This window comes from Kogia breviceps, chromosome 19 (genome assembly GCF_026419965.1).
Source record: "Kogia breviceps isolate mKogBre1 chromosome 19, mKogBre1 haplotype 1, whole genome shotgun sequence".
NCBI classification, from domain to species: Eukaryota; Metazoa; Chordata; class Mammalia; order Artiodactyla; family Physeteridae; genus Kogia; species Kogia breviceps.
The window spans coordinates 22898209-23021180 of record NC_081328.1 but is presented as its reverse complement, the minus strand read 5'-3'; the positions used below and the strand labels follow the sequence as shown (position 1 = coordinate 23021180).

Sequence of the window (122972 nt, the reverse complement as noted above, 5' to 3'; positions counted from 1 at the left end):
GCGGGCGAGTTACTCAGAGCTAGAAGCAAGAGGGAATGAATGGGAAGAAACAGGTTCTACCGCTTAAAGAGCTCCTAAGAAAAGCACAAATGGGGGAGAGCGAAAAGGTTTGAAAATAAGAAACAGTTTGAATTTATACTGTACTCACTGCCTATAGGGGTGCATCTTGGCTGTGTGGGATAATGTCTGAGTGACACATAGTATGCCAGTTACCCAGTAATCTAAGAAATTACATGTTCAAAGCTTTTGGCTCTCTATGCCTGGGAAGTTATGATTCTAATGTTGTCCTGGCTGATTGGCCACTATCTCCACACAAATCAAAAGTACATTTCCAATGCCACCCCTTATTTTGAAGCTTTGGCATCAACTTCTTTGTGTTAATTTTTAAGTTATCACAACTCTAATAGCAAAAATTTTTATATTATTCCAAATAGACAAGAAAAAAATTTTAATGTAAACATTTAAAACAATTTTGCAAATACTTAGGTATCCACACATACCAAATAATGCAGTTGTGCATTAAACAATAATGTGCATAAGAAAGGGTCAACTCACATAAGTGAATGGCTCTGTCTAATTGGAGTTTACTTCCAACAGTCACCTGCCATTGATTCCATGAGTTCCCAAATTAGAAATATATTTGTCCCATTTGGTACCTCATGCATGGTTTTCTCAAATATAAAATGATTTCAACTTACGACTTTCTTTAAGCTTAACTTGTAGCAGAGTTCCTCAGAATCAGCCTACCCCCTAGTGAGGTAATTTGGTTACAGATCTTCATTAATGCTGGTTTAGTTCGGGGAAATTGTTTCAGTCTTTGGATCTCCGCAATGCTAAACTATTACTTTTTACTTTATTTTGTAAAAATTACGATCTCATTATTTTCTAGTATCCTTGGCTTAACAAAATACAGCAGTGGGTGTGCCTTTTAGCAGTTGAACAGACCACTTTTTACATTCCTTAGAAATAAGATATGGTTCAGTATTTTAAATCATAGCAACAGTTGATAAGAAAAACAGCAAAAAGGTAATCATTTCCATATGGAAAGAAAAGGAAGAAACCACGGGTAGATTTGGCAGAAAGGGCAAAATGTTCCTATTTGTTTGCCATTTTACATTTGTTAATACATTGCATGTGATGTGTTTCATTGAACTACACCATTCCCCTCAAACGCAGTTGCAAATTTCCAAATGTGTTCTGCCCTTCTGAATGAAACCAACATCTGTATGTGTCATTTTCATCTAGGACAATATTTCCTTGGTGATAATTTTCTCAACTTAGTGAAATTTTGGTGAAAGCTCTTACCCCTTTTACTGAAAAGAATATAACCATCTTCCACACCAGCTAAATACCTGTAAGTAATTTTAAAGCACTGGTTGAATAAAATCAGTTTCTGCTCTGGCATTCTAACATCTAAAAGAAAAACCCAATTTTCTGATGCCCAGAAAATTTAAGAAACAGCAAACAAAGTAAACACTTGCTTATTTACTTTTGTATTTAAGCATGATATACGTTTATTAACAAAGTCCTGACATTTATTTTTAAATAGCTCCTTAAAGTGGAAAATCTTACCGTTTTAGAATAAAATATTCAAAAACAGATGTTCACCCTGTAGCTTTTGACAACAGCTCCCTCTTATGGTTCAAAACATTCACTTCAAAGATGAATATATTTAAATACGGAATTGCAATTTCTTAGCTTAAAATTGTGCTATGAAAGTTTAGCTCATATTTAGTGAATGCTTTTTGGAATAAAGAGGGAAGTTTCCTTTTCTGATAACTCTAGAGTTCTAACGTCTCAGCAAAGTATTCCCAAAGTTCTTTAAAGAAGTACCAATATTTTTTCTTACAAAGGAAAATTTCAAGTAGATGTTTTCATTGAAAACATGAAAGGTTTTTCTCCTTTTCTGTGGCTATAGTATGCAGAAGGAATCAGCGTTCAACCTTGTTACATTAGCAGATAGGAATTTGAAAAACCTTACCGAGAAAGTAGTACTGCAAGTATTTTAGTCCAAAGATGACTTAAGGTAATTTTTCCCCTTTGTTCAAAATCCGAGGTTGCAGTAACTAGCAATAACCTGTTCTAACAATGTGAAACTGTCCAAAAAATCCTCTTCTTCAATTCCAAATTTTGTGTACTGATGAATGTAGGCTCTGGTGAAAGAAACAAAAAATACGAAATAAAAATCTCAGGCAAACGAATAACTCAAAATCAAATAATAAATAGACCTTTCCTAGCTCATGAACATTTGAAGATGGCACTCTCTTAAAAGTCTTACCTTTGCTTCAATGTTTACTCCAAAGGTTAGCAAACTCTCAAAGTCTGTGTCAAGCTCCCTGTCTATTTAGTGTCCAAGACAGTGACAATAAGAAGCACATAGGAGGGGAATTCCCTGGCAGTCCTGTGGTTAGGACTTGGTGCTTTCACAGCCAGGGCCCGGGTTCAATCCCTGGTCGGGGAACTAAGATCCTTCAAGCTGCACGGCATGGCCAAAAAAAAAAGCAAGCAGCACATAGGAAAAAGAAGCATGTTCAGATTTGGCTGTCTACCCAGCACAAATTCAACACCCTACAGGAGATGACTGTGTTCAATATAAACTCTTAAGAAGTGCCTGAGAAGTTTTATCTAAGGCGTGAAACTGTAGAAACACATTGATCCAGTTCTAGAAATGAAGTGAAGCCTCCCAAGTGTTTTTCAGACAACGCTTAATTTTCACTAATGCCAGGTGATCCTCTTAATACCTCCAGTCCCCCAAAATGTTCTGAGGCAGGAGAAATCATGTTAAAAAGAATATCAAGGGCAGACATGAACTAAATTGATGAAATAATAGCTGCTACCGTTTAATGAATGTGGGATGAGAACTATACCAAAAAAGGACACAGAGTTCACAGTCCTGAGGAGTAGGGGTTTATGGAATGGCCATGTGCAGGATGGGGAGCCCTTGGGAATCCTAGCTAATCAAAGTACAGGCTTACCCAATCATTTGAGAAATTCTGCTTTAACATTAAGTAATTGTGGCAGAGGTCAGGGAACCGGATAACACATTTCTTAGTAATCAAGTAGACATTTCTTAGTACCAAGTGGAGTTGCACTTGCAATATTTCTTACTGAGCAAGATCAGGATCTCTTCCATTCTCAAGGATCTTATTTTGGAAAAATATCTTACTGTCCTTGCCTTATAGTGAAATTTCTACTTTACTTTCACTTCATTTAGAAACTACTCATTTAGGGACTTCCCTGGTGGTGCAGTGGATGAGACTCCATGCTCTCAAAGCAGGGGGCTGGGGTTTGACCCCTGGTCAGGGAACTAGATCCCACATGCATGCTGCAACTAAGAGTTCCCATGCCATAATTAAGGAGCCTGTGTGCCACAACTAAGGAGCCGGTGAGCCACAACTAAGGAGCCCACCTGCTGCAACTAAGGATCCCACATGCTGCAACTAAGAAGCCAGCAAGCTGCAACTAAAGGAGCCCTGGAGTCACAACTAAGACCTGGTGCAACCAAATAAATATTTTTTAAAAAGAAACTACTCATTTAGTCAACAACAACAATAATACTATGGAACAATTATTGAGCATTTACTAGTCACGCACTGTACTAGGTGTTTTTTACATTATCATCTCATTTAATCCTCACCACATATATCCTCTCTTTTGGATCCATTGTACAGAAAAGGAAATGAAACCTGAAGTAATGTGCCCAAAGTTTCATACCTAACGAAGTCCTTACTCCATGCTATAGACTGAATGTTTGTGTTCCCCCAAAATTCATATGTTGAAATCCTAACTCCCAAGGTGATGATATTAGGAGGTAAGGCCTTTGGGATGTGATTAGGTCATGACAGTGGAGCCCTCATGAATGGGATTAGAGGCCCATGAAAGCTCCTTTGCCCCTCTGCTATTTGAGGACACAGCAAAAAGACACCACCTAAGAACCAGGAAGTTGGTCTTCACTGGACATCGAATCTGCCAGTACCTTGATCTTGGACATGCTAGCCTCCAGAAATGCGAGAAACTTCTGTTGTTTATAAGCTACCCAGTCTATGCTATATTTGTTATAGCAGCCCAAACAGACTAAGACACTCCAGATCCTGCCGATTGTTTTTTGTTTGTTTGGTTTTTTGTTTTGTTTTTTTGTGTGTTACAAGGGCCTCTCACTGTTGTGGCCTCTCCCATTGCAAAGCACAGGCTCCGGACGCACAGGCTCAGCAGCCGTGGCTCACGGGCCTAGCCGCTCCGCGGCATGTGGGATCTTCCCAGACTGGGGCCTGCCTATTGTTTTAACATTATATTATCTGCTTAAGGTTAGGAAAGGTTTGTAGATTTATTTTTTACTTACTTTGAAGCAAACATATTCCATGCTTTGCCCACAATCATATCAAGTGGTTTTACTAAGAACTGGCTATTGCTGACCAACGCTGCAGACTTCTCATATTTGCTAAAGGCTCGCTGGGTTTTCCACACACTGAAAGCATGAACAGGCTCTAACCAAGAAGTATAGAGAGCTGGATCTTTAAATGCTCCTAGGGTAAAATAACAAGGCACTGTTTACATCACAAATCATCAGTTTTTGAAACAAATTAATAAACAGATATTTTGTATCCATTTCACCAGAAATCTTTTGTTTTGCTCTTTGAAACTAGCTTTATATTGCTTTTGGATAAAAGATCCATATTCATCATAAAAAAAAAATTCACACCGTTCAGAAAAGTATTAAGAAGAAAATTTAAAAGTCAACTCAACAGCTGAAATGCTACCACCCAGAGACAGACTATGAACAGTCCGCTGACCCTCTTTTGTACTATAATTTTACATACATGCCCCTATGTAATATGCATTTTTCATTCACCAATATGTTGTAAACCTCTTTTCTGTGTCAGTAAATATCACTCATATTTTAAAAAGCTTCTATGAATATAGCATAATTTCTTTAACACATTTCCTACTGTTGGGCATTTAGGTGGTTCCCACATTTCTGTTAGTGTGAAAGATGTTGCAATGAATATCTTTGCAAGAACACCTCTGTGTACCTGCATCATTTGCTGTGGGTAAATTTTTGGAGGTTAGATTACTTTATATATCCTTTTATTAATTTTCTCATTTTAAAATCTAAAATGAAGAATATGAAGAAAGTACACCATCTGATTGACTTGATCTCTTTTTAATTATTACTAGTTTTTTATTTAAGAGGTATTACAGGGATGAGATTGATTTTCTTTGTATCACAGCTAGAAGCAGCCAATTGGATGCTGCTGGAATCATCAGACAAGGATAATACAATCCCAGAGACTTGCCATAGAAACACAAAGAAAGCTAAGAAGAGTACTGCTCTTTCAACCTCCTGAAAATGTTGTACCAATGCTGGTCACAGAGACCATTAGTTGTCCTGCAATACCTGTTCTCCACTTCTTCTTTAGTAACAGAACCACCAAATTTTAACTGTGCTCATAGCCACCCCTGCAGCCAGATGTGGCACATGATTCAGTCCCAGTCGAAGGGATGTAAACACAAGTGTGGTGTGTGACCCTAGAGGACCAGTCCTGACCTTCTCTTTGCTTATTCCTATGTGATTTGATGGCTGAAGTTCAAATAGATGTCTTGCACTAAGGACAAAGCCACAAGGTGAGGATGACAGATCAACCAGATTCAGGAAGAAAGAATTAAACTTGTCCTATTGTTTACACCACATCTATTTTGGTATCCAGTCACACACTTACTGATACAATGGTTATATTTTGTTACTAAAATATGGAGTTATTATTTTCCTTTCTTTAAGAATAAATTCAGGGACTTTTTTTTTCCTTTCTCTCTCTTTTTTTTTTTTACCATGCGCACCATGTACATGTGCAAAATGTACATCTTAATTTTCACCTTAACTTTGCTTACCCAGCTCCGCACTATGTACTTCTTTCCCACGAAGGATGACCAAGTTAGCAATGGAAGTGTTAAAATGAAACTCCTTGTTGAGAGGCATTTTACCAAGCGTAGGAAGTCCTGATAAAGGAGGCCGTACCTGCCAATCAATACCTACCAAAAGAAAAAAGAGAGCAAGAGATTTTACAAATCTCCTTGAACAAGAAAAGAAAGATGTATTATAGTATGTGTATTTTATATAAATTTCCATTTGATAAGTAAAAGTTGTGGCAGGGTGGGGTTCCTCTAAAAATTTAAACATTCTTATCTGGTTGACCTAAAGTGATTCAAACTATTCAGTCCTGAGAAAGGCATGAAATATTCTTCATCGAATATTAAAGGACGGTAGTAGGTGCAAAGGATGCAATTCTACAACGCAGTAAAAAGAAAGTAACTTCTGACACACGTAACAATGTGGATCAATATCAGAAGCCTGATGCTAAGTGAAGCAAGCCTGACTCAAAAGATTACATCCTGTTTGATTCCATTTACAGTACGTTCTGGAAAAGGCAAAACCATAGGAATAAAATTCAGATCAATAGTTGCTAGGGGCTTGGAGTGGAGGAAAGAGACTGTCTACAAAGGGGTATGAGGGAACTTTTTGGAACATGGAAATACCCTGTCTCAATTGTGGTGGTGGTTACACCATTTAAGGGTGTCAAAATTCATAGAACTATCCACCTATAAACACAACATTCTGTATGTCTCTATGAAAAAATAAAATACATACAAAAATGTTAAGGGATGTAGAAACACAAAGCAAAAATAGGATTGAAAATTGAGGGCTTCCCTGGTGGTGCAGTGGTTGAGAATCCGCCTGCCAATGCAGGGGAAACAGGTTTGATCCCTGGTCCGGGAAGATCCCACATGCCGTGGAGCAACTAAGCCCGTGCACCACAACTACTGAGCCTGTGCTCTAGAGCCCGTGAGCCACAACCACTGAGACCGTGTGCCACAACTACTGAAGCCCGCTTGCCTAGTGCCCATGCTCCACAACAAGAGAAGCCACCCAGTGAGAAGCCTGCGCACCGCAACAAAGAGTAGCCCTTGCTCGCCGCAACTAGAGAAAAGCCCGCGCACAGCAACAAAGACCCAACGCAGCCAAAAATAAAAATAAATAAAATAAATTTTTGTTGTTGTTGTTGTTGTTGCAGTACACGGGCCTCTCACTGTTGTGGCCGCTCCCGTTACGGAGCACAGGCTCCGGACGCGCAGGCTCAGCGGCCATGGCTCACGGGCCCAGCCGTGAATAATAAAATAATAAAAATAATAAAAAAATAATAAAATAAATTTATTAAAACAAAAATACGGACGGACTTCCCTGACGGTCCAGCGGTTAATACTCCACATTTCCACTGCAAGGGGCACGTTTGCTCCCTGATCGGGGAACTAAGATCCCACATGCTGCGCAGCACAGCCAATAAACAAACAAACAAACAAATAAATAAATAAATAAAAATAAATCCCAGATTGGTTAAAATTTAAATACTAAATATAAAACTATGAAAATACTAGGAAATAATAGCGAATATTTTTATATCTTTGGGGTAGGCAAGGCTCAGAATCTATAAAGGAAGATTTACAGGTTTGCTCACATAAAAATGTAAAATTTCCATACAGTGAAAAATACCATACAAAAGACAAAAGTGATGGACAAAAATATTTACAATCCATGTAACAAAAAAGGGGTATGTGGGCTTCCCTGGTGGCGCAGTGGTTGAGAGTCTACCTGCCGATGCAGGGGACATGGGTTTGTGCCCCGGTCCGGGAAGATCCCACATGCCGCGGAGCGGCTGGGCCCGTGAGCCATGGCCGCTGAGCCTGCGCGTCCGGAGCCTGTGCTCCGCAACGGGAGAGGCCACAGCAGTGAGAGGCCCGCGTACCACTTAAAAAAAAAAAAAAAAAAAAGGGGGTATAAATCCACAATATTATATTTCCTTCCATCCAAGTCACCACTGATTAGAAAAAAAAACTTAAATTATTCACTTAGGGCTTCTCTGGTGGCGCAGTGGTTGAGAATCCGCCTGCCGATGCAGGAGACACGGGTTCGTGCCCCGATCCGGGAAGATCCCACATGCCGCGGAGCGGCTGGGCCCGTGAGCCATGGCCGCTGCGCCTGCGCGTCCGGAGCCTGTGCTCCGCACGGGAGAGGCCACAACAGTGAGAGGCCAGCGTACCAAAAAAAAAAAAATTATTCACTTAGATTATTAAATTTTACACTTATTGAAGAGTTCTTTTAGAGTAAATTAGGTATATATTTTTAAAAATCATATATAAAAATATATGTAACAAAATAACTTGGTTAAGGTTTTCCTAAAACTTTTTCACATTCAGTGACTTTATCACTCTTTGATTCAGCATTGATGATGCCTATGTGTTTTCACATTATTGTGCTCCGTGCCTCCAGAAAGTAGGTGGTGCGGCATTCCTTAAGGGAATCCATGAAAACACTAAGTCATTGGCTCTTAAACTGGCTTTGCAACCATGTAAAGCACATCTACCTTTGACTCCTGCGTAAGGAATGTTGCTAAACTTGTCTGTTTATCATGACGACTGCCTCTTCCCCACCCTAGCAGAAAACGGAAGGTCTACTTTCTGGAGAGGATGTGACCGAGAGACTCTAGTCTGGAGAACGCCAGGCAGAGGTAAGGGCAGGAAACATACCAAACCAGGAAAATCATGGCCCCTCCCTCCTCTTCTCCCAGATCACTGGGGCTTTGTGTAAACCCTCTGAGCAGAATATCCAACACAACAGACAGGCAAATAGAATATCCAGAAGGACAAATGTACACTGGCTCGAGAGGGCAAAAAAAACTAGATTGAAGCAGGTCAGAAGGCTCTAGGGGAGACAGGTTTCTTAAAGAAGATGAAACTGATAGAATACTTGAATACAGGCAGACCTTGGGCATTTTGGGTGCTTGGTTCCAACCACTGCAATAAAGTAAATTATCACAATAAAGTGAGTCACACAAATATTTTTGGCTTCCCAGTGCATATAAAAGTTATGTTTACACTATTCTGTAATCTATTAATTGTGCAATAGCATTATGTCTAAAAAGAAAGGTACATACCTTAATTAAAAAATACTTTATGGCTAAAAAATGCTAACCATCATCTGAACTTTCAGCGATAGCAACTTTTTGCAATAGTAACATCAAAGATCACTGATCACAGATCACCATAACAAATATAATAATAAGGAAAAAGTTTGAAATATTGCGAGATTACCAAAATGTGACACAGATACGTGAAGTGAGCAAATGTTGCTGGAAAAATGGTGCCAATAGATTTGCTCAATGCAGGGTTGCCACAGACCTTCAATTTGTTAAAGAACACAATATCTGCAAAGTGCAATAAAACAAGGTATGCCTGTATATCAAGAAAAAATTTACATAAGTAGAAAAACAGGGTTGAACAATTGACAAGTACATAGAAAAACTAAGCAAACAAGAAAACAAGGTAATTATTAACTCCAAAGAAAACAAAAAAAGTTATACAGGAAGGGAAAAAAATCACAGGATATTTTGTTGCTCAGCTGTGAATAGCATTTACTGGGTCAGGATAATGTAAAGCTGAGTATCGATTTAATCCAATGATGACACTTACTACCATATCAGAAGGATGAGCCTGTCTAGAGGGTGTTTTAGAGCTTAGGGGCCAGTGTTGGAAAAAAGCTAAATCCTAACCCTCCATGGTGGGAAGTAAATAGGTGATACCTAAATCATTGAAAAATCTGTAAATGGCAATAGATAAAAACAGTAAAAGAAACAGCAAAAGAGTTTTGAAAAATGGTTACCTCTGGGAAGGAGACAATAGAAGAAGGTTATGGACTGAAAGTTTTAACAACCAGCTTCATAGAATTACCTGACTCTTTAATCTATGTGCATATAATAAGTTAGGGCTCCTATATGGTAGAAAACTATGTAGCTACTAAAAAGAATAAGGCATGTCTAAATGAATGAATTGGAATGAAGGCTACAAAATACTATGTCGAAAGACAGTTGCAGAACAAAAAATACATATAAATGTGATGCTAGTTTTACTTTTTAAAGTCTGTTTATATACACCCTTAGAACTTTGAATCTCTAGTCCTCACATGAATAAATCGATCCAAACTAGAAAAAAATAAATCAACTAATAAATTTTAAAAATACGGTGTTGTAAATAAAACTTAAAAATAAATAAGTAAAATCCTACACCTGTTCCACCATGGTCTGTTGGGGGTGGGGTGTACTTAAAGAGCTATACCCAGGAGATCTCACCTGAGGAATGTAAATCCACACCTGCACCTGCTTTTAGATGACAAGATTCTGGACTTTAGGCTGATGTGCTAATGGAATGTGCTAACAGGCTGATGTGCTAACTCTGGGGGGGCTTGGGAAGGGTTAAGTACGTTCTGCAAATGCGAGGACATGATTCATTAGGGGACAGAGGGCAGAGGATGGTAGCCAGCCTCCAAGATGAACTTCAATGATCCTTGCCACCCAGTATTCAGGCCCTTGTGTGGTCCCCTCCCCATGGGATAGGGCTGACCTTAATAACCAAAAGGATGGTGCAAAATGATGGTATGTGACTTCCAAAGCTAGGTCATAAGAGACATTGTAACTTCTGCCTTGCTGCCCTTGGGCCACTCATTCCTCCTGTTGCTAGGACATGTAGAAACAGATACACTGCTGATGGTGATCTTAATGGGGTCCATCTTCATACAGAGCATTCTGATAACATATGAAGAGTTTTCAAACTATATCCTTCAACCTGGTTAGTGACATAAATATATTTATTCATATGTTCATTCATTCATATTTATATGAAAACATTTAAATGTTCAAAACTCTATCTATAACTGTGAAAAAATGGTGACACTCTAAATTCCTACATGGGAAAATGACTCAACAAACTGTGGTTTATTGACCTAAGAAGGCTCAGAGCACCACATCTTACAGTACCCTGAGGAACACTGTGTTCCTTCATAATAGGTATTGCCAGAAAAACAGGTCCTGTGGCCAAAAAGTTCAGGAAGCATTACTTAAGATGTGAACTTTCTACTTATCTCCAAACCTCAGGCACTACTATCTAAAATCTGTAAGGTACTACAAGTAAATGTAGAGGAAATCCACTTTCATAGTATTGAAACCTAACTTACTGTAATTTGTGGTAAAATATATGCTCCCAAAATAGTACATAGTAGTGACTTCCAGTTAAATGAGACAGACTGAACATACCAGTTTACTCCCCAAATCTCACTAACAACACAGGGAGTTTTTAAAAAGGCATAACCAAGAAAAAATGGAAAGAAAATAATGGCAAGAAAAAATGGAAAGAAAATAATGGCAACAAAAATTTGGAAGGTGGACAGCAAATGAACCAATGGTTACTGACTTAGCAACCACGGAAAACTGAAATTTCTGCCCACAGTGGAGGTCCTGGAAGCAGGCCAGTTGCTTCTAAAGGAGGATTAGTTAAAAATCTGTATGAGAAGCAGTGAGAGCCCCAGACCCTTCCCCACTCCTGCACTAAAGGGAGTGCCCCCACTTCCATCCTAGAAGAAGGTTTCTGCTCAGGAAAGGCTAAACTGGTGAGGCTCTGAAAATACAGCAGTAAACAAAACAAAAATCTCTGCACTCATAAAGTTTACATTGTACTGAGATAAATGAAAGATCCACACTAAGGAATTCCAGAATGCTAGAGACAAAGAAAAAATCCTAAAAGATACAAGAGAGAATAAAACAGGATTAGGAATCAGATTGAAGTGGGACTTCTCAGCAGTAACACTGGAAGCTGGAAGATCTCGAGCAGTGCTTTCAAGACACTGAGTAAAAATGATTCCCAGCCTCGAATCCTATACCTGGCCAAACAATGAAATATAAAAGTAGGATAATGACATTTGCAGCCTTAAAATTTCTACCTTCCCTGTACTCTTTCTTAGGAAGCTCCTGGAGGGTACTATCCATATGAGGGAATTAACCCAGAAAGAGGAAGATTTGAAATCTAGGAAATGGGCTAGAATAAAGGAGGAGGCAGAGATGCCAGTGCTGGCTGCTTGTCAAGGCTGGAGAGTAACTAGTGCAGACTGGAACAGGAGGGTGAAGTCCTCCAGAAGGGATATCTCTAAGCAGATAATGGAAGTAATAAGATTACCTGATAGGTCTGAACATGCTGAGAAGGCTTTCGTATTTATGGAAAAGTTTAGGGGTAGATTTGTAATAGGTAAAAAGGATATCGACCAAATAAATTTAACTATTAACTCTAGGAGGAAAAAATAAACTGTACATGAAATAAAATGTAATCTGTGTATACAGTACATGGCTCAACTGTGAATAATATTTACATAGCAAAAATAACACAAACAATGAAAACTGATCTAACCCAAAAGTATGTTTTAACTAGATTGGGAGGAGGGAGGGAAAGGTGTGTGGGTGTGTATATAGGGGGTGTAAGAAGACTCAGTTCTCAACTTCATGCTAGGAAGGCAACTGATAATATCTAAACCTGGAAAATAAAACAAATAACGGAATATGCAAGATATTTAGAAATAAGGGAGCAAATTCCAGAAGAAACATCTCAAAACACTGAAAGCGGGCTTCCCTGGTGGCGCAGTGGTTGAGAGTCCGCCTGCCGATGCAGGGGACACGGGTTCGTGCCCCGGTCCGGGAGGATCCCACGTGCCGCGGAGCGGCTGGGCCCGTGAGCCATGGCCGCTGAGCCTGCGCGTCCGGAGCCTGTGCTCCGCAAGGGGAGAGGCCGCAACTGTGAGAGGCCCGCGTACCGCAAACAAACAAAACACTGAAAGCAGCTGGAAGTGTGGAATAGGCAGTTCTCTTCCTCCTTATAAACTCATACTGGACAATTACTCGACTATTTTAAAAAATTGAGATGTAATTTACATACAACGCAATGGACAGATTTAAATAGACACAAGTGAGTTTTGACTACTTGTTTTTTTTTAAAAAAACTATGTGCATATATTACTTTGATAAAAATAAAATAAAATAAAATAAATGTCACACTCATCTGAAATTTTTTTGAGAAATGAAACTGTGAAGTGATTAAGAAATCCTCCCAGGATGTTCTGGTGAGTTTTTTGCAGGAGCCTCCCTGGTCAGAAGAAGGCTCCATTATTTCAACTGGATCAAGCCAGTTTATATTGAGAACTCCAGTACAGGCATTTTTCCCAGCTTGTGGGCTGCATATTTTTAAAATACCCTTTACCTTCTTCCATTTTCGCATTAGAAATGAGCATCTGTCTCAAATGCTTGAGGAGGCCAGCCCAAGTAAATGTGCTGTATGCCAGTGAATTCTCAGACATTTGAGGAATGTTACGAACACCCAGCATCTTGAATTCTGGATGGGGAACTAAATTCTCCATTAAGTCTCCTGCAAAGAAAAAAAATCTGAACTAAATTTTAAAATTCCACGTTGTTTCCACTGACTCATACACAATCATGATTTGATGGCTTGGGGGAACCAAATGTGTTTTCTCCTCCAAGGCCAAAATTGCTTAAATTTTAAAATGTAAATACAATTTCAGAGATGATTAAAGACCACATATTTGCTTGATTTTGGCACCTATTTTAGCATGAGTGAAAAAAAACACACTTTGCCAAAAGGAAATGAGAATTTCTTTTTAGCTAAGAAACTGGAAATGTGAATGACATATTTAGCTAAACCCCAGGAAAACAAAATAAGCATGAGAGCTAATATGCTTTTATTGTCATTCAGTGTTCACTAAATAGTCCCTTAGAAATTTTCCTAGATCTCTTATCTATTTTATCTGGTTAAACAATAATCAGAACCTCTTAACATCAAACTTTACTGGGAAAGAAGACAGGATTAGTAACTCCTGAACACAGGAATACACCTATTTTTAAAAACTTGTATTTGTAATGAAACAGAATTAAGGAGAAAGGCTAATTTGTTTTTCATTCAGAGCTTATTTTATATGTTTTAAAAATATTTTTATCTTTTTAATATGTCATATATTTTGTTTTATATATATTTTATATATTTATAGAAAATACCTAGAGGAGAAAGAAAAATCTTCTACCATAACATGAAATTTAAATTTTATGATAACATTGAGTGCAAACACATATCCTAAGTTCTAATGTTAAGAACAAATTTTGACACAAACATCTACAAAATGTTGCACAAATTGATCCTATGGCTAATGGAGTTTCCTCTAAACATAAGAATTCTTTTCTGTAAAATACCTAGAGCTGAATTGTATTGCATAGCATGCATAAACAAACAGCAGTCAGCAAATAATTCCTGAGGACTAACGCACAAATTAATTTTTAAAATCTGCTTTCCCCCCCAGCTTTCTTGTTTACCTACTCTCATCTTAACCATTCTTGACTTTGTCAAACCCTGTTATGGACTGACAGTCTGTGTCCCCCAAAATTCATATATTGAAATCCTTACCACCAAGGTGATGGCATCAGGAGGACGTGGAGCCTTTGAGAGATGAGGTCTCTATAAAAGAGACCCCAGAGAGGTCTCTCGTGCCTTGTGCCAGGTGAGAACACAGTGAGAAGATGGCTATATGTGAACCCGGAAGTGGGCCCTCACCAGGCACTGAATCTACTAGTGCCTTGATCTTGAACTTTCCAGCCTCCAGAACTGTGAGAAGTAAACTTGTGTTGTTTCTAAGCCGGTCAGTCTATGGAATTCTTGTTATAGCATATTCCTACACAGCTTCCGGGATCTTACTTCCCCAACCAGGGATTGAACCCGGGCCATGGCAGTGAAAGTGCCGAGTCCTAACCACTGGACCACCAGGCAATTCCCTGGACCTAAGTTTTTAAAACTGAGCAATTGAAGGATCGAGGAGGAAACAGGCTTCTGGGGGAAAGCTAAGAGACGTGTTTTAGACACATTATGTTTGGGATGACCATGAAATGTGTACACATAGATGTTGGGCAGGCTGCTGGATATAGAAATCTAGAACTTAGGGAATTGGTCAGAGTTGGAGAGAAACTGGCCAGCTGGAGAATACAAATGGTGTTGAAAGCCATGGGACTGGGTCAGTCACCCCTGCGGAGAGGGTTCAAGACCAGCATTTAGAGGTTAGGAAAAGGAGGAGCCAAAGAAGGAGGAAAAAAAACGGGAGTAAAAGAAGTAGTCATTGAGATAAGGAGGGAAATCAGGAGAGGGACTGTCACAAAAGACAAAGAGGAGACTTGGAAGACAAGGCATCGGCCATTCCAAATTCTACTGAGATAAAATAAGGACAGTGAACGGTCCAGTGAATTTGACAATGTAAACATGCTTGCGACCTATTAAGAAAAGCAGTTTTAGAAAAGTGATGGAAGAGAAACTAGATCAGAGTGGGTTGAAGAGTAAATAGATGGTGAAGAAATGAGGACAGGGAGAATGGAGGCCCCTTTGAGGACAGTTGTTCTAAAGAATGACAGGTAAGTGGGGAGATCATGAGAGGTGATGTCAAGGGAGGGCTTCTTCGGTGTGAAAGATGCCAGAGAGCCGCTGTAATGGGAGTGACCCAGGAAAGAGGGTTAATGACATGTGAGGATGAGAGATGAGTGAGGAATTAAATCCCTGAGAAGAGAGAGGGAATGGGACCCAGAACCCAAGCGAGAGGCTGGCCTTTGATAGAAGCAGGATACTTCTCCCACTGTGACACAAGGTGAAGGGCAAATGTGGACCCAGTGCCCTATAGTTTGTACATGGTAGTGGGAGTCAAGAGAGCTCCCATGGAACTGACGGCTTGGATTTTCTGAGGGCAGTTCACCGAGTTCATCACAATCTCCCCAAGGAACAACTGGACCAGTCTGCAGACTCAACCTCCAATCAGCTCTCCACAGGCAATGGATTTTTCAAAAATAAAGGTGATTATGCCAATGACCTCCTTAAAATCCTTCAGTGGCTTTCCCCTGCTCTGAGATTAATGAGGAGGCCTTTAAATGGCTTACAAGGACCTGCAAGGCAGGCCCCTGCTCACTGCTCTAGCCTCAGGTTTCAATCATCCCCCACACCATTCTCTGTGCTCCAGTGACACTGGATTTCTCTCTTCCTAAATGGCCATGCTTCCTTCTGCCATAGGGTCTTTGCACATGCTATTCCCCCAACATGCTACTCCCTTCTCCCTCCCTTTGGTTAGTCAACTCCAAGTCTTCATCCGGCTTTTTGCTCAAGTGTTACTTCCTCAGGGCAGCCTTCTTTTGCCTAGTCAGCCTAAGTCTGGTTCCTTCGTGATCCATTCTCTTGGATCTGTACTCCTCTCCTTCAGAGCATTTAACTCAGTTTTTAATTATATGTTCTTAGTGTAATTATTTGTTTAATGTGAACACAATGTCTGCATTGGTTCCCCACTGGATCCCCAACATGTAGCATAGTGCCTGGCACTTAGCAGGAAGCCAATAAATACTGGTTGAATGAACAGATGTGCAATATGGTAAGTACTGTGGAATGCAGAGAAATTCACAAGACACATGTCCCCAAGGAAGCTGCAAATTAGTAGGGACTATAAAACATGCATATGACAGATCCTCTAAGGAAACACATGGTGCAGCATCTGGGAAGGGGCCAGAGGGAGACTTACTTTTGATTGCATATTCTTTTGTACTCCTTGAATAAATGTGTGTGTTACTTTTAAAGATAAGCAAACACACTTAAAGAAATAATAAAGGCAAAAAACATTAAGTGACATAAAAGAGATACAGAATCCACAGGAGTTCAGAGAAAAAGGGTTACTTTAGGTAAAGGTCTCAGTAGGAAAGCTTTATGGAAAAATTATCACTTGAATTGGACCCTACAGGAAGAGTAAGGTTTCAGTAGAGGTGAAGAAGGGAAGGAGGAAGTGATTTCTAAGAAGAAGGAACACTGAGCAAAGGGACCGAAGCAGGGAAGTACCAGATTGAAGGGAAAAAAGTGGAGACAGGATGAAAAGTAGGTGGGGAATCTATACAGAGGCGGCAGAAGGTGATGAAAACGGAAAGTTAGGATTCAGGGCGTAAGGACTTATGACACATCTGGCAGGTAATGCATGAGCCATAGAATGAGGGTTCAGTAAAGTACAGGATTAGATCCTTGCACTGGGGAGGCTCATTTGGGACCAGTGGGCAAGAAGGACTGACTGCAGGGGGAAGAAGCAGGCAACAGGAAGGAAAGCAGGAATGGGACCACCTTAAGCCAGGAATGTCCACGTAGATGTGAGCTTTGGTTTTCATGAAAAAAAAAGAGAGAGAGGGAGGGAGAGGGAGAGGAGAATAAAGAGAACTTTGTCTTCAGGGGGAGTATGCAATATTAGTTGAGAGATACTGACCAAGTGGACCAATATCAGAGAGATAGGGAAGTAGGGAAGAATGCAGACGGCTGGCAGAGATGGCACCAACGGGTCTGAGCATACTGATGAGATACGAGGACAGCGGGAGGTGACAGGTGACAGGAATTGAGGAAGAGGGGGCTGGGGAGTGAAGACACGGAAAAGTATGATGAATCCATTCAGAACATGCTAAATCTGAAGAAGCAGACGGCAACTAAGAAAACTGGGATAGGGCTTCCCTGGTGGCGCAGTGGTTGAGAGTCTGCCTGCCGATGCAGGGGACACAGGTTCGTGCCCCGGTGCGGGAAGATCCCACGTGCCATGGAGTGGCTGGGCCCGTGAGCCGCGGCTGCTGAGCCTGCGCGTCCGGAGCCTGTGCTCCGCAAATGGGAGAGGCCACAGCAGTGAGAGGCCCACGTACCGCAAAAAAAAAAAAAAAAAAAAAAAAAAAAGAAAACTGGGATAGGCAACGATTTGGGAAAGAGAGTAGGACTGGGGGTATAGATTACGGAGTCCTTTGCATCTAGATGATTTGAATTGATAAAGCACCACTTGACAAATAACCTGAAAAAAGAATCACTTCTTTATGAAGTGATGAAAATGATGGTTGTGCAACTTTGTGAATATGCTAGAAAACACTGAATTGTACACTTTAGATTGGTGAGTTGTATGGTATGTGAATTATATCTCAAAGTTATTTTTAAAGAACCAAAAAAGGGGATTTCCCTGGAAGTCCAGTGGTTACGACTTTGCCCTCCAATGTAGGGGGTGTGGGTTTGATTCCCGGTTGAGGAGCTAAGATCCCAAATGCCTCGCAGCCAAAAAACCGAAACATAAAACCGAAGCAATATTCAAACAAATTCAATAAAGCTAAGTTGCTCTTTGGGAAGGTTTTCGAAATGAGGGAGACCTGAGTATATCTTTAGGCGGAGGGGAAGAGCCATAGAAGAACAACTTTCAGGCTTTCAGAACATCAGACTTCTCTACAAATAATACACAGGAGGACAAATACCTAGTGGGTTTCTTCTGTAGTGAAATGAGCCTTCCCCAGAGTAAGTAGGCTGGAACACACTTCCCAGCTGATGTGCGAGGACTTGATTTATATCACGGAAGGAGATCTGCTTGATATTCATCAGTTTCGCACAGATCTTATGAACAGCATCATTCTCATGAACAAGGAGGGCATCTGAAGATCGATACAAGTGAGAAAGTGTCAAAATGGAGTTGTAGTTCTGAACAATAACCTGGAGGAAAAAAAGGTCAAAGATAAGAAAGGCAGGAGAGAACAGTGGTTAAGAGGGTAGACTCTACCGGCATCCTGCCTAGGTTCAAATCCTGGCTCTTTCACTTTCTAGCTATAAGATCTTTGACAAGTTATTTAATCTCTCTATGCCTCAGTTTCCTCGTTTGTAAAATGGGGATAATAATTATACCAGCCTCCTAGAGTTGTAAGGATTAATGACAGAATGCAAGTAAAGCACTTAAGAACAGTGCCCTGTGTATAGTAATGGCTCAATAAATGATGACTATTACTATCACACTTTCTTCCTACATCATTTCCTATACTGACTTATTTCACTTCTGTTTTATTATGTCTCCTACTAGGGCAATCAATAGGAAATTGGCCTATACAGAAATTTCCTTTCAATGGAAAGAAATGAAAATTCTTTGAAGGTTGGCAATGGCAAAATGAGGCCAAGGTCCCTGCTTTACATGCTGTAGCCAGAGGGACTGAACCAGGAACGGGTTCCTGAGAGAAGATGCACAATTGTCTTCTTCGGCATTTTTATGAATAAGGACACCTCATTTGTTTGGCAAAGTTAAATGAATTGTACATGAAAGTACCATATTGTATAATCATTCCTTACACAGTAACTTAACATTTCCAAAGAAAGGGTGAGATCAATCTTTTACCTACATTTAACTGCAAAGAATACAAAGTATAAATTTTTCAATTGACATGTTCATACCTCACCAGTTCCATAAGGCCATATAATCTGATTCATTTTCAAAGAGTTTGAGTACTGATCTTGTAAGTTCTGTGTAACGAAGGCTCCGAGCCCTGATCCTGTGCCACCAGCCATACTCATTATGATTAAAAAACCATTCAAAGAATCACATTTCTCCACTTCCTTCTGGATTAGGTTCGTTATAGATTCTTCATGCCTGGGTCCATGAACAGAGTATCTATGCAATGCAAAAGAAACAAACACCTTTCAATTTAACCAGAGATAAAATGCAGAGAAAGATATAGGATAGCGAAGGCTTTTTAAACCTATGGAAGTGAACTAACTCTTAAAAAAAGGTACAGGTACCCTGATTGATGAAATTTAAGATACACAAGTTAAATATTTTTAACAGGTGAATAGGACTGCTAGGAGAGTAAATTTACTGAGCGTAGAAAATTCTCTTTTATAGTCCATTCCTTTGGCTGGAGACTTCAATTACCAGGTAGTTCTGCAAATTTACAGTACAACATAATATTCAGTATTCATAACAATACTCCTAAAGCAGTGGTTCTAACTTTGCTGCACATTAGAATCACCTAGGGAAGCTGTGAAAAATTCCAACATTCAGACTTCATCCCAAACCATTTTTTTTTTTTTTTTTTTGCGGTACGCAGGCCTCTCACTGTTGTGGCCTCTCGTGTTGCGGAGCACAGGCTCCGGACGCGCAGGCTCAGCGGCCATGGCTCACGGGCCCAGCCGCTCCGCAGCATGTGGGATCTTCCCAGACCGGGGCACGAACCTGTGTCTCCTGCATCGGCAGGCAGATTCTCAACCACTGCGCCACCAGGGAAGCCCCATCCCAAACCATTTAAACCAGAATTTCTGGAAGTGAGCCCTAGGCATTGGAATTTTCCAAAGAACCCTAGGCAATACTACTGCCTTGGCATATTTCCTATTAACTGGAATACCTGCCAGACAAAGATATTGTATTGACAATAAGTTAGCTGGCCGAACAACAGTGAAGAAGTGGAAAACGCTGCTGCAAGAGATCCTCGGTTTCATCATTACCTGAACCTAGAGCACAGACATACACGAGACAGAATGAGCGTCTCTGGGTGAAGTCACACTCTACATTTTAAAACAGCAATTTCAAGATTATGTGTTTGGTATATCAACTGTGCAGTTATAACTATACTGTCTATTAATCAACTATGCAGCTGTATCTAAACTGAAAATCATGAGGAATTATTCTTACCCATATGACCAGTTGTTTCCAGAACCTTGTTTTTGACAGAAGCATGAATGCTGGCCATATTTCCATCGGCCAGAATGGGCGGCCTTTGACAGTGTTTGATTGATAACTTTAGGTTCCATGTCAACAAGTACAGCACGAGCAATTGGAACTAGAGAGGGAAAAAAAAGAAAAATATTGCACATAGCTTATTTGGGTTGACTCAGAGCATAAACTCCTAGGTCCAAAAAAAAAAAAAAAAATCAAAGATTGAGGATAGGAAGGACTTTCCTTCTGCTTAGAAATTCAGGTGGGCAGCAGCAGGTATATGCAGATGTGTCATAATGCCTAGCATTGTGCTAGGCAGGTTGAATAAACGTGGGCTAAAATGATGACTGGGTCAAGTCTACAAACATCTGTTGAGTGCTTACAATGTGCTATGTTCTGTGCTGGGAACACAGAGATAAAGACAACATCAATCCAGCCCTAGGAGGACCAGTGGGAGACAAAAAACACATCAACACTTAATCACAGTATGATGTGATATGACCCACAGCAAATCCACACTAACAGAGTAGTATTTTTATTCAGAGGTATAAAAATACCAAGGGCACAAAAAGCACCTCAGGATTATTGAAGCAGAAGATGGAGAAAGAGGGGGTGTAAGAAGTGATGGATGGGGAGAGAAAGCAGGCAGGGCTCAGATCTTGGAAGTCCTTGTATGCAATGCTAAAAACCTTGAAATTTACTTTTTTAGGCAATGAGAAACCACTGCAAATGTTCAAGCAGGGGAGGAATAGTCAGATGTCTTTTTTAATAACAGTAGTGTGGAGGATAGATGTGATAAACACAAGAGACCAGGCAGGGAAACTCAGGAGGATTGTCTTGAAACAGTCCAGGTGAGAAAGGACAAGCGCCAGAGCTAAGGCAATGACAGTGAAGATGGAAAAGGGAGAAGAGTTTCAAGAGATGTGTAGGAGGTAAACTAAGCAGATCTTGATGTTTGGTGGTATGTGGGCAGTCAGAGCAAAGTTTTAAAGGAAAAATAATGAATGCCCTTGGGTATGGAGATGTTGAGTCTGAGGGACACATGAGAGATGCAGGTGATGTTCACTAATCAGTCTGCAGCTTGGAAGAGATGCTAGGCTGGAGATTTTGAGAGTCACTAGTATAAAAGATGTAGCAAAATTTGAAAGTCACTGAAATTGCCCAGAGAGAACTATACAAGTGAGAACAGAAGAGAGGCTGAGATGCAACCACTGGAGAAGTAAAGTTCAGAGACTAAGCAGAAGGCATTTCAAGGAGGGAGTTTTATAGTTAATGTTATCAAATCCGGTAGAGAAGTTAAGTGAATTAAGAAAAGAAAAACAGTTACTGGCTCTAGGAATTAGGAGATCATTGGGAATTTTTCATAGAACAGCTGCAGTAGTATTGTAGAGCAGAAGTAGAATTACAGGGCTTCCCTGGTGGCGCAGTGGTTGAGAGCCCGCCTGCTGGTGCAGGGGATGCGGGTTCGTGCCCTGGTCCGGGAGGATCCCACGTGCTGCAGAGCGGCTGGGCCCGTGAGCCATGGCCACTGAGCCTGCTCGTCCGGAGCCTGTGCTCCTCAACGAGAGAGGCCACAACAGTGAGAGGCCTGCGTACCGCAAAAAAAACCCCCAAAAAACCAAGGAGGATTACAGTTGGTTAAAGAGGGTTCTCCTCTGACAATCTTAGATGAGAAGGCAAAGAGATGAAGAAGGAAAAAAGCTATAGTCAAGAGCTCAGTTTTGTTTGTTTGTTTGGTTTTAGATTGGCATGATCTGAGCATGCTCACGTGCTGAGGGGAAGATGTCACTGGAGAGGCAACCGTTAACATAGAAACAAAGGGCTGAGAGCAAAATCATTCCGTAGTAAGATGGAAGGGAATGGGGTTCAGACACCATGTGGAGGGCCTGGCCTTGAAGAGGCTGGTTAAGTCAGAGTAAAGGAGAGGTCTGTGGACCACACATACCTCCATTTTCCTCCTCACTGAAGAATCTTTCTTTGCAAGATGCTTGATATGCCTCATTGTCCCTTTTAGAGCAGAGTCCCTGGGGACAGTGTGAGTCACTAAATAAAGCATCAAACACTTCAAAACCAATCTGATTGCCACATTGACCAAGCTGCACTGTTACTATTGACATGCTGAGACACAAACCAGGCTTACTCCCTCAAAACAGTGAGCAACCTGTAATAGAAAAAAAAGAGTCTTTGAGAGCCACTATGTTACCAATAAAGAACAAATAAAATGCCATATATGTGAATATACATCACTAAAAATATAATTTGTAAGTACTATATATGTCTACGGTGTTATAGACACAATAGCTATGTTGTCTAAGGAGCCAATCATTCAAGGAAGTTGGTTTCGGGATTCAGGATTACTGTACCCAAAACCATTCATACACAGCTCAATAGTTTCCAAAATCTCATTTGTAATCGCTATTTTCCTAAGCATGCATTTAAAACAAACAAAACGGGGCTTCCCTAGTGGCGCAGTGGTTGGGAGTCCGCCTGCCGATGCAGGGGACACGGGTTCGTGCCCTGGTCCGGGAGGATCCCGCGTGCCGCGGAGCGGCTGGGCCCGTGAGCCGTGGCCGCTGGGCCTGTGCGTCCGGAGCCTGTGCTCCGCAGCGGGAGAGGCCGCGGCGGTGAGAGGCCCGCATACCGCAAAAAAACAAAACAAAACAAAACAAACAAAACAAAACAAATTCTGGTTAAAGGAATTCGTAGTGTACACTTCACACCACAGGAACAGAGCGAATGCAGAAGTGAGCTCAACAGTAGCACATTTAATTAACGTTAATTTTCTCTCTTCAAAATAATGACTTTCTCCACCAATCGCCTTTCTGTTCTAGTAGCTACAGTAACACAAGAAAGTCTCTGTATTTAGCTCAGGACAGCAAGGAAGACGAAGCTTGGGGGGAAAATGACCAGATGAAATATATTAGAGGAAGTATCCACTACTTTTAACACTGAAAAGAGACAGTTTTTGGTAAAGACCTCACACCGGGTCTATGCAGCACTGGAAAGAGCTGTGGCTTGTAAGCCAGACTCTGTACTTAACAATTATCAAACAACCTTGGAAAAACAGGTATCGTTATTTTCATTTTACAGAGAAGGAAACTGAGGCTCCGACAGGTTATGCGACTTTCGCAGGACCACTGCACTAGTAAATAGCAAAGCCAAGTTCTCCCTTTCTACACCGCCCCAGGAGTTCCCCATTAACCCCACTCACTGACAGCCCCAGGATCAGCCGTTTCCGCCCGGTTCAAACTTCAGAGTGGCAACCTTCTCATTATGCGCATGCTCACTTTCAATACCAAAAAAATTACAGAGAACGAACGCGCATGTTCCACAGACGACGAGATCTGTTGTGGCTTGGTTTTTTTTTTTTTTTTTTCCTATTCCGAAAGGTTAATTACGCATGTTCAATTTCAATTTATCCACTTCAGATATGGTACGCATGCTCACCGTCCATCAGAAGCTTTAGCTGACAATGCGCATGATCTGGCTTCCGAGCGAGGCTTCGGCTGGGCTTCTGCGCATGTTTCTGCCAGTAGCTGGCTTCCCAGCGATAGTTCTACGCATGTTCATTGCCCACGGTTCGGCTTCAAAGAGTCCTGTACGCATGCTCCAGAGCTGAACTTGAGGAGCCAGTCTAGGGCCTAGGCGCAGACGCACTGAGCCCAAGCAGCCGGTGATGGCGGCAGCTGCGGTGGTGGCTGCGGCGGGTCCGGGCCCATGAGGCGACGACGGAGGCGGGACGGCTTTTACCCAGCGCCGGACTTCCGAGACAGGGAAGCTGAGGACATGGCAGGAGTGTTTGACATAGACCTGGACCAGCCAGAGGACGCGGGCTCTGAGGATGAGCTGGAGGAGGGGGTGAGGCCCGGGGTCCCGGGGGGCCCGAGGTGACAGTGCCGGGGCGGCGGCCCGCGCCCTGGAAGCGCGGCGCGTCCGAGAGCGCGGAGACCCAGGGGGGCGCGAGCAGTCTACAGGAGGAGCCGAGGCGCTGCACGGCCAGAAGCGAGGGGGCGGGTGGTGCGGACCTGGCCGTAGGTGCGAGGCTGCTGCGGCGCTTGCAGGTGCGGCTTGTGCCCTTATAGCCCCAGACCGGCGCAGCTGGGAGCAGTCTGTTTGTGGAGGGAACGAGGAAGGGCGCGTGGTCGATTCCTGGAGCTACTGGACTTGAGTGTGCGGGGCGCGAGTGTTGGGGAGGGGGGACTGCGCTTGCTGGGTGGCCCATAAGTGCAGGTGAAATGTGGAAGGGGTTTCCCTAAGTATTCCATCTTCAGACCTACCACAACCACTTCTCTCGGCCTGTCGCTTCTCTCCTAGGAAGCGCTCAGCTGTTAGAAGTGACAGCTGAAAACTTCTGTCGGGAGTAGCGCTGCCGCTGCTGTTACAGCCACCAGGAGTTTTATTTCGGGAGCAAGGGGGCTCTGCTGCATCTTCCAGGGTTTGTCTGTTTGCTTTTTTTTAAAAAAAACCCCTTCCGTGTGACCTTTTTTTTTTAAAGCATTTATAACGACACACGGCATTTGTAACTTACTTTTACCCCAGTTCACAATGTCTACATTTTTTCAAAATACTTGATGTAATTTTGGGGTGGAAAAAAACCAGCGTTGACAGCTGTGATTTGGCTTGCCAAAAATAAATTGGTTGCACTGAGACTTGTGAATGGTGGTGTGAAGGCCTTTCTTGCTGTAATTTAGGGTGTTAAATTTAGAATTGTTTTTCTTAATGCATAGCTTGGTTTTACCTTTGCTGCCTTAGTAGTTTGTTATTCTTTATTCAAGATTCTTTTCTCAAGATAAATTTATTGAAAAATCACAGGTTGTACCTGACGTTCAGAAATGGTGTTGTCATGCTAAATCACTGATTCTGGGTAAATGAGCATCAATGATAACCTCACGGTGATTTAGTTTCTAAATTCCATTGCCTAGATGAGTACGTGGGTTAATGACTGATGTCAGATGTTTGTTCTAACTACAGAAGGAGCTTCCCTTTCATTTCCTCAGCCTGTTTTCCTCCTTTGGCAAGTAAGTTGTTGCCTGCTTGTTGACCAAAGATTGAGATGCTACATATAAAGAATTTTGAACACTTTAAGAAACTAAGTGAGCTAAAGTAATACTGCCCTTTTCATAATCAAAGGAGTCTAAATCAAAATCAGACAGTTTGGAAGGTGGGTGTTGAGATGTGTACTTTTTGATTGCATATGGAATTCCAGTTAGCCTCTTAATGGAACATGTGATAACACTGAATACAATTTGAAGCAAACATAAGATTACTTTCATTACAAATAACATACTCATCGATTATATTGGCCCCATATGGCAGTGGCTTTGGAGCAGAGCAGGGGAGAAAATGATAGGAAGGGTATTTTATAAAATCTTCATCAGTTGAACTTACAGAATTTCCAGACCATGGTTTTATTAGGAGTTGGAAGTAAAATATTATATTAAGATTCCTGTTATGAACTGGGACCTCTCCTGGACATTTGTTTTGCTGGGTACAAGCAAATAGGATTTTGAAAATTTTGAACGGGTGTGGAAGAGGCCAGAGAAGTTGTTGGGAATAAGAAAGAGAAAGAAATGTGGCCACCACCCTGGGGGAGACGAGCTTTGGGGAAAGAGCAAAGGTAATTAAAGAGGATTTTGAGGAAGAGCCTTCAGCAAAATGTATCTTACTTAGCAGTGCTTTTGGAGTTGAAAATGTTTCTTTTGAGTGTGTTATTCTAAGAGGTGCAAGCTGGACAAGCAAAAAGAATTGGGGTGGGATTGGGTTGGCCACCCAAGGAGATTCAGTGACATCCAGGTTTCTCTAAAGTAAGATTTAAAATTCTGAAAAATGAGAGAAATTTAGATTCTTGGAAAGTCTAACCACTGTGAATTTATAATTATATAATTAATATTCTGGCTATATGTGAATTTATATCCAAGCTTTTTAAACATTAGTGCATATCGGAGTAGCCTCACTTCTTCATTTTATAGTAAGGAAACTGAGGCATTGGCCAGAGAGATGATTGCCCAAGACCACAGAGATAACAGGTGGTAGTATTTTCTTGACTCAATTCAGCAAGCTTCATTGCATAGCTTCTTCATTGCATTTACTAGTTTTGTTTGTAATGTACCTGTTTGTGGTTTGTCAAAGTGAGTTCTGATCCCTCCAGCCATGCTCACTGACTGTGTGATCTAGAATAAATTGCTTAATCTCCCTGACACTTTTTTCTTCTCTGTTAAATGAAGCTTACACACGATAAAGTATATAAAGTACTCTCAAAATATCCTGGCACATTATGTAGTTAGCTAGTTTATGGAAATATAGCTTGTCAGTGTTAACTTATTGCCAAGGAACCAATCATTCAAATTTACCCTCATCTATGCCTAGAGACTTAATAATAAATACAGTTATACTAGAGGTGCTGCATTTTGAGAACTGTAGTTTGTTTGTTTGTTTCCTTTTTGTCATTGGTCCTATTTAGAGATATATACCTTTTTAGGTATGTTACACTGAGTGAATCTGTATTAGTAAATATATGTTTTTACATAGCATAGTTAATTCTTCAGTGAGTAAAAGATGAGGAGATTTAATACATTTTAAATACTGTAATAAAACCAGTGGGTGAAAGGGTTTTTTTGTTTGTTTTTCTGTTTCATTGGTGATAATATAATTTGGGAACAGAGTTGAAACTAAGGGAAAGTTTTCCTCTAGAGATTTTCATTAGATTATGAAAATGTTGGAAATGTCTGTTTTCTGTGGAGACACAGGTTAAAAGAGTAGTAGATAATTGTGAATGCAACTTTAAAAAATCCTTAATTTTTTTAAAAATAAATTTTATTTATTTATTTATTTTTGGCTCTGTTGGGTCTTCCTTGCTGGGCGCGGGCTTTCTGTAGTTGTGGCGAGCAGGGGCTACTCTCCATTGCGGTGCACAGGCTTCTCATTGTTGTGGCTTCTCTTGTTGCGGAGCACAGGCTCTAGGCATGCGGGCTTCAGTAGTTGTGGCACGTGGGCTCAGTAGTTGTGGCGCATGGGCTTAGTTGCTCCACGGCATGTGGGATCTTCCCGGACCAGGGCTCAAACCTGTGTTCCCTGCACTGGCAGGCAGATTCTTAACCACTGTGCCACCAAGGGAGCCCCCCAAATCCTTAATTTTTACTCTACTAATTCAAAATTTAAAATAGTCACAGCAGCTTAGTAGTACCACGAATTTCAGATTGTGATATTAAAGTTTTATAGAGCAAAAAGTTTTAAAAATTTTAGTGTTTTGAAAAACAGTGCTATATATTCAATAGATAATATGTATTCACATATTCACGATTGTAAATATCTCATTATCAATGTTTATCTTGCATTTTAATAGATACCTACCTTTAAGTATTTTTAAATAGCCCAAGATTTGGGGCCAGGTTTACTCCTTTTTCCCAATGTATCTGAATTACTGAATCTTATTTTATAAGGAAATATCTGTGAACAGCCAGGAAAGTAGATAAATGATTTAATGAATGTTTAGATTAAGGATATTTTTCACCCATTCTGTAACAATTTATTTAAGTTTTTATGAAATGTGCTCTCTTTAATTGGGACTTAAGGCATATTAACTTGAATTTATATACAATTTTAATTTAAAACTTTGTGAATAGTCTTTCTGATGCGCTAGTTTGAAACAGTGTATCTTGTATAGTACCTTAGATGAGGAGGATTCTACTTTGTCAATCATAGTGGCACACACAAAAAAACATTGGATGGGTCATAAAGCTTAAGGCAGAAAAAAAAATCTGAATAAAGTTTCCTGCGAAGGAAAATTGTCAGTATGCCCTATATGGTAGCTTGATGTTTCTGGTGTAAGACTTCTAAAGATAACATTGAGTAGTAGAAAAGAATTGTGCCTCAAAATGCTTCTGCTCCAGAAGGTAACGGTAGGTAGTTACAAGCGCAGATGCAGGTGGTAAGACAGGCCTGGCTGCCTCCGGAAATGAAACATAGCCACAGGGCATATCTTTCTAGGTGGCTTCAAAGTCATATTTCAGTGTTAACTACTCTGTGGTCTTTAATTTACAATTAAGTAAAGCGAATATTTTTTTAAAAAACCCACAATTACATATTATCAGTTTTATAGAAGTTAGCCTTTTGTCTTTAAAGTGAAGTCATCATAGGTGATTGTATGAAGCACCAAGAACCAAAAAAAAAAACCCCTTTAACCATAACCACCGCTATCTGCCCCTCCCCACACACAGAAGAAACTGTATCAAGTTGAAACTGCAAGAAATTTTTCCCCTTGATACTGCCCCCTCCATTTGCCTAGGTCTAATCATGAAACATACATCCTTGGTGTTAGACTTCATCCTGACTTGTTTACACTGTGAGCAAGTTCTGACTAAAAGACTTGTATTTTGAGGGGTCATTTGAACATCCATTGTGTAAGAATACTGTCAGTTTTCTTTGTGTGTCTTGACTGTGTGCTGGTATCTTTGAAGAAAAATGAGTTCACTTAAATATTTTTTGAATTCTAAAATTTTTAATAAAAACTTCTAATTTTTTAGAGCCTACTTTGTTAGGATTAACCACATTTATCATTTCACCAGTTGATGTTCATTTGAGTTGTTTCAATTTTTTGGCTATTGTGAATAACGCTTCTATGAACCTTTGTGCCTAAGTCTTTGTGGAACATGTATTTTCATTTCTCTTGGGTAGATACCAAGGAGTAGATTTGCTGGATCATGTGGTAAGTCCATGTTTAATTTTTGAAGAAACTGCCAAACTGTTTTCCAAAGTGGTTATACCATTTTACATTGCTGCCAGCAGTGTATGAGGGTTCCAGTTTCTCTACATCGTTGCCAAACTTGTTATTTTTTGTCTTTTTAATTATAGCTATCCTAGTTGATATGAAGTGGTATCTCAGTATAGTTTTGGCTTGCCCTTCCCTAATGGCTAATGATGTTGAACATACTTTCATGTGACTATTGGCCATTTATATGTTATCTTTGCAGAAATGCCTATTCAGATCCTAACCTATTTTTTAAAAATTTGGTTATTTATTTTTTTATTATTGAGTTGTAGAAGTTCTTTGTATGTTCTTATTCTGTGGACTTTCTTTTCACTTCATAATATCTTTTGAAGTGCAGAAGTTTTAAATTTTGAGTAAATTCACTTTATTGACTTTTTTCATTACTCTTTTGTGCCCTTTGTGTTCTGTCTTAAGTCATTGCCTACCCCAAGATTGTGAGGATTTACTCCCTCCTAGATTTCTTCTAAGAATTCTATAGTTTTAGTTCTTACATTCAGGTCTGTGATCCATTTTGATGTATGGTGTGAAGATAGGGGTCCAAAGTAAATCTTTGCATGTGGATATCTGATTGTGCCAACACCATTTATTGAAAGACTGTCTCCCATTGAATTTTCTTGGCATCTTTGTAAAAAATCAGTTGACCATAAATGGAAGGGTTTATTTCTGGGCTCTCAATTCTATTTCATTGATCTATATTTCTTTCCTCATGCGGGTACCACACTGTGTTAATTGCTGTTGCTTTGTAGTACATTTTGAAATCAGGATGTGTCAGTCCCCCAACTTTGTTTTCCTTTTTCAAGACTATTTTGGGCCCCTTGTGTTTCTGAGTGAATTTTAGGATTAGCTTGTCAATTTCTGCAAGAAAGGAACCTGGGATTTTTATAGGATTGAGTTGACTCAGTAGACCAATTTATTTAGTATTGCCATCTTAACAATGTTAAGTCATCTGATCCATGAACATGGAATGTCTTCTGACTTATGTAGGTCTTTTAAAATTTCTTTCAGTAATGTTTTGGAGTTATCAAATATACAAGGCTTGCACTTCTTTTGTTAATTTTTTTTCTAAGTATTTTATTCTTATTGATGCAACTGTGAATGGAGTTATCTTAATTTCATTTTTGAATTGTTCATTGCTAGTGTACAGAAGGTTAATTAAGTTTTGCACTTATTTATACTATGGTCAGAATAAATGTTTGGCCAGCCTGACTCCTCACAATTTGAGAGTGTTGCTTAATTGTTTTGCTTTGATCAGCCATATCATACACTACAATATCTTGGACTGGTTGTGGTTACTTTAGGCTTAGGCTGTAGTTACATAAGGTTTATAGCATTATGTTAGTCTTATTATCTTTTTTTTTTTTTTGGTGGTACGCGGGCCTCTCACTGTTGTGGCCTCTCCCGTTGTGGAGCACAGGCTCCAGACGCACAGGCCCAGTGGCCATGGCTCACGGGCCCAGCCGCTCCGTGGCACGTGGGATCCTCCCGGACCGGGGCACGAACCCGTATCCCCTGCATCGGCAGACGGATTCTCAACCACTGTGCCACCAGGGAAACCCCCTAGTCTTATTATCAAAAGCATATCAGAATAGCACTTTTTGTAAATCATTTGATTAACTCATACTTAGAATGTAGTACCTTTAGTTTCATAATATACAAAATACATATTTTGAATAAATGTAATTTTTGAAGGAAAAAAGCACCTTTTTTAAAAAAAAATAAATTTATTTATTTTGTCTTTGGCTGTGTTGGGTCTTCGTTGCTGCCACACGGGCTTTCTCTAGTTGTGACGAGCAGGGGCTACTCTACGTTGCGGCGCACAGGCTTCTCATTGTGGTGGCTTCTCTTGTTGCGGAGCACAGGCTCTAGGTGCCCAGGCTTCAGTAGTTGTGGCACACAGGCTCAGTAGTTGTGGCTCTCGGGTTCTAGAGTGCAGGCTCAGTCGTTGTGGCTCACGGCTTTAGTTGCTCCATGGCATGTGGGATCTTCCTGGACCACGGATTGAACCCGTGTCCCCTGTACTGGCAGGCAAATTCTTAACCACTGAGCCACCAGGGAAGCCCAATCTCCTGGTTTTGTTTGTAGATCTTTGATGCGTAGCATCTGTAGCTTAGTTGTCACATAAAAGTGAAGTCCCATAGTATTGTTTGTGTACCTTATTTTGTTCATCACCACACTTACCTGTTATTAAAGTATACAGAATTTGTAAGCTGGTTTATTTCGTTCATTGTCCTTCAGTAATGGGGTGAAGCAGTAAATTCTCTAATTCCTTGTTTATGAGGTTATTTACTTTTAAAACTTTAACATATTTTTCAGGGTCAGTTAAATGAAAGCATGGACCATGGGGGAGTTGGACCATATGAACTGTAAGTTTATATGAAAAGGTTTCACTGTGCTGTCTTTCTTTTATGTAGTTTATAGCCATCATGTGATTTCAATAACCTGTTTTAAAATATTTAGTCATATATACAGACTTGGTTTATTGAGTTTGGCACCAATATAATAACATATCTGGGGTTTTGAGATCATGTATGCATTTTGAGAAAAAGATTATTCAAATTTAGAGTATACTGAATATGAGTCTGCATGTGTTAGGAACTTTTATTAGTTTAATATAGAGAACCACCTTTTCCTACTGAAAAAATAAAAATTTTAGAAATGCTCCCCAAATCAAATGCTTTTTTAAAAAAAATACTTATTTATATATTTACTTGGCTGTGTCGGGTCTTAGTTGAGGCACGCGGGATCTTCATTTCGGCACGTGGGATCTTTAGGTGCGGCATGCGAACTCTTAGTTGTGGCATGTTCCCTGACCAGGGATCAAACCCGGGCCCCCTGCAATGGGAGTGCAGAGTCTTAGCCACTGGACCACCAGGGAAGTCCTTCAAATGCTTCTTATTTTGCTTGTAATACATCATCCAAACAGAGATCTGTTCAATCTTATGTCATTTTAGGCAAGCTTCATTAGGTGAGTATGGTGTTTAGTCTGCTTTGTACCCCATCTTCAAGTAAAAAGCCTTGGATTGTGGGGAGACTGAGAAGATCACTCATATAGAAAGCATTTAAGTGACAGATAAATTGCCTCCCTTTTTGGAGTCTTTAAATTAAGCAGATGTGGAAAGATGCATGGATATAATTTATTAGCAAGAATTTTTAGCTAAAGACTTGAACTAATTGGGTACCTTTAGAAAGCTCTCATTTTCTGCTGAAGTTGCCAAATGAAGTTGGATAATAGCTGATCTCATAGACATTTTGAATGAACTAAATTTGAGTAACTAGAAGACTTTTTTCCCTTTGTCAGCTTAATAAACGTGTTCTAATTTATCTCAGTTTGGGGATGCTTGATGCTTATGAAAATAAATAATCAATAGCATGTTCTGTAAACAAGCAGATAAGCAAACAGTTATCAAGCCATCCTAATCTTGACCTACCATGTCATTGAATCATTAGTTTACTTAGAACACAGATACTATATTTGTTATCATGCACCTTTTTCCTTTTACTTAATTGGATTATAATTCTCTTTCTAACAGTATGCTAAAGGTAATTCAACTTTTTGCAAATTTACTTTTGGCTTTGCTTTTCTTCCCAGTGGCATGGAGCATTGTGAGAAATTTGAAATCTCAGAAACTAGTGTGAACAGAGGGCCAGAAAAAATCAGACCAGAATGTTTTGAGCTACTTCGAGTACTTGGTAAAGGGGGCTATGGAAAGGTAGGAAGTATTTTGAAATGAGAGCTGTTGTTTGTCTTGTGTGGATTAATTTTTATACCCTGATTCCAGCAGTACTCTTCAATCTTTGTTAGCTATCAACAAAGGATATGATCACTTACCTGGTATTATTTGAGGGCTATACAGAAGTTCTCCTTTTCCTACCACCAGTCACATAAAAGCCTGGCACACTGTAGGCACTCGTCAATATTTGTGGAATAAATAAATATGCAGCTGTGCCAGGCAAAGTCTGCTATTAGAGGATTCATTCCTTCCTTTGGTTAAATGGTACCATCTATTGGTATCCTTTAAAAAAAAAACAAACTACTGCTTACTTTCAAGAGGCATGGCACACTAAATTGGTATCTGTTACTGAGACCTTAATCTAAATTAGTTTTCTTTGACCTGCAATATTTGGAGCAATAGAGTTAGGGAAGCTGAAGAATATAAGAGGGGAGAAGAAAAATGAAGAGAACCTCTTAGTTTCATAGTTTTGCCAGAGGCTTTCTAATTTAAGACCTCACCTCTGTGTGTTCTGCCCAAGAAAATTTATACCGTGCCATTCTCTATCAAAAGACAGAATTTGGATAACATTTTAGAGTTAGGATTAAGCTTGAGAACTATTTATGCTATCGTGTAATGTTCATTTTTGCAAAACATGGCATTTTTAGTTTATTCTTAGGCTTAAGGACATATTCTAATATGTTCTAATCATCTTGAATGTGTAACACATGCACTGTGAATCAGACATTTTAGCTGTTGCATGAAAATGTATTATAGCTAGTCATTTTAGGGAATAGGTAATTGCTGTCAGCTGTTATTAAATAGTTATATGTGAAGCATCCCTGAGAATTTATGAAATATTTTATAATTTCTGTGTGTCTGGGAAACCTGATTGTAGCTTTTTCTATGCAAACTTGGATTTTTTAAGTAACACCGAGTGCTTGTTATAAGATGGTCATTGCCCAGCTTTACCACCAGATGTCAGCAAACCAGACAGGAAAGTCCCATGTTGTGTAACACTTTTCACTACTAGATCTTTAATATAATCTCTTAGCTCATCATTTTTGTACACAGTCCTTCATGGTACTGGTTTTTGTAAGAATATACACTGCTATATCATTTGTTTCTTACAAGTAGGAATTAAGGGATTGTGACTAGCATAGTTTAGCTTTTAGTAACACACACTTTTATTTTTCATCTAGGTTTTTCAAGTACGAAAAGTAACAGGAGCAAATACCGGGAAAATATTTGCCATGAAGGTGCTTAAAAAGGTGATTTCTCCCCTCCTCCTCAACTATATTCTTAATTGCTATAAAATCCATATTTTGGTCTAAAATTCTCAGTCAAAAAACGTATTTCTAACACAATTATAAGTCTTCTTGGAATGTGGGAGACACTTCATTATTGTTATTCTTGTTTTATTCTGCTTGGTGAGTGTGGAGAGGAGAGCTGTTGCAATTCTCCTCTGAGGTAACTCTTTTAACCCTTTGTTCTGGCCTCTGTATTTCTAAGTAATAAGCAAGTTCTGCTATGACTTAATTCAGTAGTTTTAGAATTATGTATTGACTTCCTATTTTATTCTTTTTTACTCTTCCTTTTTCCTATCCTCATCTTGCTTCATTTTCTTTCAGTCTTCTATTGTCTTCTCACACCTTCCATCAACTCTGTAAAACACCTTTTGGGCCAGTGTTCTATGATCACACTTATTAGATAATTTACTAGTTCCATTTATTTTCCTAGAGACATCCCATAGGAACCTTCTGTCCTCCTGTTCTCACCTGTACTGATAGTTATCTAGGCATAGCTATCATTACTAGACTTTCCCTGCACCACAATCCTTGGAATCCTCCTGACTCCTTCAGTGTTGGATCTTTGGTTCCTGGATTCCATATGTTCCTTTTTCTTAGTTTGTGTCTCGTTCCCTTGCTTTGGTGACCATTTACTGGTGGGTTCCTGAGGAACTGAATCAAGGTAAATTTGGGGGGAAATATTGCGTATTTGAAAATTTTCTTATTATATTCTTATACTTGTTTGTATGGATGCAGTTTTGAAGTTGAAAATCATTTTCACACAGGATTTTGCTCCATTTTCGTCTAGCTTTCAGTATTTCTGTTCATTGCCATTCTGATTCCCAATCCTTTATAGATCTATTTTTCTTTAAAATATTTAACATTTTCTTTTTATTTTTAATGTTCTCAATTTTTGCAGTGATGTGTCTTGCTTTGATTCTTATTATTTATTTTTACTCTTTCAATCTTGAAAGTTTCAGTCTTGTAGCTCCAGGAAATTTTCTTTTATCTCTGATAATTTTCCCCCTATTGGTTTCTTTTCTTGGAATTGCATTTACTTGGATGTTGGACCTCCTAGACTGATCATCTATTTTTCTTACCTTTCTGTTTGTCCAGTTCTTTATCTTTTTGTTTACTTTCTGAGAGTTTTCTAGAAATTTATTTTCTAATCATTTTACAGATTTTTTTTTTTTTTTTTTTTGGCTGTGCCATGCAGCTTGTGGGATCTGAGTTCCCAGACCAGGGATCAAACGTGGGTTCCTGGCAATGCAAGCACGGAGTCTTTTAACCACTGGACTGCCAGGGAATTCCCTTACTGATTTTTTTTTAAACTATCATATTTGTGGTTCCCCAAAGCTCTTTTTATTTTTTCTTTTTATAGCAACCTATTTTGTGAGTGCAGTATCTTTTATTTCTCAGAGGGTTTTAATTATAAATTCTTTGAAATGTTCTTTTGTTCCATGCATGTGTCTCTTTTCTAAGTTCCTATTTTCTTTGACTTTGATTTAGTGGTTTTTTGCCATGTCAGAGGCCTTCTTTAGATGGTTGGTGTCCTTTAAGAGTGGAACTCTGAAAAGCTGATCAGAAGTTATATGTGTGTAGGCTTCTCTGTAGTGCAGTCATGAGATTAGCTGGCAGTTGACTAAGAACTTCCAAATATCAGTGTCTGAAGGTCTTTTTTCTGGTATGGATCAGTTGGTACTGAGAAAGATCCTCTATTCTCTTGCCTAGAAAAAGCATTTTGGAGCTGGATGACAGAGAGGAGATGGAGATCTCACCTTTCAACACCACATTTTCACTGAAGTCACTTTTTTTGTTTGTTTTGTTTTTAATTTTATTGAAGTATAGTTGATTTACAATGTTATGTTAATTTCTGCTGTACAGCAAAGTGATTCAGTCGCACATATATATATTCTTTCTCATCCATTATGGTTTATCACAGAATATTTATTAAAGTTCCCTGTGCTATACAGTAGGACCTTGTTGTTTATCCATCCTATATATACTAGTTTGCATCCGCTAATCCCAAACTGTGAAATATCATCCCTCCCGCACTGCCCTCCTTGGCAACCACAAGTCTGTTCTCTATGTCTGTGAGTCTGTTTCTGTTTCTTAGATAAGTTTATTTGTGTCATATTTTAGATTCCACATACAAGTGATATCATATGGTATTTGTCTTTGTCTGACTCACTTTGCTTAGTATGATAATATCTAGGTCATCCATGTTTCTGCAAATAGCATTATTTTATTCTTTTTTATGGCTGAGTAATGAAGTCACGTTTTTACTTTAGCACTGTACTCTGTATCTGATCCTTCACTCTTTTTTTTTCTGGACACTACATCTCTCTAAGAAGTAGTTCCCTGGCTGGTTAGTATGGGATGGGAATCTTGTTGGTCTATCTGTTCCTTATAGAGACTTTCAGATAATCTCCCTGTTTTCAGTCTTCCACCTTCTGCCTTCTGCAGTCCCTAATGATTCCAGTTTTTTTCCTTTCTTTCCTTTTATTTTTGCTTCTAATTTTTGAACCCTGCTAGGGTTCTATAGATGGATTCAACTTCTTTTGTTATGCCTCTTTGCAGGCATTTAGGTTTGATCATACCCCAGTATACTAAGTCATGCACTATTGCTTTATCCCCACTCTGTCTTCACCTTTTGAGATGTGGAGTTACATGTGTTTCTTAGTTTTATTGAAGATGGATTATGTATGTTTGGTTTCTTGTTCTTTTTGTTTGAGATTGATTTCTGAAAAGAGCTCACTGTCTTAAAACAAATCTTAGTAGAAAACTATATTAAAAGACAATCAAAATGACTTTTTAAAAAAATTATAGCATTTGTAATATTTTGGTCCTATCTTCTTCCTGATTTTTACTTAAGCTGTACAAATGACTTCCTAATTTAATTTAATTTTTTTTTTTTTTTTGGCTGCATTGGGTCTTCGTTGCTGCATGCAGGCTTTCTCTACTTGTGGCGAGCAGGGGCTACTCTTCGCTGCAGTCCACGGGCTTCTCGTTACAGTGGCTTCTGTTGTTGTGGAGCACGGGCTGTAGGGCACGTGGGCTTCAGTAGTTGTGGCACGCAGGCTCAGTAGCTGTGGCACGCAGGCTCAGTAGTTGTGGCTCGCAGGCTCTAGAGTGCAGGCTCAGTCATTGTGATGCACAGCATTAGTTGCTCCACGGTATGTGGGATCTTCCCGGACCAGGGTTCGAACCCGTGTCCCCTGCATTGGCAGGTGGATTCTTAACCACTGTGCCACCAGGGAAGTCCCCATAATTATATCTTAAGTGAAGTATGTTTCTGGCACTGGTATCTTTAATGGAAAGAAGAGGGTGGTATCTTTTTTTTTTTTTTTTTTTTGCGGTATGTGGGCCTCTTACTGTTGTGGCCTCTCTCGTTGCGGAGCACAGGCTCCGGACACACAGGCTCAGTGGCCATGGCTCACGGGCACAGCTGCTCCGTGGCATGTGGGATCTTCCCGGACCAGGGCACGAACCCATGTCCCCTGCATTGGCAGGCGGACTCTCAACCACTGCGCCACCAGGGACACCCCCTGGTTTTTTATTGTTGTTGTTTTTTGTTTGTTTTGTTTTTTGGGGGGTGGAATCTTTAATAGAAAGAAGAGGGTGTTGGTTTTTTTTTTTTATATATACTGATGGTGAGTGGGTGTGGTATATTGGAAAATCCATAGACCTAATTACTTCTAATTGTCAAGCTTCCTTTTTGTGCCCAGGCATCTAAAACCTAACTTGCTTGCCTCTCCTTTTGCTTAGTTACCATTCCTTCCCACTGTTTGTTTTTGCTTTCCCCAAGCCTGCCTAGATTCTTTCCTTGAGCAAAGAGCACTGTCTCATTCTTTCCTTGCTGTTCCTGAAAACAAGCTTACAGCAGAAAATAATGAAAGTGAAAAGGTTGCTAGGGTTAGATCCAAGGTTTTAATTTCTAAATCCCTAGGTAAGATGACTGTGTACTCCCATTGAGTTTCTTCTTTTGATTTTGTTATCCTTAAAGCAGAGTACTAACCCTCTTGACCTGAGTATGTGGTAAGAATATACCTCTTTCTAGCCTTAAAGATGAAATCAGAGTAAACCAGATGTCCCCTTGTCTTAAATGAGTTGCTTACATCTGGACAGTCTGTCTAGATTTAGCACTTCTAGGATTGTTTACTCATTATGAGAAGGGTCCCATTTGGGTACTTGTTCATGGTGGAAAGTTGAGGAAAGACTATTTCCAACAACTATCTCTCTACCCTACCCATTGCAACAAAAATGTACTCTGGAAGCAAAATACTATTGCCCATGGCATTAGTTCAGCTCACACTGTAAATTTTAGAACCTTTGGCCAAAGGCTTGTGACTCACAGATTGGTCATTCTTCTTTCATTCCTTCTTTTATTGAACCAACTGAGACTCTCCAGTGTGCCAGGCATTATGCTAGACATTAGGATTTAGCACTTGAGACAAATGTAGTCTCTGCCTCTTGCTTTGCTCACTGTGTAATTCAAGGGAAGAACTGATAAGCTTATCCTTGCAATTTCTCCTCTACTCTGGTCAAACCCTTTTCCACTTTGAGGTTTAAGCCTATACTGCTTTCCTTTTCAGTCTTTTTTCCCCTACTCCCAAGTCTTATTGCCCTGGTATGTTCCATGTCCTTGTACTAAATAAGTAATCAATTGCCTAGCCTTCTAATTCCTGTTGATCCCAACTCCGTCAGCATTCACCTCCATTCCACTTCTCCAGCCCCCATAGCTGTAATCTCCACCCCTGAAACATTGGACTATAATAGAGCAGTAACATTCTCACTTATTTATTCCCACAATGCCTGGTCTTTGGTCCTAAGCCCTTTTAGTGCTTTGATCTTTGTTTCTTCTTCAAGTTCTTAGCCCCGTTCTAATTTCAGTTTATTCCTAATCTAGCCTAATCAGCATGATCTGCCACTTCAGTCACCTGCTATCCCACTGACCTTATGTTCAGGAAAGTTCTAATCTAATCAGTTTGTTAGTGCTCCTTTATTCCTATATCTCAGTTACTGAACATCACTGGCAGAAATCACACAAACTTTTAAATGGCTACTGGGACAAATTCATAGTCCCGAACTCATGTGGACGCTTAGAACTCACCAAATGTCCCTAGACAACTCCTTGCATCGTCTACAACTATTAGGGCCTTTACTATCGGTCCCACTATTCTTTTTTAGCAGACTGCCTCTCTTTCTATTTGAGGCTGTCAGATATGATTCCCTTCATCTTCCTGTTCTAATCCTTGTCCCCAGTACCATATTGTCTACATTTTCACCTGTCTTTACTTCTCTCTCTCCAGGCTTAGTGGGAAATGTGTTCCTCCTTCTTTCCAAGGCTAAACCCTCTCTTTATGTTTTGGATCCTATCACTTTCTGCCTGTTCAGGGTCTTTGTCACTTCTGCCTCTTTTTTCCATCCTCTATCCTTCTTTCTTTATATAAATATATTCATGTCTTTGCTGTATTTAGAAAACAAATCCTTCCTTCACTCGAGGTCTAGTGTAGCTTCCAGTCTCTTCCTTTCATAGCTGAATTTCTTGAGAAGTCATGTTTTATTATTTTTTTCACTCACTATATTTTGACTTCACAACTCTACTATTTTGATGAAATGCTTGTCTCCTACATCACCAGTGATCTCCTAATTGCTGAATCCAGTGGTCTTTACTTAACTCATCCTTAATTTACCTCTCTGTTACATTGAAGCTATTGACCACAGCATTTTGAAACTACGCTCCCTTGACTTCTATGATTCTTCTTTACTATTTCTTCATCCTCTCTTCTTGGCCTCTTCTCAGACTTTCTCAAAATTATTTATTTAAAAAATTTAAACCTCCTGAACAGTTAAAAAATAATGCATCTTTGAAATTTTTCAAACTTTCCAAAGAGTTACAAGAATAGTACAGTGATAACCACTTGTTAAGTTTGCCATATTTTCTTTGTCTGCCCCTCCCTCAGTTTCTCCTCTCTCAGTATGTATGTGTGTGTATATTCAAAGTTAATTTTTTTGGTATACAACTTGAAAGTTATTTGTAGACATGGCACTTCGCCCTTAAATTCTTTAGTATGTATCTCTTAAGAATAAGGGCATTACATACATAGCTACAATGTAATTGTCATATTTGGGAAATTTAACATTGACATACTATACTGTTTTCTAATACATTGTCCATACTCAGACTTCCCCAGTTGTGTCAATAATCTCCTTTATATCTATTTTGTTTTGTTTTTAACATCCAGGATTTAATCAAGGATCACACATTGCATTGAGTAGCCCTGTATCTTTAGTTTCCTTTACTGTAGAGTACTGTGTCTTTAGTTTCTTTTACTTTAGTTTCTTTTACTTTTGTGTCATTCGTGACATTGACATTTTTTGAAGACTGGGCCAGTTGTTTTGCAGAGTATCCCTAATTTGGATAGGGTTCATTGTTTCCTCATGAAAACACTTAAATTTTAAATTTAGGTTAAATGCTTTCTGCAGGAATATTTTACAGGAGCATTGTGTCCTCAGTGCATGGGCTCAGGAAGCACATAATGTTGGTCTGTCTCATTATTTGGTGAGACTGAATTTGATCACTTTGTTAAGGTGGTGTCCACCAAACTTCCCATTCCGATACCTTTTTCCCTCTATAATTAAAAAGTGTCTATGGAATGAAAGTTAGCGATTGTGTTAATATTCTGTCCTAATGAATCTTCTACACCCAATGGTTTTATTATCCATTGTCTCTTAACCAAATCAGATAATACTCTGGTGATTATAAAATGGAGACTTTTCTATTTTTTATCATTTTTTTCTATATTGTCATTCTTCTGTAAAGAAGAGCTTTTCATACTTGCTTTTTAAAATTTAATTTTTTGAAATAGTACGGACATTTTTTCAGTGTGTTATCCATTTCTTTCATTATTCAAATTTTGGTCCGCAAATTTTCCCAGTTTTTGTTAGAGACAGCTCTGTTAAGATGGCTTCTGTGTCCTTTTAACATATCCCTGTTCGTTTTTGAGTAGTTCCTTACTTTCTGTATAACAGCGTGCTCCAGGTTTGCCTTGCACTATCCCTGACCCTGGCCTAGAACCATCTGATTCTCCATGGAACCCTGTTTTTTTTTTTGTAGAGAAACCAAGATGTGTGGGTGCCAAGCTATACTTTTTGCTACTGAAGTCTCATTGTTTCTGGCTCTTTCAGTACACAGAGCTAGGAAGTTTTGTTTTTGTTTTAAATCATGGCTTCATATTGATATTCCTAATTTCAGTCCAATTCCGTAGGGTTCTTCTTTCCTCGGCATACATTTTCATCTCTGTTTTTCCACAGTGAGCAAAGCCTGGTAACAGCATTAGTACATTTACTCATTTGCATAGTTGTGCAATGTATGCATAATAGTTTGAGAATTATAATACCAATACTATGAGTAGCTACAAATCTACTAAGTGTGGTTTAAGATTTTTTTGGTAATTTTTGTTATGCTTACATATGTGTCACTAAGAATGTTCAGTGTAAAGTTATTTAAGTATCTTTATTTTCCTTTTGTGGTAAAATTATCAAAGTAATAGTCAATTAAATTTATGTATTTCTGTTGTATTCAATTTTATTTCCCTCCCCCATCCAGATTTAATTTTATTTTTGAAATGTATAAAACATTAACATGGTTCAGAATTTAATAATCACAATAATGGTATTTGATTTAGGTAAGAAAAGAAATGAATAATAAAACCCTTCAGGTTTTGCTCAGAGGTCCCATTCCCTTTCCTGCCTTTCCACTGTCATTAGCTTTTTTTTTTTTTTTAAATAGGTTTCTTGTTGGGATGTTTTATGTTATGTTATATTATTTTTTTGGCCATGCCACATGGCATGTGGGATCTTAGTTCCCCAACTAGGGATTGGCCCTGGGCCCTTGGCAGTGAGAGCACCGAGTCCTGACCTCTGGACCGCCAGGGAATTCCCTGTATCATTAGCTTTTGGCTGAATTTAGGTGTGCTCATTATTGCAGATATAAGCATGTACCTATTATATATATTCTTATTTCCATCGTTACACAAAAGGTAGCATACTGTGTTACTGCTGTGCCATATATGCTCTTTTGCACCTTGCTTTCAGAGATGTTCCTCATTCTTTTTATAGCTTTTTTACACAGGGTTTTCATGCAGTATCCTATGCATGGGCATTTAGGTTGTTTCTAATGTTTCACTTTTACAAATAATATTGCAACTAATGGCCACGTATATATGCTTTTTCATGTTACTAGAGGTGTACAAGAACTTAGAATTTAAGACTTAGCATGTCCAAAGCAATATATCATTTCCCAAAACTTTTTTCTTTGTTTCCAGTCCCTGGTATTGAATGACACCATTACTTACACAGAAACCATGGTATCATCATTTCTTCTCATATCTCATTAGTCAGCTAATGATGCACTTTTACCCTTTTTTCCCCCACCTTCATTTTCTTAGTTACAGGTTTTACTTCTTGCTTAGTTTACTAGCCTTCTAACTGGTGTCATTTCTTCCCTAATACTTCACACTGCTACTAGAACTGTCTTTCTTAAAGCCAAAGGCTATTCATTTATCTTACCTCAGCATTTCTCCTCTGCCTCTAAAATAAGATTCAAATGCCTTTGCCTAGATGCCCAAGCCTTCCATTTCCTATATGTCCAGCCTAATACATGTCCTAACCACTTCTAACCATACTGAACTACTTTTAGATCCTTAAGACATGTCCCGTCCTGTCAAGCCTCTTTTGCACTAGGAATGCCTTTTTTTTTTTTTTTTTACCCTCTACATTTCATCTTAATAACTTTTTTTTTTTTTTTTTTTTTTTTTTTGCGGTATGCGGGCCTCTCACTGTTGTGGCCTCTCCCGTTGCGGAGCACAGGCTCCGGACGCACAGGCTCAGCGGCCATGGCTCACGGGCTTAGTTGCTCCGCGGCATGTGGGATCTTCCCGGACCAGGGCACGAACCCGTGTCTCCTGCATCGGCAGGCGGATTCTCAACCACTGCGCCACTAGGGAAGCCCAATAACTTTTTATGATACAGCTTAGGTATCTCCACCTCCAGGAACACTTCTTGCCAGGTCAGATGTAGTTCTCATGGCACCTTGTGCTTAGCTCCATTGACTCATGTCTCTTCCCTGGGACTTTGGGCTCCTGTGGGCTAGAGACTCCTTCTGTTGGTTCTGCTTTCTTGTTAAGAGCCTGTAAAATAGTAGACATTCAGCAGTTAGTGACTATATGAATAAAATTGATCTGTTTACATTAAAACAGATTATTTAGGTTTTCATTTACATGTTTACTACAAAAAATCCAAACAGTGCAGATGTGTATAAGAAGTGAATGTCTTCCATTACCCCTATCTCAGTCTCCAGTGGGAACTCTGATTAATAGTTTAATGTTGGCAAGAAAAGCACAAAATAGATTTTCCAGTTACTATAGGATAAAAATGTCTACTACTTTGTTCTTATAGATCATCTCTTTTCCTTTAGGCAATGATAGTAAGAAATGCTAAAGATACAGCTCATACAAAAGCAGAACGGAATATTCTGGAGGAAGTAAAGCATCCCTTCATTGTGGATTTAATTTATGCCTTTCAGACTGGTGGAAAACTCTACCTCATCCTAGAGTATCTCAGCGGTCAGTACACAGCTTGGTGTAATTATTTGCATTAGCTCCAGAAACTTGGTCAAAACATTATTTTCCAATAGAAAAATGCTTTTTCCCAATGTGACCAAATAGTTCTTAAAATTGACATAAGGAATTCAGATGTGATGAAATGTTTCTTTTTTGCAGACAAATGTGAAGGAAACTTTAAAGGTTAAGTCTTTTTCCCCATCTGTAATATTTTATCTTAATCCCATTGTAATCAATTAAAATAGCAAATAGCTAATTGATAGCTATTAAATTGACTACACTTGGGTAAGATAATATAATTCAAATAAACGACTGATTTATTTTTTTCTAAACTGACATGGAAAACTTAGAGTGTTATTTAAGGTAATGAGTATTCTTGGTATTGCATCTTTTTTTTTTTTTTTTTTTTGCGGTACAGGGGCCTCTCACTGTTGAGGCCTCTCCCTCTGCGGAGCACAGGCTCTGGACGCGCAGGCTCAGTGGCCATGGCTCACGGGCCCAGCCGCTCTGCGGCATGTGGGATCTTCCCGGACCGGGGCACGAACCCGCGTCCCCTGTATCGGCAGGCGGACTCTCAACCACTGCGCCACCAGGGAAGCCCCTTGGTATTGCATCTTTAAACAGAAGAGTTTTTTGTTTAATGTAGTCTTATTGATAGATTTTGCAGTTTACATTGGAAATCACCCACCTTTTCCAGGGCTTACCGTCTCCTAGGAATTTGTGGTACTCCATAGCATTTCAAGATCACAGGTTATGTATTTCCAGCAAACACACTTGTTTTCTGAAAAACAGATTTCACAAGAGCCTGTAACATGGAACAGAAAGTTGCAGAATTTAGTCACTTTTTTGTGAGTTTTTTTCTTGTACCTTTATTTTAACATAGTTTCCGATTTCCACAAAAAAGTTGTAAGAACAGGACAAAGAATTCCCAAGAACTCTTCACCTAGATTCCCGAAGTGTTATCATTTTACCACATTGTTTTGTTTCATCATTCTCTTTCTCTCCCTCTCTGTATATGTACGTGTGTATATAGATGTATATATACACACAGATATGTGTATATATATTCATAATTTTTTTTCCTGAACTATTTAAGAGAATGTCACAGACATGATTTCCCTTTACCCCTAAATACTTCAATGTATATTTTTCTAAAATTAACGACAGTATCTTACATAACTGTACTAGAATTATCAAAATAGGAAATTAACATTAATACAATAATCTCTCAGTTTCCTTTAATCTGGAACAGTTCCTCAGTCTTTCTTTGTCTTTCATGACCTTGACATTTTTGAAAAGTACAGTTTAGTTACTTTGTAGAATGCATCAATTTGGGCTTATATGGTGTTTCCTCAGGATTAGATTCAGGTTATGCATTTTTGGGAGGACCATCGAAGTGACATTGTGTCCTTCTCTGTGTATCAGAGCAAGAGGTACATGATTGTATCTTTGTTCCATTACTGTTGATGTTAACTTTGATCATATGTATAAGGTGATGTCTGCCAGTTTTTTTTTTCTGGTGAAATTTTCCTTTTGTAATTAGTAAGTATCTTAGGAGATACTTTGAAATTATTTAAATATCTCATCTCTCACCAAGCTTTCACATACAGTTTTAGCATCCATTGATTCTTGCCTGAAACAATTGACTATGATGATTGCCAAGTGATTTTTCTTATTCCATCATGGCTTCTTCATTTATTATTTGGCATTCTGCTGTAACGAAGAGCTTTCCATTTATCTATTCACTGATTTACATCATTGTGGACTCATGGATTCTAAGATTTTTCAGTAGGATATCACACTTTATTATCATTGTTTATTTTGATATTCAAATAGTGCCATACTATTTACAAGGACATTGCCAAATTCATGCAGTTTAAGAGTTCTAAAAACGTGGAATATGGGCATTCACTAATTTGCAAGGATGGTTTAATTACATAGTAACATTTTTCTATATGCTGGTAAAATGTTAGAGAAGCTTTAATCAAGATTTTTTTCTTTAACCGCAGGTCTGGAATCTGTAAATATTTTGAAGTTTATAGGTGTAAAACCTAGAATTCGAAAACTTGTATATTTCACATAAGAATAAGAACACTGCTAAAAATGGAATCCTGAGGACTTAGTTTTAAACCTGTAATTTTTAGGATCTGTTTTTTATTTTTAAAGGGTTGATGTCTTTTAATTATGGCTAAAAGGAAAGCACAAACCTTCTCATTAGAAATGGATTGTTGGAAAAAAAAGATTGTTTTGTTTCTAATGTCTTTTTCTTTTCTTTACAGGAGGAGAATTATTTATGCAGTTAGAAAGAGAAGGAATATTTATGGAAGACACAGCCTGGTAAGTGAAGTTTTTGTGGTTGTATGGATTCAGGTAATAATTCATATAATTAAAAGCAAAGTCCTGTTCCCACTGTGGGCAGCCAGATGATTCAATAAATTGTTCTGGAGCCAGTTGGTCACTCAGGACTCTAAGAGGGAGGAGCAGCTTTGGGACCTGGCAGCCACTGGAGGTCACATCATTCCTTTGCCCCCAGGCTTTGGGTGGAACGTTCTTCACACCAGTTCCAAACAGAACCATTCTCACTGGGGCTTTCTTTCCTTGAATTGGTAAGCTGCCTGCCTTGGCTCTGGGTGAGTGTGGTTTTCCAGTGAAACTTTATGTGTGGAGCAATGGAAAGTATCAGAAATCATCTCTTTTTTTGGAGACTTTCCAGTTCCCAAGGTGCAGTCTTAGGGAGGTGATAAGCCTGCACATATCATCTGTGGATTGATTCAATGGCCAGGATGGGATCCACCCTCATATTTCTTAAGATGGCATCTGCTTCAAATTAAAAATATACACACCCTCTTGTGAGATGACAGTATTGGGTAACAATAAATCAGTTTATCCTACACATTAAATGAATAGAAAACACTTAACTGTTTTTTCTACCTTAATTACCAAACTGCATTCCATTGTTTAATTTCAGGCCTTTTCTAACACAGAAGCTGCATTTAAGAGCCTTAGGGATGAAGTGCCCTTTTTTGGAGGAGGCTCTCTGAGCCATGTTGGAGGCTGTGTTTGTGGTCCTGCTGGTTGTGAAACTGCCTCAGTCCTCTAGGACACACCCTCTCCATCCTGGAGTAATCTGCAGGATTGCAACATTGTTATGCAGCCAGTATTGCAGTGCCTTGTGCTTTTCGAATCCAGACAGGGTTGACTCAGCCCTTTATTCTTTTGAGGTAGATAAATTTGAGTGTCACACAGTTTATAGTTGTGGGCTGGCTGGCAAGAGGGAGGGAAGATAACTGGGCAGGAGCTGTATATAAATATGCAGCTGTATTAAGTAAGGGATGCGTGGGCTTCTAAGGGTCAGGTTATAAGGTATTTTTGAAACTAAGACTTGATCTCTGAGAATAACAAAGTTCCTATTTCCTATGGGATTTAAAAATTGGGGGTGGGTGGGAGAAATTTGCTTTGATCTGAATGACTATTGGCCTAGTTCCTACATAGACAGAACAAAACACGACCAGTGACAGTCTGGCATATTCTGGACTTCTTTGCAATTTTAGCAATATGTTCTAATGATGAAATAAAACATTTTATAGTTTCACTAAATGAGTGAAACATAAATGTCTCCATGCCTTTTGGCAGCATCCTATGCCATCTCTTTTCCCCATACCCACCCCCACTCCCACTAATTTGGTCTTTGGTGCATGTCTATTTCGTTCAAGGAATTTTGCTCCATACATAAACTGCTTTGAGTAGATTACTCTTTTTAATTTTATTAAATCACTTTTGTTTCCAGCTTTTACTTGGCAGAAATCTCCATGGCTTTGGGGCATTTACATCAAAAGGGGATCATCTACAGAGACCTGAAGCCGGAGAATATCATGCTTAATCACCAAGGTGGAGATATACTGTAAACAATTCTATAGTAAATAATCATCTTAAAATCTTCCCACACAGGTCATGGTCATTTTCAAAGCCCCATATTTATGCGTCAGTTATTATACATTCCTCCCTCAGAACTTAATAGCATCATGATACTTGTACTTATGGTTGATGAGATTAAAGAGAATTGAGGATAACTGGCCACAACTACCTTTTCTAGTTTAATCCTTACTCTTTATAGCTTGTCATTCTTTTGAAATCCTTACATAAAGTGTGGTGAGCAGGAAGCCAGTCCAAATACTAATTTTGGTTGGTTCCTTAAATTGGAGCGTGAATCTTAACTTTATAAATTGAGTTTTCTTTACTGATGAAATACATAAGTATTAGAAGCAATATTTTTATGATAAATTTTATTAATGCTATAAAAAAGGAAAGGATTAGAATTGAACCAAAATATTTGATATAACTTTGGGGGTAAAATGTTGAGTAGGCATCAGTTTAGTCTTGCTGTCTGCAACAACAACAGACGTAAAAATCAGACAGACTAATATTCTGTGCAGCTATAGCTACAGCAGAGTGAGCCTTGATCATCACTGCATGCTGCTACAGACAGTTCAACTTATGTGAGAGTAATCTGGGCTGGCTAGACTTGGCAATTCACTCACATCCCGAAGGAACAGCCAACCAACTCGGGTATCAGGGGGCTGGTGGCAGCTGCTGATCCTTAGATGTCTATCGAATGATGCAAGAGGTAGTTAATGGTGTTAAATTCTTGTACAGAAAGTGGTTTATGGACAACTGATGCCAGAATAAATGTTTCAGATAGTGGGGGGTTTCTTGCTTTCTTTTCCTTTTTTTTTTGGAGAAATGTACTTAACCACATACATCACGGGTATCTATGTATCTCTCTCTCTCCCGGTTCTGCCCCACTGCCACAAATTTAGATTCTGATTGTGAACTCTAAGGCAAGGGATAGAATAGGGAAGTGACTAGTTAACTTGTTTGATCCATAACCTGAGGGTATCAGGTGGCTCTGTGAGAATAAAGGTCATATTTCTTCTTCTGTGTCATAGTAAAATACACACCTACATTTGAGTTAATAGTCCATTGCCTTTTCTTTTCTCGAAATAAACTTGGAACAGTACGGTCCCTGGGGTTGCTGAACCACTGGATAGCTAATGACAGTTCATTAAAGCTAAACTTGAACTGAGATGTTCTTTGTGTAAGGTGATGAGTTTTTCACTTTCTGGATCAAAGATGATGGTTCCACACCATATAGCAATTTCATTTCTTTTTCCAAACTGCATTGGCAGAATAAGCTAACTTGTTATAGTGACTAAGACTGTTTTAAGAACTGTCAGGTCACAGTTCATGGTGATAAAAGCTATATGTTTGAAGTACAGTGTCACACCTTTGTTTAACCTGCAGAAGATCTTTTTTATGGTCTCTGTATGTAATCCAGACTTCAAGTTTTCCCAGGACTTACTTGCTCAGGATGGTAAAGGATTCTTGGTATAGGTAAAGCTAGAGCCTTAGACAAGCTGTTTTTCACCTTTTTCTCATCTTTGTTTTACCTTTACTAGATAGATTATATCATTGGCAAAGATAATTTTTTTTATTTTGGCTGCTTTGGGTGTTTGTTGCTGCGCACGGGCTTTCTCTAGTTGCGGCAAGCGGGGGCTACTCTTCGTTGCGGTGCGCGGGCTTCTCATTGCGGTGGCTTCTGTTGTTGTAGAGCATGGGCTCTAGGCACATGGGCTTCAGTAGTTGTGACATGCGGGCTCAGTAGTTGTGGCTCGTGGGCTGTAGAGCGCAGGCTCAGTAGTTGTGGTGCACGGGCTTAGTTGCTCCGTGGCATGTGGGATCTTCCCGGACCAGGGCTTGAACCCATGTCTCTTGCATTGGCAGGCGGATTCTTAACTACTGGCCACCAGGGAAGTCCCGGCAAAGATAATTTTGCCCTACCCTTAAAGGGTTATTTAGCATCCCATTTATGGATGGAAACTTGCTAGTTCCTGATGTCTCAAAAAATAAATTGAAGGCAGAAAAAGTAAAATGGAAGGATAGGTTATTGTCTTGTATGATACATTCAAATATTGCACATAGAATTCTCAGAATAACCATCTATAATCTTTCATTGTAGGTCATGTGAAACTAACAGATTTTGGACTATGCAAAGAATCTATTCATGATGGAACAGTCACACACACATTTTGTGGAACAATAGAATACATGTAAGCTGCATGTTCAAAGAAATATTACTGGTTTGGGGATAATGGCTAACTTTTACCTGGTTTAAATAATAGTGTGCTAAATTTTCTGTAGCAACACTTGGTTCTGTAGATTGTTTTAAAAATTTTAATTCAGGTGATAGGCAAATAGTGAATGTTTTAGGCATATTATTTTTCTCCTTGTAGGGCCCCTGAAATCTTGATGAGAAGTGGCCACAATCGTGCTGTGGATTGGTGGAGTCTGGGAGCATTAATGTATGACATGCTGACTGGAGCAGTAGGTGCACAGTTAAAAGCTGCATGTATTATGGTCTGTGCTGAGTAGTTATTAAGTCATTACAGCAAGAGATCTTTCCTGTGCTTTTTGAAAATGTTACCAATGAAGTTATTTTTAAAAAATCTAACACTACTGATGCTTTATTAGTAGTATTATGGGCCTCTGTACTTTTATAAATATTTTCATTTAGATGATCTATGTCATGGCCTGTGGTCCTGCGAAACAGAGGTAAAACAGATACTGCCCTTATTTTATAAATGGAGAAAGTGAAGCATAAAAGCAAATGGCTCACTCATTATCACACCACGTTAATGGTGGCAACCCAGTTCCTTCCAGGACCTTGCTATTTTTTCTGTGCCGTTGCTCAAAAACTACAGGTCTTTAGCAGTCATCCCATATCACAACATACATTTCTGATCTCTATGTGTAACTGACTAATTCAGGAAATGGATAATTCTGTTATTTAAAATTTGATTTTTTTCTATGCTAATTTTTCTCACTCTCTTCTACTCTTAGCCCCCGTTCACTGGGGAGAATAGAAAGAAAACAATTGACAAAATCCTCAAATGTAAACTCAATTTGCCTCCCTACCTCACACAAGAAGCCAGAGATCTGCTTAAAAAGGTAGGGTTCTGAAACAGGCACTCACATGAACTTCAACTACTAGGATTTAAATAGATAGAACTGAATATACATTTTGACTACAGAATCATACACAGGTGTTGACAAAAAAGCCTACAGTTTTTGCAGGCAAAGGACAAACTTGTTTGTTTAAAGATTTTCTTTTTATTCCCAAACAATATTTAGAAGTAATTAATAAATCATACATTTGCAAGGCAAAATAGACATGCAAATTCTATAAAGAAAAATAATCAGTTTGACTAGGTAAGGTTCATCAGTGTGTTTCTTTTCCTCCCTAAAGCTGCTGAAAAGAAATGCTGCTTCTCGTCTTGGAGCTGGTCCTGGGGACGCTGGAGAAGTTCAGGTCGGGATTGGCATATTTGATGGTTTGTGGGGAAGATGATGCTATTTTATGTATTTGTGAAGGTTATAGGTAGTTGCTTATAAGTATAGCTTATTTTGTGATTGGTAACTTCTAATAGGCTGATTAGTCAGTCCAGTGAAGTCTGTTCCCCTTAACCTTTCTTCCTGCTCTTTTGTTTTGTTCTTCCCCAGGCTCATCCATTCTTCAGACATATTAACTGGGAAGAACTGCTGGCTCGGAAGGTAGAGCCCCCCTTTAAACCTCTTTTGGTATGTATTCATGAAAGCATATAATCTGAGGGAACTGGCACTTTTTTACAATAAGAAAATATCAGACCATTCAGAAACATTTATATTTATTAATAGTTTGAAAACTTTGGTCTATCCTCTCTTCAGAATCTTTATTCTGTGCTGTTGTTTTTTAAAATTAATTAATTAATTTGGTTGCACTGGGTCTTAGTTGCGGCAGGCGTCTCCTTAGTTGTGGCATGCGAACTCTTAGTTGCGGCATGCATGTGGGATCTAGTTCCCTGACCAGGGATCGAACCCAGGTCCCCTGCATTGGGAGTGCAGAGTCCAACCCACTGTGCCACCAGGGAAGTCCCTCTGCAGTCTTTTCAGGAACTACTGCCAGCAGCAATTGATGGCTATATTAACTAGTTTAAAGTTGGTTGCCTAAGATGATTAAATATCTCAAGTACTTAGGACTTTTGTGGTTTTTTGCTTTGTTTTGTTTTGCTTAACCCAACCCTAGTTTGAATTTGCTTTTCTATAACAAAGTATCACAAACTAGGTGGCTTAAACAGAAATTTATTATGTCACAGTTCTAGAGGCTAGAAGTTCGGGATCAAGGTGTTGGTAGGGTTGGATACTTCTGAAGGCTTGTGAGAGACTGTTTCATGCCTCTCCCCTAACTTTTGGTGGTTTGCTGGCAATCTTTGGCATTCCTTGGCTTGTAGGCACATCATCCTATCTCTGCCTTCATGTTCATGTGGCATTCTCCTTGTGTGTAGATCTGTGTCCATATTTTCCCTTTTTTGTAAGGACACCAGTCATATTGGGTTAGGATCCCTCCCTACTCCATTATGACCTTATCTTAACTAATTACATCTGTAATGGCTTTCATTCCAAATAAGGTCACATTCTGAGGTACTGGGGGTTAGAACTTCATTATATTGGAGGGACATAGTTCAAACCATAACAATATGCTTATGAGTAAATGAGTTAGCGTATTAGTTCTTGTCTTTTTCCCATCTCAAAATTTGAGAAAAGATAGTTTCTTTTTCTATTTCTTGAGATGATGGTGGAGGAGAAGGAATAGGATAATGATGATTATTTGGTCCTGGAGCACAAGGTGACTTGCTTTAAAATTTCAACATACATAACTGTAAGGATAATTAACCCTCATATACCAACTATCCAGCTTCAAAAATTATTAAGTCATCTTATTTAAACATAAACATAACCACCTGCTATCATCACAACTAAAAAGCTGACAGTTTCCCCAATTGTTTCTTTTTTTTCCTGTTGGTTTGTTTCAATAAGGATTCAGTCAAGACCTATATAGTTTGGTTACTATGTCTCTTAGGTCTCTCCATCTATAGATATCCTCTCTCAATTCCTCCTTTGAGGACTTATTGGAGAAACTGGACCATTTGTCCTGTAGGGTTCCTTGCATTTTGATTTTGCTGATTTTAACCCCATGTTGTCCTCAGCCATGTTCATCTGTTCCTTGTATTTCTGGAAACTGGTAGTTTAGATTTAGTTTAGATCTGATTCAGATTAAACTTTTGGTACTATATATTTTGATCAGAAGATATAATGTGTACTCACATTTTTAAAAAAATGTTAGTCATCATTGATTATTGCCTATATCAGTGGTTCTCAGCCAGGGTTGATTTGGCAATGTCAGAGACAAGTTGTCACAACTTAGGGAGGAGTGCTACTGGTACTTAGGGGATAGAGGCCAGAAATGCTGCTAAACATCCTATAATGCACAGGACAACATCGTACAACAACAATCATCAGGCCCAAGATGTCAATAGAGCTAAGGTTGAGAATCTATAGCCTAGTTCCAAAATTTCATTAGGGGTTTGCAAAATTGTCTTACTCTAATACTGTTATTCATTCTTTATTTATTAGGTGGAATTGTTCTGTAAAAAGATGCTCTTGTATCAGTTGTTTGGTTACCTGAGGTGCAGTTTATACAGGAAAGGCAGGATAAATGTTTCTTTCCCAGTTTGCAAAATAATGAATTAGTTCCCTAACATCTTCCAAAATTGGCCAATGAATTGTGTGATTTTTTTTTTTAGTATAATTATGAACTCATGCTGTTTAACATATTTATGTTTCAATTCATTGCAGTTATTTTTATTGATGTTCAGTTTTTCCCATCTTTAGACACTGGGTGTTTCTTTGTGTAGGTTCTTGAGTTCTTTTTTTGGGGCCGTGCAGCATGCAGGATCTTAGTTTCCCGACTGGGGATGGAACCTGTGCCCCCTGCACGGGAAGTGGAAGCACGGAGTCGTAACTGGACTGCCAGGGAAGTCCCGGTTGCTGGGTTCTTTTGACACAACCACATGGTTTGATGTTGCACCAGAGAGAAGAAATTAAAGAAACAGATCTGGTGGTTAGATCTGGGTGATAATATTCCTCCACAAGAAAATATACTCATACAGAGTAGAATATTACTCTTGCTCCTTGAGAAATTTAAAGGAATGAAATAAGGTATGGGAAGAAACTTCAACTAGAGCATATTATGTGCTTTGTGTTTAAACTCTGCTTCAAGTTTATTACAAATTTGCCAACTGCACAAATTGTCTCTAAAAAGGATTTTACCAGTGGGCTAGCCACACTGAAGCTTTGTGAGAAGTGAAGATATTCAGATTTTTAATAGGAATGATAACTGTGTTCTAAAGATGTAGTTTGACCTTTGATACTTTCCACCTGTATTTATTTTTCAATCTGTGCCTGTAAGGCTATTTTGCTACTTTATTACAGTCAAACCCTGAGAAAAGAGGTCTATCTAGAGCCTTCTCTAATGTATGTAATGCATTTGATTGATATGTATAATGTAGTCTGTTCACCATTTTCTAATCATTTTGTTTTTTATAAAGCAATCTGAAGAGGATGTGAGTCAGTTTGATTCAAAGTTTACACGTCAGACACCTGTTGACAGCCCAGATGACTCAACTCTCAGTGAAAGTGCCAACCAGGTCTTTCTGGTAAGTGAAAGAATTTCGAATGTAGCCATGGGAAATTTAAGTATGAGGAAGGGCCCTTTTCAGCAAGAAATGCCCTTTTTAATAAGAAAATTTCAGTTTGCTTGCTTTATAGTTCATGTAGATAACCTGAGGTGCTTTTTTTTTTTTTAAGTTATCCCCTTATAACTTGTTCATAAGTTAGAAAATTCATTCTCATAATCCAGCATTCCATTTTAGCAATCAGAGTCAGAGTATATGATTCCTTTTTTTGAATAGCCCGCTGACTTAAAATGTTTGGCTCAGCATCTTAACTGAAATCCACACAGTCATAGCAGTAGGAGAAGAGCTCATAGTAACTATTTTATTCCTGAAACAGCTAAAGATTTTTGTCTGTAGGGGATTTTTAACCTGTTGATTGTGAATATTTGACATCAAAATATATTGGTTCATATGTGATTGTAAGCAAATTAATCCTAAGGAGGAGGTATCTGTATTGATTTATACCTTGTCTCCTCAGATAGAGAGACAAAATTTTAGATTTTGATTAACAGAAATGATAGGTTTATATCTGATGACCATCATTGCATATTATTTGCCTAGTGCTTATTTTATTACTATAATTACATGTCATGTGAATAATCTACCCGATTTTATATCATTTGTTTCCTTTGTCATTTGTCATTATCCTTTGTCATTTCTTTTTGGATTATCCCTAGGGAGAATAGAATATGGAGAAAGTAATCATTTGGAAGTTTTTTGTTTTTAAAAATTTTTTTTGCGGTACGCGGGCCTCCCACTGCTGTGGCCTCTCCCAGTGTGGAGCACAGGCTCCGGACGTGCAGGCTCAGCGGCCATGGCTCATGGGCCCAGTCGCTCCGCGGCATATGGGATCTTCCCGGACTGGGGCACAAACCCGCGTCCCCTGCATCGGCAGGCAGACTCTCAAGCAGTGCGCCACCAGGGAAGCCCATTCAAACTTTTTAAAAAAAATAATGCTCTCAGTATAACACACCACAGTAGTGTTGTATCTTTGGGGCTGGAGGGTCAGTTCTAAAGTTAGCATGGAGGGCTTCCCTGGTGGCGCAGTGGTTGAGAGTCTTCCTGCCGATGCAGGGGACACGGGTTTGTGCCCCGGTCTGGGAAGATCCCACATGCCACGGAGCGGCTGGGCCCATGAGCCATGGCCGCTGAGCCTGCGCGTCCGGATCCTGTGCTCCGCAACGGGAGAGGCCACAACAGTGAGAGGCCCGCGTACCGCAAAAAAATAAATAAATAAATAAATAAAATAAAGTTAGCATGGAATACAAAAATTGTGTATGGGCAAAATAACACGTAAGTCACCATAGTACAGTATGCTTTTGAGTAAACAACATTGAATGGTAATAATTCTATAAATGTATGATTATATGGTGATATAAAAATATACATGCAAAATATAATTTTATAGCATTTTAATTACATAAGAGGGAAAGATGAATGCATGTTGTTAAATTATGTCAGCACAATGCAAAGTTATTGTATCCCCCTTAGTACAATCTCTTATCAGTTAGGGAAGTAGGTATGATTCATTTTAATTGTGTCATTGCTTTCTTTTTTTCTCTCATGATGTGGAATTTTGGTTTCTACTGATGTGGAATTTATACCTTTGATTTAACATACAGACCTTTTCTTCAACTGGGCATTATAGAGTTTTAGCTAGTTTGACAATTGTTTTCCCCCATAAAATAAAAGTCTAGAAACACCTTACTACAAAGAAATCCAAAGTTGTGGTGGCAAAAGTTATGTATCTAAGCTTTCATTCCAGTTAAAGTACTGCTGATCTTTTTATTTGTTTATTTATTTCTGGCTGTGTTGGGTCTTAGTTGTGGCACGCAGTATCTTTGTTGAGGCATGCAGGATCTTTCATTGTGGCACGCAGGCTCTTTGTTGTGTCATGCAGGCTTTTCTCTAGCTGTGGCGTGCGGGTTTTCTCTTCTCTAGTCGTGGTGCACGGGTTCCAGGGCATGTGGGCTCTGTAGTTGTGGCGCGTGGGTTCCAGAGTGCAAGGGCTCTGTAGTTTGTGGCACGCAGGCTCTCTAGTTGAGGCGCACAAGCTCAGTAGTTATGGTACGCAGGCTTAGTTGCCCAAAAGCATGTGGGATCTTAGTTCCCTGACCAGGGGTTGAACCCTCATCCCCTGCATTGGAAGGCAGATTCTTTACCACTGGACCACCAGGGAAATCCGTGTTGAGCTTTTCTTAATTACTTAAATTGCTAACTAATGAATACAAGAACAATTCATTTGTTAGGTTGTAGCCAGAATTCTGTACACAAAGTTTATCTGTTTTAAAATTAATTTAAAATAGTAACAGCCCACTTATCTGGAGATTGTGGCTGTAGTAACTTCAGTTCAATTAATGTTTCAATTCCTATTAGAATTCAAGGAAATTCAAAGATGATTAAGGCACAGTCTGGTCCTCTTGGTAGTTACAGCTTTAACCCACAAGGACATGCGGGGAAATGGCCTTCGTAGTCCACATGTAGCTGTCACGACAGAGCATATGCTCTACAGAATTGCACCTTACCCTTCAGGACTTCACCCAGAGCCTTATTGAGTCTTTTTATTATAACTCAAATGCCTACTCATAAGTGACAAGAATAATAAATAGAAGGGAAGATAGGTATAGGATTAACTGTTACAGGGATGAACATGAACAGCAAGATAAATGATAGCTGGTAGCCTAATAGCAAGGTCCAAGAAAGAACTAAAGCTAACAAAACTGCATTACTGTCTGTTAAAATTAGGTTTTCACAATGCTGACCCTTGTTCATCAGGAAAATCTGAATCTGTCTATTCATTGGTATAAAACCAGAAAGATCACATGTGCCAAGTTAGAGAATTCTATTCTTACTTTGGCCTAATAATGAGAAACTGTTTGGGGGTGATAATCTTAGTTGCTTATATGCATGTGGCTAGAAACACTAGAATTTTCTTTGCATTTATCTTTGTATTTAACATCTTAATGTAGAGCCTACATTTTCCTGTTTTGTTCTACTCCTTTCAGTAGAGTGAAATTTTGTTTGCTGGCATATGGGGCTCAATAGAATTCTGCTCTCTGGAGGTCTGTGCCTCAAGAAATGACTGGAAAGAAGGTAATGGGTGTGAAATGAGATTGAGGAGACTGGATAGTATCCACATTGGTGATTTTAGGTGTACATCATTGTCTTGGTATGTCAGAGATTGAACCACCACATTTTCTGATGTACATGACAAAATCCTATTCTGTAGTCCACTGTTACTGTCTTTCAGGGTTTTACATATGTGGCTCCATCTGTACTTGAAAGCGTGAAAGAAAAGTTTTCCTTTGAACCAAAAATCCGGTCACCTCGAAGATTTATTGGCAGCCCACGAACACCTGTCAGGTATTCAGACTTTGTTATTCTTTTTTTAACCTGGAAGAGCATTGCTTAAGAAATTTATGCCAAGTTACATAAATGGAAGATCTGTCATTCTCTTTGACATAAGCACAGCACTACACCTTCTGATATTGCAAGTGACTAGTCTGTGACTAATCAATGATAATATGCTATATAGTTTACCTCCCCTCCTGAAAATAAGCCATTGCACTGGAAAGTGTACTCTTTAACCATTCATTCAACATTTATTGTATACCAGGGGTTGTGCTCCATTCTGGGGACACATGATTAAGACAGGAATTTTCCTTGTCCTGATGAAGCTTACAATTTAGTGAGAGAGAGTGAAAATAAACAAAGAAGGAAATAAAATATGTAAACACAAGTAGTGCCAAGTGCTATGTGAAAAAAAAATATAGTGGTACTAGAATGCAAAAAATAACAAGGGGACTCCTATTCATGGAGAAAGAGCTAGCCATACAAAATACAGAAATACAAGGATGTTACGGGTAGAAGAACAGCTCATGCAAAAGCCCTAAGGGAGGAAAAAAACTTGGCCTTTTTCTTGGAAACGAAAGGCAGGTCAACATTCCTGAAGTGTGGTGAGCGAGGAAGTGAATGGCAAAGGTTTGGAGAAATATTTTAAATGCAATGAGCAGATGTTTTAAGTGGGGGAGAAAAATGATTTTTTTTTTAAAGTAAGTATCATTGACGGTTTTATGAGGGCAAGTAGAGAGGTGAAGAGACCAGTTAGGAAACTAGCAATTAGTCTAGGGGAGAAATGGCTCAACTTCTGCTTTTGTGCTATTCCACACAAAAATGAAATTAAATGAAAAAAAAAAAGTCACATTACCCTACTCCCTTTAAATGTAAGGGAAATGTTCCTTGTTGAGATAGTACTTGAGACGAATCATAGCTCTTCCTTGTCTTAAAGCCCTGTCAAATTTTCTCCTGGGGATTTCTGGGGAAGAGGTGCTTCAGCCAGCACGGCAAATCCTCAGGCGCCTGTGGAATACCCAATGGAAACAAGTGGAATAGAGCAGATGGATGTGACGACGAGTGGGGAAGCTTCAGCACCACTTCCAATACGACAGCCGAACTCCGGGCCATACAAAAAACAAGCTTTTCCCATGATCTCCAAACGACCAGAACACCTGCGTATGAATCTATGACAGAGCAATGCTTTTAATGAATTTAAGGCAAAAAAGGTGGGGAGGGGATGTGTGAGCATCCCACAGGGTGAAACAAGAAGACTCAGAATGACAGTCTCGAAGAGTCAGTGTCATTACATAGAACACATTGGACAGAGGAAAAATAAACATGGATTTTTAAAAATCAATCAATGGTGCAAAAAAACTTAAGTGAAAATAGTACTGCGGAACTCTTATGCACATCAATTAATTGATTCCTAGCAACATCGTCTCAACCTATCAAGGATTTCATGTTGATGGCTCGAAACTGACAGTATTAAGGGTAGGATGTTGCTTCTGAATCACTGTTGAGTTCTGATTGTGTCGAAGAAGGGTTATCCTTTCATTAGGCAAAGTATGAGTTTGCCTGTAATACTTGCAACTAAGGACAAATTAGCATGCAAGCTTGGTCAAACTTTCCAGCAACATGGAATCAAAGACGAAAGAAACTTAACAATTGATGTTTTACGTGCAAACAACCTGAATCTTTTTTTATATAAATATATATTTTTCAAATAGATTTTTGATTCAGCTCATTATGGAAAACATCCCAAACTTTAAAATGCGAAATTATTGGTGTGAAGAAAGCCAGACAACTTCTGTTTCTTCTCTTGGTGAAATAATAAAAATGCAAATGAATCATTGTTAACCACAGCTGTGGCTCGTTTGAGGGATTGGGGTGGACTTGGGGTTTATTTTCAGTAACCCAGCTGCAATACCTGTCTGTAATACTAGAAAAAAAAAAAATCTATTTAATCATTTCTACTTGCAGTACTGTTATGTGCTAAGCTTAACTGGAAGCCTTGGAATGGGCATAAGTTGTATGTCCTACATTTCATCCTTATCCTGGGCCTGCATTGCACTGGAAAAATATCGCCACCTTATACCAGTATTTGGTTCAAGACGTCAAATGTGTTCAGCCTATGGCTGAAGAAGGACAGAAGAGAGGATAAAATGCATATCGAGGGCGGCAAAGTGAGAGAGAGAGGAGGGAGATCCAGGGGAAGAGGGTGTTGCCACGATCCACCCTCTATGTCTAATCTCTTTACAGCAAATTGGTAAGGTTTTAAGTTTTACTTCTTTTTACTGTTTTTGGTGTCTGCCTTCCTTACATTTTTTTCCCTCAACGGTTTTAAAAGGAAAAACGGTATTTTTTTTTCCCTATATTGGGGCTACATTTTTTGATTGTAAAAGTATTTGATGGCCTTTTGATGAATGTCTTCCACAGTGAATAAGAAAACTCAGTGGCTTAATTTAGGAAACATGTTAACAAGACACTATGTTTTTGAAAATTGTAACAAAGTCTACATAAGTGATTTACAGGTACAAAGAATAAAAAATAAAGGTAACTTTACCTTTCTTAAATACTTCCTGCCTTAAAGAGAGCGTTTCCATGACTTTTAGCTGGTGAAAGGGTTTAATATCTGCAGAGCTTTATAAAAATATTATTTCAGTGCATACTGGTATAATAGATGATCATGCAGTTGCAGTTGAGTCTTACCACCTCTTTTTGTTTGTCTTTTATAATGTCTTCAGTCTGAGTGTGCAAAGTCAATTTGTAATATTTTGCAACCCTATGATTTTTTTTTAAATAGATGCTGCTTGCTATGTTCTCCAAACCTTTTTGAGCCATAGGATCCAAGCCATAAAATTATTTATGCATGTTGAATTCAGTCAGAAAAAAGCTTTGGTTATTTAAATGGCGGTTCGAGTGAGATAAGATGAAATCCTATGACATTAAGCAAAAAAGAACCATGAAAAATGATTGGAAATATACCTTTTCAGTTGTGGCAATAAATGAAACAATTGATAACAGCTCATCTTTGGACAGAAAGCCTTTTTTTTTTTTTTTAAATCACTCCTTCTAGACCTCCTCTTCCCTTATTGCAGCAGTCTACTGAGAACTTTATAACTGTAGCTAATAAATTAGAAACTAAATAATGGTAAGGGCAGAAATTGTACTTTAAGTGCAGGTCTTTGTTCTCTGACAGTTTATGATGTCTGAAAAACAGAACCCAAAAAGCTATGGTGATTTGTACAGGCTTCATTTCAGACTGTAAATGGCTTGTACTACTTTGATATTTGTTTTCAAATGTGTTTACTAACTATAGTGTTTACTGCCTGACCAAATTCCAGTGAAAGTTTTACACCAAAATATTCCTCCTCAATCCTATTTGCTAGTAACATTTGCACTGTGATTGGCTGGCTATAACCACCCCATAGTTAAACCAGTTTCATAATTAGTACTGCCAGCAATAGTGGCAAACACTGTAACTTTCTGCATAAAAAGTATTAATTGCACACCTACCATCCACACAAATAAGTTTTTTAAACTTAACATTCAGTGAAGTTAATTTTCTATACTGTGGCAAGTTTATTGAGAAATTGTTTCATAAATGGATATTCCTACTATGACTGTGAAAACATGTCAAGTGCCACTTGAGTGTCACAGACAGAAAGCACACACCTATGCAATATGGCTTACCCTATATTTATTTGTAAAAACCCAAGCATAGTTTAAAAATATATGTCAATAATACTAGTCTTGAGTTTCTAAGAAGGTTCTTTATGATTATTCCAGGTAAGTGTATAAAGAGATTGTGTTTTTCTTTCATCACTTGATTATTTTCTTTAAAATCAGCTATTATAGGATATTTTTTTATTTTATACATGCTGTTTTTTTATTAAAATATAATCATTGAGAACTGAAGTTTACTAATTTTGATTTTATAAGGTTTGTAGCATTACAGAATAAACAGATTTATAAACCAGCTGTGATTAACAATGTAAAGTATTAATTATTGAACTTGAACCAGATTTTTAGGAAAACTTATTTCTTTTTCCCCTTTATGGTCTTAACTAATTTGAATCCTTCAAGAAGGATTCTTACATACTATTTTTTGAAATAGAAGGTAATTGGCGGGGAAGAATGCATGTATGATACTCCATAAATTCAACATTCTTTAAGAAATAAATGCTTATAAATAAGCTGCATCTTCAATAGTATTAATATCCCAAGCCTTGGATTTTATATTTAATATAGGACCTAACTATTTTGGTTACTTAGTCATATGGTTCCTAGCTTATAAGGGCTAGATCTAAGATTATTCTTATGAGAAATGTTTGATTTATGCAGAATGGATTTTGAGGCTGTGGAAATGGATAATTCCTCAAATAAAAACATCAGTGTCCAAACATCTGCCTTTTTTCATAGGAGTAGACACTAGCAAGCTGGACAAAATAACCATAAAGTATTTGTTCCACCATGACCTATGGTCTGTTGCTTATTGATACAAAATTCTTCGTGTGTGATTCTTAATTTACCACTATAGCACAAGTATTATCAGTGGATTATCTAAAGTAACATTTGAAAGATGGGTTCATCTGTGTTTGCTCTTTAAACTATTATTTTTTTTTCCTACCCCAAGTTGGCTTTGCATCTACCAGAGTAAATTCTTCAGCTGCCTTATTAGGAGTGCTTTGAGGGTAACACCTTTTCTGCTTTTCATCTTGTGTTTAGTTTACTGTATTAAGTATTTGATTTCAGATTGAATGAATGTAAATAGAAATTAAATGCAAATTTGAAAGAACATAAAATAGAAGTGATTTTTTAAAAATTATTATTGTCCTAAGATAGGAAGAAATAACTATCAGGTACACATGTGGTTTCAATAATTTTTCCCATTAACATGCCAGATGTGTTCAGATTCTCGTATTTAATAAACTGTTTATATATGTGAAGAATGACAGTCATAAAACTGTTTTTGTGGAGAAACTGAAGCCATTTAAATTTATAACAAGTTTTAGTACTGATTTTATATTAGGTGTTAAACATCTGTGATTTCCAAGTTCTGTCAAATAGTAGAATTGAATTGGTTGCTTAAAAAAAAGTTCATGTGAAAAGTTATGTGAAAGCCAGCTTCACATAAAAACAATGGAAGACTTTCTTGTGCTAACATACAACAGTTTTTCCAGCCACATTTGTCAACTACATTACCTGACGTGTATGAACCAGATAACACAGTGGACAAATCTGTTTTTAACTAATGTCTCAATATATCTACTGTAAGATGGGTGTTTTGTGTAAACCACCTCTTATTTATGAGGTAATTCTATCATACTTGCCAAGATGGTTTCTCTACAAAAGTTCTCAAACGTACTTTTTTATAAAACATCATAGTGACTCTTGATGTTGATAAAACAGTCTTTTAGAGGATGTGATCTGAATTCACAGAGTAAATGGGGTTTGAATCCCTATTCCTGTTTTTGAGATGAAGGAATAAAAATAGAGAAATGCTTCTATTTCATCAATGTTACTAGTGAATGGCGAAGCTCTCCTGTTACATTTCCCTCCTTTTAAATTCATATGTGAACTGCTTTCTTGTTAAAAAAAACCAAAAAACAAAAAACCCCACTGTCCACCAGGGACTTTTTTTGTTACTCAGTCATATTAAGAAACAAAGCTATCCATATGGCCATAGGGTAAGTAAGTGTGGTAAGTAGGTATTGTATTAGGGCTGAAGTAACCCATGTGGTTAAGATGTTATTCTTATGTTTTTATCAAGAAGTCAGCATATCCTTCACACCCAAATTCTGATCTCAAATTGTCTTTCTCACTCATCCCCTGCTGTATACCTAAATAACAACTATCAGCTTCACCACAGAGTTAGGAAGGTGATTTAAGGCCAAGTAAGCTTGTTTTTCAGTATTTGCAGTGGTTCTCAAAGTACGTAACATATCCTGAATGAACAGAAACAGTTGCACTTATAATCTAGCAATATTTACCTGGGGAGAAAAGTTACAGGCTAATGTTCTTTTGACAGTTTGGGTGGCCATACATGAAAAGTGGTTTAACCTGTATCTGGTTGGTCACTATCCTTATTAATCCAGGTTGGTTTAATCTTCGTCTTATCAGCCCTGCAAATTTGTTTTCTACCTCTACCTCTACCTCATAACTTCTACTTCCCACCACTATCTTTTTCTTGTGTGCAAACTGATAGATGGTAAAAGAGAAAATGGGTAGAGGCCTTGCATCTAAATGTAGATAATAACCAGTCCTTTGGATTTCTGGTATAGATCCATCCCCCCTTAGAGGTTTCATAGTGGGAGAGAAAGTGCCTCATTCTCTTTCCACCACCCTGCACAAATACCTGTAGGCAAACAAACCACACTCTCCAAAGCTTTTGTTGGCCTGAGTGCAAGCTTTAATCTCCCAAGTAATGGTGATTCAAGCATGAGATTCCAAAACTCCTCTGGAGAAGACTAGTTACATTGGGAAATCCTTTTTTTTCTTTCTTTTTTTTTTGGCCACGCACCATGTGGGAACCTAGTTCGCTGACCAGGGCTCAAACCCACGCCCCCTGCATTGGAAGTGCGGAGTCTTAACCACTGGACCACCGGGAAGTCCCGAGGAATTCTTTTCTAAGTATTTGAGTTGGTCTTGTCACTCTATTCAAATCATCAGTGAAGCCAGCTGTTTGTAATCCATGTGAATTATTTTAATAATTCAAGAAAGTCCATGGCACTTTCCAAAAAGCAAGATCATGAACATTAAAGCTGATGGCAGGATTGTATGTATGAAGTCCACAAAGAAAAGGAATTTAAATCATCTGTTCTCAATGACTGCTAATCACACTACAAAGAATAATACAATATTAAAATATTTCATCCTCAGTAAATCTTCCTTAGAAAAATCTGATTGTACAGGTAGAATATAGCATTTAGAGCTTTCATTTAAAAATACAAATTTAATGAAAAATTTTAGAATTTTTAGAATGGGAATTATAAAAGTCAATGTTAAAGAAAATTCTTTCAGGTTATGTGTATCTTAAAATATTATGAAAAATATTCTTTATTCTGAAAACAGTGTCAGGAAAGAATACCTGAATTCCTCTAAAACCACTAGTTCTAGTTATCCGATTGTCATTTTGGTAACATTAACAAGAAAACACATTTACAATTTAACACTGCAATCATTTGTCAAATAATTAGGATAGAATAAATGTTGCATATGCATTATGTTGAACATTACTTATATATTTTTTTAAATATAGGGTTCTTTCATTTAATCTTTTGATAAGCTGGACTACACACTTGTCTTATTATAATATTCTAAAACCATTTGGAAACATTTTCCTTAACTTCCAGCCCTGAAAATCCATTCTAATGTCTTTACCAATAGTCACTGTAACCAAATAAAATTAGTGTTTTGTGGCCTTAATATTAAGTTTAGAACTTAATATATTTGAAGGTGTGATGAAGTGGCTCCGTCTTGCCATTTGTTTATATGGTCTGAAATCACAGTTCTGCACAGCGGACATGTTTTCTCTCTGTTAAACCATAAGGTAATGCACTCTTCACAAAATATATGCTGTAAGGGAATTAAGAACTAGATTTTATAGTTGATAACATTTCAATTTTAAATTCATCACATTGCAGAGAATCATACTCTAGAGCTGAAAGGGAATTTGAAGAACACTAATCCCTTTATTTTACAAGTGAGAAAACAAAGTATAACATTCAATAACACAGCGGTATTTGTGGTAGAGGCACAAGTATTATTCTGACTTGTACTATCCATTTAACCACTTTTAATAAAATACAAGCTATCCTCAGGTGATAACTTTAAGATCAAGTGTAATGACTAACAGCTTAATAAAGTCTTTGAGGGTTACTGAAATAAAGTACAGGAAAGGGCCTTATACAATCCAGTAACAAATGCTGGTATTATGCTAAAAGACTAGTATTCAATTATTAAAAAGTCTGTTTTCCAGTCACTTTGGTATCCAGTCTGTCATTTGAATTTTTTTTTCCCCTTTATACACTCCTCTACATAAAAATCATTAGAACTAAGGGACAAGATTTAGCTAACCTACCAAACCCCTAATCACAAGTAAGAAATTAGTAGTATGTGCCCTGAATGCTACTTTCTGCTGAATATTGTATATTTCCCTGTAAGTAACATAAATGTGACTTTTGCAGGTCACAGAGAAGTGCTGTATTGAGGTTGCTTAAAAATATAGTTACCTGACAGATGAGAAGAATTGGCTTTTGAAATTCAGCTTGACATATTGAACAAATATCATCCACACCTGAACACTGTCTCTTGCTGGCAGCCACTCCGTAACTCTATAAAGATAAGAAGTTATGTTCCTACAAATTTCTTTTCTGTTCCTTAAATACACAGATGGTACTGTATTTCTCAAATCTCCAAGGAACTAGGCATTTGAAAACTCTCCCAAAGGATATAAACATTTCAGAGCTGAACTATGTATGCAGAATGATGCCTGGATGGATCACATCAAGGTTAACTCACTATGTAATACATAATAGGATATTGGAAGATTGTTAGATTCACTGGATTCCCAAGTAATGACAGTGCTTCAAATTCAAATGGCTTAAGAGACTAAGCGATCTGAAATGTAACACAGCATTATGCAATCTATATTCATGTACTATGTGACCCAGTACTGCCAAATTGAGCCCACTTATTACCTATGACACTTTTCAAAAAAGTCAATCCAGAGCTTGGCTGGCTGAATGTAACTCATGTAGAGACTACTTTAAAAATAGGTTTCTGTGCTCCACACTGGAGATTGATTCAGTAACCCAGGAATCTCTTTTTTTTTTTTTGCGGTATGCGGACCTTTCACTGTTGTGGCCTCTCCCGTTGCTGAGCACAGGCTCCGGACGCGCAGGCTCAGCGGCCATGGCTCACGGGCCCAGCCGCTCTGTGGCATGTGGGATCTTCCCGGACCAGGGCACAAACCCGTGTCCCCTGCATCGGCAGGCGGGCTCTCAACCACTGCGCCACCAGGGAAGACCCAGGAATCTAATTCTTGAAAGCTCTCCACATGAGTTCAATGTGAAGGAGGTTTGGGGACCACTGAACAGTGTCCTGCCACTAAATCTAAAAATAATTTTAATTTTCATCCTTACTTATCACAAAAGTCGGAGCATTTAGTACTAGGAAAGGATGGTAAAATTTTACAGAACTGTAATTGCAAAATGTCACGTGGGTAGAGTTATACTGTCAAACTGAATAATAACACAAATCTTTGAATTTCCTTAAGTTCTAAAAAAAAGTTTCTGATCTCTTTAAGATCTTAATAACTTCCTTACCAAATTCAGTAGAATTTAGTCATTAACTAGATGTGACAAAATGTTACAAATGAGATCAGCTTTCTGTAGAGATGATGTGGAAAAGGTGGCTAAGGAAAAGAAAGAACACCCAAGTTTCAGTCATGGTAATGAGAGCAAAAGCATAATTTGACTCAGCAACCTGAAGCTGTGACCTAAACTTCTTGTTATCGAGGGTTAAAATCAAACTAAGACTCAAAGGATAAAAACGTTGAAAATTAAGATTTTTTTTGAGATTGGTCATGTTAAAGATTCCAGAAACAAATTGAGATACTGATATGGATGACCTTGGTGCCAATTTCCCTTCAATAAATGTCATTTAGCAGAGTACACTGCAGATATGTATGCTGACAAGCTTTTAAAATAGCACTCTTGTCTGGCACTTTGCAGACTCCCTTCAGGTGAAGACATCCTGATGATGACTGCCATTTTCAGGGCAACATTAAGGAACATGAGAATCCCAGGAATAAAACAGAGTGGACTGTGATAGTCTCTTTATACTTCACAGAGAAAGAATATCAAAAGTATTTCAGCTCAAGCTTTACTAGATTAATTGCTACAGCAAAGTGGCCGATACATAATCAACTGAATAAACTCAAAAGCTGAAGTCTCAATTTTATTGTATCTTATCTAAAGAAAGAAGTCTGAATAGGATGCAGCAAAACTTAATACATTACTGTCTTCAGGAAAGGGTGCCCTGGCCAGTTAGTTTACTCCACTTTGTTGGTATAATCCTGTTTTTTTTTTAAAAAAAACATATATTAGATTGGCATTCTTGTACGTCAGATTCCCCTGAGTCCTGACCACATAATTGTTAAGTACCTAATGGACTGCAAAACTGAGAATCAAACTCTGAAATCTGGTGATCACACTTCCATACTGAGAACTTCTGAGGCTACTAAATAGCAAATGAGCTATTGATCATTTGGGCTAAGACACCCTTTTTCTGCAGTTTGTTACATCAGTAGAATAACATAATAAAGTTACAATTGACATTGGAGTCTCAATTTATTGTTAAAATTGCTTTGTTATTGTTAAATTTACTGTTATTGTCATGAACTTATTTGTGCATACAGAACTGAGTATTGGGGAAATTTTTCCAGTAAGAAAATTTCAAGGGACGTGATTTTTGGTAATGAGCTTTCTTCATATACACAATAAATTATAGTATAAGCACTTTCACAGAAGCTGAATAGGAGTTAATGAAAATACACAAAGCTACTATTTGTGGATTAAAAAAAGGAAGAGAAACAAAAGTTCATAAGATTTTTTAAGGGGATGTTTATAAACCCTTAAGAATGTCAAGTGATTTGAAAGGGCAAGAGGCAAACTCATATAAGTACTTCATCAACTATCAGGTGGTTGGTTGTCAATGTGCAAGTTAAAAAACTTATCACAGAAACAAAACCTCTATATCATCACAGCCCCAAGTACCAAAGTACAAGAAGTTTTTCTAAAAAAACCATGTAATTATGAAATCTGCATTTGTAAAACTGCTGAACTAAAACATTTTTATAATGAAGAAAGAAAGATTAAAAGTATTTTTTCTGATTAAAAAATACTTACTGGTCGTGTAAAAAATATTTGCAAAACCCGTCTGAAAGTTCTCAGATGTCCATAAAAGTCCAGAAGCTGAAAGAGAAAATAATTCATTTATTCAAAGAGCCTTATCTGCTAAACTCAGAGATCAAAGCTAATATCAAATACTGATATTAATTTTATGCTCATTGCATATCACAACTAATCATTTCATTCTAAATATATTTAAAGTCCAGTTATGGAGTATTTTACTCAATGTATCAGTTTCAGCCAACTCTTACCCCAAATGAGGTACATCTGAATGCCTTGAGTTACAATTTGGTCAAGACAAATATAAACTTAACTAAATCAAAGGCAAGGCAATTTTATCTGGTTCACATGTCCGTAACCTATTTAACGTTTCATGAAGTGATTAAGTTGAGGGGAACAGGCATAGAGGGAACAGGACAAGATAATCCACTAGTTTGAGAATTATGTGTATGACAGCTTACTGTAGGGGATGGGTATGTTCTATTCTACTGTCCCCCTCCACCTTAGCTAATCCATGCTTAGAGGTCCATTCCCCCAATAAAATCTGAGAACCACTGGATTAAGATACCTATTTTCATTTCTCCATTTCTAAGTAGAATAGAATCTGCCATTACTTCAAACTAGTGATATGAAGACAAACTATAAAATATATAAAGAGAAAAGCAGTCATACGTAGAATATGTAAACAGTATTACATGTCATTATAAATGATAAGATTATGTTACCTACTTTTAGTATGAGGTAGAGTAAAGCCAGCAATATCCCAAGACTCCATCTAGTTACATTACCAAACTCCCCATAGCTTATAAGGTAATGAAACCAAACTGGTACAGGGACAAAAGTTCGGTAATACTGACATAATTCTTCTAAAACCATATACCAATAACCCTAAAAAGAAAGAAAAAAGAAAACAAATAGAGCCACCCAAGGTACTCACATGCACAATGCAAATACTTCATATTGGGCTGAGAACATCATGGGTATATGGCACAATAACACAACTATAAAATTAATCATGATGATAATGGTTATGACTGACAACCTCAACTTGGTTCTTTAGTCACTGAGTGGTCTGTTTTCAAAGAATCTAAAGAGTGACAGTGAAAATGTTTTACGTATAATAAAACATTTTGCTGATTATAAAAATTTAAAGTTTTCATTGAATATGAAAAAACACTGAATAACTGCCTAAGTCAGTTATCAATTATCAATAACGCCCTGGAGGAAAACAGAAGTATAAATGTATATTTTCCCATATATGATGTGGGGACTCATTTTTAGATTATTCCAAAGCAAATATAATTGATTTTATTGGAACAGATTAATATTTAGGTTCAAGTCTTTTACCAAATAGCTGCCAGTCTGAGATAATATAGATAATTAAAATAAGGTTATTGAGCAAACTGAAAAATTATAGAAGGAATCATTTAAGCAAAGACTAAATAGCATTAATATGGTCTGCTAACATCTTTCCAATAAAACATTACTTTCTTACCTTGGATTTAAAAGGCATGATGAAAGAAGGCATCAATAAAATAAGGCATTTTAAGCCCATGAAGAGGAATTTCAGAATGAAGTCTGTAATTCCAACAATCCAAAGTACGTCCCAGAAGCTCGAATAGTCCAAAGTAGGATTTAAAAAAATTAAGCTACCAAGAGAAAAACATCAAAACTTACCAGAGCAACATAAAAAGATAAAAGTGTCAATGGGGGTTCTAAATTTGCTACCAAATATTTTACTTTAATTTGATGTGTAAACAATAAAAGTTTGGCAAGATGCTAGAGTTCATGTAAATAGAATGGAAAATCATTTTGCTTATTTTAAAGAGACTTTTTAGGGACTTCCCTGGTGGCACAGTGGTTAAGAATCTGCCTGCCAACACAGGTGACACGGGTTCAAGCCTTGGTCTGGGAAGGTCCCACATGCTGCAGAGCAGTTAAGCCTGTGCACCACAACTACTGAGCCTGTGCTCTAGAGCCTGCAAGCCACAACTACTGAGCCCGTGTGCCACAACTATGGAAGCCCACGCACCTAGAGCCCATGCTCTGCAACGAGAAGCCACTGCAATGAGAAACCCGCGCACTGCAAGGGAAGAGCAGGCCCCGCTCACCACAACTAGAGAAAGCTCACACGCAGCAAGGAAAACCCAATGCAGCCAAAAATAAATGTATGAGAAAAACTTCTTAAATGTTTGAATTTCAAATCTTCCCTCCATAAAGAACGAGTCTTCCTCACTTGTCATGATTGATATCTTTCTAGCCTATAATCTAAAAAACTCACAAATACTCCATATCTGCCAATCTGTCTTCAACCAACTCATCAGGAGTCTAACCCCTCCTTTCCACTGAACTGTTTTTGTCAAGATTGCCAACTCCCTCCCTCTTGCTAAATTCGAAGGTCACTTTTTCCCCCTCTTCTCTCCTTGAAATATTTTCTTCCTAGACTTCTGACACCACTCTCTTCTTGTTCTCATATGTGACTGATGGTTCCTTTTTTGGTTAAATTTATTTATTTATTCATTTATTATTTTTGGCTGCGTAGGGTCTTCATTGCTGCGTGCAGGCTTTCTCTAGTTGGCGGTGAGTGGGGGCTACTCTTCAGTGCGGTGCGCAGGCTTCTCATTGTGGTGGCTTCTCTTGTTGTGGAGCACGGGCCCTCAGTGCAAGGGCTTCAGTAGTTGCGGCACAGGGGCTCAGCAGTTGTGGCTTGTGGGCTTTAGAGCACAGGCTCAGTAGCTGTGGTGCATGGGCTTAGTTGCTCCGCGGCATGTGGGATCTTCCTGGATGAGGGCTCGAACCCGTGTCCCCTGCATTGGCAGGTGGATTCTTAACCACTGCGCCACCAGGGAAGTCCCTGATGGTTCCTTCTTAAGTCTCCTTTGCTGCTCCTCTTCTGGCTAATTGTGGGCACGTCCCATCCTGGGCCCTCTCCTCTGTCTATACTTTCTTTCCCTGGTTAGTCTTGTCAAGTTCCTTGGTTTTTAAATATCAACCATATGCTGATAATACCAAAATTTACAGCCCTAACCTCTACTCTGAGCTCATGACAAATATCTATAATCACTTTAACAGTTCTACATGGCCTCTCAAACTTAACATGTTCAAAACAAAATTACTGATTTTCCCACAAAACCAGTTCCTTCCCCAGTCTTTCCCAGCCCAGTAAATGGCACCACCATCCAGCCAGTTGCTTGGACTAAAAAAACCCAGTATCACCCTTGATTCTTCCCCCTTACCTACTCACCCAATCCAATCCGAATGGTACTGGCTACACCTACAAACTATATCCCAGATTTGTCCACATCTCTCCAACTCCACTGAAACCAGGACTTCTAATTATCTGATTAAAGCTGAAAATTCAGAACACTTCCATCTGACATGGAAACTTATCAACTACTGTCCTTTAGCAAGTCTTCTTCTAGAGACAAAGATCAAGTGTTCTTATCACACATACACACAAGAAGGTAACTAAGGGAGGTGATGGATATATTAATTAGCTTGATGTGGTAATCATTTCACAATGTATACATATATCAAAACATTATGTATTTTATATAGTTTTTATTTATCAAAAATAAAAAACCAAAAAAGATTACCAACAACAACCTAATGGTATTTAGTAAACTGATTATATAGGTAAAAATTTAAGTATCAAGAATTAAGTATTGAGCACTTACTATGAGGCAAGGCACTGGGTATAAAAATGTGAGTAAGTCACTTTAAGCTCTCAATCTTGGAAGGAGACAGATAGGTAAAAATTGAACTCTTAAGTATGTGCAAGTAAGATATATGCAAAGTGCTATGGAATATACGATTACATAAGAATGTGATTGTGCACTTGGACCTCTAATTACCTGTAATAAAGTGACTGAGAATGAAAGGTGTAATATAAAAGAACAGAAGATCCTGCTAAGAATACCAGTAACCAAGCACACTGAATCTTTGAGCACCTTTCCTGAAAAATAAACAATTTTATAATTTGTTACTTTGAATTATGCCAGAATTTTAAATATCATTAAGCTATTTTAATGACTAATTAACTTAGAACATTTTAATAGATTAATTTATCTTAAAAATATAGAATATTTGTTAAATTGTACATCATCACATTCTATTTTATATACGTTTAATGAAGAAAACAACACAGACTTAAACAGATTTTTAAAATACAAGTTTCCTCATTGTGTAACAACATTACTTATGTTTCAAAGCCAAATCTTCTACAGACTGACATAAAGGACCTACGTAAATAAAAACTTTACTTCTGCAGCTTCCTATTGTTGCCTTCCCAACAAAACACTTTTAAACACTGCATTTATGTTACCAGGGTTTATAGATATAATTTTTAAAATTCTCAATTCAATAAGAATTTAATAAAATGTTTTTAATCTCAGTTTTATAATTGTTTTAATTACTAGTTTAATTAAAAATTTTACTAGTTTTAAACCATGAATTAAACTTTTATGGTTTGATAGGTTCTAATTACGAATTTTCAGGTCAAAACGTATGATCCTTTACACAGATATAACCCTTTAAAGTTGCTTGAAGGTGAAATTTTATAAACTAATCCTGTTTTCCCAATAATTTACATGAATAGGAATCTTATAATTTCTTATGGAAAAACTTCTTGGGTTTAGTTTTCTTTAAATAAGAGAAACCTAAGTAAATAGTTCAATACCCATTTATTCAGTGTACGTTTTATTTAACTATTTTAAATCTTATAGTACAACAGCTGAAGTTTTCAATGATGATTATATTACTTAGTATGGTCAAACTAAAAACGTAACACTTGACAAATCAGATCAAATAGTGTGTTCTAAACCTTTTAATCCTTCTGTCTAGTTTTTCTTTATCAGGAACCCAATATACAAAGAAAATAAGGTGAATCAATTCAGTATTAGGACAGATCATTTATTCCAGGTCATTTAGATAACATTTAATATATCATGGATGGTACATTATGTCTATTTAAATTTATCAAATAAACTATCTTATCTTTATTCCTATTTCTCTCAAAAATGAGTATATAATTCTACAGGGAGAAACATTTAATGATTTTTTAGTTGCTGGTTATACTTACTCTTAGAAAAACCTGATTTACAATGCTTTTGTTTGCATATATAAAAGTTGTAAGCAGCCCAATTCCAAGAGAAATTCCTGTTAGAAAATAAGGTCCAGTTAATTGAAAGGAAAAAAAAAAAGACTAACACGACATGAATTTAAAGGAAGCATATACAATTTTAAAAACTAACAAAATAAGAAACTGAAATACATAGGTTAAAGTAGATTACCAATAAAGAAAGAAAATTAGCTGCATATAGTAATGAAACAGCTCAATGTTTTATCATACCCTACCTGTTATATGCTGCATAACAAGTTTGACACCCAGAATCAAAATATATGGAAGACTTTTTTGCAACCACTTGAAGAGATGTCGGAATTCTGAGAAGGAGCTACTACCATGATCTCCAGACTCTGTCTCGGTATCGTCAGTCTGCCTTGCTTCACTGTGGGAGTGACTCCGTAAGCGACTGTGTACACATCCATGGGTACAGCTGTGGACACCTGACCTTGTATTTCTGGAGCTTGGATTTTCAGCACATTCTTTAGGCATGGAGTTTATCTGACTATGAACATCTCCAGAATAAAGACAGGAAGCTCCTGTCAGTCTTGTTTGGACACACTGGGAGGCTGAGGCATCCTCACTGCCTGCAGCTCCGGAAGGGCTGTGCAGTTGGCTACAGTTGGCTTGCATGACCCCTGAATACTTTTTCTGTGATCCAGATTTCTTTGCTTCAGGACTCTGTCTCCTAAAAATCAAAGCGCAAGAAAATATGCTAAGTGAACAGTTAAGTACAGGCAATATATTGCTCACTAGGAATAATTTATTCACTAAAGGAGAGGCTGATAGTCACAGTACATGAATTATTTCCAGGTTCGCTATTGCTTATTAGTAGACTCCTCCATCTTCTCCCTTTATGCGAAGGCTCTGCTGCCCTAGGCAAACTATCCTTTAGGGAACATCTGCTACCGAGAAAGTTTAGCTTCAGATGCCTCCAATTCTCTAGTGACAGAAGGAACTGGCAAAATAGTCAAAGTATGGATGCTTAGCAGATGTTAATGAATACTAGCACTCAATCAGACTAGAACACTGAAGTACATTTACTTTGTTCAACTGGAGCAGTTTCATCTCTGATGTAGATTCTACATCTAATAAGAGTATTTTTTTAATGTGTGGAAAGGTTAGGAAGAAAACAGCATCAAATCTTAACTCCTCATTAAGTATCATCATAGTAACAAACATTTCGTTTAGGTGACCTACAAATTTCGTTTTATGCTGAAACAGCTTTCCCAAAGCTAATAAAGTTTCTAATAATTAATACCAACTGTCCTGTCCCCCCCCCCAGGGATGTTATCTAAATACCTTTAAAATAGGAAGACTTGGGGAGTCACCATGTAATTGCTAAGTGATTCTTTATTCTGAATAAGGATAATTACGTAGTCTGCACATTAAAAATGCCACCTTGGAGGGGAGGGGTGTCGGGAAAGAGAACACTGGCACGGAAGGATCCCTAAATGACGAGTGTGGGTAGCCGTCGAGGATCCAGCTGACGAAACGCAGAGCCTTTCTGCCGTTTCTGTAGGAGGAAGCCGGGGTTAACGTCAGGGCATGTTCCATAGCATTCTATTTCATTCCTAGGTTTGGAATTTTTTTTTTTTTTTTTTCAGTTACTGTTGGGTGGTTTGGTTTTTAGTGCCATTCACTAGAGGCTTTCACTGATGCTCCAACGCCACGACTGCTATTTATTTCCTCCAACCTCTGAAGACCGAAGCTGGACGGGAGAATTTCAGCGTCTTTTTCCACAAATTAAAAACACAGAACCCTCCCGCTTTCCTCCAAGTACAAGCAAGAAAGGGGAGAAAAAGGGAAGAAAAGTAAACGCAAAGGGCTCTTCCGGAATCTCCAGGACAGATTTTTCCTCCCACGTTCGACCTTCGAGTGCCTCAGTTATTCTCCCCAGAGCCCATTTCGCCGCGGCCCCTCGCCTCCGTCGCCCGCTTCCCCCAGGCCTGACCTCTCATGACGATGAGCGCACCGAGTCCGGGGCAGCGACTGCAGAAACAGCGCGAGATGCCGACTCGAGGCCTTCAGTCAAGGCCATCACCTTCAGACCCACCGCCAACAGCTCCCGCCCAGCTCGGCGGCGGCGGCGGCGGCGCGCGCGCTCCCGGACGTCCTCACGCGCGCGCGCCCTAACCCCGCGCGATGCGCCGAGGGACTGGCGGCGACGACGGGGCGGGGCAGAGGCCGCCTGGGGGTGTTGGCTGCGAAGAGGCGGCTGCGGCCGAGAAGCGCCAGGAGGCGTCTGCGTTAAACAATAAGCGAATGTGCGTAGGTTTGTGTAACCCGCCCCACGCCGGTTAGAGGTCTGGACGTTTTGAGGTTAAAAATGTCTTAGCCTCCAGAACCTCCCCTCGAGGAAGGAGCGTGCTTTTGGGTGCTCACCTGGTCCTGCCCCCAGCTCGCCTGGCTTCTGGAGGCTGCCCAGCGCTTTGGTCTCGCTTGGCTCGCGTCTCCCGGGGCCTGAGTTGGAAGAGCCACGTTGGCGAGGGGTCGGAGCGCCTCTGAGAGAGCTGGGCGGGGCGGGAGCGTCTGGTGTCGGCTAGCTCAGCTGACCCAGTTGTGGCTGGGCGGTGAAGTTTGAACTGAACTGGGTTTTCGTTACAATCCTAACATTGCACTGCGAGAACAAGGCCCTGCCGAAACCTGAGGAGATCAGAATCCGGAGAGAAGTGGGGGACGGTTTGGGAGGTGGGGGTGGTGGTGGAAGTAGAAGTTAGAGTTCAAAAAACTAGAGTTTAAAAAACTTGTCTTGTATGGGGCATCGGGAACTCTGTACTATCTTCGCTATAATTGTTAACCGAAAACTGTTCTAAAATAAAAGATTTATTAAGAAGAAGTTTAAACGAAAGAAACAAAGAACCTTGCCTCTTGATCTCTAGCCAAAATATATTCTAAATGATACTTAATTGTATTCCATGAGTCAGCCCCATTCCCACAACACCAATAGCCTTTCTATTTTGAACCTCAAGTTTTTCACCTTTATTTCTAGAAATTGACGTGAAGTAACTAACTTGGTGGTTAGGTCTTGAAATTAAAAATCCGTGCCACTCGAGGTGTGCAATCTTCCCTCTCTAGAGAGGGTAAATTTTCATACATATACACACGTCATGAGTTGAATATCTAGTGGGAAAAGTGATACTTTGTCTTTTTACTGGTCACCGATTTAAAACCATTCACAACTTTGCGCAAGTTAGTTTTCTGGTGTGTGAATTTTGAGGCTTCTTAATCATGAAATTGCACCTTATTTTCTCCTATTTCAGAATACAACTGAATCCACTGTTTAACCTGAATTAACCATTTGAGGTTGTACTTAAATCATATTAGTTTTATTACCAAGCCATTTCCCTTGGTTAGAAAGGCACTCGCCCAGTCCCCACCAACCGGTATTAGATCTGCTTACCCTTGTTAATTGAGATATTGCAAGATATTTGCTTTTTTTGTGTGTGTATATGTCTCCATGAGCTTCACTAATGTAAGTCTTCCCGAGAAATTAGGTTTCTGGGTAAGTCTGTCTTAGTCTGTTTGGGCTGCAGTAAGATATAGCCTGGATGGCTTATAAACGACAAATTTATTTCTCACAGTTCAGAAGCCTGGGAAGTCCAAGATCAAGGTGTCAGCAGATTTGGTGTCTGGTGAGTCCTGCATCCTGGTTTGTAGACAGTGTTGTCTCCGGCTGTGTCCTCACATGGTTGGAGGGTCGTGGAGCCCTTTGGAAACACTTTTATAAGGGCACTAATCGCCTTCATGAGGGCTCTGTCTTAATGCCTTAATCACCTACCCCCACCTGCTTATACTATCACATCGGTGGTAGAATTTCAACATATGGATTTTCTGGGGGACACAAAAAATTCGGTCCGTAGCAAAGGCTGAAGCCAAGCTCTGGGCTGTAATGAATTTTTCAAGGAGACTTATTTGTATATTGATATATTGTATCATTCCAACTACAACATGGATATTTTTATTTTAAACTTTAAAATTTATGAGAATTTAGGAAACAGAAAAAGAGACTCAATCCCACATAATCCAGCTCCCACCACAATGAGGCATCAATATGTTTTAGTACATTGATAATTTTAGTACATCTGTAAATTTAGTACATATATGTACCTTAAATATTTTCCTGAGTTTTATGACCCAGGAATCCTTTCATGTGTTTGTTGGCCTTCTGTATATCTTCTTTGGAGAAATGTCTATATAGGTCTTCTGCCCATTTTTGGATTGGGTTGTTTGTTTTTTTGATACTGAGCTGCATGAGCCGCTTGTATAATTTGGAGATTAATCCTTTGTCAGTTGCTTTGTTTGCAAATATTTTCTCATATTCTGAGGGTTGTCTTTTCGTATTGTTTATGGTTTGCTTTGCTGTGCAAAAGCTTTTAAGTTTCAATAGGTCCCATTTGTTTATTTTTGTTTTTATTTCCATTTCTCTAGGAGGTGGGTCAAAAAGGATCTTGCTGTGATTTATGTCATAGAGTGTTCTGCCTTTGTTTTGTTTTCCTCGAAGTGTTTTGTAGTATTTGGCCTTACATTTAGGTTTTTAATGCTTTTTTTTTTTTTTTTTTTTTTTTTTTTTTTTTTTTTTTTTTGCGTTACACGGGCCTCTCACTATCACGGCCTCTCCCGCTGTGGGGCAGAGGCTCCGGACGCGCATGCCCAGTGGCCATGGCTCACGGGCCCAGCCGCTCCGCGGCATGTGGGATCCTCCCGGACCGGGGCACGAACTCACGTCCCCTGCATCGACAGGCGGACTCTCAAGCACTGCGCCACCAGGGAAGCCCTGTCTTATAGTTTTATGCATACAGGTCTTTTATCTCCTGGATAAAAGCTGAGCCTCAGCTCCCAGCCATCACCCACCCCAGTGGGTGAGCAGACAAGCCTCTCAGGCTGGTGAGTGCTGGTTGGCACTAATACTTTGTGTGGGAATGTCTCTGCTTTGTTCTCTGCATCCCCGTTGCTGCGCTCTCCTTCATGGCTCCAAAGCATCCCACCCCGCTAGTGAAGGGGCTCCCTAGTGTGTGGAAACTTTTCCTCCTTCACAGCTCCCTCCCAGAGGTGCAGGTCCCATCCTATTCTTTTGTCTCTGTTTTTTCTTTTTTCTTTTGCCCTACCCAGGTACATGGGGATTTTCTTGCCTTTGGGGAAGTCTGAGGTCTTTTGCCAGCATTCAGTAGCTGTTCTGTAGGAGTTGTTCCATATGTAGATGTGTTTTTGATGTATTTATGGGGAGGAAGGTGATCTCCATGTCTTACTCCTCTGCCATCTTGAAGGTCTCTGACCAAGGGGTAGTATGAAGGAGGTGTCTCATTTTGTAGATCAATATCATCAGCTCTCTGAATAACCTTTACTAAAATTGATTGTGAGAAGAGCTAAGTTAGGAGCAGTAACTTTGGTTTTAAATGCTGCAAAGTAGAATAGTTTGTCTAGGTTGATACAGGACCCAAGCTCACGGTTGAACAATCACAGATGGCTATATGTGATCCAGACACACAGGAGGTTATTCTGGACGGAACAGCCAGCCTCATGGACTGGACAAAAGCCACTGTAAAATGTGTCTATTCTGAGAAGGGGGACCACCCAACTCCCCCTATAATCACCATGTAGAGCACTCCTGGTGAAGCAACTGATATGCTTTATGCAAGGTATGTGGGACTGGCTTTATGATGACTGGGTTATTCACCCACTGAATATGCCCATTACTCAGATTATGATAGATGCTGTGATTAAGGAGGCCCCTGTTACATGGGCACCGCATATCATTCTTACTGCTGCAAAATCAAACAATAGTCTGAGAAATCCTATCAGATTGGCCATCTCAGCTTCCCAGTATGGGTCTTATTGAAACCAACATCATTAGAGTAATTAACAAGAAAATGGGGGAGAGACAGAAGGGAGAGTCAGAGGGCTTGTCTCAGCAGAGTGGAAGTCTTTATATGGTTAATGAGAAATGGGGTGAATGTGGGGGACATTGATGGTGTTGAAACAAAAGTGTTGATACCGCACTGTCAAAGTTTGGTGGATCAATGGGACCCACTGCTAGTCCCCCAACATTAAAAGTCTCCAAACAAGTCTACTCTATTTACCCTAGTCTAGAAGAATTTTAAAAGCCAGAAGGCATAAATTACCCTGAGAACTCTTACCCAGAATTGCCTGGGGTGATGGGGTTTATTTTATTTTATTTATTTATTTTTGGCCACGCCACATGCATGTGGGATCTTAGTTCCCTGACCAGGGATTGAACCAGTGCTCCCTACAGTGGAAGCATGGAGTCTTAACCACTGGACTGCCAGGCAAGTCCCTGGGGTGATGGTTAGGTAGATTAATCAAGGTAAAGATTTACCAAGGGGCCAAGGTCTTCTGGCCTAACTGCCGAGGCTATAATGCACTTGTGTGGGTAAAGTGGTCAGCGGGTGGAGATATTTCTGAGACTCCTTTACAACAGAGTCCCATGCACTGAGATATGGAAACCCATGTATAAAACCCTAATTTGGACTTTAATCAGATTGAGAAGTTATAGAAATGTAAGAGTTGATAGGGTTATAAAATTGGAAGGTTTTATGTAAAGAAATTGTGTCTCCTTTATCTGAAAATTTCATGGGAATGAATATTATGTCTGACTGGGGAACACCTCCCCCAGGGAGGTATTGTAAAACCAGAATCTGTTGACGAAGTTGTAACGGAGGCTACAGCTAGGAATGTAAGAGTCGCAGGATTAAGGTGAAAGTTTGAAGGGGAACTGGTATGTTTGAACAAGCTTTATGTGAAGTGGTTGGACAATACCTGCATGTATTATGGGGATAGACATTTCACCTACCAAGTATTGTAAAACGGAATGCATGTGAACCTGCCCTTCAAGCAATATTATTTGGATATGCTAAATGGGAACCAATAAGGTGGCCTGAGTTCAAACAATATAGAGTTCAAACTGAAGTGCTGACATGGACAAATTCTCTTTGCAATAGCTATGTGTGGAGCATAGATTGGGGCTTATAGCAAAAGCCTGTGAGCACCTCCTAGCATTGAGTACTAGGACTTTAGCGAATTGCTATCTGAGGGGCAATTACTAGCTTGCTATCAAACGGTAATCAAAACTGCCCCTATGACTGAAGGATAGAAAATAATCTTGATACCAGAAATGCCTTTGATGTCTTGGATGATCTCAGAAAAACACTCTGTCGGGGAGGGCAATGCTCAGAAGAGTTCCATAACAAAATGGAAATGGTTTATACAGCATCTTGCTACCTGTGGAATGCAAGGATCATGTACTCACAAGCAGGGAGCCTTTTTTCCCCTAGGACTGACTTTGAAACTGTGTGAGGAGCCACAAGATTCTGTTATCACTTGGACAGTGCCTTATAAACAGTTCTCAACTGATCAACAAAGAGCTGCTTGGTTTATGGATGGCAGTTGTAAGGTAAATGGATAAAATCCTGTTTGGAAGGCTACCACTCTGATAAAAGAAAGTAAGAAACAAATCAGTTAGGTGGGCTGAATTGCATACTGTTTGCCTAGCAGTGGTGGGAGAATTGAACAATGATAAAAGCTCCTATGTTTTGGTCTTTACCAACTCATGGTTGATGGCCAGTGAAGGGCAATGGAAACCTGATCTATTAAAGGGATGCCTTTATGGGGCACAACTCTGTGGAAATCACTATGGATATTTGAGGGGTACATTAAGGTAGGACATGTCAATGCCCATCAGAAGAACCACCTTCCTGGACATTTTGAATATTTTTTTGTGGATAATCTGGGTCCTATTAAAATCCTCTGAAGCATGTTGATTTTTTTTTTTTTTCCCCAGCACTCAGTCATCCTGGTTGGATTGAGACTGCAATCTATCTTGTCCTTTTTTTCCCCATGGGTTCCAGTGTCAGGACAGTTCTGTCCTTCATCTGTGCTACTCAGGGATTAGTGTTCAACTTGTGCTTTGCTTCATTTTTATTTATTTATTTATTTATTTTTCAGTACGTGGGCGTCTCACTGTTGTGGCCTCTCCCGTTGCGGAGCACAGGCTCCGGACGCACAGGCTCAGTGGCCATGGCTCACGGGCCCAGCCACTCCGTGGCATGTGGGATCCTCCCGGACCGGGGCACGAACCCGTGTCTCCTGCATCGGCAGGCGGACTCTCAACCACTGCGCCACCAGGGAAGCCCTATCTTTTGGTTTTTAAAAATTATTTATTTATTTATTTGGCTGCATCAGGTCTTAGTTGTGGCACACAGGATCTTTGTTGCAGCACGTGGGCTCTTCTTTGCAGCGTGCGGACTTCTCTCTAGTTGTGGCACACAGGCTCAGTAGTTACGGCATGTGGGCTCTCTAGTTGTGGCGCACAGGCTCCGGAGCATGTGGGCTCAGTAGTTGTGGTACTTACCCACTCTGTATCTTTTGATTGGAGCATTTAGTCCATTTATATTTAAAGTAATTATTAATAGGTATGTACCTATTGCCATTTTGTTAATTGTTTTGGAGTTGTTTTTGTAGTTCTTTTTTGTTCCTTTCTTCTTTTGCTCTCTGCCCTTGTGATTTGATGATTATCTTTAGTGTTATGTTTGGATTCCTTTTCTTTTTTGTGTGTAAACCTATTATAGATTTTTGGTTTGTGGTTACCATGAGTTTTATACATGTAACTCTTCTCCCCCATATATATATATACACACACACACACACACATATATACACATATGCGCATATATATGAGACTATTTTACGTTAATGATGTCTTAAGTTCAAACACATTCTAACAATTCACTACTTTTACCCCTTCCTCATGTTTAATGTTTTTAACATCATATCAATATCTTTTTGTTTTGTGTATCCCTTAACTATTTATTGTGGATAAAGATGATTTTACTACTTTTGTAGTAAAGGTACTTTTAACCTTCCTAGTAGTTTTATAAGTGGTTGATCTACCTTTTCTGTATGTTTGCCTTTACCAGTGAGTTTTTTTGTTTCATAATTTTCAAGTTTCTAACTGTGGCCTTTCCTTTTCTGCTTAGAGAAGTCTCTTTAACGTTTCTTGTATAGCCAGTTTAGTGGTGCTGAACTCTTTTAGCTTTGCTTGTCTGTAAAACTCTTTATCTTTCCTTCAAGTCTGAATGATAACCTTGCTGGGTAGAATATTCTTGGTTGTAGTGCTTTTTTCTTTGCTGAGTAGAGTATTCTCGGTTATAGTGTTTTTCCTTTCATCACTTTGTATATAACATGCCACTCCCTTCTGGCCTGCAACGTTTCTGCTGAAAAGTCAGCAATAGCCTTATGGGACTTTCCTTGTATGTAACTATTTAATTCTGTCTTGCTGCTTTTAAGATTCTTTCTTTATCTGTAATTTTTGCCATTTTAATTATAATGTATCTTGGTGTGGACCTCTTGGGTTCATCATTTTGGGCCTCTCTGTACTTCTTGGACCTGGATGCCTGTTTCCTTTTCCAGGTTAGGGATGTTTTCAGCTATTATTTCTCCAAAAAAGTTCTCTGCCTCTTTCTGTTTCTCTTCTCCTTCTGGGACCCCTATAATGCAAATGTTAGTACACTTGATCAGAGGTCTCTTAAACTATCATCAATTTTAAAAATTCTTTCTTCTTTTCTCTGTTCAGCTTGTGTGATTTCCACTACTCTGTCTTCCAGATCACTGATCCATTTCTCCTTATTATCTAATCTACTCTTGATTCCTTCTGGTGTAATTTTTATTTCAATTATTGTATTCCTCAGCTTGTTTGGTTGTTCTTTATATTTTCTAACTGTTGAAATTCTCATTGTGTTCATCCATTCTTCTCCCAAGTTTGGTGAGCATCTTTATGATCATTACCTTTAACTCTTTATCTAGTTGATTGCTTATCTTCATTTTGCTCAGTTTTTCTGGGGTTTTATCTTGTTTCTTCATTTGGAACATATTCTTATGTCTCTTCATTTTTCCCAATTCTCTGTTCATTTCTACATGTTAGGTAGGTTGGTTATATTTCCTGATCTTTAAAAAGTGGCTTTATGTAAGAGACATACTATGGGACCCAGCAGCATGCTCTCCTTGGTCACCAGAGTTACATGCTCTAGCAGTGCCCCCTTAGTGGGTTGTGTGCACCCTTGTCTTATGGTGGGGCTGACTGCTGTAAGTGTGCTAGTAGGCGGGGCTGGCCCCTCCCCAGTTGGCTATGAGGTCATCCCTTGTGCTGTGGCTTCAAGGTCTGCTAGAAGGTGAGGTAGGCTTCCAGTATGGTTGGCTGTGTAGCCTGGGGAGGTGCAGGACTGGTACTGGCCTGCTGGAGGATGGGGCCAGGTCCCTGTGCAGCTGTTTGCACAGCCTGGGGGCTTCAGGGCTGGTGCTAGCCACTGGTGGGCGGGGCGGGGCCCCTGGCTCTAAATAGGCTGGAGGGAGGATTCCAAAATGGCGCTTGCCAGCATAGTGTTATCATGGTAGAAGGAGCTCCCAAAAATGTGTTGCCACTGTCTCCAGCCCTAGGGTGAGTCCCAGTTGCCTCCTGCCTCTCCGGTGGGCTCTTCAAGATCAGAAAGTAGGTGTGACCCAGGCTCTTTTCAAACTGCTGCCTCTGTACTGGGACTCACAGTGTGTGAGATTTTGCATGTGCCCTTTAAGGGTGAAATCTCTGTTTCCCATAGCCCTGTGGCTCCCCTGAACATAAGCCCTCCTGGTTTTCAAAGCTAGGTGTTGTGCAAGCTTGCCTTCCCAGTGCAGAGCCCCTGGGCTGGGGAGCCTGATGTGGGGCTCAGACCCCTCACTCCTTAGGGAGTACCTCTACAACTGTAGTACTCTACCCAGTTGTGGGTCACTAACCCCCAGGGTGTGAGTCCTGACTATACTGCATCTCTGCCTCTCCTACTCATCTCATTGTGTTTCCTTCTTTATGTCTTTAGTTGTAAAGATCTTTTCTGCTAGTCTTCAGATTGTTCTCATAGATAGTTGTTATGTAAGTAGTTGTAATTTTGGTGTGTCTGTGGGAGGCGGTAAGTTCAGATTCCTCCTACTTCAGCCTCTTGGCCACCTCTTATATCAGTCTCATTCTTGTTCATCCTAAGATTCCTTCTTAACACAAAATTCCAAGCATTAACTATAACTCAGTTGAAGTTGGTACAAGTTGGCCATGTTTCCTAAAATGAATGCTTTTAGGAAAAATGTCATAGAGCAATCTGGTTGTAGAACTTGTGTATAGGGAGGCAATTTTTGTCTCTCTCCCAAAATAAAAATATCTTTTGGGAATTGTTCCAAGGAAATTAGTTGTATGAAGTTGATTATAATCTTAAAAAGTATGTTTTCTTTTGCTTTTTTAAAGCTAAAAGTCCAAAGTATCAAAGTAGATACATTCCTTATATAAAAATTTATTTCCATCATGTGGCTCACTCTTTTACCTCCAGGAAAATAAAGATATGGATTTATTAACCTATTTTCAATTTTTTTTTTTTTTGCAACTTCACAACTTTTGTTTGTGGTACCTGTGCTTTGTCTTGAAAATACCTTCTCCCTCTGCCCCAACAGTGGGTAGCTAGGGGATAGCATAAAATAGAAAACATCCCTCCCAATTGCACGTGGACCCTATATATAGGGTCCCCTGGCTAAGGCTGGGGGGACTCTTGGTACATTGTCAGATCCCTGTTCAGGAGGGGGATGGGTGACTGGGGTAGCATTACGCATGAGAGCAGGACCTCCAGGGCAGCCACTCTGGTCCTGTGCTTCATGTCCCTTTGTGGCTTTCTGGTCCCACCTCTAGCCCCAGTCTTCCCTCAGTGACATCCCCAATGCATCTTTTAAAATGTATTTATACTTGATCCTAAAGTAATGTGGTTTAGATGGAAAAATTATTTGGATTTATCAAACCTAGAGAGTTTTGTCACAGATCAAATAAGGTTCAAAACCAGCAATGTGTTACCTTGTAAAGTAAAAGAACTTTACAATAAACTTTAGATGCATCATATGTCCAAAGGAAGCTCTTCGTGTTTTATAAAGGGCAGTTCAGAATAGAAGATAGGAAGGGTCTATTGGTTTGTTTAATGTTTTCAGAGCTCTTGATATGTACCTAGAGTAGTTATCAAAAATATCATCTGTAGTGCTAGACTCCCTGAATTCAGCTTGGAGAAGTTGCTTAACCTTGCTCTTTCTTTGTTGCCTCATTGTAATGAGCTATTGTAAGGAATTTTTATTTATTAATTTACATAATTTTGAGCATTATACACATACATATATGCATGTATGTCCACATACATAATACACACTCTCATGTATAGCACTTTAGTCTAAGAAAATGGTAAGCACTGTACATCTTATTTATCATTACAAATTAAACTTAATACCATTCCTTAAATGTTTACCAGTTTCAGATCTTTTCTCATGGAAGAATATTAAAATTTATGTAAATGTTTATATATCATAATTATGTATTTTTTCTTTTTATGAATAGGTTTCTTGAAAAAGCTGTTTGATCAAGAAAAGGAACTCAATTTGTTCAGATCCAGAAAGAATAGATCAATTTGAAATATTCTTCATAAAATGGCTATAAAAGGCAGCACTGCTAAGAAACATGAATTTATGAATATAGCCACATGCTTTTTTTCCTTTCAGTTTGATTTAAATTTAATATCTTCCAACAATGGAAAATGATTTACAATAAAGAGATGGACTGTAAGGAAGAGGAAAATGGAAACAAGATGTCATTTCTTTTTACTATCCAACAGATTTACCATCTGTTGTAAAATGATGTTTGAAAAAAAAATGATGTTTGACCATCCACAGTAAATGAAACAAAATGCTTTTTAAAAAATAAAATAAAATAATGTAACACTTTAAACTATTTTTACTACCAAACTCTCCTTCCCCTGTGAACACATTCATCTTACTGAGCAAAGGTTTATTTAAGCTACACTTACATCTATGTTGTTTTTAGCTCATTTCCTTTTTAAAAAAGCAATTGGTGAGTTTATTTCCCAGCTTAGCTGTTATAATAAAATATGAAAGGCATTTCTGTTTTGGCCTCAAGTATAGCATTATTGAAAGCTACGAGAGTCACAGCAAAATATAGGACAGCATAAAATTAGAAACTGCTGGTGTTTCCTTAGCAGCAGTTACTGTGCTTGCAGTTTTTCCCCCTCTTGCTACTGGCAGAGATCTGAAAGTCACCTCAGTGTACCAGACAACAAACTCTAAGTGTGTTTCTTAAATAGTAGCTTTATTGAGGTATTATTCACATAGCATAAAATTTACCCTTTTAAAGTATAAAATTCAGTAGGTTTTAGTGTATTCACAGAGTAACCGTCATCATTATATATTTAGAACATATTCTTTACTCCAAAAAGAAACCCAGTGCCCATTAGTAGTAACTCCTCATTCCCCCATCTGCCCTTCCACTAGCAACCACTAATCTATGTTCTGTCTCTGTGGATTTGCCTATTACAGACTTTTCACATAAATGGAATTATACAATATGTGGTCTTTTGTGACAGCTTCTTTCACTTAACATAATGTTTTCAGGGTTTATCAATGTTGAAGCCTGTGTCAGTACTTCATTCCTCTTTATTGCCTAGTAATATTTTATCACATGGATTTGCCAATATGTTTATCCATTCACCAGCTGATGGACATTTGAGTTTCCCACTTGTTGACTATTAGGAATAACGATGCTATTAACATTCATGTATAAGTTTTTATATTGGACATATGTTTTCATTTTTCTTGAGTATATACATAGGAGTGGAATTGCTGAGTCACATGGTAATTCTGTGCTTAACTTTTTGAGGAACTGCCAGACTATTTTCTAAAGTGGCTGTACTGTTTTACATTCCCATTAGCAGTGTATGAGTATTCCAATTTTTTCACATCCTTTCCAACATTTGTTATTATCTGTCTTTTTGATTATAACCATTCTAATAGATATGAAGTGGAATCTTACTGTGGTTTTGATTTGCATTTCTCTGATGGCTAATGATGTTGAGCATTTTTTCATATGCTTATCATCCATTTGCATGTCTTTTCTGCAGAAACATCTTTTCAAATGCTCTTTTTAAAAATTGGGGGTTTTGTCTTCTTGTTATTGAATTTAAAATTTCTTTATATACTCTGGATACAAGTTCCATATCAGATATATGACTTGCAAATATTTTCTCCCATTCTGTAGGTTGTCTTTCACTTTCTTGATGGCATTTTTGAAGCATTAAAATTTTTTATTTTGATGAAGCCCAGTTTATTTTTTTCCTTTGGTTGCTTGTACTTTTAATGTCATATCTTAGAAACCATTCCTCAAGGTTCACAAAAAGTTACTTCTATTTTTTTCTAAGAGTTTTACAGCTTTATCTTACATGTAGGTCTGTGACCCTTTTTTTTTTTTTTTTGGCTGCATTAGTCTTCGTTGCTGTGCACGGGCTTTCTCTAGTTGCAGCAAGTGGGGGCTACTCGTCGTTGTGGTGCTTGTGGTCCTCATCGCGGTGGCTTCTCTTGTTGCGAAGAACGGGCTCTAAGCGCGCAGGCTTCAGTAGTTGTGGCACATGGGCTTAGTTGCTCTGAGGCATGTGGGATCTTCCCGGACCAGGGATCGAACCCGTGTCCCCTGCATTGGCAGGCAGATTCTTAACCACTGTACCACCAGGGAAGTCCATGCAGTCCTTTATGAGTTAACTTTTTCATGTGGTGTGAAGTAGGAGCTCAAGTTAATGTTTTGCATGTGGATATCCATTTTATTGAAAGACTCTCTTTCCCATTGAATTTTCTTGACATCTTTGTTGAAAATCAGTTGTCCGTAAGTGTAAGGATTTTTTTCTGGTCTCTAATTCTATTCTTTTGATCTGTATGTCTGTTCTTATAAAGTAACACACTGTCCTGATTGCTGTAGCTGTGTGGTATGTTTTAAAATCAGAAAGTGTCAGTCCTCCAACTTTGTTCTTTTTCAAGACCGTTTTGGCTATTTTGGGTCCCTTGCATTTCTATATGAATTTTAGGATCAGCTTGACAATTTCTGCAATTGTGTGTAGCTTTCATATCTTTATCTATGCATATACAAATATGTCCTCTTTAACACATTTTATACTTTTAAACAAAATTACAGTGATGTGTTTTCTGTAACTTTCGTCCTTACCCCAACGTTTTATTATGAAAAATTTTAAATATGGAGATTAGTTGAAAGAATCTTACAGTGAACACCCATATATCCTCCCACCCCCCAGTCTATATTCTATAGGTAACATTTTGGTATATTCACTTTATCATGTAACTAACTATGCCTATCTGTAACCAGCTAGTCCATCTATCTATGAAATCATCTTTTGTGCATTTCAAAGCAAATTGCATATGCTATCAGTACCCTTCACCTTTAAAGACTTCAGCATATGTATTGTTAACTAGGGTTCAATTTTTCTAACTTTTTAATATAAAGTGAAATGCACAAATCTTGAGTATACATTCTGGTGAGTTTGACACATATATTCACCGGTGTAACCCTAACCTTTATCAAGGTATAGAATATTTTCGTAACTCCAAAAAATTCTATATGCTTTCTCCTAGTCAATTCCTGTCCTTAACCCATGCCAAAAGTTTTTTTTCACCATGGATTTAGTTGTTATAGAACTTTATACTCTTGTGCAAGGCTTCTTTCACTCAGCATAATATTTTTGAGATTCATTCATACTGTTCATTCATTCATACTGGAATGTAACTTTTAAAATTGTAAAAAAGTAAGGTGTGGTTGTGGTTAAAATTTAAGAAATGAAGGGACTTCCCTGGTGGTCCAGTGGGTAAGACTCTGCACTCTCAATGCAGGGGGCCCAGGTTTGATCCCTGGTCAGGGAATTATATCCTGCATGCATGCCACAACTAAGACTCCGCATGCCGCAACAAAGATCCTGCATGCTGCAGCTAAGACCCAGCGCAGCCAAAATAAATAAATAAAATAAATAAATAAATAAATATTTAAAAAAAATACAAATAGTGCAAAAATACCTATATTGGGACTTCCCTGGTGGCACAGTGGTTAAGAATCCACCTGTCAATGCAGGGGACATGGGTTTGAGCCCTGGTTTGGGAAGATCCCACATGCTGCAGAGCAACTAATCCCGTGCACCACAACTACTAAGCCTGCACTCTAGACCCCAAGAGCCACAACTATTGAGCCCATGTGCCACAACTATGAAGCCCATGCACCTAGAGCCCGTGCTCCACAACAAGAGAAGCCACCGCAGTGAGAAGACCATGCACCACAACGAAGAGTAGCCCCCATCCGCCGCAACTAGAGAAAGCCCGCACAAAGCAACAAAGACCCAACACAGTCATAAATAAATAAATAAAAATATTTTTAAAAAGGAACTATATTAAAAGTAAAATTCTTTCTTCATACTGACTCCAGAAAGTAACCTCAGTTAGGAGCTTTTGATGTGTCCTCCTTTTTATCTCATTGTTTTTGTTTTATTTTATTTTATGCTTTTTAACTTTTAAAAATAATTTAAAAATTAATATACCTTTATAATGAAGCTAAACAATACAAGAATGCATAAAGAGATATAATCTCCCTTTCCCTCCAACCTCAATTGGCTGGCTGGCAAAACAGTTTTAACAACTTGGGTCACATCCCTCTATCCCATTCTGCATACTTATGTACACTTATTTGGCTTTTCTGTTAAAAAAGAATGGAGGGGAGCTGTGGAGAGAATCACATATTTGAATCTGTAACTTCTGTGCATTGTGGGCTGTCCTCTAGACCTTTGTCATCCAGTACTGTAATCACTAGCCACGAGTAGCTATTGAACACTTGCAATGTAGCTAGTCTGAATTAAACTGACTGAAGCATAAAATACACACCAGATTTCTAAGACTTAGTACAAAAAAAGAGAATGTAAAATATTTCACACAAAGTTTTTTAAATTAATTACATGTTATGGTGATAATATATGGGGTATATTGGGTTAAATAGATTATTAAAATTAATTTCATCTACTTTTACTGTTTTTAATGTAGCTACTAAAAACTTAAAATTACACATGTGGCTCACATTACCTTTCTACTGGACAGTGTTGCTCTGAATAGATGAAGATTCTAACACTTTAATAGTTGCATAATAGTTTGTAACAGGGATGTAAAACAATTCATTCACCATTTCCCAATGATTACATCCAAATTTTTGGTGGCTCATTTTATCTGTTTGTGTGTTTCACTGCTGTATCAATTATTTTTTTTCTGTGAAACAAGTCATCTAAATTCGTGACTTAGGGCTTCCCTGGTGGCGCAGTGGTTGAGAGTCTGCCTGCCGATGCAGGGGACACGGGTTCGTGCCCCTGTCCGGGAAGATCCCACATGCCCTGGAGCGGCTGGGCCCATGAGCCATGGCCGCTGAGCCTGCGCGTCCGGAGCCTGTGCTCCGCAACGGGAGAGGCCACACAACAGTGAGAGGCCCGCGTACCGCAAAAAAAATAAAAAATAAAAATAAAAAAATAAATTAGTGACTTAAAGCAACAAATATTTATTATTTCTTACAATTCTGAGAGTTGGCTGGTCAGTTCTAGTCTGGGCCAGCTCAGCTGGGACTAGATGGTTTAGGATGGCCTCACTCATATCTGCGGCCTCAACTAGGATGGCTGGGATAACCAGGGCCTTCTCTACATGATCTCTCATTCTCTAAGAGGCTGGTTATTAGCTTGAACGAGCAAGCTCCAATTTGCAATTGCTTTCTTTTCTTTTTTTTTAACATTTATTTATTTATTTGGCTGCACTGGGTCTTAGTTGTGGCAAATGGGATCTTCGTTGCAATGTGCAGGATCTTCGTTGCGGCATGTGGGATCTAGTTCCCTGACCAGGGATCGAACCCAGGCCCCCTGCATTGGGAGTGCGGAGTCTTAACCACTGGACCACCAGGGAAGTCCCTTCAGTTACTTTTAAGCTTCTGTTTGTGCCACACTTGTATCATCCCATTGGTGGAAGGAAGTCACATGGCGAAGTCCAGGATTCAACAGGTAGAGAAATAGACTTTAACTCTCAGTGGGAGGAGCAGCAAATCACACTGCAAAAAGAGCAAGTGTACCAGGAGGTGTGAACAAGTTAAAGGCAGTTACTACAACAATCTATGATAGCCACAATAAGTAATACCCAGTGTCCTCAGTGTATTTATCTTGCATGTTGATGCCTTTATTTCTGTAGGATAGATTCCCCCAAACTGAGACTGTTAGCTCAAATATTTTCTAAATTTGTTGAAGTAATTTATTATTACCACCAGCATGTATGAGTTTCCTTTACTCATCCTTTTCAATACCAGATATTATCACTCTTTGTGATTTTTGCCAAGCAGTGATATCTTCTTTTTTAAAAAAAATAAATTTATTTATTTATTGTATTTTATTTTTGGCTGTGTTGGGTCTTCGTTTCTGTGCAAGAGCTTTCTCTTGTTGCAACGACCGGGGGCCACTCTTCGTCGCAGTGCACGGGCCTCTCACTGTCGCAGCCTCTCTTGTTGCAGAGCACAGGCTCCAGACGCACAAGCTCAGTAGATGTGGCGCATGGGCCCAGTTGCTCCGTGGCATGTGGGATCCTCCCAGACCAGGGCTCGAACCCATGTCCCCTGCATTGGCAGGAGGAACCTCAACCACTGCACCACCAGGGAAGCCCCTTATTCTTGTTTTTATTTACATGTTCCTGACTAGTGAGGCTGAACATCTTTTCATATTTTTATTGAACATTTGAATTTCCTCTTTTGCAACTTGCCTATTTGTATTCCTTTTCCATTTTTCTATTGGTCATTTGTTTCTAAGTAGTCCATAGCAACTTTTTGTATGTTAAGGACTGTAACTCATATGTTATAAATATTTTCCCAGTCTATTGTTTGTTTTGATTTTATTTATGCTTCCATGATAGAAAAAACAATTTTCAAATAGTGAAACACTTTCCTTTATGATTCTTCTCCCCCTGCCCAGGTAATCTATCTATCTATCTATCTTACTGTCTAAGTTTTTATTTATTGGAGTATAGTTGATTTACAATGTTGTGTTAATTTCTGCTGTACAGCAAAGTGATTCAGTTATACATATGTATACATTTTAAAATATTATTTTCTATTATGGTTTATCTCAGGATATTGAATATAGTTCCCCATGCTTACAGTAGGACCTTGGTGTTTATCCATTCTATATGTAATAGTTTGCATCTGCTAACCCCAAACTCCCATTCCAACCCTCTCCCATCCCCCTTCTCCTTGGCAACCACAAGTCTGTTCTCTATGTCTGTGAGTCTGTTTCTGCTTCATGGATAGGTTCATTTGTGTCATGTTTTAGATTCCACATATAAGTGATAATCATATGGTATTTGTCTTTCTCTTTCTGACTTCACTTAGTATCATAATATCTAGTTTCATCCATGTTGCTGCAAATGGCATTATTTCATTCATTTTTTATGGCTGAGTAATATTCCATTTGTGTGTGTGTGTGTGTGTGTGTGTGTGTGTGTGTGTGTATGTGTGTGTGTGTGTATACACATATATCTACCATATCTTCTTTATCCATTCACCTGCTGATGGACATTGAGGTTGTTGCCATGTCTTGGCTCTTGTGAATAGGCTGCTATAAACATAGGGGTGCATGTATCTTTTTGAATTATAGTTTTGTCCAGATATATGCCAAGGAGTGGGATTGCTGGATCATATGGTAATTCTATATTTAGTCTTTTGAGGAACCTCCATACTGTTTTCCATAATGGCTGCACCAATGATTCTTCTTAATTAAAGTCTCCCCACACACACCTCCATACTTTTATTATTTTATATTTAGATATCTAATTCGTTGAAGTTCATTTTTGTACATGATATGAGGTAGAGGCTGAGTTTATCAAAATTTTCAATCAGCTATACATAATATAATCCCTGCTACAATGTCTTAATCAGATAGGGTTTTTTTTGTGTTTTTTGTTTTTGTTTTGTTTTGTTTTGTTTTGTTTGCAGTACGTGGGCCTTTCACTGTTGTGGCCTCTCCCCCTGCAGAGCCCAGGCTCCAGACACGCAGGCCCAGCAGCCATGGCTCACGGGCCCAGCCGCTCCACGGCACGTGGGATCTTCCTGGACCGGGGCACGAACCCGCGTCCCCTGCATCGGCAGGCGGACTCTCAACCACTGTCCACCAGGGAAGCCCTGTGTTTTTTTTAAGTTTTTTATTTATTTTATTTTTGGCTGCGTTGGGTCTTCGTTTCTCCGTGCAGGATTTCCTCTTGTTGCGGCAAGTGGGGGCTACTCTTCATTGCGGTGCGCGGGCTTCTCATTGTGGTGGTTTGTTGTGGAGCACAGGCTCTAGGCACACAGGCTTCAGTAGTTGTGGCACACAGGCTCAGTAGTTGTGGCTTGTGGACTCTAGAGCACAGGCTCAGAAGTTCTGATGCATGGGCTTTGTTGCTCCATGGCATGTGGGATCTTCTCGGTCCAGGGCTCAACCCTGTGTCCCCTGCATTAGCAGGTGGATTCTTAACCACTGTGCCACCAGGGAAGCCCCAGATAGGGGTTTTTTTATTTTATTTTTTTCATGTAACATGAAGAATAGAAGCAAAAGATCAGGACTGGTGTGTGGCTCTACCATGCCATCAAGGATCTAGGCTGCTTCTCACTTTCTGTTCCACAGTCCTTAGATTATGATTTTCTTTCTCATGCAAGACAGTTTCTATATTCTAAGCATCACATTTATGTTATAGACAGGAAGAATTTTTCAGGGAGAAGGGTAAGAGGCAAGTTCTTTTTTATCAGAAAACAATAGCTTTCCTGGAAGTTCTACCCATTAGACTTACAATTATGTCTCATTGAGTAGGGCATGGCCACCCTAATTTTCAAGAGAGTCTAGGGAGGTGAATAGTTTTGACCAGACACATTGCTGTCCTAAACAAAGTCAGGGTTCTGAATGGAAATTGTGTAGGCAGCTAGTAGGGTCTGCCATAAGAAATAGGTTTATTTTCTTCCAAGTGTATACTCAGTTATTCCAGCACCATGTAATATATAAAACCATCTTGGTCCTTTGGTGGATTCTAATTTACAGTTTAATCAATTTTGGACTCTCCATACTTTCTGCTGATCTATTTGTCTATTCCTGTGCCAATAGCATACTCTTGTTTACTATAGCTTCATTTTAAGTTGAATTACGGTAAGACATGTCTTCCTTAGCTGGTCTTCTTTTCCAAATATTCTTAACTATTCTCATGTATTCTTCCATATGAATGTTAAAGTTACTGTCCAGTAAAAATGTATCAATCAGTACATTATTGATGTAAAATCAGTGTATTCTGACTAGAATTGCATTTATATGTTAATTTTTAAAAATAAATGTATTCTGGTTGGATTGTTAATTTGGGAACAGTTGACATCTTTATGATTTTAATTCTTCTTATTCAAGAACATGGTATGTCTCCTTTTTTTAAAGTAGTATTTTATGTCATTTTAAAAGGTCTAAGTTTTTATTTTATGTAGCCAAAATTTATAAAAATTTTTTCTTTATACAGTCTGAATTTGGTAACACGTGCTTGAAAAGGCTTTTTCCACTCCAGGTTTATAAAAATATTCATCCATGTTCCCCTTAGTATTTTTATACTTTCATATTTTATCTTTAAATTTTGATACATATGGACTTTATTTTGGTATAAAGTAATGATTCAGCTTTTAAAAAAAAGTCTAACCAGTTGTCTCATTACATTTATTGAATAAGTCATCTTTCTCCCACTGATCTGGAATGCTAGTTTTATCATATATTGAATTCAATATGTATTTGGGTCCAGATCTGGTTTTGCACTTTGTCCTGTTTCTATACTAATACAGTAAACATTCAGCCTCTTTATAGTAGTAGGTGATTTCACCAAGATGATTAACCTTTAATTCCCTGTGAATTCAGTATTTTTCTTCCATTTTGAGATAAGGAAGATGAGCCTAGCAAAGGTTATTTCTCGTATGTTTGGATTTGGCAGAGAAGTCACTTGTCCTTTCCCCAGGGATGGCAGCTAGTCTTCATTACCTTAGGGTAGGGATGAGCATCTACATTAGAGGACACAGATGAGGTTCTGAGGTATTTTTACGGTATTAATTCAGAGACCAAGGAATGCCTGTGTCCCCTCCTCCCTTTGATGTCCCAGATTGAGGAAGCTTTAGGGAGCTACATACAAAGATGAGCATGCAATAACTCCCACTATGGAGCTGTTATGTCTTTTTCTCCCTTTTCCAAAACTAACATGGCACAGTCTTCAGAGGAGACCTCAGTAACAGACAGAAAAGAAGAGAGATCTGAGCCAGGAAGAAGAAGCAAATAGGCCCAATAAATGCCTTGGACTCTGACCAGTCATATTAACCACTCATCCTAAGAGCTTATGGGGGACTTCCCTGGTGGTGCAGTGGTTAAGAATCCGCCTGCCAATGCAGGGGACAGGGGTTTGATCCCTGGTCCGGGAAGAACCCACATGCCATGGAGCAACTAAGCACAACTACTGAAGTCTGCGCGCCTAGAGCCCATGCTCAACAAGACAACAAGAGAAGCCACTTCAATGAGAAACCTGTGCACCGCAACAAAGAGAAGAGTAGCCCCAGCTTGCTGCAACTAGAGAAAGCCCGTGAGCAGCAGTGAAGACCCAACACAGCCAAAAGTAAATCAATTAAATACATAAATTTTTTTTAAAAAGCTTATGGGCCCATGAAAGCCTTTTGGGGTTGGTAGCATGAGGAGATGGAGCAGAAGTGTTCCCCTCCCTGAAATCTTCAAAAGTAAACCATATACCTCCAGTGTAACCAAAGTGTTCCAGAGATTAAAAGTGAAGGTGGGGTTGGTAGTAGTGGTGGTTAGAGCCAATGTCCCCTTAGTATTTTTGTGTTATCAGCCTATGCATTTTCACACCTTTTACAAACCCCAGTTCCTCCGAATTTCTCACTAGAAAGTTTAAGAATTACCTTTAGGGTATTTGACCTCCTAGTTGCTGGTATCTTCCACAGCCTTTCTGAAAACATCATTATTTCAAGATCTTTTTTGAGGTGGTGTTGCTAGGACATAATTCTAAGTTGACAGTTATCTTCCTCTCAGACTTTAAAGATACTATTCCACTGTCTTCTGGCTTCCATTGTTGCCACTGAGAAATATCCTGTTATTTTCGTTTGTTCCTTTGTAGGTAAGCTGTATTTCTCTCTAGTTGTTTTAGGATCTTTTTCTTATCTTTGGTTTTTTGTAGTTTCACAATGATGTGTCTTGGTGTGGATTTCTTTTTATTTAGATTGGGATTCATTTAGTTTCTTCAAACTCAGAATTTGAATTTCATTAATTATGGAAGATTCTCAGTCATAATTTTTCAAATATGACCTCTCCTCTCTTCTCGCCATTTTCTCCTTCTGGCTCCAGGTGTACATTGGACCGTTCCACTTTATCATCTATGACCCATAATTTTTCTTTCATCCTTTCCATTTATTTGTCTCTATGGTACATTCTAGGTAATTTCTTTGGGACTATCTTCTGGGTCACTATTCAGCTGTTTAATCTTTCCATTGATTTTGTACTTTAAAATATTATAATCTTTGTTTCAAAAATTCTGTTTGATTCTCTAATTACTACCCACTCTCGTGCCTTTTTTTTGGACATGTAGGATCTCAGCTCGACCAGGGATTGAACCCAGGCCACAACAGTGAAAGCTTCAAATCCTAACCACTAGAACACCAGGGAACTTCCATTGTTATGCTATTTTAACCAAGTTGAAATGCTTGCAGTTTCCCAAATGTTGACAGTAGTTAAAGCTGGATGATGGGTATGTGGGGGATTCATTATACTTTTTTACCTACTTTTGATATGTTAAATAATTTCCATAGTAAGTTTAAAAATTGGAGGAGCGGGGGGATGTCATCAAACTTTAAAAGGTTGGGGCTTCCCTGGCGGCGCAGTTGTTGCGAGTCCGCCTGCCGATGCAGGGGACACGGCTTCGTGCCCCGGTCTGGGAGGATCCCACGTGCCGCGGAGCGGCTGGGCCCGTGAGCCATGGCCGCTGAGCCTGCGTGTCCGGAGCCTGTGCTCCGCAACGGGAGAGGCCGCGACGGTGAGAGGCCCGCGTACCAACAACAACAAAAAAACTTTAAAATGTTGGAAACAATTGAATAATAGGCCACATGATTACCATGGGAATTTATACTGGGGCATGGAGAAGACAGAATTGTGGGACATGGAACTTTTTTTTAATGCAGTGGTGGATTCTGAATGGGTAGAGGACAGCAGGAAGGAAGGCTGTGGTATGTGGGAGATGGGAAAGGGGAAGCTGGAAGTAGGAAATGGGTTCTAACCCTTGGTGGGAGGACCCCAAAACAGTCTATTCAATTTTCTACAGGGCCTAGAATCAGAGAATCACTAAGAATCATATCATATACGACCTATATTTGTACATCATGGTTTTGCTGGTGTTTTTGGTTTCAGGGATTTTGGAAAGGTGAAAATGCTGGCTCTGCCAGGTTAGCATCATTGCTCCATTCTGGCTAGTCTAGTATAGCCAATCTGACCTCTTAACTGGTATCCCCAACCAATCCATGCCCTGCCTTATAAAGAAAAAGAAGGTAAGAGGCAAAGAGAAAATAATAGTTCGGACTTCTTTTCTTAGGTGACACAATTCTCTCTTCCCACTTTCTCTCCTGTCATGAAAATTTGAAGAAAAATTTTAATTTAAAAAAGTCAGTAGAGGGACTTCCCTGGTGGTCCAGTGGTTAAGACTCTGCGCTCCACTGCAGGGGGATGGGTTCAATCCCTGGTTGGGGCTAAGATCCCACAGGCCATGTGGTGCGACCCCCCCAAAAGAGAAGTCAGTAGAGCCTCACGTTCAAAGATTTTTCCACACGCAAAGCAACCCCTAAAATATGTCCTTGGAATCACCAAGGTTTCTCTTGCAAACATTTTAATAACATTTCTCTCTTTTAAAAGATGTGGTTATATATGTCATGTTATTAGATCTTTACAGTATCTCTCTTGGGTGAGGCATTTATTACTAAGTCATTTCATAAAAGGAGAAAAAAACAGTACTTTTTGCTTTACTTTAGTAACTTTGGGTTCCTCAGTTTGAAATGTCATTCCTAGCACATAGTGGGAGCCCTCAATAAATACTTGTTGGATAAATGCCATTTAAAATATTATCAGGTTTATGAGATTTTTTATTTTATATACAGTTCCAAAAAATGAAATTCTCTTTTGGCTCCCTCAAATACAGTCTTTTTGAGTAGAAAGAAATCTCTTTGCAATGATTTAGACAAGTAAATTTTTATTTGGAAAAACAGAGTTAGGCTCCTTGAGCTGTTATCCACCCCTGAAAATGTATAGTCAGGCTATCACATATAAGTAATAACTTAATTGGCTACGTCTTTTCATTCAGGCATGATAATAAAATAACATTATAGTGAAAAACCTATCTTAGAAGTTTTAAGGAAAAAACTCTTTAAGTCATTAAAATTTGAACCGAGACAAATAATAACTTCATTATTTTAGAATAATATTTGGCATATGAAAAGTTTGATAGTGAACTGTGATAGGATTAATCACACTCTTTAACATTGACTGAGGGATACTTGAAGCCATTATCAATAGGAAAATAATTTATAATTATATTGCTGCTGAGATTAATACTTTTTCAGATATCTAAAACATTACAACAAGGACACACATGAGGGCGCTCTAATCAGTCAGAAACTGGACGTGCATAAGTGTTTGTTACCAAGAATTAGAATTTTAAGAAGTTAAAGCCACTACTATACTTTTAGAGATGAAAAGATAAAGGTGCAAAGAGATTGTGAGTCTACATGCCCTATTCTTTAGAGTAAATACATTGAGTATTAAAAATTTTAAAAAGATTGTACAGCAGTCCCTTGTTGGTGAATTTTTGCTAGAGAATTTTGACTCTCATCCTGGCAAGTCTTTATTTAAAATCTTTATGCATGGCATGGGTAAAGATTTATCTATAAGGTGTAAGAAGAAACAATTAGAATATTTTTATGAATTTTTGCTCCACAAAATGTTACTTGTGCTTTATTTATACTTGAAACTCAACTGATTTTTTTTTTTTTGGTTAAGATCCTTAGTCTTTTCCCCATCTCTGATATGTTCCTAGTTTGTTCTTTGGCTTTCAGATAAATATAAAGTTACCAGGCTGCCTACAGATTTTCCAGAGAAAAGGCCTATAAACATTCACAAATATTTATTATAAAGAAGCTATAATGAGAATATAGAATGTAGCTATTTTTCACCCCTAAAACAGTATGTATATGGCAAGATTTGTTTTATAGGCAAATTTTCTTCAACTTAAATACTACCATTGTCACAGGAGGATTTGTTTCGTTAGGCACCCCACACAGCTCGGCCAGTTCCACATTTCTACTTTTTCAAAGGAGTTTCTTTTCCTTAAATAATAAACTAATTTTTTAAAAAACAGAACAAAGGAAAAAAAAGAAAGAAACAAACAAAAGACACAGGGCTCTGAATGAAAAAGACTTCTCCTTTACAGTGCTAGGTGATGGGAAAGAAAGTATATCATGAATTTTTTTTTCTGATTTGTCTTTGTTAATAACATATATATATTTCAGTTCGAGACGTGGCTATACATTTGATCACCTGAATTTATTTGTATTTTACAATCAGAAACTAAGCCTTTTCCTGTCCTTGAAAGTACTTGACAGTCCTACAATACAAAGCATAAGGTTTTTAAATCAAGGATGCAAATAACAGATTATATTACAAATACTGACTGTTGTGTTTTTATTCATGTTTTGTCTATATTTAGTTAAATATATCAGACAAGTAAAAATATAATAGTATGTATATGACTCTGTACGATCTGGCCCTGCCCACCTTTTCACTTACTTTTTTTTTTTGGCGGTACGCGGGCCTCTCACCGCTGTGGCCTCTCCCTTTGCGGAGCACAGGCTCAGCAGCCATGGCTCACGGGCCCAGCCGCTCTGCAGCATGTGGGATCTTCCCGGACCGGGGCACGAAGCCGTGTCCCCTGCATCGGCAGGCGGATTCTCAACCCCTGCGCCACCAGGGAAGCCCTTCACTTCCTTTCTTATTACTCCCCATTGAGTCATTCCACATTAGTCACACTGGTCTTTCTACACAGCAAACATACCAAGCATCTACCTGGAACAGCACCATTCACCTTCTGTTCCCGCTGCCAGGAATATTCTTATCAATTTCTCTTCTTTGATCATCGGAATGAAAACTCTAAGCTAGCAGAGGTCTTGTCTGCCTGGTTTAGTAAAGGTCTCAATAGAAAATAGGTGATATGCTCAGAATAATTTTAGGAAGATTTATTTACAAAGTGGTTATTTATTTACTAAGGGGTTATTTACAAAGATGCAATATAGGGAAACCACAAAGACTCCTACAGTATTCTGGGGCTGGTAGCAGCTGTGATGTTACCATCTTTAGGCCAAAAATGGCTAGAGGAATAGTTATAGTGGTTAGTAGAACCTAAACGACAGCATGTAAAATTGCCTCTCTTGGAAGATTAGTGACTTTCATTGGAGAGACACAGCAGACACAAGGTGCCCTCTCAGTGAGAGAGCTGAAAGAATAAATATCATGATCCCACTTTCCTTCCCACTCTGATCTCCTGCCTGGGCTCCCTGTTGGCCAAACTCAACCAAGGCCTGAGAACCCTTTTGATGTGGTCTGTTAGATCAGCCCCTATGGGCAGAGCACATAATGGAGAAGGGTGGAGGGTGAATCTGGAAGGGTAAATGGAAGACATATGTCAACTGCTGTATTTGTAGTGCCTAGAACATTATTTTTTTTAATGTAACAACTTTTTTGAGGTATAAGTCACATGTCATACAATTGACCTATTTAAAGTATATAATTCAATGGGTTTTAGTATGCTCACATACTAAAGAGTTGTGCAACCATTATCATAATTAATTTTAGAACATTTCATCATCCCTAGAAAGAAACCCCATGCCCATTACTAGTCACTCCCATTTCGTCCACTTCCCGGCCCTGGGCAACCACTAATCTACTTTCTATCTCTATAGGATTTGCCTATTCTGGACATTTCATATAAATGGTATCCTAACATAGATGATCTTTTATGACTTCTTTGGCTTAGCATGTTTTCAAGGTTCATCCATATTGTAGCATGTATGCATACTTCATTCCTTTTAATTGCTTAAAAATATTGCATTGTATGAATATACCACATTTTATTTATTCAGTCATCAGTTGATGGGTATTTGAATTGTTTCTGCTTTTTGGCTATTATAAATAATGCTGCTATGAACGTTCGTTTACAATTTTTTGTATGGCTGTGTTTTCTTTTTTAAATTTATTTTATTTATTTATTTTTGGCTGCGTTGGGTCTTCATAGCTGCGCACGAGCTTTCCCTAGTTGCGGTGAGCGGGGGCTACTCTTCATTGTGGCGTGCGGGCTTCTCACTGCGGTGGCTTCGCTTGTTGCGGAGCATGGGCTCTGGACATGCGGGCTTCAGTAGTTGTGGCTCAAGGGCTGTAGAGTGCAGCCTCAGTAGTTGTGGCACACGGACTTAGTTGCTCCGCAGAACATGGGATTCTTCCCAAACCAGGGCTCGAACCCATGTCCCCTGCACTGGCAGGCGGATTCTTAACCACCGTGCCACCAGGGAAGCCCTATATGTTTAACATTTTAAGGAACTGCCAGACTGTTGTCCAAAATGGTTGGACCATTTTACATTCCCACCAGCAATGTATTAGGATTCCAGTTTCCCCACACCTCTCCAATACTTATTATCTTTTTTATTATAGCCATCCAGTGAATGTGAAGTGGTATATTACAGTAGTTTTGATTTATATTTCCCTGATGGCCAATGATATTGAGCATCTTTTCATATGCTTTAGGCCATTTGTAAATTTTCTTTGAAGAAATGTCTATTCAGATATTTTACCTACTCTTCTATAGGGTTATTTCTCTTTTTAAAAGTGAGTTGTAAAAAAAAAAAAAGTGAGTTGTAAGTGTTCTTTATATATTCTAGATACAAGTCCATTGTAAATATATGATTTTAAAATATTTTTCCCATTCTCTGTGTTTTCACAAAAGTTTTTAATTTTGATAAAGTCAAATTTATCTGTTTTTTCTTTTGTCACTTGTGTTTTGGTGTCATATCTAAGATGACTTTGCCTAACCTAAGAGCACAGAGATTTACTTCTGTATTTTTTACTTCATATGTTTGGGCTGCTATAACAAAAATATCATAAAGGACAATAGAAACTTGTGGGTGGCTAATAAACAACAGAAATTTATTTCTCACTCTTCTGGAAACTGGAAAGTCCAAGATCAAGATGCAGGCAAATTTGTTGTCTGGTGAGGACCTGTTTCCTTGTTCATAGACTGCTGTCTCTCACTGTATCCTCACATGGCAGAAGGGGCAAGCGAGCTCTCTGGGTTCTCTTTTATAAGGGCACTAATCCCATTTATGAGGACTTCACCTTCATGACCTAGTCACTTCCCAAAGGTTTCACTTCTAAATACCATCACTTTGGGTGCTGGGATATAACATGAATTTTGAGTGACACAAACATTCAGTCTATAGCAGTTTTCTTCTACGAATTTTACAGTTTTAACTCTCACATTAGGTCTATGACCCATTTTGAGTTAATTTTATACATAGAAATTTTAATAAATATTGTTGAATAAATTAATAAATAACATTGTTAGATTTAAACTGTTCATTATATCCAATATTGGTGAAGATATCTAAGAAATAAAAACTCTCGCACAATATTTTTGGGAATATAAACTGTGGCAACCTTTCTGGAGAACTATTTGACAATAGCTGTATAAGTTTCAAGTGCATATACCCTTTAATCCACTAATTTCATTTCTAAGAATTTATCTTACAAATATATGATAGAAGTTCTCTTAATCAGTCTCCACTTAAACAACTCCCCAGAATAACCAACACTATAATTCCCTCTCTAAAGTACACTAACAGATACTGAACTTTACACTGAAAAAAAGCTGAAGTGGGGAATTGTAAAACTTGTGTTTTGGCAATAGTTTATGCAAGAAACATGATATAAAACTACATGTAATTAGTGAACTCATTCTCAAAATAAAAGACCCTGACTATTTGTCAAAATATTGGAGAAGAGCACATTTATGTGTCTTAAGTTAATCTAAAGCATTTAAAACATGTTGTATCAATTTTTATGATTCCTTCCTTGAACTGATTAACCAACCAACTACTGGTCCCACTAGAGTTAGATGAGATGGCTTCTACTGTACTCATTCAAGAATATTCATTACAGCATTACATAAAGTAGCAAAAGTTTGGAAATAACCAAATGTCCCACAGTAGGAGTTTGGCTAAATAAATTATGAAACACATAATGAAATGTGCTAAGTGACTATAAAACATGATGTAGCTCTATTTATACTGACATCCACAGATGTTTAACATATATTAAATGAAAAACAAATCACAAAGCAGAATGTATAATATAATCTCATCTTTATTAAAATAACTCAAAAAACTCTTCATATAATAGATAAAGCCACACATGTATGATAAGGAAAGAATCTTAAATTATTAGTATTTTCCATTGCTGCTCCTGCCCTCCTAATCTTTCTGAGGAGGAAAGGTCCTTGATTTACTTGACTAATTAATAATGGGATCAGTCTGACTGAAAACTAGAAAAGCCTACAAACTACTTCACTTGAGAAAAGGGAAGCATAAGAGACAAGGAAGAGGAAGGAGTTTTGAGAAAAGGTGGCTATGAGTTTGGAGGAAGAGACACAGAGAGAGAGCAGTTTTGTGAGGTGGAGGAACAATAACTAAAGTGAACACTTCAGAAGTTTTACAATGACATGCAATGTAATTTTCATGTTATTCATTTTCTCAAAAGATGCAATAAAGCTCTCTGTTGCTCTCCAAGGCTTTTGGAGTTGGTATTGTGTTTTTTAAACACAGATAGAGGCTGATCTCATATTTGGATAGAAAAAAATTTTGAAAAGTTATGTACCATATTCCTGGTAGTGATAATCTCTGGGGAGATAATTTTATGGGGGAACTTTCATTTTCTTTATTGTGTATTTCTTTAAAATTTCAGTGTTCTGTAGTGAGCATGCGTTCCCTTAGTTAATAGGAAGCAAAATGTAAAACTGGGGGGTTTGTTCCCTTATTTCAGGGCAAAAGGTTACAGTCGTGAAATAAAAATGACTTAATTCTAGCCAGTGCTTTTATTTTATTTTAAGATTTTCAATTTTAAAAAAATATATTTATTTATTTATTTTTGGCTGCGTTGGGTCTTTGTTGCTGCGTGTGGGCTTTCTCTAGTTGCGGTGTGCCGGCTTCTTTTGTTCCAGAGCACGGGCTCTAGGCCCGCAGCCTTCAGTAGTTGTGGAACGCGGGCTCCGTAGTTGTGGTGCATAGGTTTAGTTGCTCCGCGGCATGTGGGATCTTCCCGGACATGGGCTCAAACCCGTGTCCCCTGCATTGGCAGGTGGATTCTCAACCACTGCGCCACCAGGGAAGCCTGTAAATTTATATTTTAAAAGAATAAAAGTTAAGCCCTGAGAAACAGGATGATCAAAATTTTTAAAAAATTTTTACATTATATTGATAGGTATTGTCTTCCACTTAAAAGATGATAGATTGCTCAATATAGTAGAGCAATTTTGGAAAGACTCCTGAATTTTAAAGAAAACTACATTTTGGAATACCCAGTAGTTAAGATGATTTCTATGTATGGATGCTAAGGGGTCTAAACTTGCTTTATGAAGATGGACTTTCTTGAACACCACCACTCAGATAATTCAGCATTCACAGCATCAGTGAAAACTTAGCACTTTAAATCTGGCTGGAGTGTACATAGAGACTGTCATGTTAGATTTAGTACAACTGTAGAATTAATACTCAAAACCCCCATGCTGCAGTTTTCCCATATGCTACATAAAAATGCTGTATAGTTTTACACTCACAAGCTGCTATATTAGAGTGCTAGCTGATTTTATGCCTTCAGCTTGCGTAATGTGTTCATTTATATACAACAGAGTTTTACGCCACATTGGTCAAACAATCTATTGCAAAATAGTTTACAGTAAAACTATAATAAACTTGTACAAAGTATTGATTTAACATTAATTTTCAAACTATGAAAGTCAATGAACCATAAATCTGTAAATAAATTAGTAAAGCAAAAGACATAAATGACAAAAAATTGGTCACTGTGTTTTGTATGTGCTTTTTAGATAGCTCCATGGGGAAAATATATAGGAGGAAGCTTCATAAAATTTAAAATTAGTAACATAAAAATAACATAATGCACAAAGAAGTAGACTATCTCAACAAAATTGTGAAGAAAACCACCCAAGAATCTGGTTCATAATCTTGACATACTGGCTTTACAATTCAGTTGAATGATACCCCGCAAAGGAAAGCATCTTCACACTCTCGCGCTTCCAAAGATTTCTGGAGGCAAATTGATAGCACAGTCTATTTAATTCTTAGAATATCATGTTTCTGTTTGTGTGCATATGTTTGAATATCTTTACTATTTAAAAGACCACATTGAAGACATCACCTTGGGAATATGATAGTCTAAGCCCCCAGTGGATGTTTGAATCCCCTCTACTACATGCTTTAAACAGTCACTCAGCCTGGATTTGATCACCTACGGTGATGGAAACTCACTACCTCCAGTACATTTTGGTCCATTTGTTCTAGCCTTGACTGGTTACTTAGGGATTATGGCAATGCCAGTTCAGTCTCATTTTGTCAGACAAAACTTTTTTTCTAGAAGACCCTTTGAAACCCAATCTCAATGGTGTCAACTGGGCACAGAAGAGACCAAACAAGAGTCACTGTTAATGAAGATAACATCATCCCTGCTAAGAAAAAAACATAAGTCTTTCATTTTGACACATTTAATTGATAGCTGCTGTCTTCATTAGGGACTATTAGTGAGAAAAAAAAGTTGGGGTTTTCATTTGGAAAATTATGTCATAAGGATGTACATTCCCAAGGATCCCTGAGATCCACTCTGATTAGACTAGTTTAGGTTTAGTTCATGTGCCCATCACTGACCCAGAGGCCAGGGGAATGGGATGTACTAGGCCTGGTCATGTGCTCTAACTCTAGGGTGATATCCTGTCAGATCATGTTAACTGTGACAGGGTGAGCAGTGAATCACAAAGGAAAATTACAGCTGTGGCTAGGTCTACCATGAATGTTGTGCAGGTTGTGTGCTGCACAACTCCCAGGGTTACCTTTCACACAACCTGCAGTGTGATTGGCACCCCCTTGGAGTTGTGTGGTACACAACCTATGCAGCTGTATTCAGTAACTCTGGCTGTGACTTGGAAAAGGAATTATTATTATGCTGGAGAGGGAAATTACAAATATCCACTGTTCTGATTAACTGTATTTGCTTATCTATTTGTTCCCAAAAGGCTTAAGAGGGTACTTTTTTGAAAAAAAAAAAACAGGTAAAAATTATTTTATTATTATTTAAATTTTTATTTATTTATTTTTGGCTGCAATGGGGTTTTGGTGCTGTGCACGGGGTTTCTCTAGCTGCAGCGAGCGGGGACTACTCTTCCTTGTGGTGCGCGGGATTCTCATTGCGGTGGCTTCTCTTGTTGTGGAGCATGGGATCTAGGCGCGCGGGCTTCAGTAGTTGTGGAATACGGGTTCAGTAGTTGTGACTCGCGGGCTCTAGAGCGCAGGCTCAGTAATTGTGGTGCACTGGCTTAGTTGCTCCGCGGCATGTAGGATCTTCCCAGAGCAGGGATCGAACCCATGTCCCCTGCATTGGCAGGCATATTCTTAACCACTGCACCACCAGGGAAGTCCCCTATTTTATTTTTTAACCTTATTTTATTTTTTTAACATCTTTATTGGAGTATAATTGCTTTACAATGTTGTGTTAGTTTCTGCTGTACAGCAAAGTGAATCAGCTACATGAATACGTATATCTCCATATCCCCTCCCTCTTACGTCTCCCTCCCATCCTCCTTATTGCACCCGTTTAGGTGGTCACAAAGCACCGAGCTGATCTCCCTGTGCCATGCAGCTACTTCCCACTAGCCATCTATTTTACATTTGGTAGTGTATATATGTCAATGCTACTCTCTCACTTCGTCCCAGCGTATCCTTCCCCCTTCCCTTGTCGTGAGGTCCATTCTCTACTCTGTGTCTTTATTCCTGCCCTGCCCCAGGGTTAATCAGAACCTTTTTTTTTTTTTAGATCCAATACATATGTGTTAGCATACGGTATTTGTTTTTCCTCTCCCCACCTCTGGTACCCAGTTGTTTCTTTTGGTTCAGTCTGATTTTAGTTTTTACTGCACTCTCAGGCAGGTATCTAGTACTACATCAGTTGAGGTATACTTGATTGGCATCTGGAAAACCCTCTCCTGGGAAAAGGAGAGTATATTTCTCCGCTACTTCAGGGTTTGAGTTAGAGCCTAATTCTACTAAATCTTGAGAGGGGGTGTCCCTCAGTGGGTGCATGATGGCTGCCCACATACCCTTAGATAGGAAAACTGGCAAGAAAAAAGTAGAAATAAATGAATCGCCCCTTGGAAATTAGTTCTTTCAACAGATTGCGTTAGCACTTGGAATCACTGCCTTAACTACTAAAATTGATTAAATTAGCAGCTCTGTATTTTGCCAAGATTTTTATAGGCTTTTTCCCCCCTTCTCAACAAATTAAAACCTGGCTTGAAGGGGAGTGTAGTAGACTGGAGACATTTCTCCTCCTGTTGCTGGATGCTGGTGTAGCAAGCTTTTGACAGTTTTTAAAGAGAAAACTTTAATTCTTGATTACTACTCCTTATATGTCTTATATCAGGACTGTAGTATGGGTATGTGGGAGGAAAACTGATGTAACATTGAAGAGTTTAATAAATATTTGTAATTTGGGGTTTTTAAATCATTGATTCACAGAAGTCTATTATTATTCTTATAAAAAAGAGAATTATTTCATGTCAAAGGTTATTCTAGATCTTTGGTAATATGTTAATGAGTTGAATAAAATATTCCATGATATAAATGTCAGACTTAGTGCAATCTAACAAATTTAAAACAACATTTTTAATTTGTCATAAAATATAATAACTGCTAACAATCATATTCACTGTGCAAAATGATAACACTGTCCAAAATTTAGAAAAGATATAATGTTCAACTTAAATAATGCAACAAGGGCTTCCCTGGTGGCACAGTGATTGAGAGTCTGCCCGCCGATGCAGGGGACACGGGTTTGTTCCCCAGTCCGGGAAGATCCCACATGCCGCGGAGCGGCTAGGCCCGTGAGCCATGGCCGCTGACCCTGCGCTCCGCAAAGGGAGAAGCCATAACAGTGAGAGGCCCACGTACCGCAAAAAAAATAAAATAAATAAAAATAATGCAACAAAAGGATGTGGTAGAATGAAGAAATATGTATTACGATGTTCAAAGTGATATTATAATCTTGACTTCCAATTCAAATGAAACACATATTTTTACTAAACTCTGTACTTGCAACTTCTGTAGTATGCATTTTTGCTTGTGTTATAATTGGAAGTGAAAATAGGACACACACACACACTATATGTGTATATACATATATATATATATATATATATATATATATAATGATCACAGCAATGTTTTTTTTTAAACTGACATGAATAAAAGCCCAAAAGGAAATACAGTGAAGTATTATTAATGGTTATCTTTTGGATGGTGAGTATATAAACACGATTTTTTATTTCTCCTTTTTGACACTCTCAAAATCTTCTATAATGAGGATGTATTTCTTTTATATTGACGAAATGAATTAAAAACTCTACTTTTAAAAGTAAGTATTTTATTTCCTACACTGTCACTTTTGTTTATTAAGTACAATCTTTTCCTTCTTTATGCTCCTCATGATTGTTTGGGAAGGTGGTATGAGCAAGAATTAAATGCTGAAGTGGACTCTGAAATGCATCAATCTGCTCCCTACAGTGTTACCAGGAAGCAGGTATCAGAGCAAGGATCAAACACACTTTGGTCTTCAAAGTAATAAAGACACGGAATAGTCATAATTTCAGTTTAACTCTCCTCCCTCTTTGACTAGATAGATGGCTTTGCCTTTGAACTGCCCACTGTGAGGATCCAGGTGTGTAAATGCTCAGATCTTTCTAAGGTTGACAACTGCTTCCCTTCACATTTCATTTTACACAATGATTTCAGTGTAGGAATGTCATGGTGTAAAGTGGTAGGGAAATATAAAGTGCTAAAATAAGGTAAAGCACTATAGCTAAAAGGCTGTGGAGTTGCCTGTTGATTGCTGAGGTTTCTGCAGATTTTATCTTTACACCCAGTGAATTCTGCTGATGAGGAAAGCAATAATATCAGAATAACTAGGATCAAAAGGAGAGGATGTCTTTGATCATCTATTTGACTGAAAGTAGTAGTCACAATTTACTTGAGTATTTTGTAGGTGCTAAACTCATCCAAAATAACTCTTTCTCATCTACTTTTAATGCAGTTGTTGGCATTGGTTTGTACAAAAAAATTGTTTTAAGAGTCTAGGAAAACAGGGACTTCCCTGGCGGGCCAGTGGTTAAGACTTCGCCTTCCAATGCAGGAGGTGCAGCTTCAATCCCTGGTCAGGGAGCTAAGATCCCACATGCCTCAGGGCCAGAAAACCAAACATAAAACAGAAGCAATATTGTAACAAATTTAATAAAAACTTTAAAATGGTCAACATCAAAAAAATCTTAAAAGTAAAAGCATCTAGGGGACTTCCCTTGTGATGCAGTGGTTAAGAATCCGCCTGCCAATGCAGGGGACGTTGGTTCGAGCCCTGGTCCGGGAAGATCCCACATGCCCCAGAGCAACTAAGCCCGTGCGCCACAACTACTGAGCCTGTGCTCTAGAGCCCGCGAGCCACAACTACTGAGCCCACGTGCCACAACTAATGAAGCCTGCGTGCCTAGAGCCTGTACTCTGCAACAAGAGAAGCCACCGCAGTGAGAAACCCGTGCACCACAACAAAGAGTAGCCCCCACTCGCCGCAACTAGAGAAAGCCCGTGGGCAGCAATAAAGACCCAACGCAGCCATAAGTAAATAAATAAATAAATATTGTTTTTAAAAAGAGTCTAGGAAAACAGGCAAATGCATACCTTCTATTTCCCTACCACTATTTCTTCAGCCTCTATTCTTCCCCAGCCCTATAACTCTAAGAAAAATCACTATTTTATTAAACTTGTATTGAGAGACTTAGGGGAAATCCCTAGTGCTGTATCTCAAAGACCATCTTTAAAATTTTATAAATAAATTATTTAAATGAATCTCCAAAGATTGTTTCATTGTTTCCCTGTCAGAGAGGAGACCTTGGGTAATTATTTAAGATGTTAAGTAAAAGAAAGGTCCAATGTATACAACAAGATATAGAGTAGAAATCACAAAAATATAGGTTTCTAGGACAGAATGAGCCTTGATGGGTGCCCCACTTGAGAGTGTTCAAAATAAGATATAGCTCTGAAGCCTGCCAAAAATGACTCCCACCTATTTTTTTTACACTAACACCTTCTGCACCTCACAGAGTCCATGTGTTAGGACTAATTGACCAGGGCAGCAAGGAGGGAGAGGACAGTCCAGAATATTGGCTAAATGGGAAACTTCCTAGGTCTGGAACATGGTCAGGAGTGGATAATGACCCCCAAGTTCTGACAGGTGCAGTCAGTCAGGCCCAGGCAGATGGAGGTGCAAGGGTGGAACCAAGAGTAAAGAAATGGTAAAGAGTTGGATAATGTGTCTACCTGTAAGAAGGATTCTAAGAGCAGAGAGAGACCTGGTAGCCAGAAAGGGGTGGAGAGTTGGAATGGATAGACAAAGACAAAGTCAGGATCAGTTCCTCCTGTATAAAAGGGTGATAGTAATAAAACCACCCTCAAGATATTGTTGAAAGAATTAAATGAGGAAATGCCTGGAGAAAAAAAATCCCCAAACCTCACCAGGTAACCAAAAATGGATCCAGAGCAAGAAAGAGCGTAAAAGGAAATAAGCAAAGTAGATGCCCTGAGTGGATGTCCAGGATTCTTTGAATGGTTTTTATGTGCCCAAGTTTTCTAATTAGTGCTCCTTCTCACTTCTAGAATCTCAAAGCCTTCTGAGACTGGTATGTTTTCTGTCATACCTTCCAGCTAACACCAACTCTACAGAAGTTTGATTTCATCACCACAACTAAAGTCAGGTTCTACATAGCAAAGCTATTTATGCAGCCCCCAAATAATGTATATCAGTGGCAGTTTGTTTTCATCTGCTTAGTATTAACTCCCCATAGGGGAATAATCTTTTAGGCAAGTACATTGTCTCATACCTGATCATAGTTTCTCAAAGCCAGAGGGACCATAAAAGACAAAATAGTCCAACACAATACCTGAACCATCTATAATATCCCTGTATTTGTTGTCTGGTGCTACATAAAAAATTACCCCGGGCTTCCCTGGTGGCGCAGTGGTTGAGAGTCCGCCTGCCGATGCAGGGGACACGGGTTCGTGCCCTGGTCCGGGAAGATCCCACATGCCGCGGAGCAACTAAGCCCGTGAGCCGTGGCCGCTGGGCCTGCGCGTCCGGAGCCTGTGCTCCGCAACGGGAGAGGCCACAACAGTGAGAGGACCGCATACCGCAAAAAAAAAAAAAAAAAAAAAAAAAAAAAAAAAATTACCCCAATATTTATCAACTTAAAACACAATTATTATCTCACACATTTCAGAGTGTCAGGAATCCTGGAGTACCTCAGCTGGGTGGCTCTGTTATCCAAAAACTGCATTCACCTCTTGGTGGATGTTGAACCAAAAGATACAGCCAAGCCAAATATGGGAAGAAGGAACTTCCCTGGTGGTCCAGTGGCTAAGACTCTGTGCTCCCCATGCAGGGGGCCTGGGTTGGATCCATGGTAACTAGATCCCACATGCCGCAACTAAGAGTTCTCATGCCGCAACTAAAGATCCCGCATGCTGCAACTAAAAAAGATCCTGCACACGGCAACAAAGATCCTGCATGCCGCAACTAAGACCTGGTGCAGCCAAATAATAAATAAATAAATAAATAAATAAATAAATAAATAAATAAATAAATCCAAATAACAAATGGGAGAACACTATGAGGATCTTTCCCAAAGCAGTGTCTACCCAAACAGCAAAATTGGGGAAGTTTTAAGCTAAGGTACATGCATATTCATGAAAGGGCTTGGCCAGTCAACAGAGTCCAAGCTTGAGTTGATTGAATTCACAAGGATCAGAAAAGGTCAACATCATCATCCCTTAGGTTCCAGTTGATCTAGTGGTTGAGCACTTCAGGCTAATCTTTACCATTGAAACAGAACTGAGAGTCTTTACAATAGATATATATTATCTTAGCTGTTGTTACTTCTCTTCCCTGATAATAGCCATTTGCTTCTGCACTCTTTTGTTCCCTTAAGAAAATTAATTACTGAGACCTGTTCCAACGGTAGCATTGTGGCCAGGCTTAGATCGCAAAATGGCTTAGGCCAAAAATGTCTTCTCTTATGTCAAGAAAGCCTGTGTGATGAAGGTTCCATACAAATGTCAATAATATGGGGTTCAGAGAGCTTCCAGGTTGGTGAACACATCCATGTACGTGGAAGGTGATGCACCCTAACTCCACAGAAGCAAGCTCCTGTGCTCAGGACCCTCCCAGACCTCTTCCTATGTCTCTCCTCAGCTGACTGTTGTCTGTATTCTTTATCATATCCTTTATTATGTAATAAACCAGTAAATATAAATAAGTGTTTCCCTGAGTTCTGTGAGCCATTCTAGCAAATTATCAAAGCCTAGAAGGGGGTCATGGGAGCCCTGATTTATAGCCAATAGCCAGTCTGTCAGAAGTACAGGTGACAAGCTAGGACTTGTGATTGGCATCTGAAGTGTGGGGGGAGGGTAGTCTTGTGGGACTGAGCCCTTATCTTGTGAGATTTGATGCTAACTCCAGGTAGATGGTTTCAGAATTGAATTATAGGACACCCAGGTGATGTCACAGAGGATAGCTTTGTGGTGGAAAAACATCCACACATTTGGTGACTAGAAGTGTCAGAAGTGAAGTGTTCTGTGTGAGTAGTAAAGGAGAAACACACAGGAGGGAAGAGTGAGTTTTTCCTACTCACATGCATAGACCATTATCACTCACTTTAATTCTTAGATTGTAAGTAGAGGGCTGAACCTAACTTCCTTAAATTTCCTAAACATTGGAAATGTCCTAAATTCCTGCATCTATATATCTATCTATCTACCTACCTACAACTTTATTGAGATGTAATTCACATACTATACAATTCAGCCACTTAAAGTGTACCATTCAGTGGTTTTTAAGTACATTCACAGATTTATGCAGCCATCATCACTATTAATTTTAGAACATTTTTATCACCCCAAAAAGAAACCTCATACCCATTTAACCTAGTAAACACTCCCCATTGACCCCAACCCCCTAGCAGCCCTAGGCAACCACTAATGTACTTTCTGTCTCTATAGATTTATCTGTGCTGGACATTTCCTATAAATTGAATCACATGGTCTTTTGTGATGGCTTCTTTCACTTAGCATAATATTTTCAAGACTCATCCATGTTGTAGCATGCTATCATTTTTTCATTCTTTCTTATTGCTGAATAATATTCCTTTGTATGGCTATACGCATTTGTCCATTCATCAGTTAATGGACATTGTATTGTCTCCATTTCAGGGCTATTACGAATAATGCTGTTATAAACATACATATACGAGTTTTTGTGTGGATGTATGTTTCCATCTCTCTTGGGTGGAATTGCTGGGTCACATAGTAATTCTATGTTTAATCTTTTGAGGAACTGCCAGACTGTTTTAAAGTGGATGAACCATTTTACATTCCCAACAGTAGTGAATAAGGGTTTTAGTTTCTCCACATCCTCATCAACACTTGTCATTATCTGTTTTTTGACTCACATAATGATGGGTGTTAAGTGGTATCTCATTGTGGGTTTTTTTGTTTGTTTGTTTGTTTTTTAATGGTACGAGGGCTTCTCACTGTTGTGGCCTCTCCCGTTGCGGAGCACAGGCTCCGGACATGCAGGCTCAGCGGCCATGGCTCATGGGCCCAGCCGCTCCGCGGCATGTGGGATCTTCCCGGACCGGGGCACGAACCCGTGTCCCCTGCATCGGCAGGTGGACCCTCAACCACTGCGCCACCAGGGAAGCCCTCATTGTGGTTTTAATTTGCATTTCTCTAATGACCAATGTTGAGAATCCCTACGTTATGAGTATGTTTACATAATGTTGAACGTTCCCTAATGACAAGCATCTTTTCATTTGCTCTTGGCCATTGTATATGTTTGGAGAAATGTCTATCCAGATCTTTTATTCATTTTTAGGTTGTTGGTTATTGGTCCTTCTTTCCTTTTTTTTTCTTTTTTACTCTCTTAACTTTCATATATAACATACAACACTGTTAATTATATTTATCATCTTGTACATTACATCCCTAGTACTTATTTATCTTATAACTAGAAGTTTGTACCTTTCAACTGCCTTCATCCAATTCTCCCTTCCCCCACCCCTACTGGTCTTTTATTATTGAGTTGTAAGCATTTCTTAATATATTCTGGGAGCTTCCCTGCTGGCGCAGCGGTTGAGAGTCCGCCTGCCAATGCAGGGGACACGGGTTCGTGCCCCGGTCCGGGAAGATCCCACATGCCGCGGAGCGGCTGGGCCCGTGAGCCATGGCCGCTGAGCCTGCGCTCCGCAACAGGAGAGGCCACAACAGTGAGAGGCCCGTGTACCGCAAAAAAAAAAAAAAAAAAAAATATATATATATATATATATATTCTGGATACCAGTCCATTATCAGATATATGATTTGCAAATATTTTCTCCCATTCTGTGGGTTGTCTTTTGTCTTTCTTTTTTTTTTTTTTTGCGTTATGCGGGACTCTCACTGCTGTGGCCTCTCCCGTTGCGGAGCACAGGCTCCGGACACGCAGGCCCAGCGGCCATGGCTCACGGGCCCAGCCGCTCCGCGGCATGTGGGATCTTCCCGGACCGGGGCAGGAACCCGTGTCCCCTGCATCGGCAGGCGGACTCCCAACCACTGCGCCACCAGGGAAGCCCTCTTTTGTCTTAATGGTATTTTTTGAAGCACAAAAATTTTTAATTTTTGTGAAGTCCAACTTACCTTTTTTTTTGTCAGTTGTGCTTTCAGTGTCATACCTAAGAAGGCTTTGCCTAACCCCAAATCACGAAGATTTATTCTTATATCTTCTTCTAAGAGTTTAATAGCTTTAGCACTTACATTTAGGTCTATAATCAGTTTGAGCTGATTTTTGTGTGTGATGTGAGGAAAGGGGTCCAACTTTATTCTTTTGCATGTTGATATCAGTTGTTCCAACATAATTTGTTGAAAGACTTATTTTTCCTTTTAAATTGTAGGTTATTTGGGGTAAATATTAATACTGTCTAAAATTTGTTGAGCACTCTGTATGTGCTAAGCACTGTTCCAAGGCTTTTACATATGTTACCATATTTAACCTTACACTAATCTAAGGGACTTTATCTCCCTAGGAGGCAATGATTGGGGAAACAAGTATGGAGAGAAGAAGGAAGCTGAATGTTAATTGCTTCTCAATGGCAGAAGGAAGAATTAGAAAAAGGTAAACCCAGCTCTGTTATTCTTTTCCTTGCTTTTAATAACAATGGCAGTGACTAGACTCCCTGATGTGGATGGAATAATGTTAAGGGAAAAGCAAAAGCGAAGGATGGGATCTATTCAAATTCTACTTTGCTGCCATGAAGAAGAATGGTATACTGATCAGAAAAGGTGATAAGATGTTTTAAGAGACAAGCAATGGTGGTGGTGATGCTTAGAGAATATTGTATGATCTCAATGAGTTTAAAGCTCTTGGCCCAGAGGGATTATAGCTAAGAATGAAAGATTTTACAGGTGCAGTAAGTCAGTTGTTGGCATCATTTTCAATGAAATGTGAACAGACATGCTGGAAGACTGAAGACTTGCTGGTTTTCAAAATGAATCAGGTGCTCAATTCTGTCAATCCTAGAAAAAAGGTTGGCAGCCAGTGCAGACAAAATCCTAGAATGGCTTTTAAAGTGGATGGTTTGTGATTATGTAGGAAGAGAAGTGGTGACCAGTGGGAGATGGCATGGGTTCACCATTCAAGTTGACATCAATTCATTAGTAATCCACTATCTGTATGTGTACTAATAAGGTGTAATAGTTTGCAATAACAGCTCTCCATAAATTTTATTTTCAGGTTGAAAAGTAATATTTGAAGGGATAGGATTGGCAATAATTTGAAGAAGTAGTACTTCTTTTCCAACAACGATTTGGCACTTTAAATTTTTTCTTTCTTTTTTTTTTTTTTGGCGGTACATGGGCCTCTCACTGCTGTAGTCTCTCCCGTTGCAAAGCACAGGCTCCGGATGTGCAGGCCCAGCGGCCATGGCTCACGGGCCCAGCCGCTCCGCGGCATGTGGGATCTTCCCGGACCAGGGCACGAACCCGTGTCCCCTGCATCAGCAGGCGGACTCTCAACCACTGTGCCACCAGTGAAGCCCGGCACTTTAAATTTGAATAAGTTTTAGAAAAAGAGTTTATTTCTGTGTATAACTGCATTCCCTGTTGACATGATTAATTAGATCTGTTCTGTTTACGTAAGAACATAAATATTTTAGAGTAAAATCCAATTTAATAAATGAACAAACTAATTAAGATGTAATTACTTTTCTAAGTTCTATGTTTTAAAAGTCATAATTAAAATGTGGATTGCAAACTATTCTACATGGAGCCTTCAGAGAGATTTGGCTTATATTTCTGTAATTTTATTTGGTTTAAAGCTAAACATGCATTAATCTGGAGTGCAAGATTTATAATTGGAGTCATTTCACACTGATAAAGCAAAGTTTTATTAAAAACAAATTATTGGGACTTCCATGATGGTGCAGCAGTTAAGAATCCGCCTGCCAATGTAGGGGACACAGGTTCAATCCCTGGTCCAGGAAGATCCTACATGCCGTGGAGCAACTAAGCCCGTGTGCCACAACTACTGAGCCTGCGCTGTACAGCCCGCGTGCCACAACTACTGAAGTCTATGTGCCTAGAGCTCGTGCTCCGCAACAAGAGAAGCCACCACAGTGAGAAGCCCGTGAACCATAACGAAGAGTAGCCCCTGCTTGCCGCAACTAGAGAAAGCCCATGCAGCAACGAAGACCCAATGCAGCCAAAAAACAAAAGAAAACAAAAAAGAAAAAAACTGTTAAAACAAAAAACAAATTATTGTTTAAGGTGGGGAAATGGGGAAGAAAAGCATCTCAAGTGGAAGGAATTTCTGATTGGGCTTCATGTTTCCCCACACATAAACATATATTATTTATGGACATAAAGTATGGATGTAAATATGGATAGTATGGATATAAGTAGAAACAGTACAAAAGTGTGCATGGAAGTAATATAAGTCAGCTTTAGGATTGTAATTATCTCTGGAGAGATATGAAAGAGGAAGGGAGAGTTTAGGGCTTTAGTTTTACCTATAATATTTCACTTCTGGGACTTCCCTGATGGCGCAGTGGTTGAGAATATGCCTGCCATTGCAAGGGACACGGGTTCAAGCCCTGGTCCGGGAAGATCCCACATGCTGCGAAGCAACTAAGCCCATGCGCCACAACTACTGAGCTGGTGCTCTAGAGCCTGCGAATCACAACTACTGAAGCCCGTGTGCCTCAACTACTGAAGTCCATGCACCTAGAGCCCGTGCTCTGCAACAAAAGAAGCCACCACAATGAGAAGCCCGTGCACCACAAAGAAGAGTAGCCCCCACTCACCACAACTAGAGAAAGCCTGCGTGTAGCAACGAAGACCCAACGCAGCCAAAATAAATAAATACATTAAAAAAAAATTTCACTTCTAAGAAGAGTAAGAAAGAGGGTGGGTTTCTCTTTTTATTTTCTGTATGTTTGAAATATTTCATTAATTGAAAATTTGAAAACAAAAAAGAAAAAAAGCAGCTTAGTTTTGATTTTCTAAAGGATCAAAGTGTTTACCTCCGTTGATTTGAAAATATGGTTAAATAAGGCTTAAAAGGTGCCTAGAGAGTTTATTTTTATAATCTTAGTATATACTACTAATAACAACAGCTACCTTTGATTAAGTACAATACAGTGTACCAGGCATTATGTGAGGTGCTTTAAATAAGCTCTCTATTGCTCTAACAGTAACTGTGTGAAGAAGGTAGTTTCTTCATTCACATTTAACAGATGGCAAGGTGAGCTCTAGTTCCAGTCCATTACTGATGATAAAATATGCTAAATGAAAATTCAGACTTCCAAATGTCAAGTTTAATATCCCAAAGATAATTTCTCATGTAATAGTTTTCTTTTTCCCAAGTATTATCTCTACATTTTAATGTGTTTACTTGAGAAAAATAAATATGGATGGGAAAAAGAAGATAAAAATTGCCTATAATTTCACTGTCACTGAGAGAAAATTACTGCTAGAACTTGATAGGCACCCTTTCATATGTTTTCCATGCATAAATTTGTATGATCTTTCAAATGCTTTGAGAAGGAACTGTGTCAGGAATTTCTCTATTATTATTGCTTAATGGCATATAATATATTGGGTTGGCCAAAGAGCCCACAATAGAATAAATTTTAAAACTGACTTTTTATTCCATACATGTTTTTATTTTTAAAAGCAGAGTTTAGGGCTTCCCTGGTGGCATGGTGGTTAAGAATCTGCCTGCCAATGCAGGGAAAATGGGTTCGATCCCTGGCCCGGGAAGATCCCATATGCCATGAAACAGCTAAGCCCGTGTGCCACAACTACGTTAGCCTGCACTCTAGAGCCCGCAAGCCACAACTACTGGGCCCAAGTGCCTAGAGCCCGTGCTCTGCAACAAGAGAAGCCACAACAATGAGAAGCCTGCGCACCGCAACGAAGAGTATCCCCCGCTCGCGGCAACTAGAGAAAGCCCGCGCACAGCAGTGAAGACCCAACACAACCAAAAATAAAAACAAATAAATAAATAAATTTTTAAAAGAAAGCAGAGTTTAAAACTAAAAAAAATTTTTTTAAATCTATAAAGCATATATGAAAAACAAATTAGGGCTTCCCTGGTGGCACAGTGGTTGAGAGTCTGCCTGCCGATGCAGGGGACACGGGTTCGTGCCCCGGTCTGGGAAGATCCCACATGCCGCGGAGCGGCTGGGCCCGTGAGCCATGGCCGCTGAGCCTGCGCGTCCGGAGCCTGTGGTCTGCAACGGGAGAGGCCACAACAGTGAGAGGCCCGCATACCGCAAAAAAAAAAAATTAGATAGGTTACTTTTTAAAAAATTCTTGCAGGGAATTCCCTGGTGGTCAAATGGTTAGGACTTGGCGCTTTCACTGCTGGCGCCCAGGTTCGATCCCTGGTCAGGGAACAAAGATCCTGCCAGCTGCATGATGCAGCCAAAAAAAAAAAAAAGAATAAATAAATAATCCTGGCACTTATTATAACAATATATCTAATGCAAAGACCAACTGGACAATTACTACATTATATCTGCCAGTAAATTTTGGAATCAGTAATGAGGATGTTACTTACTGTGGATAGTTTATTTCAAAGGGCAGGTGGCTCTTCATTTTTAAAAAAAGGAAAATGGCTGTATAAAATATGAAAAGCAGTATTTCTAAATTTTAAATTTCTATCATGCAGTTGTAATCCAAAATGCTCAAAAGAGAAAAGCAAAAGTTAAATTGAGAAAAGGTACAACTTATATATTGTTTCTAAAAATCCATATAAATATCTTATATTTTTCCCAAATTTCTTTGCTTAATTCAAGAAATGTGCCATAAAGATTATCATGACATTTCTCTGCTCTTCATTCCTGGAGAATATCCTCATAAGAAATGAAACATTCATTAACAAATATTTATTAAGTACCCTCGTATTCAAGGTATTACGCTTTCATCAATTATATAAATCCAAAGTAACAGTGCAGTTTTAGACCACCCAGGTAGTATTTGTTATGTGTCATGGACAGGAAACATTGATTTCTACTTTTTTTCCATTTATTTTATCATGGTAGTGTAGATATAACATAAAATTTACTGTTGTAACTGTTTTTGTGTATAGTGCAGAGGCATTAAATACAGTGATATTGCTGTGCAGCCCTCACCACCATCTATCTCCAGAACTCTTTTCCTCTTGCAGAAGCGCAACTCTAAACCCCTTAAACAATGTCTCCATTCCCTCCTCCCCTAGCCCCTAGTAACCACCACTTTACTTTCTGACTCTATGAATTTGGCTAGTCTAGGTATTTCATGTAAATGGAAGCATACAGTATTTGTCTTTTTGTGACTGGCATATTTCACTTAGCAAAATGTCCTCAAGGTGCATCCATGTTGTAGCATATGTCAGAATTTCCTTCCTTTTTAAGGCTGAGTAATATACCATTGTGTATATATATATATATATATATATATATATATATATATATATATAGCATATTTTGCTTATCCATTCATCTGTTGATGGACACTTGAGTTGCTTTTATGTATTAGCTATTGTGAATGATGCTGCTATGAGCATGGGTGTACAGATACCTCTTCAGGACCTTGCTTTCAATTCTTTTGGTTATATACTCCAGAGTGGAATTGCTCGGTACATGGTAATTCTATTTTAATTTTTTTAAGAACTTCCATACCATTTTCCATAGACACTGTACCATTTAATATTCCCATCAATGCACAAATGTTCCAATTTCTCCATATTCTTGCTAACGCTTGTTTTTTTTTAATTGTTGCCATTCTAATAGGTGTGAGGTGGTATCTCTCTGCAGTTTTGATTTATATTTCCCTAATGATTAGTAATTTTGAATATCTTTTCATGTGCTTATTGGCTATTTATATATCTTCTTTGGAGAAATGTCTACTCAAGTCCTTTGCCCATTTTCGTGTGTGTGTGTGTGTGTGTGTGTGTGTGTGTGTGTGTGTGTGCGTATGAGTTTTAGGAATTCTCTATATATTCTGGATATTAATCCTTTATCAGACATATTTACAAATATTTTCTCCCATTCTTCGGGTTGATTTTTTACCGTCTTGATTGTGTCTTTTCACATAAAACATTTTTAATTTTTATGAATTTGAATTTGTCTCTTTTTCCTTTGTTGCCTGTGCCTTTAGTATCATATCCAAGAAACCATTGCCAAGTCAAATGTTATGAAGATTTTGTCCCATGTTTTCTCCTAAGTGTTTTACAGTTTTAGGTCTTACATTTAGGTCATGGATCCATTTAGAGTTAATTTTTGTACATGGTGTTAGATAAGGGTCCAACTTCATTCTTTTGCATGTGGATATCCAGTTGTTTTATTCATTATTGAGAATGGGATATTGAACTCCAGCTGTTATTGCCGTACTATTTCTCCCTTCAATTCTATCAATCTTTGCTTCATATATTTTGATGGTCTGTTATTAGGTGCATGAATTTCTATAATTGTTATATCTTCTTGTTGTATTGAACCTTCTATTAATATATAATGTCCTTTATCTCTTATAAGCTTTTTTGATTTAATATCTATTTTGTCTGATATTAGTATAGCCATTATACTATTGCATGGATTTTCTTTTCCATCCTTTCACTTGCAACCTATTTATGTCTTTGTACCTAAGGTGAGTTTTGTAGACAGCATATGGTTGGATCATGTGTTTGTATCCATTTTACCAATCTGTCTTTTGACTGGAGAATTTAATCCATTTACATTTAAAGTATCAATAACTACTGATAAGGAGGGATTTACTTGTCACTTTGCTATTTGTTATCTATATGCCTTATAGCTTTTTGGCCCTCATTTCTTACATTACTGTCTTTTTTGTGTGTTTAGTTTGATTTTTTTTGTAATGAGACATTTAAATCATTTCCTTTTTTTGTAAATTCTTTAGCTTTTTTCTTTGTGGTTACCAGGGGGATTACAGTTAACATCCTGTAACTTTAGTTATAACACTCTAATTTGAATTTATACCAGCTTACCTTCAATAACATACAAAACCTCTGCTCCTTTAACAGTTCCATCTTTATCTCATTCAGCTGTTGATGTCAGAAACTTATACCTTTATACATTGTGTGTCTAAAAACATAAGTTAATAATATTTTAATGTATCAGTCTCTTAATTGTGTAGAAAACAAAAAGTGGAGTTACACAATACTAACTTTTATAACTGCCCATGTTTTTACCTTTACCAAGATCTTTATTTCTTCATATAGCT

The 122972-nt window shown here is 38.7% G+C and overlaps 3 protein-coding genes and 1 non-coding gene across 13 annotated transcripts; 2 read left to right on the top strand and 2 right to left on the bottom strand.

The window, feature by feature from the left end:
• Positions 1 to 1471: 1471 nt before the first annotated feature.
• TUBD1 (tubulin delta 1) lies at positions 1472 to 23898 on the bottom strand. Of its 3 annotated transcripts, XR_010838016.1 has the most exons (10): positions 23634 to 23800; positions 22368 to 22583; positions 20399 to 20546; positions 19165 to 19381; positions 18207 to 18438; positions 13123 to 13287; positions 7647 to 7798; positions 5887 to 6027; positions 4340 to 4523; positions 1472 to 2153 (listed from the first exon to the last, which is right to left on the bottom strand). XR_010838016.1 is itself a non-coding variant. In XM_059047747.2 (9 exons), exons 2-9 carry the CDS (start codon positions 22537 to 22539, stop codon positions 2045 to 2047), a joined length of 1368 nt encoding a protein of 455 aa, XP_058903730.1. In that variant the 5' UTR covers positions 22540 to 22583; positions 23634 to 23898; the 3' UTR covers positions 1473 to 2044. The 3 variants fall into 3 exon arrangements, 2 of the variants coding, with proteins under 2 accessions (XP_058903730.1, XP_066876550.1); XM_059047747.2 differs by lacking the exon at positions 7647 to 7798 and having other exon boundaries at positions 1473 to 2153; positions 23634 to 23898; XM_067020449.1 differs by lacking the exons at positions 7647 to 7798; positions 20399 to 20546; positions 22368 to 22583 and having other exon boundaries at positions 1493 to 2153; positions 23634 to 23692.
• A 106-nt stretch (positions 23899 to 24004) lies between these two features.
• Positions 24005 to 68656, top strand: RPS6KB1 (ribosomal protein S6 kinase B1). Of its 6 annotated transcripts, none has more exons than XR_010838260.1 (16): positions 24005 to 24280; positions 31503 to 31552; positions 32779 to 32899; positions 34102 to 34170; positions 43670 to 43817; positions 46094 to 46151; positions 47602 to 47702; positions 49831 to 49921; positions 50105 to 50195; positions 50712 to 50819; positions 51118 to 51180; positions 51372 to 51449; positions 54296 to 54403; positions 57672 to 57784; positions 59738 to 60023; positions 66648 to 68656. XR_010838260.1 is itself a non-coding variant. In XM_059047733.2 (15 exons), the coding sequence occupies exons 1-15, from the start codon at positions 24140 to 24142 to the stop codon at positions 59751 to 59753; spliced, it is 1356 nt and encodes a 451-aa protein (XP_058903716.1). In that variant the 5' UTR covers positions 24005 to 24139; the 3' UTR covers positions 59754 to 60333. The 6 variants fall into 6 exon arrangements, 4 of the variants coding, with proteins under 4 accessions (XP_058903716.1, XP_058903712.1, XP_066877755.1 ...); XR_010838261.1 differs by having other exon boundaries at positions 67495 to 68101; XM_059047733.2 differs by lacking the exon at positions 66648 to 68656 and having other exon boundaries at positions 59738 to 60333.
• Positions 64154 to 76312, bottom strand: RNFT1 (ring finger protein, transmembrane 1). 3 transcript variants are annotated; one of them, XM_059047755.2, is made up of 9 exons: positions 75750 to 76040; positions 74029 to 74483; positions 73754 to 73830; positions 72528 to 72628; positions 70169 to 70322; positions 69403 to 69561; positions 68671 to 68736; positions 65992 to 66093; positions 64154 to 65335 (listed from the first exon to the last, which is right to left on the bottom strand). In XM_059047755.2, exons 2-9 carry the CDS (start codon positions 74426 to 74428, stop codon positions 65201 to 65203), a joined length of 1194 nt encoding a protein of 397 aa, XP_058903738.1. In that variant the 5' UTR covers positions 74429 to 74483; positions 75750 to 76040; the 3' UTR covers positions 64154 to 65200. The 3 variants fall into 3 exon arrangements, with proteins under 3 accessions (XP_058903738.1, XP_058903739.1, XP_066877756.1); XM_059047756.2 differs by lacking the exon at positions 75750 to 76040 and adding an exon at positions 76181 to 76312 and having other exon boundaries at positions 64444 to 65335; XM_067021655.1 differs by having other exon boundaries at positions 64444 to 65335; positions 75098 to 75877.
• Positions 76313 to 89496: 13184 nt separating this feature from the next.
• Positions 89497 to 89569, top strand: TRNAE-CUC (transfer RNA glutamic acid (anticodon CUC)). Its single transcript has one exon. It is a non-coding gene; the product is annotated as a tRNA-Glu (tRNA).
• The last annotated feature ends 33403 nt before the right edge of the window (positions 89570 to 122972 follow it).

What these genes read in the sequence shown, in the direction of transcription:
- TUBD1 (XM_059047747.2), bottom strand. Translation starts at nt 22,539, where the DNA reads ATGTCAATAGTAACAGTGCAGCTTGGTCAATGTGGCAATCAGATTGGT. An exon ending in CAGTGAGGAGGAAAATGGAG is followed by an intron (nt 20,547 to 22,367) that starts GTATGTGTGGTC and finishes TTCCCTCTCTAG; the next exon opens with TTCCAATTGCTCGTGCTGTA. An exon ending in GGCCTTATGGAACTGGTGAG is followed by an intron (nt 18,439 to 19,164) that starts GTATGAACATGT and finishes TTTTTCCTCCAG; the next exon opens with GTTATTGTTCAGAACTACAA.
- RPS6KB1 (XM_059047729.2), top strand. Translation starts at nt 24,140, where the DNA reads ATGAGGCGACGACGGAGGCGGGACGGCTTTTACCCAGCGCCGGACTTC. An exon ending in AGGATGAGCTGGAGGAGGGG is followed by an intron (nt 24,281 to 31,502) that starts GTGAGGCCCGGG and finishes CATATTTTTCAG; the next exon opens with GGTCAGTTAAATGAAAGCAT. An exon ending in CCAGAGATCTGCTTAAAAAG is followed by an intron (nt 50,820 to 51,117) that starts GTAGGGTTCTGA and finishes TCCTCCCTAAAG; the next exon opens with CTGCTGAAAAGAAATGCTGC.
- RNFT1 (XM_059047756.2), bottom strand. Translation starts at nt 74,428, where the DNA reads ATGCAAGCCAACTGTAGCCAACTGCACAGCCCTTCCGGAGCTGCAGGC. An exon ending in TCATGCCTTTTAAATCCAAG is followed by an intron (nt 69,562 to 70,168) that starts GTAAGAAAGTAA and finishes CTTTCTTTTTAG; the next exon opens with GGTTATTGGTATATGGTTTT. An exon ending in CAATTCTTCTCATCTGTCAG is followed by an intron (nt 65,336 to 65,991) that starts GTAACTATATTT and finishes ATTCCCTTACAG; the next exon opens with CATATATTTTGTGAAGAGTG.